Raw genomic sequence first — 138,228 nt, forward strand, 5'->3', positions numbered from 1 at the left:
AAAGGAGCGTTCCCTGGCTCCAGTGGAAGGCGGCTAGTGACATATGCTCAACTGGATTTCAGAATTCTGTGGTTCAGCGTATGTTATGCTTTTTCCATTCTAAATGCAAGTCATCTCCCTCCCCTCCCCTGACGAAACGGGCGTGTTTATGGCTGTCATCCTCTTCAGTTTCACTATTAAATGTTGGAGACTGGAGCAGACGGAGACGAGGAAGGCACATCATTTGTCTTTTTTCAGTTCATGGTTCTCTGAATAAACGGGTGCTGCACCCAAGGAGCTGAATCTGCAGAATCATATTCAAAGAACTTTGTCTAAACCTGGACTTGATTTAGATGACAAGATGCACAAAGATGCTTATACCATACTGTTAGTACAGACATATCTGCTTATACCATGCTATTATTCCAAAAGTGAAAGTAAATAGTGATGGCAAAACATCATAATCATAAAATGTCTTCGATTGATTAGTATTTTGGGCTTCTCCTCAGTATTGTGGGCAGCTCAGTTGGTAAAGAATCCGCCTTCAGTGCAGGAGACCTGGGTTAGATCCCTGGGTTGGGAAGATCCCCTAGAGAAGGAAATGGCAACCCCCTCCAGTATTCTGGCCTGGAGGATCCCATGGACTGTAGCCTGCCAGGCTCCTCTGTCCACCGGGTTGCAAGAGTCATACACGACTTAGCAACTAAACCACCACCACTGAACATTTACTGAGTAACCATAAACTATAATATTATCTTTAAACTAGAATGAAGTGATAGTCATCTAAAAAAAGTTTTTTTATTTTTGGTAAAATTTGACATTGTGGCAAATATAATCTCAACATACCCATTAACTGTATCATCCTCAAATGAATTCTGAAATGAATAGAGAAATCACATAAAGAAATAAAGAATGAAAAAAATTGATACTGATCATTATACCTGGGCAATAGCAGAACTCTAGTTGTAAAGATAAAACTGAACAATAACATAGTCAAAGGGCAAAACTCTCATCTTCTGATATCAAAATGTCATGAAATACTCTTTTAACTTTTTTCCTGTTAATGATTCATTTTAGTAAGATTCTGGGACTGTGAAGGATTTGTTCATACACTCACTTGTTATTTATTTGGCAAGCATTTACTGAGCGCTTATTAATGTGCTGTGCCTTGTGTTAGATACTGGAGATTAATAGTGAATGAGATAGAGTTGGTTTCTGATCTCACAAAGGCAGCTGGGGGTAAAAGGTGAGTGGGTCATGAAAATGTAAACATGGTATTACAATAAAGTGTGACAGGTGACAGGATAAGACACTACAGTGGCCCTTTGTCCTTCTCTGTCCCTGGGGGATTGGTTCCAGACCATCCCATCCCACCCCTAAAGGATACCAAAATCTTTGGATGCGCAAGTCCCTTACATAAAATGGCACAGTATTACACAGTATTGCATGTGACCTGTGCACATCTTCCCATGTACTTTAAATCATCTCTAGATTGCTTGCAATATACCTAATATTGATACAATGTAAATAATATGTAAATGTTTGTAAATGCAATGTAGATGATATGCAAACAGTTGCCTAAACCTGACAAATTTACATTTTGCTTTTTGCAATTTTCTGAAATCTTTTTTTCAAAAAATTTTGAACTGTGGTTGAATCTCTGGATGTGGAAACCCATGTATATGGAGGACCGACTTTACAGAAATAGGATTTTGTTGATTCGTCTTAAAGTTTTCTTTATCTCCACAGCTTCTAGGCTGCAAATGTAAAAACAGTGCTGTTTCTTTTGTTAAGTGTTCACTTTTGCAGGGAGTGCTATATCTTGAGCCCTCATATTCCAGGTTTCGGAGACCTATAAATGCCCTTTGATTATATCCTATAGGAATCCTTATATGTTATTGTATTCTGATACTACTGACCCACGAAAGATGTTGCATGATAGAAAACATTATACTTTGATTTTCCCTTAGAATTTCCAGCTGACCCCTAAATGGATTTTTCAGAATAAAGAACATCTTTAGAGGGCATGTAATATAAGAGGTAGTTTCAAATGTCTACAGTTCGCTTTCCCCCTTGCTCCTTTAAAGCCACAGCCCATTTAAAGACTACCAGCCTCATTTTTCATTTGTTTTTGACTCTGCTGCCTCATGGGCATCTTGAAGACCAAGGCCATGCCCTACTCATCTTTGCAGACCGGTGATCACATGATAAATATGTGATGAATGACTCAGAACTGTTGCAGAAAAATTATTGGTTTGAGACAATGACTATTTTCCCATTGCATTTTTTTTTTAACCTGGGCATGGTCAAAACTTTGATTTTAAAACCATTCTAGTAAGCCACCAAAAAAAGAAAAGAAAAAGACAAAAGTCAAAATGAGAACTGTGACCTAGCTTGTTTTTTATGTTCTCTTGTACATGTGAAAGATTATCTTAAACCATTAGCTAAAGAAAACAGTTTTGTCTTGCATTATTCATAAACTTATTATCATATGTGTGTCAGAGACTACACAGTACAAAAACAAAACTAACATGACAATCCATTTTGTAAAATGAAACTTGTAAAAGCCAACACACTATGCATCGTCTCCATAAGGTACTGTTACTAGAGCACCAAACATATTTAAAAATTAACAAAGAAAAGCAGGGAGTGGCACTGATGCTCCAAAAATCTACTTCCTCTTGGACAGCAGAGGTTGAAAAATGATTTCCCGACAAAAGCAGCAGCCCTCGAGAAGGAATTCATAACCCTAAGCTTTCTTAGGGTTAAATAAGCTCTCTTCATATAACTGCAGCAAGTTTGACAGCAAAGAACTCCTCTTTCCACGCTGGAGGAGTTAAACGTGGATTTGTGTTGGCTGTAGTTTTCCTGTCATCAAGCCACAGGCCTTTTTATCCTCTTTCACGCTTCCTCTTTCCCCTTCTTTCTCCTTAGCTAAGAAAATGTCAAGTACAAAAAGGAAAGAGTTGTAACCCTTGCATCCCACTTAGCTCCTCTGTGCTTTTGGTGACCCTTCCGTCTCACTTAGCGCCTCTGTGTTTTTGGTAACACTTCCATTCCACTTAGCTGCTCTGTGATTTTGGTGACCCTTCCATCCCACTTAGCTCCTCTGTGCTTTCGGTGACCCTTCCATCCACCTAGCTCCTCTGTGCTTTTGGCACCCCTTCCATCCCACTTAGCTCCTCTGTGATTTTGGTGACCCTTGCATCCCACTTAACTCCTCTGTGATTTTGGTGACCCTTGCATCCCACTTAGCTCCTCTGAGGTTTTGGTACCCCTTCCATCCCACTTAGCTCCTCTGTGTTTTGGTGACCCTTGCATCCCTTAGCTCCTCTGCGCTTGCGATACCCCTTGCATCCCTTAGCTCCTCTGTGCTGGCGGGGACTTGGCCGCTTTCCCGCGGTCTTCCCCAGTGGGCCCTCCCCTCTCCCCACCCCGCCCTCCTCCGCCCCCCGTTCCCCGCCCCGCCCCGCCGCCTCCTACCGTGTGACACAGCCCGGTCCTCCGAGCGGCCGCGCCGCCGACACCGCCTCCCGGGGCCGCGGACTCGGCCTGCGCGGCCGCCTCTGCCGCAGTCATGGCTGCTGACGGCGTGGACGAGCGCTCGCCGCTGCTGTCCGCGTCCCACTCGGGGAGTGTCACTCCCACGGCGCCCCCGTACCTCCAGGACAGCAGCCCCCGAGGTAAGGCCGGCGTGGCCCTTTGCACTTCACAGGGGGGAAGCCTCGGACGTTCAATAGACCGTGATTTCGGAGGCGGAGGCTGGGAAAGACGGAGGCTGCCTGCCCGGAGCCCCCCGCCCCGAGGGCTTTCTCGGGGTGTAGTTTGGGGTGTGTGTGTGTCTGTGTGTGTTTCGCCCCTGCTTCCCCACTGGTAAGGGATGTATGTGTCTGCAGCCTGTCTTATCCTTGCTCTGTGGGTCTGCATTTCGCCCCTTCTGACCCACGTACGGGATGTGACATGAATTTCCCAGGCTGGGCTTTGCTGTTTCGCAGCAGCTCCTCAGCTGCATCTGGATGGTTTGGTGCAGATCTTCCGTAGTCATTCACAGTTCCTTTCGGGTGGCCGAGAAGCCGGAGTACTGCTCAACCTTGGCGTCTGTCCTTGAAAGGGCTTAGTTCGAAAAATATGCATCTCCCACCATACTCCGTTCAATCAGGGAGTTGCCTTACCAGAAGAAATGGACGTTACTGATGCATCTGAAACCTCTGCCCTTATTACTCCTGCTGGTAAGGAGTATGTGTTAGTTTGAGTGGTAAATGCAAAGGAATAGAAGGCAAGATGGAATATTTTTGATGGATATCTGAGACTGAAATGGACTGGATAACATTGCATATTTCTCTTTATTTCTCTTCTCAAGGTGCAGTCAAGAAATTTGATGGCAGTGGGATCTGAAGAAAATGATGGGAAATCTATTTAGCAAACTATAGTTATTCCAGTAACTATCCTTGTTCTAAGCCTATAGCAGAAATAAGGCAGACTCAGGAGTTAAAGATAACTGGAGAGCAGAGTCAGGGGTTATAGGAAATGGAGGGCTAGACTGAAAAAACACTTAGACTAGAGAAAAGATGGGTCAAATATGGCTCTTGCAAATGTAGGTTGATGTATCTCTTTTTTGGATAAATGTGAGTGGTTTAAGGAGGCACACATTAATGCTTTTGAAAATGTGACTGGATCATGTTTCTTGTAACACAACTTTTTCTAAGTTCAAGTCTGAAATTGGAGCAGCTGTGGAGCAGGTTGAACTTGTCGAGCATTTAAAATTTCTGTTGAGCACTTTATGACTTTAAAAACAGCAACTAGATCTTAATCCACACCTAACAAGAGGCAGGACAAAGGAAAAAGATGTTTAGTCATCAATAATTCAGTGTGATTGATGAGTTGAGAAATAAGGTGCAAAATGGTACAGATACTCACATATTGAAAACCCACAAGTCATGTTTGTTGGCCAGCATTAAAGTTGTGTTAGAGGACCACTTGGGGGAATTTCCCTTAACAGGCAAATTTGATGTTAATATATTTACTATTATCTAAATTTTATAGCCTCCAATAGGTTTAAATACTCATTAATGACTGTTTCAACTTATCAAGTCACCTTTTTAAGACAAAATATTTGACAATTTATTGAGAGACAGAGTTTAGATTTAAGAAACTGTTTTATAACAGATTTTCATGCCCTCTATCTGGTATCTTTTTTTTTTCAATTTTTAGTCAAATAATAGCTAAATTATCCCACAAAAATGGTCATACTCATGGATCTGCTTGTAGACTTCTTTAGCATTTGCCATGCAGTTGTTTAATCTGATAAGACTTCTGAAATCACACAATAAGGTACAAATTCCAGCTCTGTCACTAAGAAAATGAAGTTTTATTCCAGAAAACTTTTAACAAACAAAGAAATTCAATGTGTTATAAAACAAAATTCAACTGAGTAAATTTTGAAAGTCTTATTGGCTTCGTTTGTTGATTCATGAATCAGGCAGCATCCCATCTAGCATATAGAAAGGAGCTATAAGTACAAAGCTTAAAGGCCAATATAGGCAGAAGGCAGTGGGACGAGGAAACTATACTAGCAAAAAGTGGATTGATTGTGACAAGGTCATTTTTCTTTAGAGGCTGGCAGGTCTCTATCAGGCGGGTTGTCTCACTGGCGCTGATCAGGAGATTCCTGATTGATTAGGTTAACATTCCATTTCTGGGGGAAGCATGAAAGGTGAAAGGTGAATGTGAAGTTGCTCAGTCGTGTCCGACTCTTTTTGGCCCCATAGACTGTAACCTACCAGGCTCCTCTGATCATGGGATTTTCCAGGCAAGAGTGGGTTGCCATTTCCTTCTCCAGGGGGTCTTCCTGGCCCAGAGATTGAACCCAGGTCTGCATAAGTGATTCCAATTTGGGCTTGTTGTCTTGTTCTTAACAATGGACTTAGCCAAAAGCTCTTTCCACCTATTGTAGAATTTTTTTCTTAACTGGTCATTGAGACTGGTTAGATAATTAGAGACACTAATTTCATATGGTGTAATACCCAGAAAGCATAAATGATAAGTAAAAGGCTTTTTTTTTTTTTTTTTGCATTTTTGGCAAAATATTTTTTCTTAATAAATAACAAATAAGAATATTGATAAATATTTTGAGTAATACATAGAATCTGATTCTAGAAGACCAGTGTGAGTCACTCATTCAGTAATTCATTGGTCAGGACAATGTGCCAGAGATTGCTCTAGGTAAACAGAACTAACCAAATTCATGCCTTCATGGAATCCACATTGTCATGTGGAGAAAGAATAAGTAAAGACATGATTGAATCATTTCAGATTGCAAGAAACAGTCTTTCCCTAGACCAGATATTTTCAGTAGTTGACAAGAATTAGAGTTGAGAGGCTTGGGATTCAAAAGCCCAGAAATAAAATGTACTTTTTGATAAAGAACTTTGGCTTATGATAATTACCATCTGTAATTACCCAGACTTAAAAAAAAATTTTTGTAGAAGTGGTTAATAGCCATAACTAGTGAATATTATGGCTATTAACCACTTGTACAAAAAAAAAATTTTAAGTCTGGGTAATTATAGGTGGGCTAATAGCCATAACTAGTGAATATTTGGGCTTCTCTGGTGGCTCAGATGATAAAGGATCTGCTTGCAATGCAGGAGACCTGAGTTCGATTCCTAGAGGAAGGCATGGCAACCCACTGCAGTATTCTTGCCTGGAGAATCCCATGGACAGAGGAGCCTGGTGGGCTGCAGCCCGTGGGGTCACGGAGAGTCGGACACGACTGAGTGACTAAGCACCGTGAATATTTCCTTCAGTTCAGCCTTTCACTATTCGTGTAACTTTCTAAGAACAGGAATGTGAGATCCCACCACAAGATGAAATATTTCATTTCAAATGGAAACTTGATAGTGTTTACTTATAGACAAGTTATAGCTCAGATGGTAAAGAATCTGCCTGCAATGCAGGAGACCCAGGTTCGATCCTTGGGTCAGGAAGATCCTCTGGAGAAGGGAGTGGCTACCCACTACAGTGTTATTGCCAGGAGAATTCCCTGGACAGAGGAGCTGGCAGGCTGCAGTCCGTGGGGTCACAAAAAGTCAGACATGACTGAGCGACTGACAGTTTCACTTCTTTATTGATAACATAGAGGGAGGCAGTTCACATTCGTGTCTCGTTTTATTTGTGTATCAAATCCCCCTGCGTTTCTAAGTGGAATGCTTCTAGTGGTCTTTGCTATCAGTATTGGCTTCCTGTGTAGAGGAGGAAATCACCTCTCCATTTGGTATACTTTTCTGCTTTTTTTAAATCATAGAAATTAAAATTGAAGCGTTTTAGCCTCATTTGAAAGGAGATTAGAAAAATACCACAAAACTTACTCTGTTTAGCTATATTTACTAGCTTTCATCTGCTAATTTTGTAGGTAGGATGTGGCAAATGAATATGACATCTAAATTCATGAGATGGCATCTGTGAAAAAATGGTTTATATTTGGGTTGTCTAATTATTTATGCATGGAATATGGGAATGTGATTATCTACTTCACTATAATTCTGTAGGGAAAAGGGTACTTTGTTATACAGAGATATTTCGTTTGTTTAGTTTATTTCTGTTTATTATTTATTCAGAAAGTAAATACTGGAATACTAGCCAGGCTCTGTGGTAAGAAAGGTAAAACAGACATGGCTCTTCTTCCAGGTTAGTGGGGGATACTGAGTCAAAAATTACGTAGTCATTCAGACAAATACAGAGTGCGGTGGGGAAGAGGACCGTGCTAAAAATATATCCCGTGCCCTGAGAGTATAGAAGATATCATGAAAAGATTTAGCCTGGTTAGGAAAGTCAGGAAAGGCTTTCCTCAGACTTAATTTAGGTATGAAAGCGGCACAGTAGTTAATTTGGCAAACTGGGGATCAAAAGAACACTCTAAGTGAAAAAAAAAAAAAAAAGGCATGTGCAAAAGCCTTTAGCAGGATAGAGGGTGGTGAGTAACAGGACCTGAGGGAAGGCCAGTGTGGTGAGAGTGGAAACTGCAAGAGGAGAGGTGCTGCAGGATGGGAGTGGACAGGCTGGTGTGGCTCATGTTCTCCAGAGACTTCCCTTCCTCTCCTAAGAACTATGCTTTTTGATATTCAACTCCTTGGGCAGTTCTTCTCCTTGAATCTGGACTGATACTATGATTGCTTTTAGCCAACAGAATATTGTAATAGAGACCTGGGTGACTTTGGAGACTAGGCCACGAGAGGTCTTCCGGCTTCTGCTTTGTTGTTGTTGTCTCCGACTATCTGCAACCCCATGGACTGCAGCTCGCCAGGCCTCCCTGTCCTTCATCATCTCCTGGAGTTTGCTCAGACTGATGTCCATTGAATCGGTGATGCCATCCAACCATCTCATCCTCTGTCATCCCCTTCTTCTCCCGCCTTCAATCTTTCGCAGCATCAGAGTCTTTTCAAGTGAGTCAGTTCTTTGCATCAGGTGAACAAAGTATTGGAGTTTCAGCTTCAACATCAGTCCTTCCGAGGAACACCCAGGACTGATCTCCTTTAGGATGGACTGGTTGGATCTCTTTGCTGTCCAAGGGACTCTCAAGAGTCTTCTCCAACACCACAGTTCAAAAGCATCAATTCTTTGCTGTTCAGCCTTCTTTAGGGTCCAATTCTCACATCCGTACGTGACTACAAGAAAAACCACGGTTTTGACTAGATGGACTTTGGTAGGCAAAGTGATGTCCCTGCTACACCGTCTAGGTTTCTTATAGCTTTTCTTCCAAGGAGCAAGTGCGTTTTAATTTCATGCCTGCATTCATTGTCCACAGTGATTATGAAGCCTAAGAAAGTAAAGTCTGTCACTGTTTCCATTTTTTCCCTATCCATTAGCCATGAACTTATGGGACTGGATGTCATGATCTCAGTTTTCTGAATGTTGAGTTTTAAGCCCAGCTTTTCACTCTACTCTTTCACTTTCATCAAGAGACTCGTTAGTTCCTCTTCACTTTGTGCCATAAGGGTGGTGTCATATGCATATCTGAGGTTATTGATATTTCTTCCAACAATCTTGATTCTAGCTTGAGTTCCTCAAGTCCAGCATTTCGCATGATGTTCTCTGCATATCAGTTAAGTAAGCAGGGTGACGTACTGCTTTCCCAGTTTTGAATCAGTCTGTTGTTCCATGTCCAGTTCTAACTATTGCTTCCTTGAGTTGCATACTCAAGGTTTCAAGGTTTCTCAGAAGGCAGGTGAGATGGTCTGGTATTCCCATCTCTTTAAGAATTTTCCAGTTTGTTGTGATCCACACAATAAAAGACTTTAGCGTAGTCAATGAAGCAGAAGTAGATGTGTTTCTGGAACTCTCTTACTTTTTCTGTGACCCATGGATGTTGGCAATTTGATCTCTGGTTCCTCTGCCTTTTCTAAATCCAGCTTGTACATCTGGAAGTTCTCAGTTCATATATAGTTGACGTCAGGCTTGAAGGATTTTGAGCATTACCTTGTTAGCATGTGAATTGACTGCAATTGCGTGGTAGTTTGAACATTTTCTGGCATTCCCCTTCTTTGGGATTAGAATGAAATCTGACCCTTTTCAGTCCTGTGGCCACTGCTGAGTTTTCCAAGTTTGCTGGCACATTGAGTGCAGCACTTTAACAGCATCGTCTTTTAGGATTTGAAATAGCTCCACTAACTTTGTTCAGAGTAATGCTTTTGAAGGCCCTCTTGACTTCACATTCCAGGATGTCTGTGGCTCTAGGTGAGAGACCACACCATCATGATTATCTGGGTCATTAAAACCTTTTTTGTATAGTTATTCTGAGTATTCTTGCCACCTCTTCTTAAACTTTTCTGCTTCTGTTAGGTCCATGCTATTTCTGTCCTTTATTGTGCCCATCTTTGCATGAAATATTCCTTTGATATCTCTAATTTTCTTTAAGAGATCTCTAGTCTTTCCCATTCTGTTGTTTTCCTCTGTGTCTTTGCACTGTCCACTTAGGAAGACTTTATCTCTCCTTGCTATTCTTTGGAACTCTGCATTCGGATGGGTATATATTTTCTTTTCTCCTTTGAGCTTTTGCTTCTCTACTTTCTCAGCTATATATAAGGGCTTCTCAGACAACCATTTTGCCTTTTTGCATTTCTTTTTCTTGGGGATGATTTTTATCACCACCTCCTATACAATGTTACAAACCTCTGTCCATAGTTCTTCTGACACACTCTCTATCAGATCTGATCCCTTGAACCTATTTGTCACATTCACTGTATAATTATAAGGAATTTGACTTAGTTCATGACTTAATTGCCTAGTGGTTTTCCCTACTTTCTTCAATTTAAGTCTGAATTTGGCAATAAGGAGTTCGTGATCTGAGCTACAGTCAGCTCCTGGTTTTGTTTTTGCTGACTCTATAGAGATTCTCATCTTCAGCTGCAATGAATATAATGTCAGATTTTGATATTGACCATCTGATGATGTCCATGTGTAGAGTCTTCTCTTGTGTCGTTGGAAGAGGGTGTTTGCTGTGATGAGTGTTTCTCGGCAAAACTCTGTTAGCTTTTGCCGTGCTTCATTTTGTACGCCAAGGCCAAACTTGCCTGTTACTCCAGGTATCTCTTGACTTCCTGCTTTTTCATTCTAGTCCCCAGTGTTTCAAAGGACATCTTTTTTTCCTGTTAGTTCTAAAATGTGTTGTAGGTCTTCACAGAACTGTTCAGCTTCAGCTTCATCTTCATTAGTGATTCAGGCATAGACTTGGATTGCTGTGATGTTGAGTTTTTTTACCTTGGATATGAACTGAAATCATTCTGTCATTTTTGAGTTTGGACCCAAGTACTGCATTTAGAGTCTTTTGTTGACTATGAGGGATACTCCATTTCTTTTAAGGGATTCTTGCCCATGGTCATCATCTGAATTAAATTCACCCATTCCGGTTCATTTTAGTTCACTGGTTTAAAAAATGTCAGTGTTCACTGTTGCCATCTCCTGTTTGACCACTTCCAATTTACCTTGATTCATGGATCTAACATTACAGTTCCTATGCAATGTTGTTCGTAGCATCGGAGTTTACTTTCAGTACCAGACACATCCACAGCTTGGCATTGTTTCTGCTTTGGCCCAGACTCTTCATTCCTTCTGGAGGTATTTCTTTGCTCTTCTCCTGTAGCATTTGTTGTTCTGTCACTCAGTTGTGTCCGACTCTTTGCAACTCCACGGACAGCAGCACGCCAGTCTTCCCTGTCCTTCACCCTCTCCTGGAGCTTGCTCAGACTCATTTCCATTGAGTCAGTGATGCCACCCAACCAACTCATCCTCTGTCATCCCCTGCTCTTCCTGCCTTCAATCTTCCCCAGCATCAAGGTCTTTTCAAATGAGTCTGTTCTTTGCATCAGGTAGCCGAAGTATTGGAGCTTCAACTTCAGCATCGATCCTTCCAGTATTAAGGGTTGATTTCCTTTAGAATTGACTCGTTTGGTATCCTTGCAGTCCAAGGGACTCTCAAGAGTCTCCTCCAACACCACAGTTCAAAAGCAACAATTCTGTGCTCAGCCTCCTTTATGGTCCAACTTTCATGTCCATACATGACTACTGGAAAAATCATAGCTTCGACTATATGGACATTTGCCCTTAAAGTAATGTCTTTGCTTTTTAATACACTGTCTAGGTTTGTCATAGCTTTTCTTCCAAGGAGCAAGTATCTTTTAATTTCATGGCTGCAGTCACCGACCACAGTGATTTTGGAGCCCAAGAAAAGAAAGTCTGTCACTGTTTCCATTTTGTCCCCATGTATTTGCCATGAAATGATGGGACTGGATGCCAGGATGGTAACTTGGACTCAGGCAGTGGTAGAGGTGGAGAGATAAGAAGGCATTAGGAATTACTGAAGAGGGGCTGATGATAGATTAAATGTGGGAATGAGAAGGAAGTGTCAGGATAGTTCCTAGAATTCTGGCTTGTGCAACTTGGTATGATTGCTTACACTGAGACATAGAGAACACCAGAAGAGGACCAAGTTTTGAAGAACACAAATCATGAGCTTAGTTTTAGACATGATATGTTTAAGGTACTTTCCAATATCCAAAAAGTGATGTCAGATAGGCAATTGGATCTAGGGGTTTAGGGCTAATCATGAGGCCTGGGCTGAAAATATAAAATTGTGTTACATGTTGGTGATAGCCAAATACATGGATCTTCATTTAGAGTTGCCTAGATCCCCGCCAGTGTGCCACGGATTGTGATGAGATAGAACATACATGTGTGAAGATGTTAACTATCCTCTATCCCTGGAGTAGCAGAAGCCTTTAGGCTCGTGGCCTCCAGCTCTGAGTATCTATACAAAGATTATCATTTTCTCTGTGTACAAAATGTTAAAAAGTTGGAAGCTTTATATGAGCCCACTTAGAGGGAAAGAACAGCATGGGATGAGGAGAGAGCCCCAGACAAAGCTTTGGGAAACTCCCACATTCAATGGCCAGTTACGTTAAGATGAACCTGCAAAAAGGCTGGTAAGTTTCTTCCAGTGATGTAGGGTGAAAACCAGGAGACGGTACTACTACAGAATCAAGGGGAAGAAAACATTTCAGGAAGGGAGTGATCAAACATGTAAAAAGCTACAAGAAAGAACAGACAGATATAATCTAAAAAATGTCATTTGAATTTAGTGTCATGGAAGTTATCAGTGACCTTGTGGAGAATTGTTTAGATATGTTTATAGGCAAATCCTTTTCAGTTCTTTTAAGAACTGAAGAACTGTTCATTTCCATCTAATGTAATGTGCTAATGTACATTTGTCTTAATCGTAAAATTACCTCAAATCAACTTCAATGAAGAGGTTAATACTCCTTTATTGTGAAAACAAACTTAGATTACCTATGAAATACTTTAGAAGGCATTGACATTTCCTTTTCACCTTGTTGTACTTTAAAAAGTGTGTAAATTCACAGTTGCTTGAGGAAATGCTTTCAGTGACTAGAAAATAAATTGACTCCTGTTTGGAGAGGTAAGTTATTTAATATGAGCCTTTGTACATCTTACTTAGAAATTGTACAATAAGCAAGGTATGTTTTCAGTGATTCTCTTATGTCCTCTCCCTAAAGAAATCTAAGTGAAAATGGTTCCTCACTTTAAAGTCTTTACAGTGGGGCAAAGCTTATTTCACTTAGAGCTACGTCCTACACTAGGCTAGAGTTTCACTAGATGCTATAGAGTGAGTATCTTGATTCAGGCTATTATAACAGAATACCATAGACTGGATGGCTTAAACAGCAAACATTTATTTCTCACAGTTCTAGAGTCTGGAAAGTCCAGGATGGAGGATCCAACAGATTCAGTGTCTAGTGAGAGCTCTCTTCTGGGTTGCAGACCCCCGACCTCTGCTTGTAGCCTCATGTGGCAGAAAGAAGGCAAGAGAGCTCCCTTGAGTTCTTTTCAGAACACCAGTCTCAGTCATGAGATCTCCACTCTCATGACCTAATTATCTCCCAAAGTTCCCACCTCCTAATACCATCATATTGGAGGGCGGTAATCCAACATATGAATGTTGAGGGGGTCATGACATTCAGTCCATTGCACTGAGCTAGCATTCTTTAATCTCTTGGGGCAGTCTTAAATTTTTGAACCTCCTTGCATCCTTGCAGAGTTTAAGGTTGGCTGTGGATCGGCAGGAACAGATAATGTCGACCCAGAAATCTACACTTATCTCCTGTAAGATTAAATTCAATTCTCATTTTATTTGCCAAGGTTTCTGAAAACCCACCAGAAACCAGTTGTCACAATGAGGGGAAATAGATGCAGCATATTTGAAAGCAGCTCCTGAAGCTCCCAGTAAGGGTGTGTACCTGCTGTGGTACTGGGAAGGTAGGAAAGCTTGATTTTGTGCTGTGCTGAAGCTCATCCTCCATTTAAGGAGATTTTTCCAAATAATTCTTTTTTTGTTTGTTTTTTACTGAAATATAGTTGATTTACAATGTTGTTTCAGGTGTATAGCCAAGTGATTCAGTTTCATATTTATATCATTTTAAGATTCTTTTCCATTATAATTTATTAACAAGATATCGAATATAGTTCCCTGTGCTCCGCTTGTACAAAACTGTTCCTGAATCAAAATCTGCTTCACTGAGACCATATCCTTATGAAGGGAAAATAGAGCCCAAACATTCCTGAAGTATATCTTCTTCCAGTTTTCCAATATTCTGGCAAGCCTATTTCCTATTATAATCCTTTTCTGTTATAATCCTATTCAGCAGGCTCCATGAATAAAGCTCCATGATTCTATTTTATAATGCCCGCGTACCCTCCTGGCTCTACCAAACATCTTGAAAACATTAATCAAGGAATATTTCATTCAACCATTTCAAATATTTGAGCACCTGTTACACTGATGCAGATGACAAGGAGTTTACATTTCAGTGAAAGATACCTTTGGCAAGCTTTACAATTCCAGAAACTGAAGAGAATGAAGCAGGTCACGAGGATAGTTAACTGGCCGTGTGGGGAGTATTTCAGGCAGTGTGTTCAGAAAAGATATCTAGGAGATAACAACTGCTCAGACACCTGAAAAAGAAGTTGAAATCAGTTGTTGGAAGATTAAGGGAGGAGTATGTCAGGCAGCTGGAACAACAGGCTGAAAACATGCTGTTTTAAAACAAAGAGGACAGTTGTTCAGAGTGTAGTGACTTGGGGGAAGTATGGTAGAAAGTGTTACAGGTCTAGACTAGGATAGACCAGAAGAGCTTTGTTGATGAAAAAATGCACAAAGTGAAAGTTATGAGTTAAGGGCTAAATGGGGAACATAGCCTGGGAGACAGCCCCTCAGATAGCCCTGGGAAACTGCTCCAGAGAGGTAAGGGAGCGGTCAGCATATATGTGATTTTAGTGAAAGGGGTATGCGTGCAATGAAGCACTCATTTTGGCAGAATGTTGCCACTAGTCATGAGGAGCAGAAGTCTCTCCACTAATGAATTTAGTGTTTTTCTAGATATGAGAAGATGCAAAGGGCCTTCCCCAGTGTCTCAGTGGTAGAGGATCTGCCTTGCAATGCAGGAGATACAAGTTCAGTCCCTGGGCCGGGAAGATCCCACACGCTGGGAAGATCCCACGTGTCTTGGAGCAGCTCCTGCTCTAGAGCCTGGGCCCCCCAGCTGCTGAAGCCTGCGCCCCCAGAGTCCATGTTCCGCAACCAGAGGCGCCGCCATGGCAAGAAGCCCCTGCACCGCGGCTAGAGGGCAGCGCCCATTTGCCGCAACTAGAGTGACAAAGACTCAGCACGGTCAGAAAAGAAAAATAAATAATCCATAAAGTTATCTGTTTAAAAAAAAGAAGATGCAAGAAATTGGGCTTGTAAAATCTTCTCCTGGAAATACCTACCTCTCTAAAGGCCTGTTCTGCCAGTTTTTACCCCCGGACAGAGAATGCCTCATCCCTGATCGCCTCCCTGAACTCCTTTCAGGGCGTGCTGAAGGTCAGCAGCTACAGGGGCTAGGACTTCATCCTTGTAGAGGCAGATGGCGGGTAACGGGTTTCATGGCAGCTTTGTCGGCCACCATCAGAGATGGGACTGTGTGCTCAGGGTAACGGGAGCCATGAAAATTTTGAAGCAAACGAGAGACGTGAAATGCGAAATGCTTTACCTTTAAGTAGATCATCCTGGTTGATGTTTAGAGAATGAATTATGGGCGGGGGGGGCAAATGAGAAGAGGCTAATAAGACATGAAACTAATCAGGAGGCTGTTGGAGTGGAATAGGCAAGAGGTAATGTGCTCTGAACCAAGGTAGAGGTGATGGAAGCAGTAGAATATGGTTCGATTCAAGACATATTTTAAGTAAAGAGCAGCAGGACTTGCTTAAGGATTGAATCAGTGGAAAGAAAGGAATCACAAATTTCCAAAACTGACCTAAATAGCTAGGTAAAATATGTACTTCTTTTCTAAAATGGGAAAACTGGAAGAGTTTGGTGTGTGGAGGGGGACGAGAAGAAAGAAGGTCAGTGGAAATAAATATTTTGTTTCAGACAAGTTGAATGTGAAATACCTTCAAGTCATCACTCAATTGGAAATGTCCAGTATGCAGTTGGATATACAAGTCTGGAATCTAGGGAGAGATCAGGCCTGAGGAATACATTTCATATAACAGTTACCTATTAGATGTATAGTAAGACTTTGCTGTAGTGGGAGATGATACTTTCAGCTTCTCATTTATTCCCAAGGATTCTTCAGACCCTTCAGAAATGTCAGACTTTTAGGTTACAGCATTCTGTCAAAATCTTGCAAGATTTGCCAGATGGATACAGATGTTAGATAGATATATACAGATGTTAGAGAGGAGACTCATAGCAGGATGTATGTTCACAACTATATTTCAGAGCAGTAAGCAACTGTCTGGGAAGTAATCAGTGGAAACCCTAAGCCTTCCACTTTGGAGGAAAGCAGACAACCCTGAATACAGCTTTATGCTCAGCTGTTACGAGTTTCCTTTTTATAAGGATGAAGAGGTATTGTACAACCTAAGAATGACAACTCTTTAATCAATTTTAAAAGGGAATGCATTCTGCCTGCTACTCTGTTCTTTTGAGAGAATTTCTACTTTATTTTTCTGAGGTTGGGTGGAGAGTGCATCAAAGTTTGTGTTGTTTTGGCACTTCCCTAGATTTTTTTCCTTTCCTGTTATAAAGTGATTTTCTTTTTCTCTGAAAGAATACAAATAAATATGTGAAAAAGAAATGAAAAATGTGTCTCCTCTCCCTGGTCTTCAGGTAAGTTCCTCAAGCATTGTGTAACTAAATCCCTGGATAGCCTGAGATGATCTGCCAACGGCTGTGGTTTGGCCTAAAGGGACTGTTCTGAATTCTTCCAGCCAGTTAATAGTTGTGACCTCAGAGTAGTTACTTTAGAACTCTAGGCCTCCGTTTCCCACTTGAGAAGGAATAAATATAGTGTGTTCCCTTTTGCTTTTATATCTCATGACATAATTGTTCTTGGTAAGGAATCTAGATATACCTAAAATAAAAATATCTGTAACTTTAAAATATTGTCATTGTTCAGTTGCTCGGTCATGTCCTACTCTTTGCGACCCCATGGACTGCAGCACGCCAGGCCTCCCTGTCCATCACCAACTCCCAGACCTTGCTCAAACTCACATCCATTGAGTCAGTGATGCCATCCAACCATCTCATCCTCTGTCCTCCCCTTCTCCTCCTGCCTTCAATCTTTCCCAGCATCAGGGTCTTTTCAAATGAGTCAGTTCTTCGCATCAGGTGGCCAAAGTACTGGAGTTTCAGCTTCAGCATCAGTCCTTCCAGTGAATATTCAGGATTGATTTCCTTTAGGATTGACTGGTTTGATCTCCTTGCAGTCCAAGGGACTGATTATTACCTTTGTTTTTACCTCACTCTTTTACTTCCAATGCCCTTTTTTAACTTAAATTACTATTTCTTCCAATATACTTTTGAAAATTGCAAAGACAGTATATTGAACATTAAGGAGTGTTACATAGCTCTTTTAAGCATCAAAAGCCCAACTAGTATGTGATATTTTTTCTGTGCCACATGACCAGTTAGAGTATTCGATTCAAAGCATGTATTTCTAAAGGTAGTGGAAAAATATCTTTCCTTCCCATGCTTTGTCAAGTTGATATATTTAAGCTTTGCACATCCATAATATGGATTTAAAACCAGTATACAGAAAGCTTCTAATAGTTCAGCATCTGAACAGGTGAAGTTTTAAAATGTCAGAGATTAAAGTGCTAAGATTCACTATCCAGAGGAAAAACAATAGTTAGAAATGATAGTGAACAGATTTAAAATAAGAGACTTTCACAGACACCTGAGTTGTTATTAATCCTAGAGCATAAGAATGTCCCAAATAAACACTGATTTCTACTGAGCTGTGTAGGTTCTACCAGCTAATAACAAAATTATTTTTAAAATTTATAAGAAAACTATTTTCCAGATTTTCAGAATTCGGGGCTCCTGTTCTGGTTCTCTATATAGATGGAATGCTTTGTGCAATGCCTTGCACAACAAAAGTAGTATTTATATTTACTGACAATCTCTAATGAGAACATAGGTGGTTATTAAATCTACCAGACACGCCTGAAAATAAGATAAGCTTCATGGAAGACATACATCTTTTAAGACCTAGTCTAAGAAGTCACTTCTGCCACGCTTAATCGGTCAAAACAGTTATAAGCCACCTGCATATAAGGTGTGGAGGAGGCAATGGCACCCCACTCCAGTACTCTTGCCTGGAAAATTCCATGGACGGAGGAGCCTGGTGGGCTGCAGTCCATGGGGTCGTGAAGAGTCGGACACAACTGAAGCGACTTAGCAGCAGCAGCAGCAGCATGTAAGGTGAAGAAATGTAGACTTCAATTCTAACGGGAAGACTGTCAAAGAATTTTGCAGCCATATTTAAAACCACCACAATAATCTGTGATATATACACAAACTGAAACGCTATGCAGCTGGAAAAGAAATGAGGAAGTTCTACATACCTTTATGGAAAGATTGCCAGGATATAAAATAAAATGAAAAACGTCAGATGAAGAACGACGAAGACTTTTTTTTGTACAAAAGATGGAGAAATGAGAATATGTGCATGTGTATATTACTGTTACTTCTACTAGGCTTAAAAATCACTGAAAGGACTTTAAAAAAACGATTTTCATGGAAATCTTTTAAATGGGCCATAATGAATTAGCACAGAAATTGGGGAAACAATTCTAAGCTACATTTTTTGCATGAATATTGATTTTTGAGTCATGAAAATATGTTCCTTATAAAAATTTAATGTATTAGAAAGCACTTTGGCCACATTATGTTATTGATTCCTGTAGATTTTATCCTTGACTGGGACCCTGAGTACTTTAACATATGCTATTTTTTAGACCCTATCCCTACATCTCTGTACAGGTCCCTGGAGCAGAACCTTGCATTTCTTTGTGTTTGATTTGGCCCATTACTCCAACTGTCAAGACTTTAATAGGAAGTATCCTGTTTTCATATGGGAAATGATGCAGACGCACATGTATCACTAAGTGTACGTTTTTCCTAAGACCATACTCACTACTTCATACCACTAGCATTTATTAGCCACTTCTAATCTACTCTAGACAAAGATTGACTTTTTGCTTCCTGTGGGTAGGTTAGTAGGAAAGGGATTTTGGAAACTGAAACATTCAAATTCTATCCATTCATCAAAAGTCCTTTCTTTCCATGTAATCCTTTCTAATCTCTGACTGGACAACATTTATTTCCAAACCAATATCTCTCAACATTTCTACTATATATTTTAAAACTTAATTTGTGTACATGACTTTATCAAGGAAGACAAGGAGGGAGACAGGATTCTTGTATCTTTCATCTCCAAGTTATACATAGTCCTTTGCACTGGATCATATAATTCTAGGCATTGAACAAGTTATCAGTTGTATGAATGAATGAATGAGAAAACAACAAAGGATACATGATGGTGATTTTGAAGTTACTTAGGGAGTGAAGGTTTTATAAGGAGCTGGAAGAACGTGAGAACAAAAGCTGGATAGGAGCTCCACTATTGTACTTCCAGCTGACTACAATGAGGAACTCCACCCCCCTGCCCCTTAATGGATTAACTTCTGGATTGTTTCTTAGTGGTTTCTCATTTTTTATATTTTAATAGAAAGGGAAAAGTGGAAGCAGTAACATTTTATTTTCTTGGGCTCCAGAATCACTTCGGACGGTAACTGCAGCCATGAAATTAAAAGTTACTTGCTCCTTGGAAGGAAATTTACGACAAACCTAGACAATATATTAGAAAGCAAAGACATCACTTTGCTGATAATGGTCTGTATAGTCAAAGCTGTGGTTTTTCCAGTAGTCATGTACGGATGTGAGAGTTGGAACACAAAAGAAGGCTGAGCACCAGAGAATTGATGCTTTCGAACTGTGGTGCTAGAGAAGATTCTTGAGAGTCCCTAGGACAGCAAAGAGATCAGACCAGGTAATGCTAAAGGAAATCAGCCCTGAATATTCATTGGAAGGACTGATACTGAAGCTGAAGCTTTAGTTCTTCGGCTGCCTGATGCAAAGAGCTGACACATTGGAAAAGATCTTGATTCTGGGAAAGATTGAGGGCAGGAGGATAAGAGCGTGACAGGATGAGATGGTTGGATGGCATCACCAACTTAATGGACATGGGTTTGAGCAAATTCCAGGAGATAGTGAAGGACAGGGAAGCCTGGTGTGCTGCGGTCCACAGGGTCACAAAAAGTTGGACAACACTTAGTGACTAAACGACAGCAACAGCTTTTGTCTATAATCTATTAATCCTTAGGTCATTTTTTTTTTAATGTGAAGTATTTCAAAATAGAAAACTATTGAGTGTAACATAATCCTTCATGCATCGTATCATCTAATTTTATCAGAGCTTAACATTATGCTATACTGTGTCATGTATTTAAGCAAATAACACATCACAAATCCAGTTGAGCTTGTTCCCTTCCACATACACTGAGTTGATCTTCCCATATTTTCTCATCTAAAATGCTTTAAAGCAAATTTGGGGTTCAGTTATATTTAAATGTATTTTAAAGCTGTGATTCATGAATACTTGTAACCTGCAAGTTATCATTTAGCGTGTATACCTAGTTATATGCAAAGGAGTGGCTTGCTTTCTCTCAGAAAATGAGCACAATCTGTGACAGTGAAAATGAGCTGTCTAGGAAGAGTGGCAGAGTAGGAATTTGTTTTCTCCTCATGCTATAGGAGAAACATCTGAATTTCTAGGCAAGTATTTTTTTGCCTTGGAAACTATTTTTCTGTACTAAAAAAGAGTATCTATTTTTCTTGAAACACATACTTTCTTGGAAGCAATATTGTAAACAACAAGTTAAGAACGGAGCCATGCATACAAACAATATGATTTCACATATATAGGGTCAGAAAAAATTCGCTTTTTCAATAAAAATAAGCATAGTAGTTGATGAAATGAGAGAAGAATATGTAATTTATTAACCGTAAATACTGGAAGGAAGTACTAGTGCCACTGATGAAATGCACTAGAATGAGGTAAAAATATTGCTTAATGAGAAATAGACGGAGCAGAAGCTTTTGTCATCCAGGAATTGGTCATTGGCAGATCATTGGGCATTTCTTGCCAGTATCTCCAGTTATGTAGCAGGATACAATCCAAAGGCCTAAGAACACTCAGGGAGGGAAGACAGCAGATCAACTGCCCATAGTGGGACTCAGCACTCATCATCACCGGCTGTGTAAGAATGCCTAGTTTGTTGTTGCCATGGGGTCTATGCCATGTGCGTGCATGTGTGTGTGTGTGTGTGTGTGTGTATTAAGTCACTTCAGTCGTGTCTGACTCTTTGCAACCCTATGGATTGTAGCCCACCAGGCTCCTCTGTCCATGGAATTCTCCAGACAAGAATACTGAAGTAGGTTGCCATGCCCTCCTCCAGGGGATCTTCCCGACCCAGGCATTGAACCTGTGTCCCCTGCGACTCCTGCATTGCAGGCAGATTCTTTACCGCTGAGCTACCAGGGAAGTCCGGGGTCTACCATGGACCCACATGAACACCTACCTACAAACAGTACTGAGGCACTAGGATGTAGATTGATGACATTAATGCCAAGCTGATGTCACAACCAAACTTAATAAGGTATAGCTGTTTTTCTAGGGCTTTTGTTTGAAGAAGGGAGTTAATGGTTACATACATAGAAAAGTTGCAATACTTGAATGCTAGATTGTGCTAGAGTGACTTTGTCACCACTCTTCCTTCCTCTGTTCCTCACTCCTGACATACTGTTCCTTCGTTGAATTTATATGCCCTCTTCTGTAGCATCCCCCCCACATCCCCTGTGTGTGCATCCTAATTAGAGCATTGACCACACCAAAATCTACTTGCCATTTTAACTGTTTTTCTACATGTTAAGAATGTGAGCTCTTTGAGCCCTGGAGTATGTCTTCTTCTGGTGATACCCCTGACATACATTCAGTACAGTACCAGATGCAGAACAGATGCTTAAGTACTTGTGACTGAGTGCTTACTGACTCCTGGAAATCCATCTTAGAGGGCCTTGCTGGCTGCTGCTGCTTTTTGGCTAATTATAGCTGAAGGCCTCTTGACTTTCTCTAGCATCAGAGCTCATCGAGGGGGCTTATATCATTTCTCCTCAGTTCCAAAACTAGAATTTCCTTGGAGCAACAGTCAAACTTAGTAAATAAATGAGTTGGACGAAGATGTGACAGTTATCACCACTCCTGTATCTTTCAGAGTGGCACTATCTCTGTAGTCCTCCTAGGAATGTGGAGTTGCTTTTGGTAGTTGCTTTTTGTGACCCTTCCTACCTTACTTTATGGACCAGAAAGTCAATTTAGGTATTTTGATGGTTGACAGCAAGGTCTGTCCCAATAATATATTCAGGAACCGGGAAAATAACTTCAAAGTGGGTCCCCAGATCCACTTGACCAGTAGGGGTGGATCTGGGGTAAGACTACGTTAATAACATCAGTCCTTTCCTTTCTGGCACCAGGGACCAGTTTCCTGGAAGACAGTCTTTCCACGGACTGGGGGCTGGGGGGAGGAGCGGGACGTTGGTTTTGGGATGTTTCAAACACATTGCATTTATTGTGTACTTTATTTCTATTATGTGTGCAGTGTTTCTGCTTTATGATATATAATGAAATAATTATACAACTGACCGAAATGCAGAGTCACCGGGAGCCCTGAGCTTGTTCTCCTGCATCTAGATCCTTCACATGCACAGTTCGCAGTAGGGTTCATGCTCCTATGAGAATCTAATGCTGCCTCTGATTTGATGGAGGTGGCAGCATTGGATTACCGCTCAGGCAGTCATGCAAGCAATGGGGAGTGACTATAATTATAGATGAAACTTCACTTGCTTGCCCTCTGCTCACCTCCTGCTGTGTGGCCCTGTTCCTAACAGGCTATGGGCCTGTTATGATACCAGTCTGTGGCCCAGGGACCCCTGATCTATAACCCGATGGCCATCAATAACCTGGTGGGCCACAGTGGAGTTTTGAGTCTTGAGGAATCAGCACCATTTACAAGCCAATTTCTGGTAATAACGGAAATATCTGGGTATTTTCTTTTTCCCTAGTGAACAGTCACTCTAGTAAATGGTCTCAGGTCTCTTTAGGGAAGACTCGGAGACTTCTAATACATACGTTTAGTAGTGTTGTTGGCTCATTTCTCAGAAACATCAACAAACCCTCATTAAAGATGCTCTGATCTGTGAACTTGCCTTTGTTGGAAACTGGTTGAAAGACTGACTCGCCACTGTGGCTACTCAAGTCAGGTTGCTGGTTTTAAGACCTCGATTTTTCTATTATATATAACGAAAAAGTAACATTTGTCTAGGTTACCCATTCATTTCATTCTTAAGCTTGTTTTAATGAGCCAAAGGTCCTTGTGGATCAAAATTTTATAATATCCACTCTTTCCCATTAGAATAAATGCACCCACCTTGTCTTTGACTCTTAGATGCTGCCCTTTGACCACTTTCACTCTGGAATTACGTCATCTCAGTTGGAGTCACCCTGCATTGGAATGAATGGCCTAGAGAATGCTGTGGTAGGAGACCCACCACAGCAGAATGCTTTTGTTCTCCTAAATAATGTATAAATCAGTACCATAGTTAAAGGTATAACTTTAACTTTGGGTTTCTTTCAGGGGATGCAGTGTGGTGTGGGGTACAGATATCCTATGATAAATTCAGTCTAACATTCCTGACTTCTTAAAACCTTTGACTGCTTTTTCTGCAACATGTTGGGGATGTTTCGACATTTCAGCCTCATTAGATGTAAGGCCAGGTCTCACCAGTCAACAAGTAAACTGATAGAGCCACTTCTAGCTTAAAAAAAGCATTGAATCCAGATATCTGGCAGGTACTCTGTATTATTAAATTTGGTTTGATTCAGTGTTATATTCCATCATCTTTGCTTTAACCCCTATAAGATTCACTCCCACATATATTCTCTAGGTTTCTGACAATATATATTATCAAAACATTCCAATTCTTTTGATGCACAAGTCGCTTCTTTCTGAGTCACACTTTGTACCTGTCCTCCTAAAGCTTTTTGAGATCTGATCCTAGTTTATAAATCTTGAGGCACCAAAGTATTTAGGTGGGTCTCAAGGCCAGTGGTTGTCTCCTTGTAAGATAACTGCTTCAGGTGAGATTACTCCAGTTTTCCTTTAAGAGAGGCTCATATTCTCAGACATAAAAGGAATGTTGTGTTTCACTCACAGAGGAGGCTCAGAGTGACTCGGGAGTTTTACATTGTCAGGTCTGTCTGGGTATAATTAGATGGCCCCATCCCAAATTTCTTTTTCTCTTCTTCTTCTAGGATTCCTATAATTCAAATATTGGTGCCTTTAATGTTGTTCTAGAGGTCTCTGACACTGTTCTCATTTCTTTTCATACTTTATTCTGCTCTGCCTCATTTATTTCCACCATTCTATCTTCCGGCTCACTTACCCGTTCTTCTGCCTCAGTTATTCTGCTTTTGGTTCACTCTAGTGTATTTTTTACTTCAATTATTTTGTTGTTCATTGTTGATTTTCTGTCTTCATTTCTATTAGGTCCTCATTAAACATTTCTTGTATCTTCTTGATCTGTGCCTCCATTTTATTTCCAATTTTGGATCCTCTTTACCATCATTACTCGTAATTCTTTTTCAGGTAGACTGCCTATTTCCTCTTCATTGTTTTGTGGATTCTTACCATGCTCCTTCATCTGCTGTGTATTTCTCTGTCTTTTCACTTTGTTTAATTTACTGTGTTTGAAGTCTCCTTTCTGCAGGCTTCAAGGCCATACTTCCTCTTGTTTGTGAGGTCCACCCCCAGTAGGTGGGATTGGACAGTGCCTTGTGAAGGCTTTCTGGTGGGGAGGACAGTGCCCGTGTTGTAGTGGGTGGGGCTGGATGTTGTCTCTCTGAAGGGTAGTACCATGCCCAGTTATGTGTTTTGAGAAATCAAAGCGGAAATAAAAACACCTAAAAACCAATGACAATAAAACGCAACAACTCAAAGCCTGTAGGATGCAGTAGAAGCAATGCTAACATGGAAGTTTATAGCAATACAAGCGTTCCTCAAGAAATGAGAAATACATCAAACAAATAACCTAATCTTTCCCCCTAATGCAATTAGAAAAAGAAGAACAAAAACCCCCCAAAGTTTGTAGAAGGAAAGAAATCATAAAGATGAAACAGGAATAAATGAACTGGAAATGAAGGAAATCATAGCAAAAGGAAATGAAGGAAACAATAGCAAAGATCAATAAAACTGAAAACTGGAATTTTGAGAAGATAAACAAATTTGGCAAACCATTACCCATGGTCATCAAGAAAAAAAGGGAGAAGACTCAAATCAATAAAATTAGAAATGAAAAAGGAGAAGTTACAGTAGACAATGCAGAAATAGAAAGGATCGTAAGAGACTACCGCGAGCAACTATCTGCCACTAAATGGACTTCTTGGAAGAAGCAGACAAATTTGCAGAAAATTACAGCCTTCCAAGACTGAACCAGGAAGAAATAGGAAATATGAACAGGCCAATCACAAGCACTGAAACCAAAACTGTGATAGAAATTTTTCCAACAAGCAAAAGTCCAGGGCCAGATGGCTTCACAGGTGAATTCTATCAAATGATTAGAGAAGAGCTAATACCTTTCCTGCTTAAACTCTTCCAAAAAATTACAGATGGAAGAAAACTCCAAACTCATTCTATGAGGCCCCCATCACCCTGATAGCAAAACCAGATAAAGATATCACAAAAAATAAACTTATAAGCTAGTATCACTGATGAACATAGATGTAAGAATCCTGAACAAAATTCTAACAAACAGAATTTAACAACATATGAAAAGGATCATACAGCATGATCAAGTGGGGTTATTCCCAGGGATGCAAGGATTCTTCAATATACCCAAGTCAATCTTTGTGATACTCAATATTAACAAACTGAAAGACAAAAACCATATGATCATCTCAGTAGATGCAGAGAAACTTTCAACAAAATTCAATACTCATTTGTGATTTAAGAAAAGCCCTCTAGAAAATCACAGAAGGAATCTACCTCAACATAATAAAGGCCATATACAACAAACCTACTGCAGACATTATTCTCAATGGTTAAAAACTGAAAGCATTTCCTCTAAGACCAGGAACAAGACAAAGGTTCCCACTTTCACTACTATTATTCCACATAGTTTTGAAAGTCCTAGCCACAGCAATCAGAGAAGAAAAAGAAAGGAATCCAGATTGGAAAAGAAAAATTTAATTGTCACTGTTTGCAGATGACATGATACTATACATAGAAAACCCTAAAGAGGCCACCAGAAAACTAGTAGAATGAATCAGTGAATAGAGCAAAGGCTCAGGATACAAAATTAATGCACAGAAATCCCTTGTAATCTTAAACACTAACAATGAAAAATCAGAAAGGGAAATTAAGGAAATAATCCCATTCACAATTGTAACAAAAAGAATAAAATACCTTGGAATAATTCTACATAAAGAGACAAAGAAAAGAAAAAAAACCTTCCCTGGTGGCTCAGATGGTAAAGCATCTGACTACAATGCGGGAGACCTGGGTTCAATCCCTGGGTTGGGAAGATCTCCTGGAGAAGGAAATGGCAACCCACTCCAGTAGTCTTACCTGGAGAATCCCATGGGAAGAGCCTGGTAAGCTACAGTCCATGGGGTCACAAACAGTTGGACACGACTGAGAGACTTCACTCACTCAAAGAGACAAAAGACCTGTATGCAGAAAACTATAAGACACTGATGAAATAAATACAAAATAAACAGATGGAGAGATATAACATGTTCTTAGGTTGGAAGAAGCAATATTGTGAAAATGACTATACTGCCCAAAGCACTCTGCATATTCAATGCAATCCCTATCAATTTATTAACGGTGTTTTTTCATAGAACTAGAAGAAAAAATTTTACAATTTATGTAGAATCACAAAAGGCCCCGAATAGCCAAAGCAATTTTTCTGAAAGAAAAACAGGTTGGAGGAATCAACTTTCCTGACTTCAGACTATACCACAAAGCTATGGTCATCAAGGCAGTATGGTACTGGCACAAAAACAAAAATATAGACAAATGGAACAATATATATAGTCTGGAAATAAATCCACACATATGTATGTACCTTATCTTTGAAAAAGGATGCAAGAATATGCAGTGGAGGAAAGACAGCCTCTTCAATAAGTGGTGCTGGGAAAATTGGAGAGCTACATGTAAAACAGTGAAATTAGAACACTTCCAAACACCATGTACAAATGATAAACTCAAATTGGATTAATGACTTAAATGTAATGCCATAAAGTATAAAACCTGGGTTTAATACCTGGGTCAGAAAGATCCCCTGGAGAAGGAAATGGTAACCCAGTCCAAAATTCTTGCTGGGAAATCCCATGAACAGAGGAGCCTGGCACACTACAGTCCATGGAGTTGCAAGAGTTGGACATGACTGGGCAACTAAATCACCACATGAAGCTCATAGGCAGTTTACTCTTTGACATAAATCACAGCAGAATCCTATCTGAGCCACCTCCTAGAATAATGTAAATAATAACAAATATAAACGGGACCTAATTATACTTAAAAGCTTTTGCACAGCAAAGGAGACTATAAATAAGGGGAAAACACAACCTTCAGATTGGGAGCAAATAATTGCAAACAAAGTCACTGACAATGGATTAATCCCCCAAATATATACAAAATATACATGCATGCAGCTCAATATCAGAAAAACAAATAATTCAATTTAAAAAATTGGCAGAAGAACTAACAGACATTTCTCCATGGAAGACATACAGAAGGCCAAAAAACACATGAAATTATGCTCAAGATCACTCATTATCAGAGAAATGCAAGTCAAAACTAAAATGAGTATCAGCTTACATCAATCAGAATGGCTGTCATTAAAAATTCTACAAATAATAAATGCTGGAGAGGATGTGGAGAAAAGGGAATGCAGGTGGAAATACAAACTTATACAAACTCCACTCATTGTGGAGAACAGTATGGCGATTCCATAAAAAACTTAAGAATAAATCCACCATTTAGCCAAGCAATCCTACTACTGCACATATACCCTGAGAAAACCACAATTCAAAAAGACATATGTGCCCCAATGTTCATTTCAGCACTATTTACAAGAGCCAAGACATTGAATCAACCTAGATTCATGTCCATCAACAGATGAATGGATGAAGAGGATTGGAATACTGCTCAGCCATAAAATGGAACAAATTTGAGTCTGTTGTAGAGAGGTGGATGAACCTAGGGTGAAATGAATAATAAAGAAAAAAACAAATAACGTATATTAAAACATGTATATGGAATCTAGAAATAGAGTATTGTTGAACCTATTTCCATGCAAGAAATGGAGACACAGATGTAGAGAATGATCTCGTGGCAAGGAAAGCAGAGGATGGGGCAAATTGGGAAAATAGCATTGACATATATACAAGATCATGCGTGAAACAGATAGCTAGTGAGAAACTGCTATATGATACAGGGAGCCCTGTCTGGAGCTGGGATGGATGGAGAGGATATATATACATATGTATATATGTATATGTATATAATTATGACTGATTTGCATTGTTGTATAACGGAAACCAACACAATGTTGTAAGGCAATTTTCCTCCAATTAAAAAATAAAAAAATAAAATTTAGTAATTTAGTGGAACATAATTGAAACATGACTTCCAAGAGGCACCAACCAGCTGGTGCTGAAGTCTCTGAGCTCTGGAGAAAGAGTCTATATACCTGGGGAAAGTACTGCAAGTCCCTTCTTTTTTCTTCAACCTTGCAGTTTCTGTTTTATCACCTCCTATTAACAGAATATAACCTGCAGACAACTGGCAAAGAAAAAATGCGGTTTGCAGAGTTTTAGTTCTGGTATGACAAAGCAAAGAATGTGAATTTGGAGCTGAGAGTTGGTAACCTAATAGCTAGCACATTTACCTTGCAGACTGGCTTGAGCCAGATGGATCCTTCTGAGGGTATGATGGTTCTAGAAGAACCCAGGAGCCTCCTGGAATAATCTTATTCCTTTGGTTTCAGAGAGGGTAGGAACAGAAGGTGGTCTTCTCTTTCTTTGTGTTGAGCTGGACTGGAGGCATTTTATATAGGAAGTACATATTCCATAGCATCTGGGTGCACCCTGTCCCTGGCTGTACTCTTTACAAAGATCCTATGGAGGAGAGAAAGCCAGAGTTTTCCTTGCAGGCTGGTTCTTTATGCTTTTCTTGCTCATCTTATAATCATAGTGTTATAAAATATCTCTTAGTTTAATCTGATGTCACTTTTCAATTCTGATACAGTATCTTTGTCAAGAGCCTGAACAAATGTATATGAAGAGTATATTAGTGAAATAAGTGAATTAAACTGGATAATATTGTCATTGCAGATTTATAAAGGGATAACTGAGGTAATAAAGACCAGAGTTATCCAGCAAAACATTTTCAACCTTTAAAATGCTGTATCTGGGTACATCTGGTAAAAAATGAAGTATGGATTATTATACCAGAATGAATTAGCTGGAAATAGGGACTTTTTGGGCATGAAATAGATAAATTTCAGGTCAGTGTTTATGATGGGAAAGTGTAATTTGATCACTTTGGGTTTACAGAATAATAATGGCTCTTTTTGAGTGCTTTAAGGAAGACCATTATGTGTGTCTTGTGGTCTATATTATTTTATCTTGTCTATTTTATGAGTCTGTTTTTTTATGAAATTTTTATCATGAACTAATCGTTTCTTCATATTATATTCTAGTCTTCATTTTCCCTGACTATTCTTTCTTATCCCCCAACCCCCTTTAACTAATCCTTAAATCTTTTCCATATATTAAATCATTACTCATTAAGAGAGGCAGCTTTCACCATGGAGAGACCCCTGGGGAAGATTCAGCTCTTGGTTTTGCAGAAGTGCTATATAAAAGTCTATCCACAAATTAGAATTTTAGGGCTTCAGTTTTCTCTTCCATAAAATGAATAAATTAGGCCATGTATTAGACTAAGTTTGCATAAATTTCTAACATTGTACAATTCTGGAACTTTGTGCGGAGTGGTTCAGGTTTGAAGACTACCGCTTTAGTAAATACTGTTCACACGGAGGAAAAAAATTTTCACTTAGGCAACCCGCATAGAAAAAATGATCATTGTTTAAATAACAGGTAAGACTCTTCCAAAATGGAGAACTTTTCTGTCTCTTAATATCCAATGATCCCACATTCTGAGATTGCAGTGGACTTTTTAGACACAGGGCAAACATTTAAAATAGATATAATAGTGGTGATCTGTTGGCTGTTTTAAAGTGAAAAGAAATAAAATGAACAATCTAAGTTGCTAATTACTGCAGGTTTACTGACTGTGAAACAAATTTCTAGAATTACAAGTCCTTTTCAAGAGGAGTTGTAGTTATAGGTGAAGGTTTCCTTGAGATAAAAGTACAAGATATATCTCAAAATCAGTTTAGGGCTGAAGTAATGGACAGAAAATTGAAACGGTAGGCCTGAAAGCGCTGTTTAGTGGAGCAATTAGGCTGTAACATCTGTCATTCTATTGATCTCTTGGGTTGATTGTACTTATCTGGCGGACCAGGCCAGTGTCTCCTAATCCCCTCCCTGTCTTGGTGGGTGTTTTGGAGAGGTTAGTCTACATATAGGAGAAAGCCTTTTTCACAGTCAAGCTGTGCTCCCCTGCTAGGATCCCAGCTCCTCTTTAAGGAGAGTGGTGGTAAAATACTTAGTGTCATTTTCCCAAGAGAAAGAGATGAGTCCATTAAATTTCAGTGATTCACTTATTCACCCACCATTCATTCCATAAATGTGTAGTGAGCATCTGCCATAGATCAGGCACTGTGACAAGCGCTGAATCTGACCTGAGCAAGTCAGATATGGCCCTGGCCTCATGGAGGCTTTAGTCTCTCCCATAAGTCCCATTAGACTTCTAATCCTCACTCTTTCTTTACCCCCTCCTTCAATTTCCCAAACCTCCAGAAGGTTTGAGCATATTTTTGTCATTGAAAGCTTTTCTCTTTTTACAGGTTAAAAATTATGTAGTGCAAATCTTAGAGGAAAAGTTCACAGGATTTTGTTGGTTCTGATAGACTTCAAATGCTTCAGAAGATCAACCATTGAAATCTTTACGAGATTCCATTGAGCAAAACTTTTGCCTGTTGAAATGGATGGATTTTACCATCCTTATTTGTGGCTTTAATATGTGGCCTTTCCCCCTCATCCTCAAGGCAAAAGAGGAAGCTTTTATTAATAATGCTATTGCTAATTGTTATTAAAGCAATATTTATTGTTGCATACCAGGCAGTGTGTCTTGAATTTCTAGTAAGGTGTGTATTCTATTTCCCAGGACAATACTGTCTTTATTGAGTTCTGATAAAGTGATCTGCAAATTGCAAGGGGCTCAAATGTACTGCTGACACATTGATCCTTTAACTCATTTTTTTATTCTTGATTAATACATTACAGGTCACTGTGCATCAGCCTTAAATTCTTCCAAGGATTTAAAACTATTTTTATAATTTAGACATCTACAGCTTCTTCTTAAGTTCAGTGTTGGCAGCATCCTGGGATAAGCCTCCCAGAGATGTGTGCATATTATCATTTCCAATGTGGCCTCTTTCAGAGCCTTAGCTGCTGCAGAAATTTGGCTTCTTGTGAATATTTGAATGAATATCACTTGTTACTAATCCTTTTTAAGTCTAAATGTATCTCCATGATGTACCCCAAGCCTGCCAGGCGGTAATATGTGGTATTTTGAACAAACCATCATGTGCTATTCTCTACCTCAGTTCTATCAGCTCACAGTATCACAGAGTTCAGAATCTAATCCAGTGGACAGAAAAATCTTTATTTCAAAAATATCTCTTTTCATGATTAGCTAGTGTGGTTGTATTTTATAGTGTCACAGAAGCCTCTGAACCTATCAGTTCTCTTTAGTGGGGATTCAATCGTGTATTGAGGTGTAGCCTTTTCTAGGTGGCCTGTGACAATACCTTGCCTTGAAAGGGCCTCCTGTGCCTGTAATTAAGATAGCCACACAAAGAGGTTAGGCAAGTCCCCTTTAGAAATTACATCCAGGTATAGTATATTTAGCTTTCTTTTCTCTGATCTTTGTAACAAATAATACTTCGGGTTGAGGAACACAGTTCTGAAGTTGGGCTTCTACCCTTTACCCAGTCACCCAATCAGTCACCTTAAGGACTCTCAAAAAAAATAGTGTGTCTGTGTGTGTGCATGTATGTTTGTGTGTGAGCGCTTGTGTATCTTTGTATTCTGGGAATTTTCAAACACACACAAAGTAGTAAGAACAAAATATCTTCTGTGTCTTTAATATCATCATTTTGCTGCTTCTGTTTCATCTATTAACCCATTTTTTTTCTTGCAGCACTTCTACTAAATCCCAGGTAACATATTTTTACCCATAAATACTTTGAAACATTTCCTAGAATTTTAATGTTAGGTGAAAGTTTGAGACAAAAATTGTTGAATTTACTTCATTCTTGTTTTTGTCTGAAACTAGCATAGTTCCATTAAATTAGAACATGTTCCTTGTTGATAAGTTTAGTTTTCCTAAGTTCATTTTTGTCTCTTCTTGACTGCCACCAAACCCCTATTTCGTTCTTATCATATTCAGCAGTTATTACACTGGTTCTAGTATAAACAGACCTCAGCGACTGTACAATTTATGCATATATATAAGTGATTTTAAAACTCTGTCCTCATTGACTATTTCTCTTTCATAGGAGTCAGATCATTAGTGTAAGATTTTTTACCTTAGGCATACATCATCACTTTCCTATTATAAACTCTAGGCATTTGCACATAGGAATGGAGTGGATTTTTTGAGTGTAGGCTAATAAAAGATGTGAACCTAGGTAAGCATGAATTGGATTTTAGGAGTTAGGAATTATCCTACTTTATGATATAGTTCTATGTGTGTTTCTGTTCTGAAACTATATCATGTTGGCCAACTTTAAAAACATAAAGCACAGGAGATATACTTATTAATAGTTTTCTGCTTTGCTTCTATTGCTCATATGCTCAAATCAGTCGTAACAGCTCTGAGACTCTGATTCAGTGGCTGCTGTCTTTTTAGCGGAACTCCCGCCTCCGTATACAGCCATCGTCAGCCCAGATGCCGGCGGCGCTCCAGTCATAAACTGCCGCGTGTGCCAGTCTCTCATCAGCTTGGACGGCAAGCTTCACCAGCATGTGGTCAAGTGCACAGTTTGCAGTGAAGCTACGGTAAGTGCAGATTTTCATAAAGCAAGCCCAAAGTATTATTTAAAATCTTCTCCCTAAAGAGTGTATCAGTAATGTTACTTAAAAGTAGATGTGGGCTGGATACAGAAATGGCCTTTTTTTTTTTTAACGTTTCTTTCTTCTCTCTGGCTGTTTCTCTTTTATCGTACAAGGATGCCTCCAGTGTTTAAAGCTAGCTCCATTATGAAAATTTCATGATGAATTTAAATGTAATGCCATTTGGCTCTTTATTTTCTAAAATGAGGCTGAATGTGAGCAATCATTTATAATCATCTTCAGTATTATCCACATCTCAACTGAATCTATTCTGGTTTTTACCAAAATGAAATATACTGAAGTTCCCCATGAATGTGGACCTTGTACTTCTTAATGTGGAAAATTATTTAAACTTGTTTACACCTGTAGGATGTAAGTATGGTTTTTCTGGGACTTTGTGACCGTGAGTTTGTTACTGACATTTGTGTTGAAGTGCTTATTAACAACTTGTATATTATTCCATTTTTTTATATTAATTTAGTGAAATATTAAAATTGAAGGGCATTTTTATTTTTACTGAACTTTGGGAAGAGCAGCTCAATTTTAAGTAAGATTTTTAAGATTTTAAGTAATAAACTGGTTAAGTGTGTACTGGTTAATTATATTTCTGCTTTCATGGTTAGGCTTTAGCTTTAAATTTTCAATCTCTCAAAATTTGAAATTAATTGATAATTTTATTTTGGGCATTTGCATTTTTTTCTCCTTAGAAAAAGTCTTTAAAAAGTCAACCAATGATTATTGTGTCTCTAAGAACCATAAAAGATGAATATGGGGGACTTTATATGTTTTGTGGAAAAGTTATAAAACCTTAAGTCATGAAGCAATGTATTTCATTTTCATAAGAGATATCATTTAGGGAACTTTATTGTATAAATAGATGATACCTACAAAACTAGCTATTTTGTTTTTCAGTGTTCAACTGAATGTATGTACATGTTAAGTGGTGTCTGACTCTTTCCAGAGGAGCCTATGGACTGTTTGTTGCCCGCCAGGCTCCTCTGTCCATGGGGTTCTCCAGGCAAGACTACTGGAGTGGGTTCCCATGCCCTCCACCAGGGGATCTTCCCCACCCAGGGCTTGAACCCGCATCTCTTACCTCTCCTGGATTGGCAGCCAGCTTCTTTACGACTAGTGCTACCTGGGAAGCCTGAGAACATTCCTTAAAGTGTTGGGTTTTTTTTCCCACCTTATTTTCCTCCCTTGTAATATTACTGATTCCATACAAGGCAATCTAATTAAATACTATTCATTTTCTCTAGAATATTCACAATTATTTACATTTCTTTGCCTATTAGGGGTAGTAATCATACAAAGTGTTAGTTGCTCAGTCGTGTCCAACTCTTTGCCACCTCAAGGACTGTAGCCCACCAGGCTCCTCTGTCCACAAAATACTCCAGGCAAGAATACTGGAGTGGGCTGCCATTCCCTTCTCCAGGGGATCTTCCCAACACAGCGATCAAACCTGGGTCTACCTGCATTGCAGGCAGATCCTTTACCATCTTAATGGGAGAAAGCGAAGAGGAATTAAAGAACCTCTTGATGAAGGTGAAAGAGGAGAGTGAGAAAGCTGGCTTAAAACTCACCGTTCAAAAAACTAAGATCGTAGCATCTGGTCCCATCACTTCATGGCAAATAGATGGGGGGAAAATGGAAACAGTGACAGACTTGATTTTCTTGGGCTCCAAAATTACTGTGGATGGTGACTGCAGCCATGTAATTAAGACACTTGCTTCTTGGAAGAAAAACTATGAGAAACCTAGACAGCATATTTAAAAAAGCAGACACATCGCTTTGCCAACAAAGGTCCCTCTAGTCAAAGCTGTGGTTTTTCCAGTAGTCATGTAAGGAGGTGAGAGTTGGATCATAAAGAAGTCTGAGCGCCAAAGAACTGGTGCTTTTGAACTGTGGTGTTGGAGAAAACTCTTGAGAGTCCCTTGGACAGCAAGGGGATCAAACCAGTCCATCCTAAAGAAAATCAGCTCTGAATTTTCATTGGAAGGACTGATGCTAAAGCCTGAACTCCAATATTTTGGCCACCTGATGCTGAGAGCTGACTCATTGGGAAAGACCCTGATGCTGGGAAAGATTGAAGGCAGGAGGAGAAGGGAACGACAGAGGATGAGATGGTTGGATGGCATCATTGACTCGATGGACATGAGTTTGAGCAAACTCGGAGATAGTAAAAGACAGAGAAGCCTGGTGTGCTGCAGTTCAAGGGGTCACAAACAGTCAGACACATCTGAGTGACTGAACAACAACAAATCATATAAAAATTCCAGCCCAATTTTCTTTATGTCCAGAAGTAGCTTATTATAGCCAAATTTTATTGATCCAGTATGAACTCATCACTTCAAAGAGCCAGATTTAGGCTGTTGGTTAAATCCACAGTGACACATCTATCAGAGGAATTGCTATCTCTGGCAGCTGTAGCCTCATGAAATCTATTTCTTATAAAATGAAACCTGAAAGTCGAAATTGCTTCTTGATCCATGGGCTGCAGAATGGATGTTGTGTTAGCAGGCGTGAAAAACAACTTAATTTTATTGTACATCTCTGTAAGGGCTCTTGGGTGACCAGGTGCATTATCAATAGGAGGTAACATCTTGAAAGGAATTTTTTTTCAGCATTAGGCATCAACAATGGACTTAAAATGTTCAATAAACCATACTGTAAATAGATGTGCTCTCATCCAGACTTTGTTCTAGTGGCAGTGCAGTTTTAGCATAATTCTTTAAGGGCGCTAGGATTTTCAGAACGGTAAATAAGCATTGGCTTTGACTTAAAGTCACCAGCTGCATTAGCCCCTGTCCTTTGAAATCAGGCACTGATTTCTCTTTTTTATCTGTGAAGATCCTTAGATGACATGTTTCTCCTATACAGGGAAGAAGAAAATACATTGAAACTATGTTGTTTAGTGTAGCCGCTTTCATTAATTAGCTTAACTAGATCTTCTGAATAGCTTGCTGAAGTTTCTACATCAGAACTCGTTACTTTACCTTGCAATTTTTTTTTTTTTTACTAAAGTATGATTTACAATGTTGTGTTAGTTTGAAAGTGAAAGTGAAAGTCACTCAGTTGTGTCCAACTCTTTGTGACCCTATGGACTGTAGAGTCCATGGAATTCTCCAGGCAAGAATACTGGAGTGGATTGCCATTCCCTTCTCCAGGGAATCTTCCCAACCCATGGAGAACCCCTGGTTCAATCCAGGATAGAACCCGAATTTCCCGCCTTGCAGGGAAATTGTCTACTGTCTGAGGCACCAGGGAAGTTCTGTCAACATGTTTACTTACTGGTAAATATGCATTTAGAGAAATTAACACAAATTCTGGTTCTTGATACTTTATATTGTATAGCTATATATTCTGGATATTTTAGATTGTCATATTCTATTATAGTTTAATAAATTACAGTTGACTTATTGCTAACATACATATTTCTACCAAGGTTATTTACTTAAAATTTTTAAATCTTAAAGAAAAAATACATGTTGCAGACTTACAGAAAGCTAGAAAAATAATAGTACATAGTATGGAGCATCCCCATAGGGTAGGCTCTTTACCCACATTCTGTGAATATTGATATTTTACAAAGTAGCTTTCTCTCTCCAAATAAATAAATAATTTTTTCAGAATCTTTTAAGGTAATTGTGGACATGGTGCGCTTCAACCCCTGAACATTTTAATGAGAATTTCCTTAAAAAAATAAAAAGAACTTTCACTTATATAATTATAGTAAGTTATAAAATCAGAGATAAACATTGATATAATACTGTTATCTAATCTTTTGACTTAATTCATGATTTTTTTAATATTTATTTTTATTTATTTATTTGGCTGTACTGGGTCTCAGTTGTAACACACAGGACCTTTATTTGTGCATGTGGGATCTAGGTCCCTGGCCAGTTATCAAATCCCAGCTCTGTGCATTGGGGGTGCAGAGTCTTAGCCACTGGACCACTGGGAATGTCCCAAGTTAGTTCATATTTGCCCAATTGTTTCAGTGAAAAAAGAAAATCGGATCCAGAAGTCAATTAAAAATTAATTTAAAAATTTAAATGTATTTAACATATTATATAATATATAGATAAAATAAATATAAATATATTTAATATTAAAATTATAAAAATATATAAAAATTATATATTGCATTTGGTTATCATGTTTCTTTAATCTTCCTTAATCAGAAATTTAGTCTTTGTCTTCTATTGCCTTGACAGTTTTGAAGAGTACAGGTAAGATAGTCTGTAGAATGTTCCTTGTTTGGGTTTGCCTGATGCTCTCATGATTAGAATCAGGTTATACATCTTTGGCAAGTATGCCGCAGGAGTGGTGGTCTATTCCTCTCACTGCAGCATAGCTTATTTACTTTAACAAGCTTACATCCTAGTAATGAAAGGAGTGTTTTCTTTAGTGTTACTTAGTCTAGCTTTTAAATTTACTGTGAAGAAATACTAGCATTAAGAGCTGTAATACGTTTCAAACTTGTGATATGCTTCTCTTTCCCTACTATTCTTGAATTTGCTTTCCTCAGACATGTGCAAAAACCCTTGGCCAGGCAGATAGATGACCCTATCTTGTGAATTTCAAATGGAAGACAATTCCAGGCCAATACAAACTAATTTTGAAACATGCCCTTCATAATTCAATCTCTGCAGTCCCCCAGATTTTATAGAGTGTTTCCAAATACTTGAGCTGTTTAAAATCACTTATGATTCATCACTAATTATTAGAGAAATACACATCAAAACTACAATGAGGTACCACTTCATACCAGTCAGAATGGCCATTATTAAAAAGACTACAAATAATAATTGCTGGAGAGGGTGTGGAGAAAAAGGGACCCTCATGCACTGTTGGGAGAAGGCAATGGTCACCCCACTCCAGTACTCTTGCCTGGAAGCTCCCATGGACGGAGGAGCCTGGTGGGCTGCAGTCCATGGGGTCGCTAGGAGTCGGACACGACTGAGTGACTTCACTTTCACTTTTCCCTTTCATGCATTGGAGAAGGAAATGGCAACCCACTCTGGTGTTCTTGCCTGGAGAATCCCAGGGACGGGGGAGGCTGGTGGGCTGCCGTCTGTGGGGTCACACAGAGTCGGACACGACTGAAGCGACTTAGCAGCAGCAGCAGCATGCACTGTTAGTAGGAATGGAAACTGGTGCAGCCACTGTGGAAAAGAGTGTGGGAGGTTCCTCAAAAAAACTAAAAGCAGAGTTGCCGTATGATCAAGCAATTCTACTCTTGGGCAAATACTAGACCCATATCTAACTTGGAAAGGTACAACAGCAGCACTACACACCATAGCCAAGACACGGACACAGCCTAAGTGTCCAGGGACGGATGGACACAGAAGGTGTGAGATATACAGATATAGACCTAGGGATTATCACACCAAGGGAAGTAAGTCAGAAAGACAAAGACAAATACCATATGATGCCATTTACCTGTGGAGAGTCTAAGATACAGACGAAGCTGCCTACAAAGCAGAAATGGACTCACAGACATCCAGGACAGACTTGTGGTTGTCAGAGGGCAGGGGGTCGGGGAGGGAAGGACTGGGAGGTTGGGACTAGCAGATGCGAACTCTTAGATCCAGCAGGGGTCCCGAGCAACCCCAGCCCCTGGGCCCCGGGCGGTGCTGGTCTGTGGCCTGTCGGGAACCAGGCCAGGCTGCAGGAGGTGAGTGGCGGCAGAGTGAGCACAACTCTGTCTGTATTTGCAGCTGCTCCCCGTCGCTCACATCACTGCCTGAATTCCACCCCTTGTCAGATCAGCAGCAGGATAGTAAATGTAATACACCTGAAACATCTGGCACTGCGCACCCCCCCCACCCCTGCCCTGCCCGGTCTGTGGGATAGTTGTCTTCCACGAAACGAGTCCCTGGTACCAAAAAGGATGGGCACCGCTGATACATACGATGGATACACAACAAGGCACTACTGCATAGCACAAAGGACTGTATTCAATAGTCTGTCAATGAACCATGATGAAATAGATATGAAACATTCCATCAACAAACCATGATGGAATAGAATACGAAAAAGAATATATATATGTATGACCAAGTCACTTTGCTGTACAGTGGAAGTTAGCGCCATGTTGCAAATCAACTATCTTTCAATAAAATAAATCATTTATGATATAATTTTCCTTAATCTGTACTTTGGTAGCACTATGCGGAGCCTTAGATTTTTAGGATTCATTTCCTTTTTATACACAAACAAGCTTTGGTAATCTGTGCTTCAGTTAATTTGCTTTGTATTTTCTTCTCTTATCTAGCCAATCAAAAATCCCCCAACAGGGAAGAAATATGTTAGATGCCCTTGTAACTGTCTCCTCATTTGTAAGGACACATCACGGCGAATAGGATGTCCAAGACCCAATTGGTAAGACATAAAGATCCATCTGTTCACTCTTTTGTTCATTTGACAAGTGCTTATTAAAGATTGATTATGTGGCAGATTTTGTTCTAAACAGAGTCTTTATCCTCAAAGTAATTATAAGACCTACAGTATTTTTTCTTTGTTAAAGGAATGATACTTAGTTTGAAATTAATGGTTACAGGTATTCATAAACTAATATTCTTGAATGAACAATGTTATATAACTATTTAATGCACTGTAATAAATCAGTGACATTATATTTAATTTAAAATAACCAATTAGTTTATCTTTGAATCTTTGACATATTTCATCTTAATTTGGAAGTTTTAGTAATCATTGTGTACTTTACTATGTGTTCATATACTAGTCTTTGCTAAGTGTGAGTGAGTGACTAAAGTCCCTCAGGCGTGTCCAACTCTATGCGACCCCATGGACTGTAGCCCACCAGGCTCCGCCATCCATGGGATTTTCGAGGCACGGATACTGGAGAGGGTTGCCATTTCCTTCTCCAGGAGATCTTCCTGACCCAGGGATTGAACCCAGGCCTCCTCCACTGTAGGCAGATGCTTTACCGTCTGAGCCACCAGGGAAGTCCTTGCTAAGTATAATCTACACAATAAATTCTATAGTTATTTGCCCCTGCCAAATGCATATGGAAGTGCCCAAACAGGAGTATATCAAAACCTTAACTGTATTTTTTCCCTGTGATTTCTGTCATTTTGAATGTTAGTCAGTTGAAACCCTATCTAATGGTAACTTGGGAAACAGAAAGGAAGGGAGCCTACCATTTTCTTTTCTGTCCAACTCTTATGAAATAGATTTTAAGGAGTACCAGCCTACCCAGAAAATTTTGGTTTGACTCAGTACTTCGGTATCTTCATGGCACACATATAAATGTTAATGTAGAATATTTTAACTTCTTTAGTCTTTTTATCAAACTCAAGTTGTCTTCCTAGTTAGGATAAGATAAGATAAGGTAAGATGAAGAATGATAAGATTTGAAAATATGGAGCAGTTAAATGGTTCCTAAGATGATATGATTAGGTCCAAATCCATCTTGTTTTGTTACTTTTAAAATACTGACTATTGCTATTTTCTATGATTTTGGCCCTAAATGCTGAAACTTAATTAACTTAATTTATAAAGCAAGTTTAAATTAACTTTCAATGCTATATCACATGTTTGGGCCCTACATTGTAGGTGTTGCCCTCTCTCCATTTGTGGGATAATGAGGTTTTCCCTTTCTCTTTCCACAGTAGACGCATAATTAACCTTGGCCCAGTAATGCTTATTTCTGAAGAGCAGCCCGCTCAACCTGCATTGCCCGTCCAGCCAGAAGGTACAAGAGTCGTGTGTGGGCACTGTGGAAACACATTCCTGGTATGTAACAAGACATTTGTCAGAAGCATCAATCTATTCAATGTAGGTGATGATCACACAGATTTGACCACTGCTTGAAGTCTTATAGTTTGGTCCAAGTGCGAATTGACCAAAGGATTAAAATAAAACCTTTTTTAAAGAAAGATAGTTAATCAGAACTGCAGTTAAAAATGTACTGCATTATTTGTAAATTACATATAAGGTAATTTATATGACGTAATTACATATAAGATAATTTATATTATCTGACTTATTCATTTGCAAAAAGGGCCTCTCTGGATAGGTCAATAATAAACAAGCACCTTGTCCTCTAGGCAGAGCAACTTGGGTATCTTGGCTTAGTGAACAATTGAATCTACCTCCTACCCTCACCTGCTTCAGTTCAGTTCAGTTCAGTCGCTCAGTCGTGCCCGACTCTTTGCGACCCCATGAATCACAGGACACCAGGCCTCCCTGTCCATCACCAACTCCTGGAGTTTACTCAAACTCATGTCCATTGAGTCGGTGATGCCATCAGCCATCTCATCCTCTGTCATCCCCTTCTCCTCCTGCCCCCAATCCCTCCCAGCATCAGGGTCTTTTCCAATGAGTCAACTCTTCCAATGAGGTGGCCAAAGTATTGGAGTTTCAGCTTCAGCATCAGTCCTTCCAATGAACACCTAGGACTGATCTCCTCTAGGTTGGGCGGGTTGGATCTCCTTGCAGTCCAAGGGACTCTCAAGAGTCTTCTCCAACACCATAGTTCAAAAGCATCAATTCTTCAGTACTCAGCTTTCTTCACAGTCCAACTCTCACATCCATACATGACCACTGGAAAAACCACAGCCTTGACTAGATGGACCTTTTTTGACAAAGTAATGTCTCTGCTTTTTAATATGCTATCTAGGTTGGTCATAACTTTCCTTACAAGGAGTAAGTGTCTTTTAGTTTCATGGCTGTAATCACCATCTGCAATGATTTGGGAGCCCCCCCAAAAAAGTCTGACACTTGTTTCCACTGTTTCCCTATCTATTTCCCATGAAGTGATGGGACCAGATGCCATGATCTTCTTTTTTGAATGTTGAGCTTTAAGCCAACTTTTTCACTGTCCTCTTTCACTTTCATCAAGAGGCTTTTTAGTTCGTCTTCACTTTCTGCCATAGGGTGGGGTCATCTGCATATCTGAGGTTATTGATATTTCTCCCGGCAATCTTGATTCCAGCTTGTGCTCCCTCCAGCCCAGCATTTCTCACCTCCTTAGTAGAGCACAAAACATACAGCCTCAGGCAGTGGCCTTGCTTGATTCTAGATTCAAGAAATATTCTTATTATAATTTATCAAAATTTTTCTGATTTTTAAATATGAAACTTGAAGTTAAGGGAATAAACTCAGTCCATTTCAGTTCAGTCTCTCAGTCCAGCTCTTTGCAACCCCATGGGCTGCAGCATGCCAGGCTTCCCTGTCCATCACCAATGCCTAGAACTTGCTCAGACTCATGTCCATTGAGTCAATGATGCCATCTAACCATCACATCCTCTGTCATCCCCTTCTCCTCCTGCCTTCAGTCTTTCCCAAAATCAGGGTCTTTTCCAGTGAGTCAGTTCTTCACATCGGGTGGTCAAAGTATTAGAGTTTCAGCTTCAGCATCAGTCCCTCCAATGAGTATTCAGTACTGATTTCCTTTAGGATTGACTGGTTTGATCTCCTTGCAGTCCAAGGGACTCTCAAGAGTCTTCTCTAATACCACAGTTCAAAAGCATCAATTCTTTGGAACTCAGCCTTCTTTATGATCCAATTCTCACCTCCATACATGACTACTGGAAAAACCGTAACTTTGACTATACAGACCTTTATTGGTAAAGTAATGTCTCTGCTTTTCAATATGCTATCTAGGTTTCTCAGAGCTTTTCTTCCAAGGAGCAAGTGTCTTTTAATTTCATGGCTGCACTTACCATGTTCAGTGATTTTGGAGCCCCCCCAAATAAAGTCTGTCCTGTTTCCATTGTTTCCAAATCTATTTCTTGCTTTCCAAATCTATTTCTTGGCAATAGTTTTGATCATCACCTCCTGTACAATGTCCCAAACCTACATCCATAATTCTTCCTTGGGTTATCCAAATCCTTGACATGGATAATCCTTATAAACCGCATTAGAAGTGAGCTGACTTATTGTTCAAAAATAAATATTGAGTGTGTACCAGACACTGGGTTACATGCTTGGGAAACAGGAAAGTGCAGTCCCTGCCCTCATGGGATTTTCCAATAGCAGGAGAAAGACAGTTAAAACAGGAATTATGTGAAATCTATTTAGGCTACAGCAGAGAAATACAGAATGTTCTCAGTGTATATACAGAAACATCTAGGCTAGATGAAGTGACATTATCCTAAGAGTAATGGAAAGCTAAAGTAGAGATTTATAATTAAAATGTATATGTGGATGTTATTTATATAATTGATTGCATATGGGCAAGTCTGAAGAAACATAAGATATTTAGGCTTTATTATTCAAAAAAATGATGACAGTGGTTATGAATAGCATAAAAAATTTGAGAGAGAATTTGCCAAACTGATATTAGGATAGATAAGGGAATGAGAAAAAAATAAAATTAAAGGCAACTGTTACAAAGCTTTATATTTAATTTTTGGAATCATCTAGAAATGAATTCTAGAAAATGATCTAAGTTAAGAGGTTAGATAGATGTATGTGACATGACTTTATACATTTATGCATAAAAAATTTGGGGTTTAAATATTTTCCCCTCAGAAGAAAATCACTAAATTTTATGTAAGCCAGAAATGAACTTGTAACTTACTTAACATTCAGTGCAAACACGTGAATTTTATTAGCATAGTAATTATGATTTTAAAATTTTATGTCTTTGGCAGGAAAGGGTGTTTTGGATTCACACCCATGGTATTTAAAGATGATTTCAAAATTCCCAGAAAACAAAGTTTTTGGCGATTAAGAGAACACAGTACATACCTTTAGGGTGGCTATTACCTTTGAGAGTTTCAGACAAATGAGAGATGATGAGGGTTACAAAGAATAAACTCTCCATTCTCACTTGAGAACTTCAGCTCATCCTTACTCTTATGCCAATCCAAGTAATCTTAGATTCTCTGTAGTAATCTTTGTCCTTCAAACTTTTATCTAATAGGATAATTCATCTACTTATTCCATACCTTGTTTCAGCCTTGGTTTACAAGGCCCAGTACAAGTTACAAAGTCCAGTAGCTTTGAAAATAAAACATGCAAAATCAAGGAGATGAAAAATAAGGCAGAAATATGATGAAGTCATATATAAGAATATAAGTATGCATAATAGTCCTGTGCAGTTGTTAAAATTAGACTGGATTTTAGCAGTGAGCCTTGTATGGTTGGAAAGATTGAGCGCAGGAGGAGAAGGGGATGACATAGGATGAGATGGTTGGATGGCATCATTGCCTCGGTGGACATGGGTTTGGGTGGACTCCGGGAGTTGGTGATGGACAGGGAGGCCTGGCGTGCTGCAGTCCATGGGGTCACAAAGAGTCGGACACGACTGAGTGACTAAACTGAACTGAACTTGTATGGTTAATGAAAAGAGGAAAACATGATCTATTACAAGATATTTGTGATGTTTTCTGAAAAGTTCCCAGCTTTTACTGGAGTACTGAGACCTAACAGAAAATCATTCCCATGGATTAAAAGTATAATGGACTGTGTCCTCAATGATATTTTTCATTTATAACAAATAATGTAATACAATACAATGTAGTATCACTGCCATAATGCTAAAATTATATTTACTAGAAATTCACACTATTCACAGTATTCGTTTAACAGCCTGTCTGGAACTGTGGATAGTGTTGAGAAAAGCTAAATTTGTGTTTTCCAAAGCATATTCATTAGAATGCTCATTTAATTATAAGGAATTGCTAGGATAAAAAAATTAAGCAGAATTTTTATAGGTATATTCTTCAGCACTTTTAATATATAATATGTTAAAATAATAATAATTAATGTTAAACCATTAAATAATTATTACAATTAAATTAATTAAACTTAATTTCTTATAAATAATTAAATAATATTAAGATCCAAGAGGAAGTTTTATGCAGTATGTGTAAACATTTTAAGATGTCCAAACAGTTTTGATGGGATTGTCTAACCAGACTAATGTTTTGGGGGACTTTGTTTAGAAAATAATTTTCCAGAAAAATAAAAGCATTACAGACTAGTTCTCCATGAACATAAAGAGGTTTCTTAAAACAATTAAACAGCAGAGAGTTTAATATTGCATCTGTGTTGGGTAGGTGTTTTCTGTTACTGATGGAAGGCAGTTCCACATGCTGGGTAGGGTTGGCGTTTCCCAGTGAAATCTAACACAACCTATCATACATGCCTGAACCACAAATGACAGTTCAAACTTTGCCCTGAAGTGGGCCAACATAGTACCTTCAGACAGGTTCCGATTTTCTTCACTTGTTCAGAGGGTCCTGTAGTTTGATTGCTTAGCAGAGAGTGACAACAGTGAACTTTAAAGTAATGACGTGTGTGTGCATGCTCCGTCGCTCAGCTGGCCTGACTCTTTGTGACTCCATGGACTGCAGCCTCCCAGGCACCTCTGTCCATGGAGTTATCCAGGCCAGAATACCGGAGTGGGTTGCCTTTTCCTACTCCTGGGGATCTTTCCGACCCAGGGATCGAATGACCCCAGTCATCTGTTGTACCCATTAGAAAATAAAATCTAGTCGAGTACTGTCAGCTGACTAGCTTTTAGTAGTATAACTTTCTTATGTGCCTCTTAAGATTGATTTAAAAATATACCTTGGGGAAACTCAGTTTATCTATTATGTGTTATAGAATGGTTAGAAATAAGCCAAATATTGGAAGACCTCTACTAAAAACAATTGGGTTTTAGAGAAGTTGCTTTTAACCTTTCTGAAAGAAAATAATTTTCATAATAGCCAAAATATGGCAACAATGCAAATGCCCACAATGGATGAATGGATACAAAGGATGTGGGGCTTTCCAAGTGGTGTTAGTGGTAAGGAACCTGCCTGCCGGTGCAGGAGATGGCAAGAGACGTGAGTTTGATCCCTGAGTCTGGAAGATCCCTGGAATAGGAAATGGCAACCCTCTCCAGTGCTCTTGCCTGGAAAATTCCATGGACAAAGGAGTCTGGTGGGCTACAGTCCCTGGGGCCACAAAGAGTTCGACCTGACTGGGCGACTGAACACAAACAGAAATATACAATGGAATATTACTTAGCCACAGGAAGTGATCTGGAGAAGGGAATGGCAGCCCACTCCAGTATCCTTGCCTAGAGAATCCCATGGACAGAGGAGCCTGGTGGGCTATAGTCCATGGGGTCACAAAGAGTTGGATACTACTGAGCGACTAACACTACTCCTACAAGAAATGGGGGATATTCTGCCACTTGTGACAACACAGAGGACCTTGAGCACATTTGCTAAACAAGGTAAGTCAGACAGAGAAAGAGAAGTACTGCATGATATCCCTTATATATAGAACGGAAAAAAATTAAACCTGTAAAAACAGGAAAATGGTGGGTACCAGAAGAAATCAGAATATGGGAGGTGGGGGATAAGACTCATGGTGCAAACTTGTAACAATTAGTAAATGAGTCGTGGAGATCTAAATAAAGCACAGTATAATGAACATTGTTGTAGTTGCAGTTCAGTCGCTCAGTTGTGTCTGACTCTGCGACCCCATGGAGTGCAGCACGCCAGGCTTCCCTGTCCTTCACGATTTCCTGGAATGTATAATGAATATAGACAGTAATATTGTATTATAATTATAAATGTGATAAATGTCACTACAGTGACAACTATGTTACAATATATCAATGTATGAAAGTAGTAGACGGTACACGTTAAATTTATACAATGTTACCTATCAAATTTATCCAGTTAAAAACAGGAAAAATTAGATTTTTTTTTCTATCGACACTTCAAGGTTTGGCAATAAAATTTTAAGAGTGCAGAGGCTGCATTTTAGATAAGAGAACAGAGGTAAATCCTTTCAAAAGGACGGGTATTTGCATTCATTCAGATAGAGTATGACAAAGTTATTTCTACTAATACATGTTTTTCTAGTCTTAGTTTGCTACATTTAAAAGAATTCTTGTAGATAACAACAAAACCAGATATGCTAAGTTGCTGCCTATATAAGTTACTAATTATACAACAGAGTCTTGGTTGGTTGTCAGTTATAATCAAATTCATCATGCATAATCTGTGCTAAAATGATAGAACCTGACTAAATAATCTCCTGTAGGTTGGTCTTCCAAAAATTCTAGAATTTCTTTGCTAATGTATTAGCCTTCAAACTTGGATTTTGAGTTACTCTCTTAGTTCAGTTCAGTCGCTCAGTCATGTCTGACTCTTTGTGACCCTAGCAAGCAAAGAGTCCAAGACTCTTTGGACTGCAGCAAGCGAGGCCTCCCTGTCCATCACCAACTCCCAGAGTTTACTCAAATTCATGTCCATCAAGTCGGTGATGCCATCCAACCATCTCATCCTCTGTCATCCCCTTCTCCTCCCACCTTCAATCTTTCCCAGCATCAGGGTCTTTTCAAATGAGTCAGTTCTTCGAATCACTGTTGCCATTAGTTCTACTTGTATCTAATTTGTTTCATTTATTTACCTTGTGCATTTTCTACATAAATAGGATAATTGTATTTTAGTATCGAGTCTAAATATTCATGTATTTTTAAAAGGTAGGCATTAATATTCAGAGAAAAAACAACTTGGAAGATACATGAAATATGTTTTTATTTTCTGGCAGTGGACTGAGACATAAAACTGAATAAAATGACCCCAATTACGACATGACATTCAGTTTTCATTGTAAAGCAAACCTAGACTGCATCAGAAAATTGGGAAAACTTTGGGAACTGTTTCAGAGGGGAAGTGTAACCTTTATTTTAAGGGAGGGGGAGATGAGTTGGAGAGGGAAAGCTCATATAAACATGAAAACGTTGATGGCTTCTGTTGTGATCCCTGAGAACATTTGAACTGAAAGAAACAGCTTACCAGATTGGATAGTTTTCAGTTGTTTTTCTTTTCAACCTCTCTTCTTATTTATTTTACAGTGGATGGAATTGAGGTTCAACACTCTGGCAAAATGCCCACACTGCAAAAAAATGTAAGTTCTGTACCACTGGAAATACTATTGGGAAATATTTGAGAACAATTTAAACAGTTCAGAATTTTCACTGATGTCAATTTCGATTTTAAGATATGGTTCAGAATGTATGCATGATTAACATGTTTATGCTTTTCAAAACTAAAAAAAAAGACATCTTTGAACTGATTAATGTATTACATTTTGCAATTAAAATGATTGGACTTAACCTATTCTCTAAAGGTAAATCAGTTTCTAAGAAGGTGGAAATTACAAAAACTAACTGTAACCTAGTAAGAATTTTCAAATGTTCTAATTGGTTATAATTTGTTTTAAATAATCTAAAATTTATATTTTTAAAGTGGGCTGTAATCTAGAAGAAAGCCAAATTTCGGGGAGTTAATAATTAGGTAGTTGGATGGCAACGTTTTCATGATTATTTATCTCTCTTAACTGTTCAGTTTCTCTGTGTTCCTAAACGGTGTACCTAGGAGAAATAACAAAAGGCAATATAAAAATGGGAAAAAGTAGAAGATATTTTGATTAAAGACATTTTATGCCATTTGTGTTGAGAGTCCCCCAGTCACCCTAAGAGTTTTTGACATTTTAGGAGAACTAGTAGGAATTAGTATGCAGCTGTACTCACAGCTTTATGGTGAACGTATGCAAAGTAAAATCAGCGAAAGAGAAAAGGCACATGCGGCAAAATCCGGAGGAAACCAGGAGCAAGCTTTCAGGAGTCCTCTCCCCGTGGAGTCACACAGGACCTATTGCTCCATCTGTAAACTGTTACAAAACACGTGAAATGTTTTGGGGGGCTTCCCCCTTGGCTCAGCAGTAAAGAATCTGCCTGCAATGCAGGAAATGTGGGCTGTATCCCTGGGTTGGGAAGATCCTCTGAGGAGGAAATGGTAACCCACTCCAGTATTCTTGCCTGGAAAATTCCATGGACAGAAGAGCCTGGTGGGCTGCATACAGTCCGTGAGGTCTTTTAGAGTTGGGCACGATTCAGCATACATACATGTGAAGTGTTTTTGACCAGAGAAGCTTATTAGAGACTCAGTGTCCAAGGTATAATTGGAGCTGGTCACATAGGCCCCTGTTGCATAGCACATACCACAACTCCGTACTCCCAGAAGGAAAGCAGGTATTCGACATGAGCCATAGTTTACTTTCTACAAGCAGTTTAGGCCTAGCAAACCACTCATCAGAAAGGGAATAGTTAGAACTTTTTTTAAAATCTAAGTTCCCAGGAGTCAGGCAGCTTGTCTAAGGATAGCAGTCTTAGGCCAGCTGTATTAACTGTTTTCTGCACAACAAAATTTTATTTTGATAATAAAATTTCAATTCAAAAATTACTGTTTTCCACTTACATGTGTGGAAAGTAAGCAAAGGAAATTAAACTGGAATGTTTTGGTAATTCAATATTTAAAATGAAAAATATGAACTCATAGTTAAATTTTTGTGATCCTTTGAATGAAGTAAATACTGTATCTATTTTGAGAGTAAAGTAATTCTAAGAATGGTTTATAGGAGGAAAGAATTTAAAAATGTCTGAGAAGTAGAACATATGTAACAAGATATCTCCTTTTATTTGTGCTTGCTATGATTCCAGCTAAATATAATCCTATGAGAATAACTTCTTTACAGCATATTTCTAGCTTCAAAGGAACAGATATTTCCTTGTTTATTTATTTGTGAAATTAATCATCTGAATGTGTAACTTAGCAGACTTAGGACAAATGTGCACATGGTGAAGCAAAGTGGATAACCCCAGATAAGTGCACAGAAAATGGATACTTCAGGGACATACCAAACACACATGTGTGTGAATATGTGTGTGAATAATCCATATTTCTTTATGTTACCTATATTTTCCCTAAAATGAAGACAATTAAATTGCATCCTCACCAGAAGGATTAAATTGGATTTAAAAAAATCTTTTAGAAGATAAAAAACGGAGACGTCTCGTGATTAGCAGATTGTGTGCTAACCACGGTGATCGTTCCTTTGTGTGCACATATATTAGCTGTCATCTTTACAAGTCCTGGGTAGCAGGAATTATTATCCTCATTTTATAAATGAGGAGCTGTTAGGAAGGATAATGATTTTGCTCAAGTGATTTGTTTGGTTGGTTTATTATTTAGAACAATGGCAATATTTTGCTAATAAGAAAGAAGTATTGAATGCTTAGATACTCTACCACAAGACTGTGTTTTAGTGTAAGAAGAATTTGTATCTCTTTCTTAAGGAACAATTTGCCTAGAAATTCACTTGAAATAAATCAGCTTAAATGTCATTCTTAGAGGAATGTGTATAGAATTGGAATCACATGCTGAACACGAGAGGACTTAGGACATTCATTACTTATTTGAGGAAAGATCATGTTATCACATGAACATTCACGGGTCATATCTAGATTTCTTTTCTCTTTGAATATTTTTCTTAACAAAATGATGAGTCATCTATTGAATCTATAAAAATCTGAGATTTTTATTTTTTAAACTCAAATAGCAAATATCCTAAAATTTTTTGTTATAGAAATTACTAAATCATTGCTATGGAACTAGCATTATTTTTATATCTCACAAAACAAGTGGGGGAAATACCTTCCCCCAGGGCTCCAGAGACCGTAAAACATTTTTGAGTCTCATTGTTTCTTATTCATGCAATCACTGAGGCTATTACAGCTAATGGTGAGGTTTCTCTCTCGATTGGGCAACTTGTGGCTAATGCTGGACAGGAGTTGTAGTCCTAGCATTCTGAAATGACAGCCTGGACCATTTTTCCATGAAAATGTTTTAATGGGTTTACGATTAGTGACATGATGACTTAATCCATGATAATTATCAATGAATATCTTTCCTTCTACATCACTGAGGTACTTTTGTGGGAATCTCTTTCTGCCATTTTAAACAAGAGCAATTTAAAGCTTCTTATTCTCATAAGCTGGGGCTTCCCTGGTGCCTCAGTAGTAAAGAATCTGCCTGCTAGTGCAGGAGACATGGGTTCGATCCCTGATCAGAGATGTCCCCTGGAGAAGGAAATGGCAACTCACTTCAGTGTTCTTGCCTGGGAAATCCCAGGGATGAAGGAGCCTGGCAGGCTACAATCTGCAGGGTTGCAAAGCACTTAAAGACCTCCTAGCAACTAAACAACAACAAATTCTCATAAATTAGCGCTTTCTTTATAATTATTCATGAATTCAACAGTCCTGTGCTGGGTACTGCTGCTGCTGCTGCTAAGTCGCTTCAGTCATGTCTGACTCTGTGCGACCCCGTAGACGGCAGCCCACCAGGCTCCCCCGTCCCTGGGATTCTCCAGGCAAGAACACTGGAGTGGGGTGCTATTGCCTTCTCCGGTGCTGGGTACTAGCTGCTCAAAATAAAGATATCACCTTGCCTTCAAGAGTCTATGTCTTGTGGGTGTGTGGAAGAGAACAGACAATTACAATAAAGTTGTATGATAAAGTGCTTTGGAAGGTTATACCTAGCATGTTCTGCTCTGAAGCAATCCTAATCCAGACTGGAGGGAAAGGGAATATGAAAGGAAGCTTCCAGGAAAGAGGAATATTAAAGATGACTGGTGATGCAGTATACTTAAAGTGAAGAAAGGGAAGAATCTACAACCCAGAATACTCTACCCAGCAAGATTCTAGTTCAGATTTGACAGAGAAGATAAAAGCTTTCCAGACAAGCAAAAGTTAAGAGAATTCAGCCCTTCAAACCAGCTTTACAACAAATGCTAAAGCAACTTTTCTAGGCAGGAAACACGAGAAGGAAAAGACCTACAAAAAATAAACCCAAAACAATTAAGAAAATTGCATCATATATATTGATAATTACCTTAATGTAAATGGATTAAATGCACGAACCAAGGGCTTCCGCAGTGGCTCGGTGAAAAAGAATCCACCTGCGATGCAGAAGCTGTGAGACACCGGTTCGATCCCTGGGTTGGGAAGATCCCCTGGAGGAGAGCATGAGCCCACTCCAGTATTCTTGCCTGGAGACTCTCCATGGACAGAGGATCCTGGCGGGCTATAGTCCATTGGGTCACAAAGATTTGGACATAACTGAAGCAACTTAGCATGCACACACTAACCAAAAGACATAGACTGGCATACATGTGCATGTATGCACTTCCACTTACCACATCACTCTACTTAACCCCTCAAATTGTATTTAAATATTTAAAATTTTTATTTAATTGGAGGAAAATTACTTTACAATATTGTGGTGTTTTTTGCCATACTTCATCATGAATCAGCCACAGGTATACACGTGTCCCCCCACCCTGAACCCTGCTCACAGCTCCCTCCCCACCCCATCCCTCTGGGTTGTCCCAGAGCACCGGTTTTGGGTGCCCTGCTTCATGCATCAAAATTGCACTGGCCATCTGTTTTACATATGGTAATGTACATGTTTCAATGCTATTGGGTTAATCATGTTTCCATTACAGCTTGCAATTGTAATTATCTTTTATTTTTTCTTTGGCTATTGATTGTGAAAATGGATGAATATCTTTTACTATAGTGATTATGTAACTATTATTCATTTTAATATGTTGAATTAAATAATATAATTATATATCACTATATATATGTATCTAACTATATATCAGAATTAGATATCACTAACTACCATTTTATATAAAAACCTATAATCACTCTTTAAAATCCAGATGTACATTAGAATTATTTGGAATTTTCTGAAAAATTCAAATGCCCAGGTACTGTTACTTTCTCAAAAATTCCAGATGTGATTATGATGAACAAATTAGCCGGTTTTTTGAGTGCAGCACTTTAACAGCATCATCTTTTAGGATTTGAAATAGTTTCACTGGTATTTCATCTCCTCCACTAGCTTTGCTCATAGTGATGCCTCTGAAGGCCCCCTTGACTTCACACTCCAGGATGTCTGGCTTTAGCTGAGTGATCACACCATCGTGGTTATCCGGGTCATTAAGACCTTTTTTGTACAGTTCTTCTATGTATTCTTCTTAATCTCTTCTGTTTCTGTTAGGTTCATACTGTTTCTGTCTTTTATTGAGCCCTTCTTTGCATGAAATGTTCCCTTGGCATCTCTAATTTTCTTGAAAAGGTCTGTGCTGCTGCTGCTGCTAAGTCACTTCAGTCGTGTCCGACTCTGTGCGACCCCATAGACTGCAGCCCACCAGGCTCCGCCGTCCCTGGGATTCTTCAGGCAAGAACACTGGAGTGGGTTGCCATTCCCTTCTCCAGTGCATGAAAGTGAAAAGTGAAAGTGAAGTTGCTCAGTCGTGTCCGACTCTTAGTGACCCCATGGACTGCAGCCCACCAGGCTCCTCCGTCCATGGGATTCTCCAGGCAAGAGTACTGGAGTGGAGTGCTATTGCCTTCTCCGAAGAGGTCCATAGTCTTTCCCATTCTATTGTTTTTTGTTTCTTTGCATTGCTCACTTAAGAAGCCTTTCTTATCTCTCCTTGCTCTTCTTTGGAATTCAGCATACAGATGGGTATATCTTTCCTTTTCTCCTTTGCGTTTCACTTCTCTTTTCTCAGTTATTTGTAAGGCCTCCTCAGACAATCCTTTTGCCTGTTGGATTTCTTTTCCTTGCGGACGGTCTTGATCACAGCCTCCCATACCATGTCACAAACCTCTGTCCATAGTTCTTCAAGCACTCTGTCTATCAGATCTAATCCCTTGAATCTGTTTGTCACTTCTGCTGTATAATCATAAGGGATTTGATTTAGGTTATACTTGAATGGCCTAGTGGTTTTCCCTACTTTCTTCACTTTGTCTGAATTTTGCAATCAGGAGTTCATGATTTGAGCCACAGTCAGCTCCTGGACTTGCTTTTGCTGACTCTATAGAGCTCCTCCATATTTGACTGCAAAGAATATAATATAATCAATCTGATTTCAGTATTGACACACAAATGAATATAAACAAAACAGGAAATATGAATATCAGTGGATTGTATTACTGTCAATACATTGGTTATAATATTGTATAAATGTTACCATTGGGGAAACTGGGTAGAGAACAAATGAGATCTCTCCGTATTGGTTCTTATAACTGCTTTTGAGTCGACATTTGTCTAAAACAAAAAACATTAATTAACTCAAACAATAAGCAGGCAGGCTTTTAAAAACACAATGAAACTTCTAGAAATTAAGAATTACAGAAGTGAAAATATAGTAGAACAAGCTAAACAGCAGATGAGATTAATTTGACAGTTGAAGCTGTGGATTGGAAGATGGAATTAAGTAAATTACCCAGAATCCATCAGAGAGAAATATAAAAATTAAAAGGACTATATGTAAGAACATCTGATATATTTCTAATCTAGGAGGAAAAACTAGAGAATGGAATAGAGGTATTTTGAAGAGATAATCCCTAAGGATTTTCAGAGATATGATAGATATGATCCTGTAGATTCAAAAAGCACAATGAAATCCAAGCAGAATAAACAAATGAGTTATAGTGAAATTGCAGACAACTAAGATAAATAGAAGACATTAAAAGCAGAGACAGAAAAGGCAGATTTTTTAGTATGAAAAAGATAGCAGTTCTGGCAGCAAGCCTCTCAATAGCAACAAGGGAAGCCAGAAAGTTTGAAAATACTTCAACTTTCTAAGAGAAATCAATTGTCAAACTATTGTTGTAGACCTATCTAAACCATCACAGGCTAATGAAGTTTAAAAAATGATGTTTGCTAATGCAGAACTATCTTGCCAACCCAGGGATCAAACCTGGGTCTCCCACATTTCAGGCGGAATTTCTTACCAGCTGAGCCACAAAGGAAGCCCCAACCCACCACCAGTAAAAACCAAAAGAGAGTGGTTACCATTCTGATACCCTCACTAAAGAAACTGATGGAAGATGAACTTAGGGAAAATATCCTTGAAGAAATTTCTGCACAAGCGTAAAGAAAGTATAAACCAAGAAATGCTGAACATTTCAGAAGGACTGAGTGTAACATATCAAACACAGTAACAGCGGGACTTCCCGGGAGGTCCAGTGGTTAAGAACCCCGCTGCCGGTGCAGGGGACATGGGTTTGACCCCTGATCTGGGAGCGAAGATCCCGCATGAGTGAGTGAGTGAGTGAAGTCGCTTTGTCGTGTCCGACTCTGCGACCCTATGGTCTGTAGCCTGCCAGGCTCCTCTGTCCATGGGATTTTCCAGGCAAGAATACTGGCGTGGGTTGCCGTTTCCTTCTCCACATGCCGGGAGGCAAATAAGCCCGAGCGCTAACGGTGCTGAGTCTGTGCTCTGGAGGCCGTGAGCCCCTGTTACTGAGCGCCCGCAGGGCACATGCTGAAGCCCACACGCCCGAGAGACTGTCCTCCAGCGCAGGGGAAGCCGGGCGGTGAGACGTCTGCACCGCGCAGCCAGAGCGTGGATCCGGCTCCCTGCGGCGAGAGCCCGCCTGTGCGCCGCAGCGAAGACCTGGCGCAGCCAAAGTAAATAAATGAAAAACACAATAACGGGCTTCCCTGGGGGCTCAGTGGTAGGCAATCCACCTGTCAGTTGCAGGAGACGTGGGTTCGATCCCTGGTCGGGGAGAATCCCACCTGCCGTGGAGCAACTAAGCCCGTGAGCTGTAAGGACTGAGGCCCACATGCCCTGGAGCCCTGCCCTGTAACAGGCCAGGCCCCCGCAGTGAGAAGCTGCGCCCTGCAGCTGGAGAGTGGCCCCCGCTTGCCACAACTGGAGAAAAACCCCACACAGCAGCAAAGACCCAGAGCAGCCAAAGTAAATAAATAATAAAATAAATAATAATAAATAACGAAAAATTTTATTTTTTACTTAATAAATTTAATTTACTATAAATTTTAATAAATTTAAGAAAACAATAACAGTAACACTGTGTCAATGCTAACAAATTTAGAGAAACAAAAATAGAACTGAACTGACATATCAAAGAACAAAAACACATAACATGGGAGTGGAGTATTTGGAGTTGAAGCTTTCTAAGATCCTTGCGTTTGTTGGGAAGATAGATTTTTCAAATGATTTTAGTTTTTAAAAGGTATGCATGTTAAAATTTAAGTTCCACTTCTAATTCAATAGAAATATACATCATTAAAATTCAAAAGAGAGGTAGCAAATGAAATAAAAGCATCAGAGTCAATCCAAAAGAAATCTAGAAAAGGGGATGGGAGGGCAAAGAAAACAGAGAGTAGGAAACCAAAATAAGAAATAATCAGTGTGTATTAGTTGTCAGAATATATATTAACTTAATAAAATGTGTGAGAGATTATCAGACTAGATTTAAGTACTTCTATATGCAATTTGAAGAAGAAACACATAAAATATGAGAACATAGAGTAAAAGTAAAAGGTGAAACTGTGAAACACTCACCAAAAGGAAAGGAATACGAGGCAAACGCTCCCCAACAGTAAAAGAGAAGTAGTGATACCAGGTGAAATAGCAGAGACTGCTGATCTTTTCTTCCTTGCAGTGGAACTGTCCGTCTTAATGGCCGCTCAGCTAGAGACTGCACTTCCTAACCTCTCTTGCGGATAGCTGTGAGCATGTGTTTATGTTGAGGACCATGGAATATGAACAAAAGTGGTGAACACATCTTCCTGGTCCTCTCTTTAAAGACAAAAACCGCTTGTCCTGCCTTTTTCTCCCTTCTTCCAGTTGCTTGGAGAAGGCAACCGCAGCAGGACATTTGTTACCATATTGAGTCAGTGGCAGTCGTGGAACAGAGCTGTTTACAAGCCCTTGGGTGTCCATTTACCTTTGAATTCTTATGTGTAAGAGAAATAAAGCTACTGTTTTATAGATTTCTCTGTTATAGCATTTTAGCATATACCTTAATTATCTCATATGCTTTAGGGTATTATTATCATTATGGTCACTTCATAGGAAATACAAACTTGTGTGCAAAAAGTAATCTAACTTTGATACATGTAAAATAAAAATGAATAATTATAAGAACTATGCTCTTGACAATCAACATAAATGCTGTCAACTAAAAAGAAAGGCACAATGTCAGAGTTGGGAGTTAAGTTTTATCAGGAATAGAAACTGCTCCAGAGAGGTAGGGAGGAAGGTCAGTATATGTGTGATTTTGGTAAAAGGGGAGTACGTGCAATCAAGGATCGATTTTTGCAGAAGGTTGCTGCTGGTCTTATGAAGTCATTAGGTGCTACTGGTGACTCTTACTACCCCTAGTAGACATAAAAGGAGTAGACATTAGTGCTTTTCTAGAAATGAGGAGCTGTGAAAATTGGGCTCATAAAATCTTCTCCTGAAAATATCTCATCTGAAGACCTGGTCTGCCAGATTTTCTCAGAGATCGAAGTGTCTCATTCCTGAACTCCACCCTGAACTCCTTTCAGGGAGTGTTAAAGGTCAGTGAGCTGCAGTGGCTTGTGATTTAACCCTTGTAGAGGTAGCTGGCAAGTGCCAATTTGTAGCTGGCGATGCCAAAAGCAAAACTGTAATACCTTTAGAAGAAAAGGTAGAAAAATATTTTTACGACAAAAGTAGAAAAGAATTTCCTAAAAAAGTACAAACCTTAAAGGAAAAGATTGGTAGTTTTGACTATACTGGAAGTACTTTGTATTACATTGGTATCACTAGTAAATACTCATATCAAAATGCATTATTAAAGATGAATTTGTAAAACAGACTATAAGAAGATATGTATAGGGACTTCTCTGGCTGTCCAGTGGCTAAGACTTCGCCTTCCAGTGCAGGGGCTGTGGGTTCAATCACAGGCAGGGAGCTAAGACCTCATGTGCCTCGTGGCCAAAAAACCAAAACGCAAAACGGAAGCACTATTGTAACAGATTCAATAAAAACTTTAAAAATAGTCCATATAAAAAGATGCTTTAAAAAAAGAGATATGTGTGGATATATAGCTGCATGGAATAGTATGCAGACTATATAAGTATCATCTATGAATTATCTAAATACAGCCCAAGACAAAGAGACGATAGGTATGAACAAGCAATTAATAGAAAAAATCAGTAGTCAACCTGCATATGAGAAGTTGTCCGCCCTCACTACAAATTAGTTATATATTAATACATAATAAATCCACAATGAAATACTTTCACACTCATGAAATTCTCAAACCTGAGAACATTACCAAGTGTTGAAGTGTTAATGAGGATATAGGTAGAACAATAGAAGTTCTCATATAGTGTTGGTGGAGATATAAATTTGGCATTTGTTAAAACTAAAGATATGTCTACAGCACAACCCAGCAATTCTATTCCTAGGTATATGTTTGATAAATTCCTGCATATTTACATAAAGAAACATTTAGAGTGTATTTGAAACAGTCTTGTTATAATAGCAAAAAAATTTTTTTCAAAAGTCCCTGACTGTCCATCAACAAGAAGATTGAGCAAGCTGTTTGTGTGTGTGTATGTGTATAATGGAAGATAGTTGTGAAAATGAATGAAGTAAATTTCTGCATGTGAATATGGAAAAGTCATGTAGAGTATCAAGGGGAAAAAAAACAAGTCACAGAACATACAGTTTAACACATGTTTGTGTAAAAAGTTTTAACACTTGCAAAACAATATTATGTGTTACATACAGATACCACATTTGTATTAAATGTATAGAGATTTTATTATCCATGCAATAGGTGTTTTTGGTCATTGCCTTTCCTTGTGATAAGATGGCACTTGGGTTGTAAAGTAGCAGTAAATTATTTCTTTCCTATGAAGATTTTCCAGAGGTAGAGACTTTACGCTGAGTGATGAAAAATGAGCACGGGTTTTCTAAATATTGGAAAACTAACGTGTGTTTTTAAACACACTTTAAACACAAAAGTGTGTTCCTTTGGCTCATAGAAAAGCTGCTACAGTATTCACTTAGAAACTTTTGACTTAATTTAGTTGCCTTCTAACCCATGGTAGATTGGGCTTCCCTTGTGGCTCAGCTGGTAAAGAATCCGCCCGCAATGCGGAAGATCTGGGTTCAATCCCTGGGTTGGGAAGATCCCCTGGAGAAGGGAAAGGCTACCCACTCCAGTATTCTGGCCGGGAGAATTCCATGGACAGTATAGCCCATGGGGTTACAAAGAGTCAGACATAACTGAGTGACTTTCACTTTCACTTCCATTGTACATTAGACCGCAGAGGCAGATACGTAGGTAAATGAGAAATGATGGCCAGCTGTGAGGTATAACACAGGAGAAATCACCAAATGCACACATGGTTATTAAAAGTAGTCAAAGTTTAAATATAACATACAGGCAGTGAATCACAGATTCCCTATTAACTCCAGATAATAGGCTGTATACTACCGCAATTAATGATAATCACCCCCCACCCCGAGATCATCCAGATGTTTCTGTTTTGGTTCAAGTATGCTGGACTTTTTATGATACATATTTGCAACAATATTCATCCATTTTTAAAAATATTTGGGACTTAAAGGAAGTTACTTTTCTGTTATGCAAAAGTAACCTTTATAGCACACTCCTAAATTATGCCTAGTAAGTGATCCATTTCTATATTTCATTTATTCAATAGACATTCTATGAGTAATTTACCACATGGTAGGTATAATGTTGACACTGGCTGTACACAGACAAATCAGATAATTTTATATATATATATAGGGCTGTCTGCTGTCACCCTGTTTAACCTGTTCACTGAGGACAAAATGAGAAATGCTGAGCTGGATGAGTTACAAGCTGGAATCAAGATAGGTGGGAGAAACACCAACAACCTCAGATATGAGGATGATACCACTCTAATGGCAGAAAGCGAAGAGGAACTAAAGAGCCTCTTGATGAGGGTGAAGGAGAGAGTGAAAGAGCCAGATTAAAACTAGATATTAAAAAAACTAAGATCATGGCATCCGTCATGGCAAATAGAAGGGGGAAAGGTGGAAATAATAACAGAGTTTCCCCTGTTGGGCTTTAAAATCATTGCAGATGGTGACTGCAGTCATGAAATCAGAAGACAATTGCTTCTTGGCAGGAAAGCTATGACAAACCTAGACAGTGTGCTGAAAAGCAGAGACATTACTCTGCCGACAAAGGTCCGTATAATCAAGGCTATAGTCTTCCCAGTGGCCTTGTGTGGTTGTGAGAGCTGGACCATAAAGAAGGCAGAGAGTCAAAGAATTGATGCCTTCCAACTGTGGTGCTGGAGAAGACTCTTGAGAGTCCCTTGGACAGCAAGGAGATCAAACAAGTCAATTTCAAAAGAAATCAACCCTGAATACTCATTGGAAGGACTGATGCTGAAGCTGAAACTCCAGTATTTTGGTCACCTGATGCAAACAGTCAACTCATTGGAAAAGTTCCTGATGTTGGGAAAGATTGAGGGCAGAAGGAGAAGAGGGAGTCAGAAGATGAGATGGCTGGATGGCATCACTGATGCAATGGACATGAACTTGGGCAAACTTCGGGAGATGGTGAGGGACAGGGAAGCCTGGTGTGTTGCAGTCCGTGGGGTCCCAAAGAGTCGGACACAACAGGGCAACCGAACAACAATATCATCCACTAACACAATATGTGATATACGATATGTGTTAATGTATGTTTGTTTAGGAAAGGAGAAAGTACTAGTTTGGCTTTTTGACCTTTGCTATACTTTTACTATTCTGAAATTTTTTTAAAAATCAGAAGTAGAGAGAACTGAAAACTATTGAATTTAGAATTTCAGTTGAAAGATATATTTTATGAGTTTTCCATAGGCTTCTTGCATATGTATTTAAGATTTTTAAAAGTTTAATATCTTTAATTTTCTAATCCTAATTCTAACAATGCAAAAAATTAGTATTGTTAAAATGGCCATACTACCCAAAGCAATATACAGATTTAAAGAGATCCCTATCAAATTACCCATGACCTTTTTCACAGAACAAATAATTTTACATTCATATGGAATCATAAAGGACCCAGAATTGCCAAAGCAATCCTAAAGAAAAAAGAGCAAAGCTGAAGGCATAATGCTCCCAGATTTCAGACTACACTACAAAATTACAGTAATCAAAACAGCATGACATTGACACAAAAACATATATGGATCAATGAAACAGAATAGAGAGCCCAGAATAAATCCACGCACCTATGGTCAATTCATCTTCGACAAAGGAGGCAAGAATATTCAATAGGAAAAAACAGTCTCTCCAGCAAGGGGTGTTGGGAAAGTTGAACAGCTACATCTCTAATGAAATTAGAAACACTGTCATACCATATGCAAAAATAACCTCAAAATGACTTAAAGACTTAAACATTAGACATGACACCATAAAACTCCTAGAAGAGAACATAGGCAAAACATCCTCCAGTATAAATTGTACCAATATTTTCTTAGGTCAGTCTCCCAAGACAGTAGAAATAAGAGCAAAAATAAACAAATAGGACTAATGAAACCTACAAGCTTTTGTACAGCAAAAAAAAAAAAAAAAACATGAAGAAAATGATAAGAAAACTAGTGGCTGGGAGAAAATACTTGCAAATGATGTGACTGACAAGAGCTAAATTTTCCAAAATATAGAAACAGCAGCAACAAAACAAACAACCCAATTGAAAAATGGGCAAAAGACCTAAATAGGCATTTTCCAAAAACATACAAATGGCCAAAAAGCACATTATAAGATGTTCAGCTTGGCTAATTATTAGAGAAATGCAAACACTACAATGAGGTACCACCTCACACTGGTCAGAATGGAAATCATTAAAAATTCTGCAAATAACAAATGCTGGAGAGGAGTGGAGGAAAGGGAACCCTCCTACACTGTTACTGGGAGTGTAAGTTGGTTGCCATAGTGGTGGGGTAGGGGAGAAATAGATTGGGAGTTTGGGGTCAGCATATGCAAACTAGTATATATAGAATGGATAAACAATAAGGCCCAACTATGTAGCACAGGGAACTATATTCAATATCCTGTGATAAATCATAATGGAAAAGAATGTAAAGAAGAATTTATATTGAAGAATTTATATGTGTATATATATACACATATATATATATGTAAAATTGAGTCACTTTGCTGGACAGCAGAAATTTTAAAAAAACATTGTAAATCACCTCTACTTTTCATTTTTTAAAAAGCGCAATGATTTTAGATGTTGCTTGTGAAAGTAACTCAGTCATGTCCGACTCTTTGCAACCCCATGAACTATAGAGTCCATGAAATTCTCCAGCCAGAATACTGTAGTGGGTAGCCTTTCCCTTCTCCAGTGAATATTTCCAACCCAGGGATCAAACCCAGGTCTCCCACATTGCAGGTGGATTCTTTACCAGCTGAGCCACCAAGGAAGCTTGTCTGGCATCATTTACAAGAAGGAAAATGCTAAGTGTCCAATAGTAGGGGATTCATTATGTTATATTCATCTTTCAGAATTCTAGTTTGAGAATACTTAACGATGTAGAAAAACGCTTATGCTAAATTACTAAGTTAGAAAAGCTGGCTGTAGAAAAATAGGCCAAAATGTTCAGTGGTATTCATGGAAGTGGAATTATAGGTAATTTTCCTTTTTATTCTTTATTCTTATTTTCAAATTTTCTATGCTAAACATATACCAACAGTTATAAATGTAGGAGAATCAAATGCTATTTTTAAGATAGCACCTATTTTCCATTCTGAAATAGAGTTTTTTGGAAATAAAACTTTATCTTGGAAAATCATCGTTGACTATTGTGGGTTTTTGTGGATATTGTCAATGACCAAGACTTGAATTTTGTTTAAAGCCACAATGATTCACAGACAAACTCACTAATTGTGATGTAGATAACCCATTAAAAATATCACTTTTTTATTATTTTTATTTTGGTTGCGCTGGGTCTTTGTTGTGGCCTGCAAGCTCTTTGTTGTGGTACATGGGCTTTCTGTAGTTCCAGTGAGCAGGCGTCTCTTGTTGCAGTTTGCAGGCTTCTCTAGTTCTGGCTCGAGGGCTTAATTGCCCTGCGGTATGTGGGTTCTTAGTTCCCTGACCAGGGATTGAACCCACGTCCCCTGCATTGAAAGGTGAATTCTAAACCAACAGACCACCAGGAATGTCCCCCAAAATATCATTCTTCTTATGCACGTTCTTGTCTCTCAAGTTGAAGAAATAAATGGAAGTATATGTGTTACCAAAGCCATGGATTAGTACTCACAAAGATGATATGGAGAACCTTCATGTAAATACTTAATATTCTTTTTTTTCTCGTGAATTTACAGTTCTTCAGTGGGTAGTGCACTTCCTCGAAGACGCTGCTGTGTATATATTACCATTGGAATGATATGTATTTTCATTGGAATTGGATTAACTGTGAGTATCACTCTATTCATTGTTAGAATTCTTTCCTCTTAACTTGATCAGTAGTAAATGGTGAGGTTTGGAACAACTTTCATTGATCCCTAAAGAACCTGCCTCCCTGACATACCAGGCCAGAAGCTTCTGAAAAACTTTGAGCAATCTGAAGGCAATCCGTGGGCTTGTTCTCAGTGGAATTTGCTCATCCAGGTGAAATCATGTCTTGGTGTCCCTCTGAAGGTTCTTGATACTGGGGACTTTATCATCCATTTAACAAAAAGCCCATTTGTTTTTATTTAGTGCCAGAACCAGCTTTGCCATGGCCAGAGCTGAAGCAATACTCATTTAGCTACGATGGTCTAAAAAAAAATTCTTCTTTTAAAAATAAATAAACAAATAAAATTTTAAAAATTCTTCTTTTAATTCAAGTCAAACAACGATTTATTATCAATATGGGAATGGCATCAGGGTTATAGATTAAATTCCTTTATAAATGTTTTAATGGAATTTTTATTTCATAAAATTTATAGTTAACATAACCTGCTATGTCATTTTATGAAACTTTGCTCTGTCAGTGTTAGTCAACAAATGCAGCAAGTCATATTTTGTCATCTTGGGAATATGTTTCATAAAAATCACCAAAAAAGCCAACACAAATTCTCAGTTTCTAACCTTTTATTTTTATATTGCTTTTTATTTTAGGTTGGCACCCAAGATTTTGCAAGACGATTTCATGCAACCTATGTTTCTTGGGCAATTGCTTATCTCTTAGGTTTGGTCTGCCTTATCCGAGCTTGTTACTGGGGAGCCATAAGAGTGAGTTATCCAGAACATAGTTTTGCATAAGCTTATTTACGACTTTGTGATGCGGTTGAGGGTATCTAGCAGTTCTTGATAAGCTACTCTGGACATCTTTAAATCATTTACCTAATGGATTTCATTTTCATTTATGTATGAAGTTTTAAGACTTTGGGAGCCTTATATGAACAAACGTTTACTGTACTACATTATAGGCAAATAGTTTGCTGCTAAGTTTTCAAGCTCCAAATAATAAAGCTTGGTCTTCATGTTCTTTTACATCTCTTAAAGATATTTTTGATTTGTTCCCAAACATTACACATAACACCACGCTTTCATTATTTTTAAATCAATTATTCTATTACTTGCTGGTCTGTGAGTATTCCCAAGAAGTGTTTATAAATATTGCTGTAATAGCTTCACATTTATACTCACTTTTTAATTAAACAGTGTCACAATTGCTTGCTTTAAAATCTAAGCAATATGCATTTTGCTTGAACTGCTTATAGTAACTTTAACCTAATATCATAGTGACATTGTTCAGGAAAAAATGTTTAGTGTACCTTCAAAGACTTGACATTCTTGTCAGATAAAGACCATTTCTAGATACTGTATGCTTGTTTTATGTTGTTTGTAGAAATAAATAATATTTTGGTAGTAATTTAAAATATAAGAATAAAAATATTTATTTGTCCACTGTTGGAGATATGTTGGATAAATGTTTGTTCTCAAAGATCACAGGACTTTTGTCTTTCATTTTTGTCATTGTTTGAAAATGTACTAATTATAAAAGTTCTGGCCTAGATTTATGAAATTTAATATTAACCAGCTCTATGTATTCCTTTATGGATTGAAGAAAGTGTTTCACATAACATGTTTCATAATATTTAACCGTTTACAAAAATGTGTCTATATTAGGTTGTCCTCCTCTTCATTAGATCATGGTTAATTTTTCTTATTGGGGCGCGTGTGTGTGTTTTAGTCGCTCAGTCGTGTCTGACTGAGCCTGCCAGGCTCCTCTGTCCATGGAGTTCTTCAGGCAGGAATACTGGAGTGGGTTGCCATGCCCTTAATTTATGGAATACTTGGGGCTTCCCAGGCGGCACAGTGATAAAATATCTGCTTGCCAATGCAGGAGATGCAAGAGACTTGGGTTCGATCCCTGGGTCGAGAAGATTCCCTGGAGGAGGAAATGGCAACCCACTCCAGTATTCTTGCTTGGAAAATTCCATGGACAGAGGAGCCTGGAGGGCTACAGTCCATGGGGTCGTAAAGAGTCGGACCCAACTGAGCACACACGCATGGAATACTAAAATGTGAAGGAAACCTGTGACATTTTACACTGGCTAAAATATTAAAATTAGATGTAGTTACTTTTGTCATCCTTCTCAAAGATAGCTGGTCAAATGATTGCCAAATTTATTCCAAATACAGATCAAAGACAAAAAGCAATGTAGTTTTCTAGGAATTCACTAGAATTTAGAGAATCACCTCTTGCACTGCCCATCTTTATAGTTTTAAAAAGAAATTACTTAGCTGAAAGGTAAAGCTTTTGAAGTAGTACTGAATAGAATTAGATAATGAGGTGATCTGAGTAAATCAATTGGCTGTTCCAGGGATAAGAATAATATTTTTAATTATGTTCCTGATTAGTATAACAATGTACTCATCAGAGAGTTTGGGGCAAAATGCTCATAAACTTCAAGGAGTAAATGATTAATGTATAAATGCACTAGCTCAGGATTATATGTATCTTTGAAAATACACTAATAAAGATTATTGTTCAAAAATTACCTTGTTCTATTCCGTTAAAAAAAAGAGGTCTTTGCAAAGTTGCCTTGAGATCTTACTCTAAAGTTGTCATGTTCAAGAATGCATATGATGTTCCTTTGTATGATATTCACTTACATTTTTTCCCGTATTTTTGTGCTTTATTTTAAATATTTAAACATAAAGATTTTTAATTCATTTGTAATATACTTGATCCTAGGTATGAAATAATCTATTTTTTCTCAATGGTTGACTAGTTAGTAGCAGCATTGTATACTGAATAATACATTCCTTCCCCATTAACTTTAAACCACATTAAATTATATCCTATATGATCATATTTCTTTTGGAATATAACTCCATGATAGCAAGAAACTTGATCTTATTTGTTGCTTTATTTCCAGCATTTAGAACAATGCCTAGTGTGTATGTGTTCATAGATGCTTGTTGCACAAGTGAATAAATGATTGAATGAATTGGTATGTTAAATTCTTATATACTATGTATAGGTAAATATTTGTATAGACTTGTGCTAAGGAAAGACTTTCCAAGTAGAACCTCAAAGCAGATATTAATAAGAAATTCAAGATCCTTTTGTGATTAAAAAAAAAAAAACTCTCAATAGTGTGGGTGTAGAGGAAACATACATCAACATAAGAAAAGCAATATGACAAGCCTACAGCAATATTATACTCAACAGTGAAAAGCTGAGAGCCTTTCCTCAAAGGTCAGGAAAAAGACAAGGTGTCCACTCTTGCCACTTTTATTCAACATGGTATTGGAGGTCCTAGCTATGGCAGTCGGGGCTTCCGCCACCAGGTGGTGCTAGTGGTAAAGAATCCGCTCGCCAATTCAGGAAATGCAGGCCAGGTGGATTTGCTCCCAGGGCAGGGAAGAGCACCTGGAGTAGGAAATGGCAACCCGCTCCAGTATTCTTGCCTGGAACACTCCATGGACAGAAGACCCTGGCAGGCTACAGTCCATGGAGTTGCAATGAATCGGATGCGACGGAGCGCGCGCGCGCACACACACACACACACACACACACACACACACACACACACACACACACACACACACACACACACACACACACACACACACACACACACACACACACACACAGCTACAGCAATCAGATAAGGAAGAGAAATAAAAGGAATCCAAACTGGAAAGGAAGAAGTAAAACTGTCACTGTTTACCAATTATATGATACTATATATATAAATACAGAAAATGCCAAAGACACCACCAAAAAACTACTAAAACTAATAAATGAATTCAGTACTTTGCAGGACAAAAGATTAATATATAGAAATCTGTTGAATTGTATACACTATCAGAAAGAAAACCCCATTTTTGTAATGGATCATTTGTAAACGATCCATTTGCAATTGTATCAAAAAGAATAAAATACCTAGGACTAAATCAAATCAATCTTTTACAAGAGGTGAAAGACTTATACTCATTAAACTATGACATTAATGACAGAAATTGAAGACCACACAAACAAATGAAAAGATATGCCATTCTCATATATTGGAAGAATTAATACTGCTAAAATAAGATTCAATGTAATCCCTATCAAAGCACCAATGGCATTTTTCACAGAACTAAGACAAATAATTCTAAAATTTTACAGAAACACAAAAGACCTTGAATAGCCAAAATAATTGTGAGAAAAATGAACAAAACTGGAGATATACTCCCCAATTTCACACTATACTACAAAGCTGCTGTAATCAAAACAGTATGATGCTGGCAAAAAAACAAACATATTATCAATGGAATCAAGAATCAAGAGCCAGAAATAAATCCACACATATATGGTCAGTTAATCTACAACAAGGAAGGCAAGAACATACAATGGGTAAAGGCAACCTCTTCAATAAATGGTGAACAGTTAGATGTAAAAGAATCAAACTGGACTACTTTCTCATACCACATACAGAAATAAACTCAAAATGGATTAAAGACTTAAATGTAAGGCCTGAAACCATAAAACTCCTAGAAGAAACATAGGCAGTATGTTCTTTGAGTCGAGTCTTACCAATATTTTTATGGATATGTCTCATCAGGCAAGGGAAACAAAGTCAAAAGTGAACAAATGGGACCACATCAAGCTAAAGCTTTTTCTCAGCAAAGGAAACTATCAACAGAACAAAAGGTAACCTACTGAATGGGAGAAGATCTTTGCAAACAATATATCTGATACTGGGTTAATATCCAAAATATACAAAAAACTCATACAACTCAACATCAAAAAAAATTAAAAAGTGGGCTGAGAACCTGAATAGACATTTTTCAAAGAAGACATATAAATTGTCAACAGACACATGAGGAGATGCTCAGTATTGCTAATATCAGGGAAATGCAAACCAGAACTACAAGATACCAACTCACAGAATATTTATTATAAAAAAGATAATAACAAGTATTGGTGAGGATGTGAATCATAAGGAATTACTGATCACTGTTGGTGTGAATGCAAATAGGTACAGATACATGGAACACAGTATTTAGGTTCCTCAAAAAACTAAAAATAGAGCTACCATCAGTTCAGTTCAGTTCAGTTGCTCAGTCGTGTCCGACTCCCTTCAACCCCATGAATCGCAGCACGCCAGGCCTCCCTGTCCATCACCAACTCCCGGAGTCCACCCAAACTCATGTCCATTGAGTCGGTGATGCCATCCAACCATCTCATCCTCTGTTGCCCCCTTCTCCTTCTGCCTTCAATCTTTCCCATCATCAGGGTCTTTTCAAATAAATTAGCTCTTTGCATCAGGTGGACAAAGTATTGGAGTTTCAGCTTCAACATCATTCTTTCCAATGAACACCCAGGACTGATCTCCTTTAGGATGGACTGGTTGGATCTCCTTGCAGTCCAAGGGACTCTCAAGGGTCTTCTCCAACACCACAGTTCAAAAGCATCAATTCTTCAGCACTCAGCTTTCTTTATAGTCCAACTCTCACATCCATATATGACTACTGGAAAGACCATAGCCTTGACTAAATGGATCTTTGTTTACAAAGTAATGTCTCTGCTTTTTAATATGCTAAATCCATTCAAAAAAGAAGAAATACATCATCTTTTAAAAATTTGCTTTCAAAGGCTATATATTAAAAACTATATGAAAAAAATTTAACCTACCATAACAAAAGTAAAATAAAGCAGAAATATTGGAATATTCCTGCAGTTTTGAAGATATGGGAAAAATACACACATCCTTGAACCTAGCAATTCTGTCTCTTAAGAATTTATCCTAAAGGTGTTATGGATAAAATATTAAATGTGTATGTACAACAATGTTTATCACATCTTTATTTATAATGGGGGTTAAAAAGAAGAAAATGTCTAAAAATTCAATCATGTGGACTAGGTGAAATAAATTAGGGTTTCCTAGGTGGCTCAGTGGTAAAGAATCTGCCTGCCAATGCAGGAGACCCCAGTTCAATCTCTGGGGCAGGAAGATTCCCTAGAGGAGGAAATGACAACCCACTGTAGTATTCTTGCCTGGGAAATCCCACGGACAGCAGTGGGCTACAGTCCACGGGGTTGCACAGAGATGAACATGACTTAGTAACTGAGCATGCATAGGTGGAATAATTTATGGTGTATCTATACTGTAAAATAACAGGCAGCAATTAAATTTTTCATCTGTCCAATTGGAATAGTTTACAAAATATTGTGAGACAAAATCAGCTCACAATATGTAGAGTATAATTCATTTCTTAAAAATAATTTTACATATTATGTGTTGAAGAAACTAAGGATCATTAAACACTAAATGTAAGAATTTGTTTTCTGTGCATGACAAAAGATAACTGATTTTTACTTTATTTCTGTACTAAATTAATAGTTGGAAAGTCGTAAGTTTCCTTTTGATAAACAGATAAGAATGCTAAGTGATGATCGCATCAATATTTGTTACATTGTCATTTAGATTCTTAGAGAGTTAAATTTATTAAAATCCAAGCCAATGAAGTTCATTCCTAAAACCTTAAGTTTAAAATTAACACATTATGTATTCAAGCTTAGTCTTGTATGAATTATCATGTATGTTTCATTAACTACATCCAAGTTTATGACACCTTATACTGGTGTTATTTCAAATAGGACATGTCTTCCAGTGACTCGTACAGAAGTGGGACACAAAGCGCTGGGAAAACATGATTGGAAAGAATATAGCCACGTCAGAAAAGGAAGGATTTACTTGTCCCCTGTGCACCAAAGTAGCAAAAAAAAAAAAAAAAGAGGCCTTATTTCTTATTAAAGAGGGAAAAGATGGAACCATGATCAGGTGTTTTTGAGCAAGTCATTTGTGAGTATACATGTGTCAATGTGGAAGAAAAGAAAGAATTCTAATGATATGTGGCAAGTACGGTGCTAGCTTCACAACACGTGCTGTTTAATATTCACAGGAATCCTAAGAAGCAAGGATTCTTGTTTCTCCTTTGCCAGAGGAAATTGAGGTGCCATTCCCAAAGATCTGAAAAAGATTTTGTGTAGAACATGCAACTGCAGACAACAAGCACTCCCCGTTAATTCTGATGTTGGTTTTTCCTGCATCATACTCTGAGAAACATACTCTGTACTAAACCATGCTGAAAGTGTACGCAGCACAAGTTCAGGTGCACTTTCTCTGGCATTCACATTTTCATATATAGAAAAAACCTTGATTGGCTGTGAGGAGCAACTCATACACAACCCATTTCTTTTGCTTAGCTTTTATTTTTGATCTCACTATACTTGTGTTTCTATTCTATCATGAAACTATAGCCATTTCCATGTTCATGGTTTGGAAAACTGACCATAAAATCTAAATGTGCATTTGTTCAGTGTGGCTTCAAGTGTACATGCACATATTTATACAGTAAGCACTGAAGAGAAAACCCTAGTATTTATTGAACTGCCTTACATATACTGATTTAATCTCCATGTTAGACTTATCATGATTCTAAGAAGTCAGAGAGGTTAAATAATTAAAGGTCACTCAGCTTATATGTGGGCATCCCCAATGGTTTGTGGTGAAGAGTCTGCTCTCAGTGCAGGAGACACAAGTCCCATCCCTGGGTCTGGAAGACCCCCTGGAGGAGGAAATGACAACTCACTCCAGTATTCTTGCCTGAAAAATCCTATGGACAGAGGTGCCTGGCAGGCTACAGTCCAAATGGTCACAAAAAGTCAGAAATGGCTAAGAGACTGAGCACAACACACACAGCTTACCTGTGATGGAGTAAGGTGAAATGAAACAGTCTGTCTGCCTCCAAAGTTCATCTGCTTTCCACTACAACTTGAGGTTTCATTGTGCATTGCTATGTAGAGAATAACTTCTGAATTTTGTGTCCCCTGCTTTTCACTGTGTGTAACTCAAGTCTGGAAAGAAAAGAAAATACTTGTCCTACATATTTATTTCATGAAGAATAGAATATTATAGCTTAAAAGTATTTTTTACTTTATTATATCAAACTTTATTAATTTTATTTCATTTTATCTTAACAATACATGTTGCTATTGTTCAGTTGCTAATTTGTATCTGACCTTTTGAGACCCAGGCTTCACTGTCCTTCACTATTGCCCAGAGTACTCAAAAATTCATGTCCATTGAGTAGGTGATAATATCTAACCATCTCATCCTCCATCACCTCCTTCTCCTTTTGCCATCAATCTTTTCCAGCGTTAGGGTCTTTTCCGATGAGTTGACTCTTCACATCAGGTGGCCCACATATTGGAGCTTGAACTTCAGCATCAGTCCTTCCAATGAAATAGTCAGGGTTGATTGCCTTTAGGATTGACTGGTTTGATTTCCTTGGAGTTCAAGGGACTCTCAAGAGTCTTCTCCAGCACCGTAATTCAAAAGCACTCAGACTTCTTTATGGTCCAACTCTCAGATCTGTTCATAACTACTGAAAAAACATAGCTTTGACTACATGGACCTATGTTGGTGAAGTGATATCTCTGCTTTTTAATATTCTGTCTAGGTTTGCTCTTTTCTTCCAAAGAGCAAGCATCTTTTAATTTCATGGCTGCAGTCACCATCTGCAGTGATTATGGAGCCCAAGAAAATAGTCTGTCACTGTTTCCATTGTTCCCAATCTATTTATCATGAAGTGATAGGACCATATGCTATGATCTTAGTTTTTTTAATGTTAAGTTTTAAGCCAGCTTTTCCACTCTCCTCTTTTACCCTCATCAAGAGATTCTTTAGCTCCTCTTCACTTTCTGCCATTAGGGTGTATTATCTGCATATCTGAGGCTGTTAATATTTCTCCTGGCAATATTAATTCCAGCTTGTGATTCATCCAGCCTGGCATTTCACATGATGTACTATGCATGTAAGTTAAATAAGCAAGATGACAACATACAGTGTTGTATTCTTTCTTAGTGTTGAACCAGTCAGTTGTTCCATGTCCAGTTCTAACTGTTCCTTCTTGACCTGCATACAGATTTCTCAGGAGACAGGTAAAGTGGTCTGATACTCCCATCTCTTTAAGAATTTTCCACAGTTGTTGTGGTCCACACAAAGGTGTTAGCATAGTCAATGAAGAAGTAAATGTTTTTCTGGAACTCCTTTGCTTTCTTTATGATCCAATAATGTTGACAATTTGATCTCTGGTTCCTCTGCCTCTTCAACACCCAGCTTGCACACCTGGAAGTTCTTGGTTCATGTACTGCTGAAGTATAACTTGAAGGATTTTAAGCATAACCTTGCTAGCATGTGAAATGAGTGCATTTATATGGTAGTTTGAACTTTCTTTGGCTTGTCCTTCTTTGGGATTGGAATGAAAACACCTTTTCCAGTCCTGTAGCCACTGCTGAGTTTTCCATATTTGCTGACAAATTGAGTGCAGCACTTAACAGCATCATCTTTTAAGATTTGAAATAACTCACCTGGAATTCCATCAACCTCCCCTAGCTTTGTTCACAGTAATGCTTCCTGAGGCCCACTTGACTTCACCCTTCAGGATGTCTGGCTCTAGGTGAGTTATCACACCATGATTATCCTGGTCATTAAGACCTTTTTTGTATAATACTTCTGTATGTTCTTGCCACCTTTTCTTAATCTCTTCTGCTTCTGTTAGGTCCTTACCATTTCTATCCCATAACATGCCCATCCTTGCATGAAATGTTCCCTTAAAATCTCCAATTTTCTTGAGCTCTCTAGTCTTTACTATTCTTTTGTTTTCCTCTATTTCTTTCTATTGTTCATTTAAGAAAATCTCTCTCCTTGCTGTTCTCTGGAGCTCTGCATTCAATTTCATACTTACTTCTCTTTCTCCATTGCCTTTCTTTCTCAGCTTTCCTCAGCTATTTGTAAAGCCTTCTCAGACAACCACTTCACCTTCTTGCATTTCTTTTTCTTAGGGATGGTTTTAGTCACTGCCTCCTGTAAAATGTTACAAGCCTCTGTCCACAGTTCTTCAGGCACTCTACCAGACCTAATTCTTTGAATGTATTCATCACCTCCACTATATAATCATAAGATATTTGATTTAGATCATACCTAAATGGCTTAGTGGTTTTTCCTACTTTCTTTAAGCCTGAATATTCCAATAAGCAGTTGATGATCTGAGCCACAGTCAGCTCCAAGTCTTGTTTTTGCTGACTGTATAGAGCTTCTCCATCTTTGGTTGCAAAGAGCATAATCAATGTTTTCAGTATTGACCATCTGGTGATGTCCATGTGTAGATTTCTCCTGGGTTGTTAGAAAAAGGTGTTTGCTATGATTAGTGTATTCTTTTAACAAAACTCTGTTAGCCTTTGCCCTGCTTCATTTCGTATTCCAAAGCCAAACTTGCGAGTTACTGCAGGTTTCTCATAACTTCCTACTTTTGCATTCCCATCTCCTATAACGAAAAAGACATCTTTTTTTAGTGTTAGTTCTAGAAGATGTTGTAGGTCTTCATAGAACTAGTCAACTTCACCTTCTTCAGCCTTAGAGGTTGGGGCATAGACTTGGAATACTATGATATTGAATAGTTTGCCTTGGAAACAAACTAAGGTTATTCTGTCATTTTTGAGGTTGCACCCAAGAATTGCATTTTGAACTCTTTTGTTGACTATGAGCCTACTCCATTTCTTCTAAGTGATTCTTGCCCACAGTAGTAGACGTAGTGGTCATCTGAATTAAATTCACCCATCCCCATCCAGTTTAGTTCACTGATTCCTAAGATGTTGATGTTCAGTCTTGCCATCTCCTTGACCATGTCCAATTTACCTTAGTTCATGAATCTAACATTCCAGGATGTTATGCAGTATTGTTCTTTACAGCATAATCCTGCTAATTTTTCTGTGATTTTGTCAATTATAAAAAATGAAATAAATACATAGAGTAACAACCAATATTACAGGAATATTACATATTAAATATATGGAAATTGACATACAATGAGTTTTTATAGTTGCTTTTTAAAAAAAATATTTGGCTCTGTTAAGTCTTAGTTGCAGCACTTGGGATCTTTAGTTGCAGCTGCTAACTTAGTTGTGGTATGCAAATACTTAGTTGTGGCATGTGGGAATCCAGTTCCCTAACCAGGAATCAAACCCAGGCCCCTTGCATTGGGAAAATGGAATGTTAGCTGCTGGACCACCAGGGAAGTCCCTGCAATGAGTTTTTATTAAAATAACTTCTTTTTCTTGTAATGGCAGTTTATTTAAATGATTGTTAAATAGCACCTAAAAAAAAAAAGTTAATTTTTATATTTATTTTACATACTCAGTTTCAAATTTAAATAAATACTAAGATTCTTTATATTTGATAAATGTATCTACATTTGACCTTAAGTTGGAATACCATGTGAAAAGTGTGGGGAAAAAAAAGCCTATTAAGTTTTCAGATAAGGCTAAAGATCTGAGTACAGTTTGCAATTAACAAGTAAGAGTCTTTGATCTATTGCAGAGACAGTCTTCAGTTTTTTAAGTGTAAATAAATCATTTAAGGTAGTTTACAAAATAGGAAGTGATCACAGATTTTGCTCTTTTTAAATGTCTTATGCATATGTGTAATGTCTGGATATAGAACTACTATAAGTTCCCAGTATTCAAATAATTTCTGAAAAACCTTGCCACAGTGTCTGATATTCTACACCAAATATATCATTGGCTTCAAGTATTTTGTATTTAAATAATCTTGAAGAAAATGCATTAAATTTTTATTAGTAATTCAGCCTTTATCAAGAGTAAGCTCAGGAGATTTGTAGAGAACTCCTCAGGTTACGCAATGCCTTATTGTTTTCTGGTCTCTTCCTACACATCCGCTATACGATTCCTTTCTTTGAAAGTTTCTCTCTGCCTACTGTCTGCCATCCACAGGTCTTCTTTTACTCCCACATAATGCAGACTTCAGTACCTGATTTTCATTCTTATCACATGCCATTGATTTAAATGTCATTGTGGATGGCCTCTCCAGTACTCTGGTCTGGACTCAGTTCTTTGATTCCCTCAAGTTCAATGACCTTTATCTCCATTACATGTCTGTTATTTACCACTGTAGCTGCACGGTTGGTGCCCGTACTTAGAACTACTCCATCTCCGAACTAATACTCAGATGGGCACTGTCTGATTGTATGTGTCCTCTGTCCTTACAAAATTCTCTCTTTGTACTGCCATTCCTAAATATCACCTTTAACACTTCCGATTTCCTGATTATTCCAGTCTGTCATCTATATTTACCAGTGAATCCCATAACCACAAAGATAAATGCCACTGCATATTTTTGATCTTTACCTTCAATTACTCTTCAACGTTGCTTACCCGTCTTCAGTTCTCTCTGCAAATTTCCCACACTTACCACTTGAAAACTTTAGTGCTAAGGCCTCTTACCACACTTTGCACAGCGGATCCCCTTCCTCTTACAGTGGTTGTTTCTTTAGTTCATCTATTCTTCCCTTTGTTCCTTCCCTCCACCTACCCTCTAGATTCATCCCATTCCTCCTCAGGGGACTCACAATATTTTTTCATTATTTCTGAGATCCATCTGGCTGCCTAAATCAACAACTGGCATCCCCATTTTCATTTTTCTTTCTCACACTCTCTACAGTCCATTAGCTCTCCCTGTTCTCTCAAGTGTGTGCACTTTTCTTCATGGCTCCCTCCCTATCTTAATTGTGGCTCTCATCAACAGTGCATGTAAAAGTCTATTTGAACTGGTCACTCTGCTTCTGTTTCTGCCTTGCCTGCCTGTACCTCTCCTCACTCCATTTTCCACGTTAGTCAATTAGGTGATCAGTTTTCATATACACATAGGATCTTATCATACCCTAAAGTCCTTCAGCTCTCTCCACATCCTTAGAAAGGAGATAAAAGGCTCTTCCCTTTCTCTGGCTAATATTGAAACACTACCCTAGCAGTATCTCGTATTTTGTGTTTCTGCAGTACTGAATTACTGATATTTTTTGGTATTTCAATTCTATATGCTTCTGGACAGGTCCTTCTGCCTGCAAGGAATAGCCCTGTCTAACTTGGTAACCTCCTTTTTATCCCTGAAAATCCTGCTAAGGCATTACCTCCCCTGTAAACCCTTCCATGTATTTTCCTCCCTTCCATCCACAGGCAGAATTATTTCTTTCCTCATACTACTTCTATTCCATGTAAATACTTCTGCTACATATACTACCTATATTTTACTTATTGATTTATACTCTTAAGACTATTGTTCTCTTCTTACTGCTAAACTTCATTTTTTTTCTCATCTCAGGACATTAATACCTACACTTCCTTTTCCCTAAATACCTTTTTCCTTTCCTACACCAGCATCCACCTCTAGCTTAGATGATTCCTTTTCAAAGAGGCATTCCATCTTCGGTTGTACCATTCTAGTCAAGTTTTCTTTGCTTGCCTTTACACAGCGTCCTTTGGAGATTACTGGCCTTCTGAGTCCCCTTTCTAAATTCTTCTTTCTGGAATGGATATGTTTCTTAATCAACATCCTTTCTTAATGTTCTAATTTATCTATAACATGTTGTATACATTATTTCTGTATGGGTATATATTTTCTGTATGTGTACATAAATAAAAAAGCTCAACTTAAATATCCTTTTATAATCTCATATTTTCAAGTTCCAATCTGAATTCATCATTTCCCTCCCCAAAACTATTCTACCTCTTGAGTTCCCTATCTTATGTCATCACCACCTATTCACTTGTTCACCCAACTCAGAAACCCCCATAGATTCTCTTCTTCTTCACTCAATCCTTCTGTCCAATCTGTCACAAAACTGTTGATTTCACTTCAGCAACATCTCTCAGATCTATCCCCTATACTTCATTACTTATCTCAGATATCATTATTTCTATTGGAGTTGAGAAATGGAGTATTTCCTGCCATAACAGTAAACAAGATTGAGCCATGAGGGAAGTCCAACCATGTCACAGTCATCAGCAATTCTGGCCTTCCAAATGTAAATTCCTGAGCCCTAAGGGTACACAAGAAGACTAATACCTGTGATCTGGCAGTCATCAGGCTGTAGCCACTCCCTACGGTGAGCTCAGAGGAAGTCAGGATGTGAAAAATACAGGATACTGGCCCCAGATAGCTGAGATGCATACGAAAGGAATGACTTCAGTGATCCCAGACTCTTGCATCTTACCATACATAGAAAAGCACTAAATTCCTTAACTTGGGATATCTGATTTTCTTTAATTCATAAAAAATACTTCTGATGTTCAGACTACCTGCTCTTGGTTGCAAAGTTCTATATAACTCTTCCCCAACCCCAACTTCTCAGAGCAGTTCTCTCAGAGCAACTTGAGATGCTGTCTCCTGGTCTTAAGTCCTAAAAAGTCCCACCAAATAAAACATAACTCTCAACTTCTGGATTGTGAATATTTTTTAAGCTGACAGTTATTGCAAACACTCTGGAGGAAGACTTCTGTGGCCTGTTTAATATGTCAACCACAAGTTGGCACTTGTCATGGGTGCTTGCCAACTACTTCTACAGGGATTAAATCATGTGCCGCTGCAGCTGCTGACCTTCAACACCCTCTGAAGAAGCTTGGGTGGAAAGCAGAAATGAGGCACTTTATGCTCCAGGAAACTGGCAGGACAGGTCTTTAGACAGATATTCTCAGGAGTTGACCTTACAAGCCAAATTCTTATATTTCCCCAAATCTAGAAAAGCACTAAAATCCTTCATGGTGACGACTGTTTCTCGTGACTAGCAGAAGCCTCACGAGACCAGCAGAAACTTTCTAATATATATATATATGCTTGATAGCATGCACTTCCCCTTTACCAGTCTTTACCAGTATCACATATATACTATCTTTCCTCTCTCCCTCTTTGGATTAGTTTCTCAGAGCTATCTGAGGTGCTGACTCTGGGACAGTAGTTCTCCTATTGCCCCAAATAAAACATCACTCACAACTCTCATGTTATGCGTTTTTCATTAATAAATATTGCTATACCTTACACTCCCTCCCCCCAAATCTACCCTTCATTGTGCTGTGAGAAGGACCTTTCCAAGATTCAAAAAGGTAAGCTATGAAAGATTCAAACAGAAAACTTGTTTTCTTTCCCCACTGCTGTTTGCCCCAACTCCAACTACTGCTTACTAGGCAAGTTTTCTTTTCCCTTTGAACCATCTCTTCTCGCCTTCCTCCCACAGCCAGCCGCAACAAACCAAGCATAAGCTGCTTAGAAAACAAATGACATTCCAAGCCTAAGAGTCAATTCAGGCATTCCTTGCACTGTGCTCCCAACTTTAATCTATTCCAACACTTGGCACACATGGCCCATGGCCCACCAGATTGTGAGCTGGGTAATGACAGGAATTTTCCTATTCACCTGTGTTCTGCCTCCACATCCCCTAGTAGAGTGAAAGGACCAAGAGGGGGCTCTCAAAAACAACAGTGAAAAAATATGAGTGAAAAGACTCAGATGAAGTCACTTCAACCAGTTTCGTTCAAGATGGCGGTCTGTGTGAGCTGTGTACGCCTGTCTGAAGTTAACCATGTCCCTTACTCCCTGACCGCCCTAAATCTCAGCACTGCTTAGACTCAGGCCGGGGGCAGCGCGGGCAGCGCCGACGGGGCCTACCGGCGGCTCTGACGCGGAAGGGGAGCAGTCGTCAGCGCGCCCGAGGCCTGGCTCACAGAGGCGGCCTGGCTCACAGAAGCGGCCTGGAGCCCCCGCCCGGCCCCCCGAGCCGGCGGCTTGCCTCGCCCCCTCCCGGTCTCAGGCAGGTCGGACCGCCGGCTGGGGTCCTGAAGGCTGTTCATGCGGGCACGCCCCGTCCAAGGAGAGCCCGTCAGCACCTCAGAGAGGCCTCCCGCGGCCTCCTCCTCGCCAGGCGCGACCTCCAGAGCGGGCAGCGTTGGCCCCTCGCGCCCCATACGTCCAGGAAAAGACGCGACGCCAGTTTAACGGTTCAGTTCTCGCCCGATTGCTGCAGCGCCGTAGGTCGGGCGCCCGAGGCTCCACCCCGCGCCCGCCCCGAGCCTCTGGGGGCCGCCGTCTGCCCCACCCCGCTGCTGCCAATCGGGGCCTCGAGCGAGACGCCGGAGCCGTTCCCGGACGGGCACCCCCGGCGCTCCGCGGTCGTGTCTGGACTGAGCGCCGCGACGCGGCTGCCGGCCCCGAAATCCTCCAGGATCTTCAGGCGGTAGGTTGCCGGGGAGGACGGGCCGCGAGGCGAACAGAAATCAGGACTCCGGGGAGTGAGGCGGCGAGTGGGCGCCGTCTCCGAGGACGGACGTGGGGGAAGTTGGGGTGTCGGGGAGAGAACTGGCTGGGGTCTGGGATGAGTCGGGCAAGGCCTCCACAGGGTCCCCAAGATGCGGCTCTTAGGGCGCAAAGTCGGCGAGCAGATCGGCTGGAAAGGCGCGGGGGCTGGGGCGGGGGAAACCGGGCGAGAGGCAAGTGGCCCGGGGAGTTACACTGCTGAAGGAATGTTGATAAAACAAAAATAAAACAAAATGCCCCCAGAAATTAAGTGTGTATGGACACCTGCTCCACGACCTGGTGGTAGGTAAGTGGGATGGTTTGAAGACTGCTTCCCGTATCCTGGCATCGTCCGTACTAATTGTGACCAACAGTTTGTTTTTGAGATTACTTTAGTTGTTTTTGTTAATAATAAAATAAAGAGCAAACGAATAATTAATTACACGAAATTATATTCTGTAAGAAAAGAAAACCCAGTAAGAATAGAGAAACCGAAGACATACGTGGTCATTTCACAGAAGTAAATCAAATGGCTCATGAACCGTATTTGAAGATGTTCTGTGCAACTTGTATGTTAGGATACGCATTTTTACGAAAGTTGACATACAACATTTTGTTAATTTCAGATGTACAGCATAATATTTTATCAAAACTTTATAGTTGCTGACATTTTCGCAAAACTGTAAAATAAAAACTCTGAAAAAGGACAGTTACATCAGTTATGACAATGACCAACACGCATTACCTGGACAATTTATCCCGCCTAAATGTTAAATTGTATTTGTGTTAAAAGATGCTTCACAGGGAAAAAATTTTTTTTGGTCAGAAAGCATGAAACAGAAAACAGAACACTCTTGGCTTATAACTTTTTGATATTTCAGTTTAAATATTTGATATTTAATTTTTGCTAAATATGACAACCTAGTTTGTGGAATATAAAATGTCTTTCACGTCACAATTAGTTTATCCTTTAGTCCTCTGTATTTCCTTTATTTTTCCTCTATCAGTTTATCAGTTTATGCTGCTTAATTACATCAGCATTTGGCTTTAAGGAATCATAACTTAGTAAAAGAGGTATTTTGAAGTTGAAAACTGAGATTAAATCTTACCTGATATAATCCTATATGGGAAATATACATGAGATAAATGAAAGCATGTCTTTTCACTTCTCCTTTCAGCTTATTTCTTAAATTTTATATACTCTTATTTCTTAATTTCAGCAGAACCATCAGCAATTTCTAAAGAAATCTAGCATTTAAGTTGTATATTTTAAGTATAATACTGTTTCTAAGTGTAGTACATAGCAAGTATAGTATCTAATGGATTAGAATGGCAGTGTACCATGTCTGCAGAATGAGGAAAGCATATTAATCCCACAATATATTTAATAGTCTAAGAAAAACTGAAAATTGAGGAAATGAAAATTATTAGCACACATCAACTCATTCAGAAGGTTTTATACGTACAAACGTTCCTTCTCATAATTTTTTTCCATACAAGTACTGTCCATCCACATGGAGTAGTGGAGAGTCAAGTGTGTTTTACTTGCCAAGCACACAAGTTTAGAGATGATGGCATGAACTTTACAGTCAAAACCTCATTTCTACCAATTACTAACTGTGAATTTGTGCAGTTCTCTTATTTTTCTTAGCTTCAGGTTTCTCATATGTAAAGGAACTTAATAATGAGTTTCTGCAACAGTTAATGTATGGCTCAAAATTAAATGAGATAGTATATGTAAAGCATTTAATATGTATGTAGTAAGATCTCAAAAAAATGAAGTTTTAATTAAAAAAAGAAAAGCATATATTGGGTAATGAAATTATGCCCCCATCTGATCAGTGTATATGCTTATTATATCATGGTACTATATTTTAGAAAATTTTAGGTTAATTTATAATTTCAGAGTTGGTGGGCCCTTAGGATTCATATTTAGCTCAACATTTTTTTAAAAAAAGAAATAACCTAAGATATAGTTAGTATTCTAGATGTAGAATAGCAGTGACACAGATTTCCTGACTTGCAAACCAGTGTTCTATTCATATCACTTGGCTTTAATCAATGTGATACACCATATTAACAAATTGAAAAATAAAAACCATATGATAGTCTCAATAGATCCAGAAAAAGCCTTTGACAAAACTCAGCTTCCATTTATGATTAAAATTCTTAAAAAAAAAATGCACATAGAAGGGACCAACCTCAACATATCACTTGGCCTTTTAAGATGATTTGTTAAATATGTGTGAACTTGAAAAAAACTTTAATAACCATTTCTCAGCATGTGTTAGTTAATACTATTAATTTTTGAGATATTGGATCAAAATGTCCTTTAAGAAACATTTATACCACAAAACTATATATTTACATTTCAAAGACAACTGTATGACAGACCCACTACTTGCTACCCAGTGGTGTAGGTAGGATTATATTTTTTTTACAACTGTTCTTTGTAACACTTGATATCATAAATGCCTACACTAGGTAGGACCAGTAGCTTCAAAGGAAACTTTTGGAGTTCTACATTAGAGTTTGCTAAAGACTGAAGTTATTTTACATAATGACTTTATAGTTCAGCTGTCTTTATTTTTTACACAGTTAAAATTAAGAGAATTAAGAATTAATTTTTAAGATAATTAATTAATTCTTAATTAAGAATTAAATTAAGAGAATTAAGTTTTGATTTGTGGAGCCCTGTCCTTCATAAATTATGATGCTTGATCAGTTTTACAATAATAATTGCTTATTATTATATAAAGTAAGTACTTGCCTTTCCATTAATAACACTGTTTAAGATATGATGCTGTTATGTAGTATGCATCCCAAACTTATTTCCTATAATATCACAGTCTCTATGCAGGCATAGTTTACTTTTAAAAAATCATATTGAATACAATATTGTATGAAATGTGAAGTTATATATCTGGAGCCTTTGCTGGAGTTTCCCTACTACAAATTGAAAGAGTGCGTGCTTGCTAAATTGCTTCAGTCTTGTCTGAGTCTTTGCAATGCTATGGACTGTAGCCCGCCAGGCCTCTCAATTTGTAGTAGTTTTCCTACTACAGATTGAAAAGGGAAAGGGTAGGAGGGTACAGAAATATCTTTGGTGGTTTTTCTTGTTTGTTTGTTTATTTACTTGTATTGCAAACTGATATAATAGTTCTGTAACTCCTAAACTCTTGAAAATCCCTGGTTTGAATACTGTGGATTTGCTTTGCTCAGCAACTGGAATACACTTTACAACGTACCAACTCAATTTCAGCTGAGCAATGGAAAAAAAGTGTGTGCCAAAGTAGTCTATTGTATTCTTTTCATGGGGAACAGGGTGGAAAGTTACTACTACTAGTATTGACATTCGGGTCCTAATTAAAGTGGTTAGAATACATATTAAATAATGAAATACTAGACTGCTTTTAGGTCCATGTTAAAATATCTCTTTCACATGAAAATATTCAGTCAATAAAGTGGTTTTTTTCTTCATATACTTTTTTTGTTTCCTATTATATCCTATTTTTGTGTAACGTCAACAAATACGTACAGCATTAGTTTTGTTTAGAACTCACCATGCTGAAATGCTAGTTAGCATACCCATTACAGATCTAGATGGGTGCTAACTTGGGATGTTGTTGTTCAGTTGCTCGGTTGTGGCTGACTCTTTGCGACCCCATGGACTGCAGCATGCCAGGCTTCCCTGTCCTCTGTCTCCCAGAGTTTGCTTGAACTCATGTCCATTGAGTTGGTGATGCCATCCAACCATCTCATCCTGTGTCGTCCGCTTCTCCTCCTGCCCTCAATCTTTCCCAGCATCAGGGTCTTTTCCAGTGAGTCATCTCTTCACGTCAGATTTGCTTATCTCCAAACTTCAAGAAAAAGGAACTATTTTGTGCTTAGTTATCATTGCTAACTTTGAGATGTTGTTTATAAATTTATGATTTTCACACTTGAATTATGTCCAAAAGAATTAGATGAAAGCATTTCTTTGGTGTGTAAAGAAAGTGATTAACCCCATTTTGTACTTAGGGAAACAGTCTCTTAGACCAACTTCTGCTCAAGATCATATGGTTAGAATCAGTTTCTGGAAGATTAAGTGAAAATCTGGTGGAGTTTTACTTTTGACTTCGTCTTGATAGGCATCAAAATTTGGAAAACTTGATTCATTCAAACATCAGAAAATTTTCATTAAATAGGAGACATTTAAATTTATAGATGTATTTAGTAAAACTGATTCTGTTGCAGCTACTAAGATACACAAAACCAGTTTTTTTTTTACTTCAACTGTCTAATCAGTTAGGCTTGTGATAGATTTTTTGTATGATATATTTTAGAAAAATTAATAGTCAAAATACAATATGGGCCACTGGAGGAAGAAAGAAAATCATTATTGTTGTTTCTATTCTTGTTATTTTACTATTAACCATTTGTTAGGAACTAGAGAACTTCTTGTGAGCTTCATCTGAGCTTCCCTGTTAGCCCAGCTGGTAAAGAATCTGCCTACAACATGTGAGGCCCCATTTGGATTCCTGAGTCAGGAAGTTCCCCTGGAGAAGGTATAGGCTACCCACTCCAGTATTTTGAGGCTTCCCTCGTGGTTCAGATGGTAAAGAATCCACCTGCAATGCAAGAGACCTGGGTTTGATCCCTGGCTTGGGGAGATCCCCTGGAGGAGGGCATGGCTACCCACTCCAGTATTCTTTCCTGGAGAATCCCATGGACTGAGGAGCCTGGCGAGCTACAGTCCGTGGGGTCACAAAGAGTCAAACACGACTGAGCAGCTCAGTACAGCACATATCTTTGGGCTTCCCTGGTGGCTCAGATGGTAAAGAACCTGCCTGCAATGCAGGAGACCTGGGTTCGGTCCATGGGTTAGGAAGATCCCCTGGAGGAGGGCTTGGCAACCCACTCAACTATTCTTGCCTGGAGAATCCCCTTGGAAAGAAGAGCTTGGCGGCTACAGTCCATGGGATTGCAAAGAGTCAGACAGGACTGAGCGAGTAAGCCCCACACAGAGAACTTCACGTGAATTATTTTATTTAATGTTAGTGTTGAAAGAAGAGCAGCAGAAAGAGTGAGGGAACTCCAGAAAACCTGAGTTTATAGATATATGTGAAGCATAATGACATTTATGAATTCAGCAATTTATTGAACATGTAGTGTGTATTAGACACTGTGGTGGTCCTTAGAGAGATGCTGTATATTAGATAGTGTTCTGGCTGTTAGAGAGAGTGATGGAGCTATGATTTTATAGTCAGCTAATGTAATAAATACCACACTGGAAGAGGGTGCAAGGGTGCTTTGTGAACATAAAAGAAGGGTGCTTAACGAAACCTGGAAAGTTCTGCCTATGTCAGGGGTGGAGAGAGAGGAAGGGGCTAGCTTGACTGTAGGGTGTTCACTCTAGAAGCATGGGGATGAGCATATATGCCACTTTCTAAACTCATGACCTGGGACAAGTTACCTAATTTCTCTAAGCATTATCTGGAAAATGAGGTTTAAAAAATTATAAAACTAACATTTATTGAACTCTTACAATATAACAGGCATTGTGCTAATGATTTATACAGATTTTCTTGTGTAGTCCTCAAACCTAGGAGGTAGGGGTTATTGTTTTCCATAATTATATAACTAGGTGGTAGAGCTGTGATAAGAACCCAGGTAGGTTGACCCAAGACCTGAGCTCTAACTGTTAATAGTGCCTAATTTATAAAGTTGTTCTGAATTTTAAATAATGTGGCATAGTTAATGGTTTACTGTGCATGAGACGTGGATGTCGGCTCATGTTTCTGTTATTAATAATTCAGCAGGTGATGGGGAACTAAAGTTTTTGAAGCAGATATGTGTGTAAAGGGATCATAATTTGGAGAGAAAAGAAGCTATATTCTCCTTTTTGTTCAGCAAATGCTTGTTTTGGACCTACTTTGGATCCAGTCCAAGTACTGAGTTAGTTGCAAGGGACACAGGAGGAATGAAAATATTGTTCCTTACTTTGAGAAGAATCTGTCCCTCGCTTTTGCTAGTATGGAAGACAAATCAGCCATCCCAGTTTAGTATATAGTATAGTACAGTGTTCTCTAAGTGCCATGATGTGGCCATATTCATTTTGTCCCAGGTACCTAGGTACATAGGGAAAGGCAGTATTTAATTAAATCAGACTAGGTGTTCAGGGCAGAGAAGGCAATGGCACCCCACTCCAGTACTCTTGCCTGGAAAATCCCATGGATGGAGGAGTCTGGTAGGCTGCAGTCCATGGGGTCGCTAAGAGTCGGACACGACTGAGCGACTTCACTTTCATTTTTCACTTTCATGCATTGGAGAGGGAAATGGCAACCCACTCCAGCATTCTTACCTGGAGAATCCGAGGGACGGGAGGGCCTGGTGGGCTGCCATCTTTGGGGTTGCACAGAGTCCGACACAACTGAAGTGACTTAGCAGCAGCAGCAGGTGTTAAGGGAGATACAGTAAGAACTACCGGGGCCTGAAAGAGTAGTGGTTGGAGTAAAGAAAACAGATCTGAGTGATATTTTGGTAGTAGAATGGAATTAGAGACTGATTATGGTGAGGGGCTCTAATTTAGATAAATTTAAGGAATACAACAGGAGGGACATCTTTGGAGTCAAAGTAATGAATTTAATTTTGGATATGTTGAATTTGAGGTACATACTATAAGATATAAATTGGAATATCTTTTGGCAATTAGAAAGATAGTTAATATAATAATATACTCAGGAGGTGATCATTCATCACCTCCTGAATTATTAATAATGGAAACAGAAGCCAACATCCATGTGTCATGCACAGTAAACCATTTATCATCGTCACGTTATTTAAAAAGAGAGGTAGACGCTGGATGTGTAAATAAGGGCATACTTATGTAGATAGGTAGTTACAGTCATGAAAATAGATGAAATTAGCTAGGAGAATCAAAGCCAAATTTGGACTAATCCCTAAATTTAACTGGAGAAAAATAGGAATCATCTAAGGAAGTTAAAAGAGGCAGTCAAAGAAATAGGAAATAAAGCCTATAGAAAAGAGGGAAGTTAAGGGAGGGAAATGTTTTAAAGAGGGAATATTCAGTTGTGACAGATGCTGAAATGGGTCTCTGGTTGTTGCAGGTTGTTTTAAATTCTTGTTTTGTGTTTTCCACTTTAATTTATGAAATAGTTATCTTCAAATGAATGCCATGGTTTTTTTAATTGTAAGTTCTATTTTTTTTTAGTCCTCTTTTATTTTTTTATTGAAGAATAATTGCTTTACAGAGTTTTGTTGTTTTCTGTCAAACCTCAACATGAATCAGCCATAGGTATACATACATCCCCTCCTTTTTGAACCTCCCTCCCACGTCCCTCCCCACCCCATCCCTCTAGATTGATACAGAGCCCCTGTTTGAGTTTCCTGAGCCAGACAGAAAATTCCCGTTGGCTATCTATTTTACATATGGTAATGTAAGTTTCCGTGTTACTCTTTCCATATATCTCACCCTCTCCTCTCCTCTCCCCATGTCCATGAATCTATTCTCTATGTCTTGTTTCTCCACTGCTGCCCTGTAAATAAATTCTTCAGTACCATTTTTCTAGATTCCATATATATGTGTTAGAATATGATATTTATCTTTCTCTTTCTGACTCCCTTCACTCTGTATAGTAGGTTCTAGGTTCATCCACCTCATCAGAACTGACTCAGATGTGTTCCTTTTTATGGCCGAGTAATATTCCATTGTGTCTGTTTACCACAACTTCTTTATCCATTCATCTGTTGATGGACATCTAGGTTGCTTCCCTGTTCTACCTATTGTAAATAGTGCTGCAGTGAGCAGTGGGATACATGTGTCTTTTTCAGTTTTGGTTTCCTCAGGGTATATGCCTCGGAGTGGGATTCCTGGGTCATTTGGTGGTAATGTCATTGTTTTGTTAGTATATGTGTTAAAGCAATTTGTATTTTTCCCTCCTAAAGTATGGAACCTCAAGATCTTTATGATAATGGAAACCAAAAAGTTGATTGGTAAACCACTTCAACCAGCAAGACCTGTTCGTCATCTGAGTTCTCCCCCTGGTGAGTAATCTGGTATCCACATTTAAAAAATTAATTGGCTAATAGCTAATTAGTATTTGAAAGGCCAAATAATACATAAATGTGTATAAAATACATAAATAGTTTATGGTGGATATTTAAAGATAATGAAAACCAATGATCTCTGAAGAATTTAGAAGTATTACCAATGAAAAGGGATTCTTTTTTTATCGAAGTATATAACTGATTTACAATACTGTGTTGGTTTTAGGTGTACAGCAATGATTCAGTTTTATATATATACATATGTATGGGCTTCCCTGATAGCTCAGCTGGTAAAGAATCTGCCTGCAATGTGGGAGACCTGGGTTCAGTTCCTGGGTTGGGAAGATCCCCTGGAAAAGGGAAAGGCTACCCACTCCAGTGTTCTGGCCTGGAGAATTCCGTGGACTGTATAGTCCATGGGGTCACAAAGAGTCAGACACGACTGAGTGATTGTCACTCACATATATGTGTATATACATATTTTTTTTATATTATTTTCCATTATAGGTTATTATAAGATATTGAATATAGTTAATTGTGCTATATAGCAAATCCTTATTGCTTATCTGTTTTATGTATAATAGTTTGTTAATCCCATACTCCTAATTTATCCCTCAGCTCCTCCCTTTCCCCTTTGGTAACCATAAGATAGATTGTTTTCTGTGTCTGTGAGTCTGTTTCTGTTTTGTCTATAGATTCATTTGTATTATTTTTTAGATTCCACATATAAATGGCGTCATATAATATTTGTCTTTATCTGACTGACTTCACTAAGTGTACTATTCTCTAGGTCCATTCATACTGCTGCAAATGGCAGTGTTTCATGCTTTTTATGGCTGAGTAATATTCCACTGTGTATATATACCACATCTTCTTAGGCCAGTCATGTGTTAATGGGCACTTGGGTCGTTTCCATGTCTTGGCTATTATAAATAGTGCTGCTGTGAACATTGGAATGCATGTATCTTTTCAAATTAAAGAGTTTTTCTCTTTTCTGGATACATACTCAGGAGGGGGATTGCTGGACCATAAGATAACTCTAGTTTTAAGGAACCTCCGCACTGTTTTGCATTGGAGAAGGAAATGGCAGCCCACTCCAGTGTTCTTGCCTTGAGAATCCTGTGGATGGAGGAGCCTGGTGGGCTGCTGTCCATAGGGCCGCACAGAGTTGGACACGACTGAAGCCACTTAGCAGGCATGCGTGCCTTGAAGAAGGAAATGGCAGCCCACTCCAGTGTTCTTGCCTGGAGAACCCCAGGGACAGGGGGGCCTGGCGGGCTGCCGTCTGTGGGGTCGCACACTTAGCAGCAGCAGCAGCATACTGTTTTGCATAGTGGCTGCACCCATTTACATTTCCACCAACAGTGATTGGAATTGCTCTCACCAGCAATTATTATTTGTAGATTTTTTCATTATGGCTATTCTGACCTGTGAAGTGGTACCTCATTGTGGTTTTGACTTGTGTTAAGAAATGGATTCTTAATGGTCTACTAGTCCATAGTCTACCAGACCAGCAAAGATGGGAAGAACAGTTTTTGCTTAAGAGCAACTCATGGATTTTTTTTATGTCTCATTTTCATGGTTAACAACTGGCTTATGCTCAGAATGATACTCTTAATGCAAATCATGTCCTGTGGTTTTGATCACTGCCGAGCAGTCATGCTGGAGAGAGCATTAGCCTTTAATAAAATACCTAATTGAAAAAAATTAGTGCAAAGCAACACTTACAGATTAGGGCTGTGCTTTAGCTGAACAGAAAGTCTTAATTTTTTAGGAAATCTAAAATTTTCTAAAATTAAAATATTTTCCCTTGGCCATAATACTAAACTTTTGGACAAATTCTTGAAATACTTTGTATTTAATTCCAAATTGGAATAATAATTTTTTATTCTTTTTCAGTACTAGCTACATATACTTATATTTTACATATATATGTATAAAAGTTACTTTAATTCTGCTTAGTCCATGTGTTCAACTGAGTAACTGGCTACCTAGAAAAGGGAAAACATAGCACTTTTATTGAACACAAAGATGAAGCGGAAAAGATAGAAATGATACAGTTCCTCAGTCCTCTACTTGTTCTTCCATCTTTGGTTCCTACAAAGAAGATTGTCTACACTTGGGTCATGTTTCCTCTGAAGATGGCCGTGACTTAGGACAGACAAAATGAAATGAAGAGATCTTCTGGACCATAGTTTAGCAATGCTGATGTGATTCAGCATTCTTCTGGTACACTGAAGAAGCAGTTGTGTAGAGCCAAGTCTCATTTTGTCCTAAAGCAAAGGAAATAAAACCATTGTCAGCTACTTGTTTCTGTGACTAGCCTTTTTACAGTATCCCTCCCTCCCTCGTTTGTACAGATTCCATTTTTCACGGATTCTTTCCCTCGAAGGCTGTTTTAGCAGTAGGTAAGAGTGGGCTGGTAGCCATGATCTCTCATTTCATTATGTCCTCTTAACTTGTGGACAGGAGTAGGGGTTTATTAAGCAGAAAAGTTAGGTAAATCAGAAATTAATTTTAGCATTAAAGCATACTTCTCTATTCTCTGGGCAACTCACATCCCCAAAGAAATCTACTTTTTCTTCAAGACCCAGACTGAATTATTTCCTTTTGTTAAACCTTAGTTGATATGCCCAAAGCCCAATCTTCTCTCTCCTGGTATCTCCTCTGTACCTGTCACATAACTTATTTTTATTATAATCATTATTTATGAGCTTGTTTTAAAAAATAGGCTATGAAGTCTTTTATCTCTGAACTTTTTTCATGTTTATAAACCCATCTAACACAGTAGCTGACATTTCATTGTGTTGAGTAAATGAACTCTCAGAAAACATTTCAAAACAGTGCCTAGCATATCCTAGATGCATAAGGTTTTTTAGGTGTTATTATACCATTTATTGAAGTAATAAGTATTTAAAACAGTTTTTTTTTTCTCTCCTAACAGGAGCAGGATTCCCTTTCAACTTTCAGAATGAATATCCATGCAACACCCAGTACTTACAAAGTGGAGTTAGCAGAGTAAGTCTTAGAAGTTCTAAAAAAATGAAGCATTACAGACTGGAAAGTAGCAGTTGTTAGATGGCTCTTGTATGTCAGGTACTATACTTAATGCGTCATATACTTTAAAAAGTTATGATATATTTCAGGCATACACTTAAGAGAGTAAACTACTCATTATGCCCATTGCTCACCATTTTCAAATCTCAGTATTTTGTATTATTTTAGAAAATTAAAAGATCCTACATATATAGTTAAAAACACCTGTATATCCTTGAACCTCCCCATTTTCTTCCTGTACTTCCCCAGGATAAGTATGCTCAATTTGTCATTGTTTCCATGAATGTATTAGTACTTTTGCTATAACAAACAGACTTGTTTGTGTGTGTGTGTGTGTGTGTGTGTGTAAAGCTACCACATTTCTTGTTCCATTTTTTTGTTGAGGGGTATGATACTTCTTTATATTTTATAATAGAAATATAAATATTTTATGATAAATGCTATTATATAATAAACATCCATCTATATGTTATATTTTATACATGTTTGAAAGGTCTTCTGCAATATAAACCTGGAGTAGATTTGCTATATACTGTCAGATTACTCTCCAGAATGATTTGTACAAACAATGCATTAAGTACTCTGATTTTTCTATAGCCTTGCCTTGTTATTGCGAACTTTCACTTTTTTCATGTTTAATGTGTGAGAAATGTATCTTTCTTGGTTTTAATTTTTAATTCTTTATTGCTTTGAAATGCAACATCTTTTTTTATGTTTAATTTGGCCATTTGGATGTTCTCTTTTGTGATTTATGACTGCATATTGTTTGCCAATTTTTCTTGATCTGTGAAAGAATTGTTTATTTTTGTGTGTTTCTTTTTTCAAATTTTAAAATCTTTATGTAGGCATATTATCAATTTTTTTTTATGATTTCACTTTTTGTGTCATTGTTTATGTAGTCTTCCCTTCCCTAAGCTCAAAAGACATTTTCCCTACATATTCTTCTAAAAAGTTTAAAGTTTTGCCTTAATATTTAGGTGTATAATCTACCTGAAATTAATTTTTATATGATATAAATAGAGTCAATTTTTTTCATACAGTCAGTAGTAAAGTACAATTCATTGAATATTCCTTCCATATAGATTTATGCCATCTTTACTGTATAAATCTTTATATAAATAGGGACTGTTTCTGGACTTTACTTTTCCATTGATCTATTTGTGTATCTCTGTGTCAGTACCTTGATATCTTAATTATTCTTGTTTTATATAAATTTTTAAGCCATTGTAATGTTTTGTTTAATCTGTCCCAGCAGTTAAAATTTACCTTCTTAATACAGTAAGAATATTGTATAGTATAACAACTTTCTTTGGAGCCCTTGACCTTCTTTTGAAAGTAAAAAGGAGTATGTTAATATTGCAAAACCTTATAAAAAATAAATTAATTAGATTTACTTCTAAGCTTAAAATTTTGGGGGTGGGCGGGCGGGGAAAAAAAAAAAAATAAAGGAAAAAATTTTGTCTGCTGCTTCAAGTGTAATGCAAAAGCTACCAGAACCTATGTCAGAGATATCACATGATTTGTGATGAAGGACACTTTTTACCAACTCTTTGTGTTTTTTAAACCAACTTTGTTAAGGCATAATTTACATACAGTAAAATGAATCCATTCATTAATGGGTTTTGACAAATATCAATATATACCTCACGTAACCAACCACACAATGAAGCCATAGAACATTTTCAGCTTCCCCAGAAGTGCTCTTTTATTCCTTTTCAGTCACTTAACTATTTCCACTTCCATTAGTCCGAGTGCTCCCTCCTGCTCCAGGCATCTGCTCATCTGCTTTCTTTAGCTATAAATTAGTTTTGGCTGCTCTAAAATTTCATATAAATGAAGTCACACAATATATTCTTTGGTGTTAGATTTTTTTTTTGCTCAACATAATGTTTTTGAGATTAAATATTGGTAATGATTTTCTTTTAAATTTGGAATAGTATTCTGCTGTATGAATATAGGATAGTTTATTTATTATGATAAATATTATGAATAATGCTCTGTAGATAGTTGTGTTCAGGTCTTTGTGTATACATACACACAATAACCAGGAGTGGAGTTGATGAATCATGTTAAATCAGTTTAGAAACTGCTAATATGTTTTCCAGAGGGGTTGTACCACCAGTAGTGTGTGAGTGTCCTGGTTACTTCACATCCTTGTTGACACTTGGTATAGTCAGCCTTAATTTTTAGCCATTTTAGTGTGTGAGTAGTTGTATCTCATTGTATTTTATATTTGCATTCTCCTAATGATTAATGAGATTGAGCATTTTATCATGAGTTTATTTGCCATCTGTCTTTTTCTTTTTTTCTTTCTGGTGAATTGTCTGTTCAAATCTTTTGCATGTTTTTACTGTTTGGGTTGTATACCTTTCTTTCACTGAATCGAGAGTTTGTTGACATCAGTATATCATACTGTGTGAATATTTCTAAACTTCATTATGTTCTACTGATTTATAATGTATTTTTTGAGCTTTATTGATATATAATTGACATATAACATTGTGTAAGTTTAGGGTATAGAATGTGATGATTTGATTGATACCTGTTTATAATGCAAAATGTTTACCACAATGAGTTTACTTAACATATTCTTCGTTTCACATAATCACTATTTTGTTGTTGTTTTTGTTGTAGTGAGAACATTAAGATTTGTTCTTTTAGCAGCTTTCAAGTATGCAATGCAGTACTGTCAACTATAGCCATCTTGCTGAACACTAGATTACCTAGATTACCTATCTTTAGGTCCACATCAAATTTTACAGACTGTTGTAGCTTTCTGATAAGCTTTCTGATAAGTCAGATAATGAAAATTCACTAACTTTATAGTTTTTCAGATTTATCTCTCTTATTGTGGGTCCTCTGCATTTCCACAGAAGTTTTAAATGAACCCGTAAATTTCTGCCAAAAAGGCTTATTGGAATTCTGATTATTTGAAAATTAGTTTGAAAAGAATTACCATCTTAATATTGTCTTCTGATCCATAAGCAAGGCATTTCTCTCTGTGCATTGTTGTCTTTAATAAGGGTCTTGAACTCTTGTCAAACTTATAAGCATTTTGTATTTTTTTATACTATTGTAAGTGGTATTTTTTTTTATAAATTTCAAATTCCACATTTTGGATGCTAGAATACGGAAATACTATTGATTTTTGTACATTGACCTTGTTAAATAGGGGTCTTGAACTCTTGTCAAACTTATAAGCATTTTGTATTTTTTTATACTATTGTAAGTGGTATTTTTTTTTATAAATTTCAAATTCCACATTTTAGATGCTAGAATACGGAAATACTATTGATTTTTGTACATTGACCTTGTTAAACTCACTTCTTAGATCTCATAACCTTTTTGTAGTGTATTCCCTCCCATTTTTCTCTATTGTCAGAATTTTACTTTAGTTTGTACTATAAATACACAGTACATTGTTACTAATTTTTGCTTTTGTATACTATCTTTTAAAATAATTTTTTAAAATATAAGGATGAATTTTATTTTACCTTCATTTATTCCTTTTTCAGCACTCTTAATTTTTTTATGTAAATCCATGTTTATGTCTGGCATTACCTTCCTTCTGTCTGAACAACTTCTTTTAGTCTGTTTTTTTTGTTATTACCTCACAAAAATTACTTGAAAACATTGACTTGCTGCTGCTGCTGCTGCTAAGTCACTTCAGTCGTGTCTGACTCTGTGTGACCCCATAGATGGCAGCCCACCAGGCCTTCTCCGGAAAACATTGACTTAACAACTCCTTATTACTATCTTTCATGGGTCTGTGGTCTTAGTGCGTTTCAGTGGCCATTTCTCAGTAATGTGGTTGCAGTCAGATATCGTCTAGGCCTGGAGTGCTTTAAAGTCTTGACGGGATTGGATGGCCCGATGGCTTACTCACACGGCTGGTAGTTGATGCTGGCTCTTGGTTTAGAGTTTATCTGCCCTGTAGACTGGAGGTAGCCCCTACAAATGGCCTCTCCAAAGGGCTTGGGCTCTTTACAGCACAATGTCTGGGCTTCAAGACTGAGGCCTGGAAACCAGCCTGTAATTTTTAGATTGTCATTTTTAGCCTGTCATTTTTAGATTGGTCTTGAGCAGTCACGGATCTTGCTCAGATTCAATGGAGAGATGAAAGAATGTCAAGAATTTGTGGCCATTTTTGATCTGTTTAAGAGTAATATGAATTTCCTTTCATCTGTATTTACCAATTCAAGGCCTTTGCCCTTTCCTTTTTTATAGGCTTCATTGTTTTCTGGGAGCTCTTTCATACTACAGAAATTAGCTCTTTAAGAGTATTTTTCCTGTTTAGATTTTCTCTTTTGATATTGTTTATAAATCTTCCTGTTTAAATTTTCACCCTGAAATGGATGTTGATATGAATTTGTCTCTTCCTGTCTTCCTTCCTTTATTTTGGTGGTGTGCATTTGTGTAAGATGAGTGAGAGGGGCTGGAAACATTTTTGCTAGAAAATTGAAGAGGCTCAATAGAATACCTGGGCATGCAGATGGGGTATTTTACTGTAAATTGCAACATGCCTTGCCTTGGGGGAAAAAGCCTGGTGTTTATTTTGCTTTACTCAAGCCTATTCAACTTTTTTCATTCCTTAAGCTAGCTATTTAGTACCATGCTTTCCAGCTCAAGTCTGCTTTTCTTCAATAAACATACATTTTTCAGTCATCCAGTTCTAACTCCTATTAACCCTATAAGTATTGTTTATGCATCATTTCCTATGTAAAGCCTTTCCTGAAATTTTTAAGTCAAATTTGATGCCCCTTCCTCCCATTGTACTTTCTGCATATCTTTATTTAGAGAACTTCTCAAGTTTTATTGTGATTTAGTATTTTATTGTTCTGCCTACCTTTTAGTTTATGGGTCCTCCAAAAATGAATCCTGGGCTGTTTTGTCCATCTTTGTATTCCCAATACAAAGCACACTGTCAGTCATGTAACAAGCACTTTGTTTTTGATAAATGAGTGGGTTTAAAAAGTCTACTGCTGCCCACTTGGTGCCTTTACAAGAATTAGAAGAGGAACAGAAAATTATACAAAAGTGTAGATTTTGTTAAAATAAGATAATTTGCTGCCATCTGGTAGGAAATCTGCTATATCCATGCTATGAGTGGTACCCCTTCAGATGCACATTCTTAATAACTATATGCAGTAGCCATCAGTTTCAAAAGCTAGCTCAACTACCTCTCACCTGTGTACTTTGGGATTTGTTACTAAATACTTTTTGTCTTGATTTCCCTTGCCTTTAGTATGGCAATTGTAATGCTTTCCTTATTTCCTTGTAAGACTATGACAATTAAATGAGATAAGACAATTAAATGAGGTAAGACACTCTAGAAAATTTTAGTAGGTGCATTTTCTTAAATACTATGAAAGATTTGAAATTATCTCCATTTTCAGTGGTTAATATGTGCAGGCATGATAGAATAAATTTACTGTTTTTCAGTGTTATTCAGATATGTTGACAAATACAAATTGAATACACTTAGGCTATACAACATGGTTTGTTTTAAAGGCATACAACCTGGTGATTTATTATACATGCACATTGTGATATGATGATTACCACAGTTAAGGTAACTTGTGTTATAGAAACAAATGGCTGAAGCAACCTTGAGAAGGAAATGTGGAGTTGGGGGAATCAAGCACCCTGACTTCAGGCTATACTACAAAGCTACAGTCATCAAAACAGTATTGTACTGTCACAAAAACAGACATACAAATCAATAGAACAGGGTACAAAGCCCAGAGATAGTCCCGGGCACCTGTAGTCACTGAATCTGTGACAAAGGAGGCAAGACGATGCAGTGGAGAAGAGACAGTCTTTTCAATAAATGGTACTGGGAAAACTGGACAGCTGCACGTAAAAGGATGAAATTAGAATGCTCCCTAACAACGTGTGCAAAAATAAAATGGATTAAAAACAAAGTGTTATATAAAATTTTAAAACCTTAGCTAAAAAGTGTATTTTTTTCTTCTATCAATAGTGTAAGACGAACGGAATGCAAGCCTTTTCTCAAGGTCTTAATGAACAACAACATCATTCTCCAGTTAAAAAAGGTAAATTTTTACCATAATTACCAACTTTCATAAGAGATTCTTAGCATTCATGTACAGTTAATATTTGCTTACCTGCAAACCTTATGTATGTTAGAAATTTTATTATATTCTTTTGGTTGATTTCTGTATATTACAAATTATAGGTTTGACTGCTTTAAAGAGGAGACTATCATTACAGTGACAAACAAGATAGAAGTTTATTTCTATATCTTCTGTAATATGTAAAATTTTAAGCTGGCGTGTTAATTCTGTTCTGTGAAGTTGCTACTAGCCCCAGTATTAAACTGTCCTATGGTTTTACCATCTTTAATACATGGCTTCTATCTTAATGCCCAAGATAAATGCCTCTGCTCCGGCCATCACATTCTCCTTTTAGCCATCAGGAAGGAAGTAGGGAGGAAGAAGATTCTTAAAACTATGACTCAGAAGTTGTGTATATAACTTCCACCAAATGTCTCATTGGCTGGAACTTAGTGATGCTGTACAAAGCAGGCTGGAAAATGTAATCTTTAGCTTTGCAACCAGCTCACTTTATCACAGAAGCAGAATGGAAGAACTGCTCTTGGGAAAAACCGATAGTCTCTCCCACACCAGCTACTTTTTATTAAAATAAAGGTTTTTTTTATTAATGTAGTTTCCAAATTTTGTCAACCAGTCTGTATATGTAATTTATATGTAATTAAACCCTGTTAACATTTTCCTCTAGTACTTAACTCCATATTCTAAATAAAATATTTAAATTGTTTCTATGTTTTTCATTTCTATATTATATTTTGACAACCTATTTTGGAAGATGAGGCCTTATATCTTCCACATCAGTCTCCTCATTTCTTCAGCTCTTCTATCTACCCCCTCTCCACCATATAGTTACTTAAGTTTCAGTTAGAGTATTATCACTCTTTATATTATATATAACTGTGTAATTGCAGTAGCCTAGCTGAAAAGTACATACCTGATTCATAAAATCCATCCTTTTTTCTGGAGCTCATGTTCACCTTGTTTTTCTATGTAACTATTGTTAATTTTGCCCATCAGTTGCTCCAGCAACTCTGCCACACTTATCTATATTTTCCTTATGGTAAAATGTATGAATTGGTATTTTTTCCCCTGGAGATGACTTTTCTTTTAGACTGCTCCATTATCTGGTTCCAGTACGGATTAATTCCTCCTCAGTACTGCTCTGAAACTGTTGTCCTGGAATGAATTTTACTGTTTTTATCTGGAGACATCCTCTTTACAATCCTTAGGTTTCTTTTTTCATCTTTTTTATTGAAGTAAAACTCATTATTTAAGCCATTATAAATGTACAGTATCATGTAACCATCAGTTCAGTTCAGTTGCTCAGTCATGTCCGACTCTTTGCGACTGTATGGACTGCAGCTCTCCAGGCTTCCCTGTCCATCAACTCCCGGAGCTTACTCAAACTCATGCCCATCAAGTTGGTGATGCCATCTAACCATCTCATCCTCTGTTGTCCCCTTCTCCTCCTGCCTTCAATCTTTCCCAGCATCAGGGTCTTTTCAAATGAATCAGTTCTTTGCATCAGGTGGCCAAAGTATTGGGGTTTCAGCTTCAGCATCAGTCCTTCCAATGAATATTCAGGACTGATTTCCTTTAGGATGGACAGGTTGGATCTCCTTGCAGTCCAAGGGAGTCTCGAGAGTCTTCTCCAACACCACAGTTCAAAAGCATCAATTCTTCAGTGCTCAGCTTTCTTTATAGTCCAACTCTTCACATCCATACATGACAACTGGAAAACCATAGCCTTGACTAGACGGACTTTTATTGGCAAAGTAATATGTCTGCTTTTTAATATGCTGTCTAGGCTGGTCATAACTTTCCTTCCAAGGAGCAAGCGTCTTTTAATTTCATGGCTGCAGTCACCATCTGCAGTTACTTTGGAGCCCCCCAAAAAGTCTCTCTGTTTTCGTTGTTTCCCCATCTATCTGCCATCATGGACTGGATGCCATGATCTTAGTCTTTTGAAAGTTGAGTTTTAAGTCAAGTTTTTTTAAGGACAGACTTTTTGGCATAGTGGGGGAAGGAGAGGGTGGGATGATATGAGAGAGTAACATTGAAACATGTACATTACCATATGTAAAATAGATAGCCAGTGGGAACGTGCTGTATGATGCAGGGAACCCAACGCCTGTGATCAGTGACAACCTACAGGTGTGGGATGGGGATGGAGGTGGGAAGGAGTTTTAAGAGGGAGGGAACATATGTATATTTATGGCTGATTCATGTTGATATATGGCAGAAATCATCACAATATTGTAACATAATTATCCTCCAGTTTTAAAACCACAAAATATTTAAAAAAGAAAAGAAAACAGCTGAATAGCCAAATAAACAGATACATGAAGCAAAGTCTTGAAGGGACCCGAAGTGCAAGAGTTTCTTCCCCACAGATTTGATAATATCACTCTTCTGGTATATGGATGTGTTCACCCATACAGAAACTTTCCAGACCCTGAACTTTTTTTCTTAAACAGGTTTGTTTTTAAATTTTCATTTATTTATTTTTCACTGTGCTGGGTCTTCACTGCTGCATGGGCTTTTCTCTCTGCGACAAGCACGGGCTGCTCTCGAGTTGCAGGGCATGGGCTTCTAGTTGCGGGGCTTCTGCCATTGCTGAGCACGGGCTCTGTGGTGCACGGGCTTCAGAAGTTGTGGCTCCCAGTCTCTAGAGCGCAGACTCAGTAGTTGTGCATGGGCTTAGTTGCTCCACGGGCTGTGGGATCTTCCTGGGTTAGAATTAAACCCACATCTGCTGCATTGATGGGTGGATTCTTTAACACTGAGCCACCAGGGAGTCCCCCAAACCTTGTAATTTGGGGATTTTCTTAGAGGCTTCATCACATAGGCACAAACTATCTTTAACTCAGTCTGCAACCCCTGTCCCCTTCAGAGGATATAGGGATGTGGCTGAAAGGTCCATGCTTCTCATCATTGCTTGGTCTTTTAGCTGACCAGCCACTACCCAGGATCCCACCAGGAATCATCTCACTAAAACAGAAGACCAAATCACCCCGAAATTTTTAAGGAATTTAGGAGCTCTGTGTTAGGAGCCCAGGGTCAAGAAAGAAATATTAGAACGAAAGATGCTCTTAGTGTTCTTATCACTTAGGAAATTAAAAGGAAAAGAATCTCTGTACCAGGAACCAGAGCAATATATAGTTTTTCTATCATTACACAATATGGAAATCTCGGTTGCCAGTCCTTTTCTGTTAGCATTTTAAAAATTACAGCTCCACTATTTCTGGCCCAGAAAATGTCCAGTATAGACCAAGATGGTGATAGTCTCTGATGAGAAATCTTCAGGTATCTGAATCATTGTTCCCTTTAAAGTTAGGGATCCTATCTTGGAGCTTTGTCACCATTACCTCAAATAGTCCTTGATTCACAATAGGTATACAATAGATATTTCTTGAATTCATGTTGATTGTATAAATTTTTCATAAGTTAATTCAAAAACATAAAGATAGGCTTATTAGAGTTCCACTTTGGCAGGATATGAATTGCCCAATAGGTATTATACCTGCTATATTTTATAAGATTTCTCTACTACTTGTGAATAACCATATTAAAGAAGCCATGCATTTCTAATGTTCTGAAATTTTTCCATGGCTAATTGGCTTTGTTTTCATGTAAAAGGAAAATGGGAGGCAGTAGATGTTTGTCAGAGTTTATGCCCCTCCCTTCTGCTTTATGTTAAAAACTACTTACATTTTATAAAATAACGGACTGATAATGGACATCCAGTGAGAAATGAGTCAAAGGTGCTCTGAGAGACTCTGTGCTTCATAACATTACGTTTGATGTTCCGTATCTACAGAGAGAATCAAATACAGCAGAGATTTCCTGTTGAAGCTCTCAAGTGTTTCCATCTGCAGAAAAAAACCAGACTTTCTGCCTGATCATCCTATTATCCTTCAGAAACCAGTAAGCATTTTCTAATTTTGTATCATTTTAAATATATACCAGAGATTTTCATATTATTTTAATTCTAAAATATTTGCCTTTTAAACATTTTAATCTTTCTCATTGTGAAATATAATTCAGAAAAGTACATAAATCTAAATATATGACCAATTATGTAAGTAATCACCACTCTTGTCAACAAATAGGATGGAATTACATTTTAGGGAGTACTTCTCTGTTGAAAGGTCATGGAAGGAGATCCTACATTATCTTCTAAAAGTCTTATTGTTTTGTTTTTCAACTAACTTTTATGATTGATTTTACTATAAGTTGTGAGATACACAGGTGATCTTACTATATATTATGAGATACAGATGAAGTTTTATTTTTTACTGCATGAATATCCAGTCATCCTAGCAATATCTCGCAGAAGGATAGGCCTGCCATCTAGTATTATGTTTATGTGTGGTCTGTTTATGGGCTGTCTGTCCTGTTCAGGTACTTTTTTATACAGTAGAACAACATGTTCTGCCACATGACTTTGCTGTTTCTTTGCCTTTATTTTTTTGAAACATTTTGTCGCGTATAGTCAATTAACAATGCTGTGGTAGTTTTAAGTGGATAGTAAAAGGACTCAGCCATACATATACATATATTCACTCTCCTACAAACTCCCCTCCCATCCAGGCTGCCACATAGCACTGAGAAGAGTTCTCTGTGCTAAACAGTAAGACCTTGTTGGTTATCCATCGTAAATATGGCAGTGTGTACATGTCGATCCCAACTTCCCTAACCACCCCTTACCCCATCCTCACCCCACTGGCAACCATAAATTTTTCTTTAAGTTTGTGAGTCTGTTTCTGTTTTGTAAAGTTCATTTGTATCGTTTCTTTTTGGATTCTCATATAAGGGATGTCATATGATATTTCTTCTTCTCCGTCAGTTACTTCACTCAATATGACAGTCTCCAGGTCCATCCATGTTACTGCACATGACATTAGTTCTTTATTTTAACGGCTGGGTAGTAGTCCATTGTATATATGTACCACATCATCTTTATCCACTCCTCTTTCACTAGACAGTTAGGTTGTGTCCATGTCTTGGCTGTGGTAAGCCGTGCTGCAGTGAACGTTGAGGTGCACGTATCCTTTCAGACCATGGCTCTCTCTGAATGATGCCCAGGAGTGAGACTGTAGGGTCACATGGTAGCTCTGTTGCTGTTGTCCGGTCGCTCAGTCCTGTCTGATGCTACAACCCTATGGACGGCAGCCATCCAACCGTCTCATCCTCTGTCATCCCCTTCTCCTCCTTCCTTCAGTCTTTCCCAGCATCAGGGTTTTTTCTAATGAATTGGCTCTTCGCATCAGGTGACCCAAGTATTGGAGCTTCAACTTCAGCATCAGTCCTTCCAGGGACTATTCAGGGTTGACTTCCTTTAGGATTGACTGGCTTAATCTCCTTGCAGTCCAAGGGACTGTCAAGAGTCTTCGCCAACACCACAGTTCAAAAGCATCAATTCTTTAGCACTCAGCCTTCTTTATGGTCCAACTCTCACATCCATACGTGACTACTGGAAAAACTATAGCTTTGACTATATGAACCTTTGCTGGCAAAGTAATGTCTCTGTTTTTTAATATGCTGTCTAGGTTTGTCATAGCTTTTTCTTCCAAGGAACAAGCATCTTTTAATTTCATGGCTGCAGTCCCCATCTGCAGTGATTTTGGAGCTGAAGAAAATAAAATGTGTCACTGTTTCCGTTGTTTCCCCATCTATTTGCCATGAAGTGATGAGACCAGATGCTACTTTTAGTCTTTTAAGGAACCTCCATACTGTTCTCCATTAGGGTTGTATCAATTTATATTCCTACCAACATTTCAGTGTGGATTATTGATAATACCCATTTTGACGGGTGTGAGGTAATACCTCGTTGTATTTTTGGTTTGCATTTCTCTAGTAACTAAGCGATGTTGAACATCTTTTCATGTGTTTGTTGGCCATCTGTATGTCTTCTTTGGAGAAACATCTATTTAGGTCTTCTGCCCATTTTTTGTTGGGTTGTTTGTTTTGATGACATTAAGCCTTGTGAGCTGTTTGTACATTTTAGAGACCCTTGCTGGTCACATTATTTGCAAATATTTTATCCCAATCTGGGGTTGTCTTTTAACTTTGTTTTCTGGTGTTCTTTGCTGTGCAAAAGCTCTTCAGTTTAATTAGATCCCATTTGTTTATATTTGTTTTCATTTCCATTATTATGGGAGATGGAATGAAAAAGATATTGCTGAGATTTATGTCAGTAAGTATTCTGCCAATATTTTCCTTTGGGAGTTTTATTCTGTCTGGTCTCAAATTTAGGTCTTTAATGCATTTTGAGATTTTTTTTGTGTATGTGTTAAAGAATGACCTAATTTCATTTTTTGACATGTAGCTGTCCAGTTTCTCCAACATCCTTTGTTGAAGAGACTGTCTTTTTCCCAGTGTGTGGTCATCCCCTTTTTCACAGACGAATTGACCGTAGGTGCGCGGGTTTATTTCCGCTTTCTGCCCTGTCGCGTTGACCTGTTTTCCTGTGTGCGGTGCCGCGCTGCTGTGACTGCTGCGTCTGTGATGCGGTCTGAAGTCAGCGCCTGACTCCTTCAGCTCTGCCTCTCTTTCACAAGGTCGCTTTGGCCATCTGGGGTCTTTTGTGTCTCTATACAAAATGTAAGATTTTTTGTTCTAATTCTGTGAAAAATGCCATTGGTGATTTAATAGGGATTGCATTGAGTTTGTAGATTGCCTTGGGTAGTATAGTCATTTTGACGATATTGATGTTCCCATTCCATGAACATGGTATGTTTTTCCTTCTGTTTGTGTCTTCAGTTTCTTTCACTGGCATCTTATAGTTTTCAGAATACAGGCCTCTGTCTCTTTAGGTAAGTTTATTCCTAAGTATTTCATTCATTTTTCTACAGTGATAAATCAGGTTGTTTCTTGAATTTCTAGTTCTCATCTTTCATTGTTAGGATATAGAAATGCAATGGATTTCTGTGTATTAATTTTGTGACCTGAAGGTTTATCACATTCATTTATGAGCTCTAGTAGTTTTTTGGTAGAATCTTTAAGATATTCTGTGTAGTTTCATGTCATCTGCAAACAGTGAGAAGTTTAACTTCTTCTTTTCCAATTTGAATTCCCTTTATTTTTCTTGTCTGACTGCTGTAACTCAGACTTTCAATACTGTGTTGAATGAACTTGGTGAGAGTGGACATCCTTGTCTTACTCGTGGTTTTAGAGGAAATGCTTTCAACTTTTCACCATTGAGTACAATGTTAGTTACACATTTGACATATATGGTGTTTATTATATTGAGGTATACTCAATCTGTGCCCACTATCTGGAGAGTTTTTATCATAAATGGGTACTGAATTTTGTCAAAAGATTTTTCTGCACCTATTAAGATGATTGTATGGTTTTTATTCTTATATGGTGTATCAAATGGATTGATTTGTGTATACTGAAGAATCCTTGCATTCCTGGAATAAATCCCACTATAGGTCATGATGTATGATCCTTTTAATGTGTTGTTGGATTCTGTTTGCTAGGATTTTGTTGAGGATTTTTGCATCTGTGTTCATCAGTGGTTTTCTTTTCTTACGGTGTCTGTCTGGTTTTGGTATTATGGTGATGCTGGCCTCATAAAATGAGTTTGTGAGCTTTCTTTCCTCTGCAATTTTCGGAACAGTTTCAGAAGGATAGGGATTAGCTCCTCTCTAAGTGTTTAATAGTATTCACCTCTGAAGCCATCCAGTCCTTGACTTTTGTTTGTTAGAAGTTTTTTTTTTAATGACAGTTTCAATTTCAGTTCTTTGATTGGTCTGTTCATATTTTCTGTTTTTTTCCTGGTTCAGTCTTGAGAAGCTCTACCTTTCTAAGAATTTTTCCACTTCTTCCAGGTTGTCCGTTTTATTGGCATGTAGTTGGTTGTAGTAACCTCTTAATGATCCTTAGTATTTCTGTGGTGACAGTTGTCACTTCTCATTTTCTTTTCCAACTGTATTGATTTGAGTTTTCTCCTTTTTTTTTTTTTCTTGATGAGTCTGGATAAAAGTTTATCAAATTTGTTTGTCTTTTCAGAGAATCAGCATTTAGTTTCATTGTTCTTTGCTATTATTTTCTTTGTCTCCATTTCATTTATTTCTGCTCTGATCACTATGATTTTTTCCTTCTATTAACTTTAGGTTTTGTTTGTTCTTTCTCTAGTTGTTTTAGTTGTAAGGTTAGGTTGTTTATTTGGCATTTTTCTTATTTCTTGAGGTAAAATTGTATTACTATAAACTTCTGTATTAGAACTGCTTTTGCAGGATCCCATAGGCTTTAGATCATTGTGCTTTCACTTTCATTTGTCTTTAGGCATATTTTATTTCTTTTTTGATTTATTCAGTGACCCATTGTTTAGTAACATATGGCTTAGCTTCCTCCTGTTTGTATTTTTATAATTTTTTTTCTTGTGGTTCACTTCTGATCTTTTGTGCTGTGATCTGTGATTGGATAAATACTTGATATGACTTTATTTTCTTAAGTTTATCAAGGCTCACCTTGCATGGCTCAGCATGTGGTCAGTCCTGGAGAATGTTCTGTGTGCACTTCAGCTTCTGCTTCTGTGTGTTCTGCTGCTTTAGGAGGGAGGTTTTATAAGTATCAGTTAAATGTATCTGGTCTAACGTGTCATTAGCCCTGTGTTTGTTTATTGATTTTCTGTCTGGATGATCTCTCCATTGATGAAAGTGGGGGAGATAAAGTCCTCCAGTATTACTGTGTTACTGTCAATTTTTTTCCTTTATGGATGTTAGTATTTCCATTATATATTGAGGTGCCCCTGTGTTAGATGCATATATTTAACAATTGTTACATCTTCTTAGATTGATCCCTTTATCGTTAGGAAGTATCTTTTTTTGTCTATTATAACAGTCTTTGTTTTAAAGTCAATTTTGTCTGATGTGAGTATTGATAATTCCATTTTCTTTTGATTTCCATTTGTGTGGTAAACCTTCTATCCCCTCACTTCCCCTATGTTTGTGTTTCTAGGTCTGAGGTTGGTCTCTTATAGACAGCATATATACTTGTCTTGTTTTTGTATCCACCCTACCAGTCTTTGTCTCTTCACTGGCACACTTAATCTATTTACATTTATGGATAATTATCAATATGTATATTTCTATTGCCATTTTCTTAATTATTTTGGGTTTGTTTTTGTAGGCCTTTTTTCTTCCCCCCTCTTTTGTTCTCTTGTGGTTTGATGACCATCTTTATTGTTATGTTTGGGTAGCTTTTTCTTTTCTGTCTTCAGATTTCCAGAAGGTCTTGGAATAGGAAATGACAATGCACTCCAGTATTCTTACCTGGAAAATCCCATGGACAGAGGAGCCTGGCAGGCTACAGTCCATGGGGTTGCAGAGATTCAAATACAGCTGAGCAACTGAGCACACATGAAGATTTTTTGGTTCATTTTGTTTTTAATTAATTGAAGGATAATTGCTGTACACAATTGTGTTGTTTTCTGTCAAACATCAACAAGAATCAGTCATAGGTATACCCAGTCCCCTCCCTCCCAAACCTCCCCGCCATCTCCCTCCCCATCTCACCCTCTAGATTGTTGCAGAGCCCCTGTTTGGGTTCCCTGAGTCATAGAGCAGATTCCCGTTGGCTTTCTATTTTACACATGGTCATGTAAGTTTCCGTGTTCGTGTCTCCATACATCCCACACTCTCCCTCCTCCCCTGCCCGCATGTCCTTAGGTCTGTTCTCTATGTCTGTTTCTCCATTGCTGCCCTGGAAATAAATTCTTCAGTATCATCTTTCTAGATTCTATATATATGCGTTAGTATATGATATTTATATTTCTCTTTCTGGCTTACTTGCACCACAACTTCTTTACCCATTCATCTGTTGATGGGTATCTTGGTTGCTTTCATGTTCTAGCTATTATGAATAGTGCTGCAATGAACTTTGGTGTACATGTGTCCTTTTGCAATTTTGGTTTCCTCAGGGTATATGTTTAGTAGTGGGATTGCTGGGTCATATGTTGGTTTTATTCCTAGTTTTTTAAGGAAGTTTTGATATAACAGTACCTATATCTATAAGTTTGGGTTTTTTTTTTTTTAAGTTGGTACTGTCTTTCCCGCTTAGAGGAATTCCTATAACGTTTGTTGCAAAGCTGGTTTGGTGCTTTTGTTTATCATTTTACTTGTCTTAGCTTTTGTTGGCCTGTAAAACTTTTGATTTCTCCACCAACTCTGAATGAGAGCTTTCCTGGGTAGATTATTCTTGGTTATTCCCTATTACCACTTAAAATATATCATGCCACTCCCTTCTGCTTGCAGAGTTTCTTCTGAGAATTGAGCCTATAACCTTATGGGAGTTCCTCTTGTGTATTTTTTGTCCTTTTTCCCTTGTTGTTTTAATATTTTATGTTTGTCTTTGATTTTTGTCAATTTCATTACTATGTGTCTCAATGTGTTCTTCCTCAGGTTTATTCTGTCTGGGACTCTGTGCTTCCTTGACTTGATTGACTGTCTCCTTTCCCATACTACACAATTTTTTTACTGTAATCTTTTCAAATATTTTTTCAGGCCTTTCCCTTTCTCTTCTTCTAGGACCCCTGTGATTTGAATGTTGGTATGTTGCATATTGTCACAGAGGTCTCTGAGACTGTCGTCATTTATTTCATCCTTTTTTATTCTGCTCATCAGCAGTTATTTTCACCATTCTATCTTTCAACTCACTTATCCATTCTTCTGCCTCAGTTATTCTTCTATTGTTTCCTTCTAATGTATTTTATATTTCAGTTATTGTATTTATCTCTGTTTGTTCTTTAGTGCTTTTGCTTAGTTGCTTCAGTTGTGTTTGACTCTTTGCAACCCCATGGACTGTAGCCCACCAGGCTCCTCTGTCCATGGAATTCTCCAGGCAAGAATATTGGAGTGGGTTGCCATGTCCTTCTGTGGGAGATCTTCCTGACCCAGGAATCAAACCGAGGTCTCCTGCATTGCAGGCAGATTCTTTACTGGCTCAGCTTTAGTGTAACATTTCTTGCATCTTCTCAATTTGCCTCCATTCTTTTCCCCAGATCCCAGGTCATTTTCACTGTCATTATTCTGAATCCTTTTTCTGGAAGGTTGCCTATCTCCACTGCATTTAGATTTTTTTGGAGCGGTTTTATCTTGTTCCTTCATCTGTTTATGATCCTCTCCCTTTTTTGTTTAACTTTCTGTGGTTATGGTTTTTGTTTTAGAGGCTGCAGGATTGTAGTTCTTTTTGCCTCTGCTCTCTGCCCTCTGGTGAATGAGGCTACCTAGGAGGCTGTGCAAGCCTCCTGATGAGAGGGACTGGTGGTGGGTAGAACTGGATCTTGGTATGGTTAGCAGGGGCCATGCTCACTAAAGCTTTAATCTGCTTTTCTGCTGATGGTTGGGGCTGTTGTCCCATGAGAGATGTTGTCCCTCCCTGTTAGCTGTTTGGCCTGAAGCAACCCAGCCTTGGAACCTACAGGGTTCACATTATTTTGGACAAATCATATACACTCAAATTGAGTTTACTTTTGTTTTTTGCATTAATAACATTGTTAAAAAATTAGGTACTACTGAAACAAAGCTGGTTTGGAATATAATCTGTTTTAAAATGAATTGCATATGTTCTTCTATGAAAAATTGTTTTATTTGACAAATTCCAGTTACTTTAATAGTTTCTATAGAAACATGCATTTAGATCTGCAAACAGTAAGCCACAGAATTTGTTCAATAAAATAATTATTAAAAGCTACATTCATTCAACCTAATTGGTAAATTAACATTTTCTTCTTTATTACAGGAAAACAACCAAAGCTTTAAGTAGCATTTTAAGAACATATGTATTTGAAGATAAAGAATTATTCATTTTCTATTTTGGACACCTGCAAATGAAGTGGATCTAGTAACAATAACTGTAATGGACTGTGCCAATTCAATTTATTTTTAATTTTGATGGTTGGGTATTTGGTTTCTCCTAAAATGAGAAAGAGATTTTAAACCTTAAAAATTTTCTAATCAGTTTCAGCTTTGTAGGCAGTTTTCTGCATAAATTGGGAATTAACACTGGAAAGTAAGAATTTGGTGAGTGAAATGGGAAGACTGTGTATTTATAATTTGAATGCTACTTGCAATTTTTTGTTTTTCACCACTTGTAATAATGGAATGGAAATGTAAGCTGTAAAGATTCACAAATATAAAGTATTTGCTATGATGTATATATGATACATAATTTCTTGTTGCTTTAAAGTTGCTTTTGTTCTGTTTCCCACTGATTTCATACTAGCACTTAAAAGGATCTTTACAATCTCCCTAGAGGATTAGAATAATTCAGGATGTTCAATGAACGGTTCTCAATGACAGGAGGTAGAATATTTTAAGAGGTATTTCGTTTCAAATATATGATTGATCTCTAGGTTTGTGATAATAACAACATTGTCTAAGATTCTTTTATTTCCAAAAGAGGAATAATTGAGGCATTTGCAAATAATTGAGGTGCATTAAATTTCAATTCTGTAATTTCTTATAGCAAGAACATGTATGGATAAAGAATCTGGGGGTTTAAACTTAAAGCTCCTAGAAATTTTATACAATAAATCTGCAATTTTTCATTCTGGATATTACTCTTCTTAAAAAAAAAAAAGTTCCAGCGCAATGTCACAGATACTGAAAATTGCTGATATAAAGGTAAGTGTAAACTCTCCCTGGTTTGAATCTATCAGATCCCTGGGTCCATTGGCAAGGAATCCAAGGACATCATTTGTCAGAAAGTTTATCTTAAACTGCATGCTGAACTCCTAAAACCATGACCTTTTTCTTTTCATGTCTTTGGGCTTGTTAGCCGGATTCAAACTTTAGTCCAAGGTTTCCCATCTTGGTCTTTATTATACTACTTTTCACTGTTTTGTTCCCCAGAAAAAGATTGCTCTTTAAATAGGAAAAAAAGCCTTTACTAGCCATAAATTTATTGGTTTACTTAAAAATGAGTTTAAACCCACGGTCCAATTTTTTTCACTTGTTTTTGCCCTATTATTTCTGTTTATATCATAGGTTCTAGTATTTATATGTGTATGATACACACACACTGTCACATACATACACAAAAATACATGTAATTTATAGAAGAGCTAGGGTCATCTCAATTAAAATGGTAATAAAAAAGATTTACCATATAATTAACTTGGTTTGTTTTATTATTTACCTATTCTTAGAGGCTATTGACTCTGCTTAAAAAACGTGATAGAAAAAAAAAAAAAACATGATAGAACCTATTCCAATTTGGAATCTAAAGTACCCTTTACTTAGCACTGTTACTGAGGACAGAACCCTTTTAAAGTCATACTACCATTCCACTTAGAAACTGCCTAGTATCCAAAGGATTTGATGGATTTTCTGAATCTACTGAAATGGACCGGCCAGAAGAATATATTGATTGACTATAATTTGTATTTTTGTAATCATTTATAACCAACATTTTCAAGAAGAGTTTGTATATCAAAAGTCCCCAAGGTTTCAAACTCTTTTGATCCTTTCTTACTGTATATAATCAGAGTGAGACTGCAGAGACTGTTTTATTATCTCTTTGCCTTTGTACATACGTATAGTGTATTTAAATAATCATTGTATATCTCTATTCATATTGTTCTTTGCTTTGTATATAAATTAAAAGAGTTGAGCCAGGTGTTGTTTCATAGTGTTTTCACATACATAACCACATATTTCACATAAATAACCACACACACACACACACACACACACACACACAATATGACTATGTATGTCAGTATTCACTGCCTACTTCTAGTAGAAGCTATGGAAAATTCTTTAATTTTATTTGGCTTGATTGAGGGTATATAAAGTTCTTTGTTAGACTTTATATTAGTTTATGTTATATAAATTTTTATATTTAAAAAGTAAAATTTTAGTTCAGCCTTTCTTTTTGTCTGAGTTATCCAACAGTTAAAAAAATAGGAAAAATTCACTTTATATTTGCTTCCCAGAGGACCTCTAGTTTCAAAGGAATTTGGACTAGAGAATAACATGGTAACAAATTTCTATATACATTGAATTTTCATTAGCAGTATTTATCAGAATAAAGAAATTATATTAAAAATATTTCATTTATGAGCTTGTACAGCAGAGTATATAAGGTACATAGTCTTAGTTGATCTAGTGATGCTGAGATATTAGTCATTCTAGGGTTGAAACTGTAAAATAGTTAGATGTTTTTTGTCCACTACATATTTTATTATTTCCCTGAAGTTTTATACATATTTTATAATTCTTTGTTCACTTAGGTTAAAATTTTGGTTTTAAAATATTTGAATTATTGTTGTTGTTTTTGTTTAGTCACTAAGTCATGTCTCCTCATGGACCTGCCTCTAGTTTCCTCTGTCCACTATCTTCAAGAGTTTGCTCAAAACCATATTCATTGAGTCGGTGTTGCTATCTGACCGTCTCATCCTCTCTCACCCCCTTCTCCTTTTGCCTTCAGTCTTTCCCAGCATCAGTCTTTCCAATGAGTCGGAGCTTTGCATCAGATGGCCAGAGTACTGGAGCTTCAGCAACAGTCCTTCCAATGAATATTCAGGGTTGGTTTCCTTTAGTATTGACTGGTTTGATCTCCTTGCTGTCCAAGGGACTCTCATGAGTCTTCTCTACCACAGTTTGAAGGCATCAATTCTTCAGTACTCAGCGTTCTTTATGGACCAACTCTCAGATCTGTGCATGACCCCTGGAAAAACCACAGCTTTGACTATACAGACCTTTGTTGGCGAAGTGATGTCTCTGCTTTTTAATACGCTGTCTAGGTTTGTCATAGCTTTCCTTCCAAGGAACAAGTGTCTTTTAATTTTATGGCTGCAGTCACCATCTGCAGTGATTTTCGAACCCAAGGAAAGAAAGTCTGTCACTGCTTCCACTTTTTCTCCTTCTATTTGCCATGAAGTGATGGGACCAGATGCCATGATCTTAGTTTTTTGAATGTTGAATTTTAAGCCAGCTTTTTCACTCTGCACTTTAACGCTCATCAAGCGGCTCACTTTCTGCCTTTGGAAGAGTATCATCTGCACATCTTAGGTTATTGATTGTTTCTCTGGGCAGTGTTGACTCGTCCAGCCCAGCGTTCCCCATGATGTGGTCTGCATGGGAGCTAAACAGCAGGTGACAGTGTACAGCGCCGTCCTCCTCCTCCCCAGGTTTGAACCAGTGTGTTGTTCCATGTCTGGTTTCAACTGTTGCTTCTTGTACTGCATACATGTTTCTCAGGAGACAGGTGATGTGGTCTGATCTCTTAAAGAGATGGGAATATCTTTAAGAATTTTCCATAGTTTGTTGTGATCCACAGTCAAAGGTTTTGTGCTGGTGGTGGTTTAGTCGCTAAGTCGTGTCCAACTCTTGTGACCCCATGGACTGTAGCCCGCCAGGCGGCTCTATCCCTGGGATTCTCCAGGCAAGAAGACTGGAGTGGGCTGCCGTTTCCTTCTCCAGGGGCAGTCAGGGCTTTACTGTCGTCAGTGAAGCAGAAATAGAGGTTTTTCTGGGGCTCCACTGCTTCCTCTCTGGTCCCGCAGATGCTGGCCGTTTGATCTCTGGTTCCTCTGCCTCTTCGAAACCCAGCTTGTTCATCTGGAAGTTCTAGGTTCACATACTGCTGAGGCCTAGCTAAGGGATTTAGAGCATAACCTTGCTAGCATGTGAAATAAGTACAGTTGTATGGTACTTTGAGCATTCTTTGGCATTGCCCTTCTTTGGGATTGGAATGAAAATTGACCTTTTCCAGTCCTGTGGCCACTGCTGAGTTTATTACTTAAATGCAAATGTCTATTTTTCATAAGAAAATTTAGACCTCTGGGTCATGTGCCAAAAGTTTTGAACCACATTTTCTTAAAGCTGCCCTCTTTTCTTGGTATGTTTAATTTACATGCATGGAATGGTGATACTAATGCATGGTATAATGGTGTTGCGTTAGTAAATGGTACCATTTCACAAAACTTTTCACTTGCGAAAAAAGTTTATAACTTGACAGATGGATAAAGAGTCTATCAATTATAGTGAAGGCTGGTATATGCTCATGTATTAATACTAACTTTTCTAAGCTTATACAACAGAAACGTATTTTCTCACAGTTTTAGAGTCTAAAAGTCCAAAATAGAGTGCTAGCAGAGTTGGCTTCTCTTGAGACCTTCCTCCTTGGCTTGCTATTATCTACCTTCTTGCTGTGTCCTTGTGGCCTTTTCTCTATGCACCCGTATCCCTGCTGTCTGTCTCTGTTTATAAGTATTTCAGCCATATTGGATCATACATTAGCTTTTTAAGTAACATAAAGTGAATAGTTACAGCCTCATGAGTTGGGAATGGAGTAGGTATTACTGAAGAATAAATTCCACTCACGGAAAATCAGATACTTAAAAATCACAAAACACTTATTTAACCTTTATAACTTATGACATTGACAAAAGCTGTCTTATGAAGTAATAGTCTAAAAGTTACCACTTTAAATATTTTTTCAATTTTGTTCCTTTATATATATTTTTTCATATATTTTCATATATATGCATACTTTTTCATATATTAGGATTTTGTGACTAAAGGGTTTTAGTTTACAATGTAGCAATGTAACAGCAAATACTGAGAGTAATAGTGAACTTTGAAAGTTGAGCTAAAAGACACATCAAAGATACAGTCATAGGAGACATTTAAGAAGAGTGAATATATTTAAACAAAAGTAGAGAGTAGACTGGGGCTTCACTGGTGGCTCAGCTGGTAAAGAATCCCCCTGCAAGGCAGGAGACCCTGGTTTGATTCCTAGATCAGGAGGATCCCCTGGAGAAGGGATAGGCTACCCATTCCACTATTCTCAGGCTTCCCTGGTGGCTCAGATGGTAAAAGTCCACTTGCAGTGCGGGAGAACTGGGTCAGTACCTGGGTTGGGAAGATTCCCTGGAGGAGGGCATTGCAATCCACTCCAGTATTCTTGCCTGGAAAACACCATAGACAGAGGAGCCTGCACTGGGATAGGGGATGTGAAAACAAGATGTGCCTCTTGTTTCTCTGCATGTCTATGCACAACAGCTGTAGCAGTCGTATTTAGAGGTTATTGAGTTCTTTTCATCTCATTTATAACAGACCGTTCAAGTCTGGTATAATGTTAAGCTAAAACTTTTTTGGGTAACTTTAAGGCAGTCACTGAGGTCTTCCACAGCCTTTGTTACGAACTCATAACTTTCCTAAAGCTATGGTGCATCCTAATTTAAACTGCATGAGTCAAATTGTTAATCATGAGAAATTTCAACCATATTCTTGGCTTCCTTATTAGAAGGTTAAATCTAAGATATACAGAAAGAGATTCTAAAAGTTTACCATCTCTAGGCCAGATAAACATGTCCTTTCAGTTCAGTTCAGCTCAGTTGCTCAGTCGTGTCCAACTCTTTGCGACCCCATGGACTGTAGCACGCCAGGCCTCCCTGTCCATCACCAACTCCCGGAGCTTACTCAAACACAACCATAGAGTTGGTGATGCCATCCAGTCATCTCATCCTCTGTCGTCCCCTTCTCCCACCTTCAATCTTTCTCAGCATCAGGGTGTGTTCCAGTGAGTCAATTCTTCGCATCAGGTGGCCAAAGTATTGGAGTTTCAGGTTTAGCATCAGTCCTTATAATGAATATTTAGGACTGATCTCCTTTAGGATGGACTGGTTGGATCGCCTTGCAGTCCCAGGGACTCTCAAAAGTCTTCTCCAACGCCACAGTTCAAAAGCATCAATCCTAAAAAAACCAAAAAAACAAACAAACAAAAAAAAAAGCATCAATTCTTCAGTGCTCAGCCTTCTTTATGGTCCAACTCTCACAACATGTCCTTTAGATCTAGAGTAAACGCATAACTAAAGCTCAGGCTGAGACTGTCAGGGTCAGATAACTTAAAGCATTCACACCTGATCTCCCCCACCACCTCACCTAGCCTCAGTTTAAGAATTGACTTTTTCACTTACGATAAAAAAATTAAAAAAAAAAAAAAAGATTTGACTTTTTCACTTACGATTTATTACCCAATCCATCAAAATCCACTCTAATTTTAAAATTGCTGCCGTTTTATTAAAACTTCTCTTGTCAAGTCCAGCTTGCAGTCCCATACTCTTCAGTCATGCTCTGCTATAGAGGCCCCCTGAGAAGCACTGTACCTTGCATGTTACTCCTCTTGTGGTTTCCTTGATACTCTGCTGGGCTTGCCTTGTGGCTCAGTTGTATGACTCTCCTATCTCTGACTATTCCTCCTCAGTCTCCTAAATGAAAGGAGGCTCCTCTCTTCCAGCCCTTTAAGAAAAGGCAGTTCCCCCGCCTTCTGTTAGGTATTTTCTTCTTACCTACACACTTTGTCACCAATCCCAGGCTTCAGTCATCATCAGGCTTCAGTCCCCTTTATCTGCAGGGGAACTCTATAGATATCTTCTTGATTCAGATGCCTTGACGATTGTCCTACTTACGTAATTTCTCTCCTCTCTATGACGTTCACCTTTTCCCCTCCTGTCACAGTCACTATTAGAGCATTCACTATCCCTCTCAAAAATCTTTAATGACTCCATTTTATTACTGCAAGAAGTTGTTCAAATCCACATTATGACATTTTCAATTCGCATTTCCTCCTCTCCTCTCCCTGCACGTGTACCATATATAAACCTTACGCTTTAGTCATATCTTTGCACCAGTAAATGTAGCACATTTAACATTTCTTGGAATTGTTGTCCATGTCTACGATTCACCTCTAAGGGCCCTTCTTCTCCATCTTTATTTGTCCAAATCTCATCTTTTGAAGTCCAGCTCATGGACCAGAAAACGTGGCACAAGAGAGCCTGGACACACCATCTTGGCTGGTTTACTCTCCCCCAACAATATTAAATGCTAAATTAACTGTTTCCCTGTTTTCTTGTGCATTTACTCTGAGATGTCAACTACGAAACAGGCTGGTCACACGTTAGTTCTGGGAAAAGAACCAAGTTTTACACTAACGTCAAGTAAAATCTGACTAAAGCAGTGTTGCTTTTCTTGTATGCGTGTGTGCTTGTTAAAGCTCCTTCAGTCCTGTCTGACTCTGTGTGACCCCATGGACTGTAGCCCGCCAGGTTCCGCTGTCCGTGGGATTCTCCAGGCAAGAATACTGGAGTGGGTTGCCATGCCCTCCTCCAGGGGATCTTCCTGACACAGAGACTGAACCCACATCTCTTGGGTCTCCTGCATTGGCAGGCAGGTTCTTTACCATTAGCACCACCTGGGAAGCCCTTTATTATATGGGAGAAGATATAAAAATAATTTTAAGTATCATTGCTATAGAATGCATATCTTATTATAAGCACAACTAACAGCAGTTTTTAAAAAATGGATCTGATTACTGTTTTAGGATCTGCATATGAAAACCTGAGGAAGAGTTTTTGCATCATTTCCCTAGCATGTTTTTGTGACGAAAACTAGCATTTCTGGTATTGTAGTATAAATTAAGCTATATTGAAGTGAAGTCGCTCAGTCGTGTCCGACTCTTTGCGACCCGTGGACTGTAGCCTACGGGGCTCCTCCGTCCATGGGATTCTCCAGGCAAGAATACTGGAGTGGGTTGCCGTTTCCTTCTCCAGGGGATCTTCCCAACCCAGGGATCGAACCCGGATCTCCCGCATTGCAGGCAGACACTTTAACCTCTGAGCCACCAGGAAAGCCCACCCTTTAATTACTTGTTTATCTGCTCTAATTGATTGCATTTTCCTTGAAAGCTAAGAGTCATCTTTATATGTCCAGATACAGAAGAGTCTGAACCCATTAATGAGTAATAAATGAAAGCCCATAGAACTTCCAGGGTCAAGGTTAAAAGTACTTTGTCATGCAATTAGTACTTCAAAATGCATAGGAAATTGTCACATCTTGAATATTACAGCTCAAGTGACTAACAAGTTATAACGAGTATTTTACTCAAATCACCCTCTGCTCCTTTGCTTCTGTGTGAAATTCACTATTTTTGGTTTATATTTTTCTTTTTTTCCTGCTTTTTACTTATCATTCCTCCTCCACACTGCTGTTCCTATTATGGAAATAAATTATTTTTAAATATTTGTTGAATAAAGTTGAGGTTTCCTGGACTAAATGTTAACAACATGCTTTCATTAACAACTTTTTCTCAGAAGAAAAATCTTTCTGGATTGCTTTGAGTTCTAAGGGCTTTTTAATTTGACAGTGTTAATTAAAACATACTTAACATGAAATATAGAAAGTAAAATTTTTAAAGAGAATGTAGTTTATAAATTTGATTTTACCACCATCTTTTCTGTCTCCATTTTCCAACTTAAAGAAATAGGAAAATTTGTGTGAGGAAGCAATTGGCTTTATAATTGACTTTCCAAGTTCTAACATCATTTTTGATTAAACATAAGGTATGATCTGCTGGAAATTCAATAGTTCAAGAGTCTAATAGTCATTTTTCATATCTATGTTTAGATTCAGTACTGAAAAATAGTGTTGATAAAGGTATAAGTGAGGATTATCTAAAATACAAATACCATTTTGAGCCAAGAGTTATTTGTGGCCACATATAAAAACGAATTTCATCTATCATTAAAGATTTAATTATATACATATAGACAGATTTTTATGCAGTAAAAATTATATTATACTGCCAGATTTATACAAATCTGTGCACCAATTTATAACGTTAAGAATTAGAGATGTGTTTTAGAGTTTCAGAAGTCTTCTAAAATTTATTTCAGCTATAGTAAATATCAATGTAACACTTTTTCCTTTTTCTTTCTAATGAAATGTAAGGATTGTTGAAGCATAAGCCCTAAAATTGTCTTGAACATGGATATCTGCAGTAAATCCAATAGGTAGCATACACGTTAGACTTCTAATGAACTAAAAACATGGAAGTGATCAAATGAGCAAAGTGACTTCACACTTAATGATCAGTATCTACAAAAGAGATTTCTAAATGTTTCATTCAACAAATGCAATTGAACACCTAATGTACGCTAGGCCAAGTGATAAACACTAGGAATCCAACAGTGCCCAAGCTAGACACAGTTTTCTATGCTCCCGTAGTTTACAAATGCAGATTTTATGAAGTGAGTGTATGAAAGGATGATGTCCATGGGAGTAAGGACACATACTACCTGGCTTGAGGGGTTAGCAATTTTTTTTTTTTTTTTTAAGTATAAGATTTAATTTTCTTGGAGGAGGAGCCAAGATGGCGGAGAAATAGGACAGGGAGACCACTTTCTCCCCTACAAATTCATCAAAAGAACAACTGAACGCTGAGCAAATTTCACAAAACAACTTCTGATCGCTAGCAGAGGACATCAGGCGCCCAGAAAAGCAACCCATTGTCTTCGAAAGGAGGTAGGACAAAATATAAAAGACAAAAAGAGAGACAAAAGAGCTAGGGACAGAGACCCATCCCGGGAAAGGAGTCTTAATAGAGGAAGTTTCCAATCACCAGGAAACCCTCGCACTGGCAAGTCTGAGGGAAGTTTTCAAATCTCGGAGGGCAACCTAACTGGGAGGAAAAATTAAATAAGGCCCACAGATTACGTGCCTAAAAGCAACTCCCAGCAGAAAAGTACCCCAGACGCCCACATCCGCCACCAGCAAGTGGGGGCGGAAAGGAGAGGAGCGGGCGGCATTGCTTAGGGTAAGGACCAGGCCCGAAGGCCCTGAGAGCAATCGGAGGGAGCTTTTTTAAACTGTGGGATAGCAAGAGAGAAAATTAACCGGCCAGAACACACCGCCGGCCGTACGCAAAACAAAGGGACTGAGAAACTCCAGAGAAGAGCTAGCCTGAGGCAGACCGGCCCATCCCCGCTGGAGGTAGGAGGCCGGGGGGAGGGGAAAGGGGCAAACTCGGCCCCAGAGACGGCATCCCCTCCCACACTGCAAACAGGCCTCCAGTTTCCATCCAAAGACTTCCTGAGATTCTGGATGGTCGACATCTGCCGCCGGGAGGGTCGCGGCTAGAGGCCAGCTCCTGAGAACAAACACAAGCCGCTGGCCACGCAGAAATTGAGACTGGGGCCGCGGAGGGGAAAGGGCGCGCCACACCCGGGGAGAGTGCGCCCGTCAAGCTCCTGGCTGCCTGAGCTGCTCAGGCCGGGGAAGGCACGAAACGCAGGCGCAACCGAGTCCGCGCTTTTATGGAGTACCCGAAAACTGGAACCGCACGCAACACAGGGCACGCTCCCTATAGAGCAGCCGGGAGCCTGAGCAGCGTAGAGGGGGAAAGCACAGACACCCGTGAGCCGGGACAAACCCAGTGTGGCCGGAACACGTGAGCGCTACCCACACACAGCGATATCTGTCTGCAGCGCCCCGCCCTCCCCGCAGCAGGACTGAACTAGCGAACCTAAATAAGAGACCACCTCCGCCCGCCTGTGTCAGGGCAGAAATTAGACACCGAAGAGACTGCAAACAGAAAGGACCAGTGCAACAGATTAAAATCCCTGTAGGTAACACCGACTATAACGGAAGGGGCCTATAGATATCGAGAAGGGTAAGCTGGAACGAGGAGCTATCTGAAATTGAACTGAACCCACACTGACCGTAACAGCTCCAGAGAAATTCCTAGATAGATAGATATATATATATACACCTTTTTTAAATTTAAAAAAAATTTTTTTTTCTTTTTTTTTTTACTCTTTTATTTTCTTTTAAAATTCCCTATTACTCCCCCATTACTCCTTAACTTTCATTCTCATATATTTTTACGATTTTTTTAATTAGGGAAAAAATGTTTTTTTCTTTTTCTTGTTTTTCTCTCTTATTTCCTTTTAAAGTCCTCTAATACTCCTCTATTATTCCTTAATTTTCATTTTCATTTCACTATAACCTTGCAAAAAAAAAAAAGAGAGAAGCCCTATTTTTAAACCAAACTTCATATATATTTCTAAATTTTTTGTGTGTTTTTGTTTTTAAATATTGTATTTCAAAGAGTCTAACCTCTATGCTAGATTTTTAATCTTTGTTTTTCAGTATGTGATATAAATTGTGGACATTTAAGAATCCAATATTCAGTTCCCAATTCTATTCAGGAGTGTGTTGGTTACTCTCTCCCACTTTTGACTCTCTGTTTTCTACCTCAGAACACCTCTATTTCCTCCTTTCCCCTTCTCTTCCCAATCCAATTCTGTGAATCTTTGTGGGTGTCTGGGCTACGGAGAACACTCTGGGAACAGACAACTGCGTAGATCTGTCTCTCTCCTCTTGAGTCCCCCTTTTTCTCCTCCTGCTCACCTCTATCTCCTTCCTCCCTCTCCTCTTCTTCATGTAACTCTGTGAACCTCTCTGGTTGTCCCTCACGGTGGAGAATCTTTTCACCATTAACCTAGAAGTTTTATTATCAGTGCTGTATAGTTGGAGAAGTCTTGAGACTACTGGAAGAATAAAACTGAAATCCAGAGGCAGGAGACTTAAGCCCAAAACCTGAGAACACCAGAAAACTCCTGACTACACAGAACATTAAGTAATAAGAGACCATCGAAAAGCCTCCATACCTACACCAAAACCAACCACCATCCAAGAGCCAATAAGCTCCAGAACAAGATATACCACGCAAATTCTTTAGCAACGCAGGAACATAGACCTGAGTGTCAACATACAGGCTGCCCAAAGTCATACCTAACACATAGACCCATCGCAAAACTCATTACTGGACACTCCATTGCACTCCAGAGAGAAGAAATCCAATTCCACGCACCAGAACACTGACACAAGCTTCCCTAACCAGGAAACCTTGACAAACCAATCGTCCAACCCCACCCACTGGGTGAAACCTCCACAATGAAAAGGAACAACAGACCACCAGAAAGCCCACTCCAGACACAGCAATCTAAACAAGATGAAAAGGCAGAGAAATACCCAACAGGTAAAGGAACATGAAAAATGCCCACCAAGTCAAACAAAAGAGGAGGAGATAGGGAATCTACCTGAAAAAGAATTTAGAATAATGATAATAAAAATGATCCAAAATCTTGAAAACAAAATGGAGTTACAGATAAATAGCCTGGAGACAAAGATTGAAAAGATGCAAGAAATGTTTAATAAAGACCTAGAAGAAATAAAAAAGTCAATTAAAAATGAATAATGCAATAAATGAGATCAAAAACACTTGGAGGGAACCAAGAGTAGAATAACGGAGACAGAAGATAGGATAAGTGAGGTAGAAGATAAAATGGTGGAAATAAATGAAGCAGAGAGGAAAAAAGAAAAAAGAATCAAAAGAAATGAGGACAACCTCAGGGACCTCTGGGACAATGTGAAACGCCCCAACATTCGAATCATAGGAGTCCCAGAAGAAGAAGACAAAAAGAAAGGCCATGAGAAAATACTCGAGGAGATAATAGCTGAAAACTTCCCTAAAATGGGAAGGAAATAGCCACCCAAGTCCAAGAAACCCAGAGAGTCCCAAACAGGATAAACCCAAGGCGAAACACCCCAAGACACATATTAATCAAATTAACAAAGATCAAACACAAAGAACAAATATTAAAAGCAGCAAGGGAGAAACAACAAATAACACACAAAGGGATTCCCATAAGGATAACAGCTGATCTATCAATAGAAACCCTTCAGGCCAGAAGGGAATGGCAGGACATACTTAGAGTAATGAAAGAGAATAACCTACAACCTAGATTACTGTACCCAGCAAGGATCTCATTCAGATATGAAGGAGAACTCAAAAGCTTTACAGACAAGCAAAAGCTGAGAGAATTCAGCACCACCAAACCAGCCCTTCAACAAATGCTAAAGGATCTTCTCTAGACAGGAAACACAGAAAGTTGTATAAACGGAACCCAAAACAACAAAGTAAATGGGCACGGACCTCATACTATCAATAATTACCTTAAATGTAAATGGGTTGAATGCGCCCCAACAAAAGACAAAGACTGGCTGAATGGATACAAAAATAAGACCCCTATATATGCTGTCTACAAGAGACCCACCTCAAAACAAGGACACATACAGACTGAAAATGAAGGGCTGGAAAAAAATATTTCATGCAAACGGAGACCAAAAGAAAGCAGGAGTCACAATACTCATATCAGATAAAATAGACTTTCAAATAAAGGCTGTGAAAAGAGACAAAGAAGGACACTACATAATGATCAAAGGATCAATCCAAGAAGAAGATATAACAGTTATAAATATATATGCACCCAACATAGGAGCACCGCAATATGTAAGGCAAACGCTAATGAATATGAAAGAGGAAATTAATAGTAACACAATAATAGTGGGAGACTTTAATACCCCATTCACAACTATGGATAGATCAACTAAACAGAAAATTAACAAGGAAACACAAACTTTAAATGACACAATGGACCAGCTAGACCTAATTGACATCTATAGGACGTTTCACCCCAAAACTGTTGGTGGGAATGCAAACTAGTACAGCCGCTATGGAAAACAGTGTGGAGATTTCTTAAAAAACTGGAAATAGAACTGCCATATGACCCAGCAATCCCACTTCTGGGCATACACACTGAGGAAACCAGATCTGAAAGAGACACGTGCACCCCAATGTACATCACAACACTGTTTATAATAGCCAGGACATGGAAGCAACCTAATGCCCATCAGCAGATGAATGGATAAGGAAGCTGTGGTACATATACACCATGGAATATTACTCAGCCGTTAAAAAGAATTCATTTGAACCAGTTCTAATGAGATGGGTGAAACTGGAGCCCATTATACAGAGTGAAGTAAGCCAGAAAGATAAAGAACATTACAGCATACTAACACATATATATGGAATTTAGAAAGATGGTAATGATAACCCTATATGCAAAACAGAAAAAGAGACACAGATGTACAGAACAGAATTTTGGACTCTGTGGGAGAAGGTGAGGGTGGGATGTTTCAAGAGAACAGCATCGAAACATGTATATTATCTAGGGTGAAACAGATCACTAGCCCAGGTTGGATGCATGAGACAAGTGCTCGGACCTGGTGCACTGGGAAGACCCAGAGGGACCGGGTGGAGAAGGGAGGTGGGAGGGGGGATGGGGATGGGGAATACATGTGAATCCATGGCTGATTCATGTCAATGTATGGCAAAAACCACTACAATATTGTAATTAGCCTCCAACTAATAAGAATAAATGAAAAAATAAATTAAACATGAAAAAAAATGATTTAATTTTCTTAAAATCATTAGTTAATCAACTAATAACACTTCTAGAGCTAATGTTGGGTAAGCAGTCTGTGCTTTGGGGGAGGTGAAGAGAATCTTCCGCAAAATACCTTCCCCAATGGTGTTCTAAAAAGAGGTTTTAGTCAAGAGCACAAATGTCATTCAACAGTAAAAAACCAATTGAAGGCCTGCTAAGTGCAAGAGAATACAAGACAGAGTCATGTCTTGGCTCTTGAGGAGCTTCCAGTCTAGGAAAAAGATGGCTGTTAAAGAATAACAAAATGTGATAAATGTCTCAAGAGTTGGAGCTAAGGGAAATATAATCAAGAAGTAAAGCCAGTCAGCCATTGGCTGAAGGTTTCCAAGAGATTTTTAGGTACATCAGTAGCTATGACTTTGGTATCTTTGGGGTTCTACGAGGATCTCAGTTTTGCTCCTCTTTGCCTGTTATACAATGTGTTCCTTCATGTGACTTTGGTATTGAAATGCTCCCCAACACACACACCTTCAAATATTGAGTGGCCTAAAAGACTTAGTAACAGATAAGATCAGTTCTAAAGTTCTAAACATAAAGACTCTTTTACCTTTGTTGCTATCTTTCTCAAAATTGTCTTTTCTCCCTTCTTATTGAAGTAGAAAATCCAAAAGCAAAAATTTAGGTACAGGCCTAGGGAAGAGGAGTCAAAGAGGCCTCTTTTGCTTTCTTTCCATTTAGGCTTTTAGGCCAACAGCACAAAAGGAGTCCTTTTAAAACTCCATGACTCAGTCTTGCCCACTAGAGCTCTGGGATAAAAACAGATTTATTGTAAAGAATGCATGTGTGTGCTTAGACTTTCCTACTAGTCCCCGAGGAATAAGAAGATGGATGATTTTTCAGGGACTTGAGGGTCCCTCCAAAGCCTCTTTTTATCAAAGATCTAACAGAAAACAACAGCATGCTGGTTTCTTCAAGAAATATACCCAAATAACTTGAAATAATTTTGTTCCACATTCATCCTCTTTTTCCCCCCTTTAGGGAGGAGAATAATATCACAGAACATTGATTAAGCCGCTTTGTTCAAGAGTCAAAGTTTTCCAAGGAACTACAATTCACACAGGGTTCTCTCCTCTTTTGTAGGACAGGGCAAGGGGTGTGGAGGCACTTTGGGGCTGTCCTCTCCCCCTCCTCACTCTCCCTAAGTTTGGAGCACAAGAAGTTAACTTCGGCAATGCATAGGAGAGCTAACAGGGGTCTCTTGTTTGGCACTCTTTCCATTTACACTAGTGCCCACTGGCGTATTAGGATTCCCTTTGCGGCATTAAAAGTGAGAGAGCAATCCTTGGAGCCTGTTTTAGCTTGAGGTTATTTAGGCCTAATAAGCTAAAGAAATAGAGACCTTTCATGTGTTCAGCCCAATTTATTTTACTAGAGCTTTGTACTCTGGTTCTAAGCCAAATTCCCAGCTATTATATAATTTTTTTTTTACTATTGTTTGGTTATTTTTGCCCTTGAAATCTGCTTTATAAGAAGATACCTCTCAGAAGTATGAGGGAAGGAGTTAATTGGTTGAGCTAAGTTCAGCGGTACCCCTGAACTTCATGATCGGTATCTAGCACCCCAATCTCATTCAAATTTCTAAACAAAGTAAGCATGAATAATTGATTTAAAAGTGAAAATGTGGGAATTCCCTGGTGGTCCAGTGGCTAAGACTCTGTGCTCCCAATGCAGGGGGCCTGGGCTTGATCCCTTTCTGAGAAACTAGATCCCACACGCTGCAATACAGAGTTCTCACGCCGCAACTGAAGTTCCTGTGTGCCACAACCAAGATGTGGTGCAGCTAAATTAATTAATTAAAATGCTCTTTTTGTTTGCAGGATTTTACTGATACTGGTCCCTGTAAAGGCCTCAACCGCAGAGTATACAGAGCAGTAAAATTTTTACAAACCAGTCCACAAAGTTCAACAAAATCTTGATAATGAACTTAAGACTCCCTAGACTGAACAGATGATACCTATGCTACTACCCACAACTGTTCATGAGCCACTCCGTCTGCTTCGCTAGGCTTAGAATTAGAGAACTATTACCCATTAAGTTGGATGCAAATGATTTGAATACTGGTAATAAAATGTATCTTGAGTCATGTCACAGCCATATGATTGATACTGTATAATGAATACAACCACCAATTGCTATAACATGCCAGGGTTTCCCAAAACAAATGCTAAAGATTATCCATTGCACATATATTTAGAAATAGTTGTTTCCAGCAAGAGCATCCTGTAAATTCTGACTTTTGTACACTGAATCTCAGAGCTCTCAACCTGTATGTTTTTATTTGCTGCTCCTAGCAATCCTATGAGGTGAGTAGGAAGCCATGGCTATTCCTTTAGTAAAGCTGCCATGCTCAGCCGGCTGTTCTTCTCATTTATCATTTCTAGTCTGGAAATGCATTTAAATTTTACAGTAATTTGAAAATGAAGCAAAAATATTAGTTTTATAAAATAGACCACACAAACTAAAGCTGGAACCATATGGATACTGAGGCTATGATAAAGATCAGGTAATGAGGTGAGGTGGTTTTGTATTTATTCAAAAAGGGCATGGATTTAGCTGATAACAATTGTTCTACTTTTTCCTAGATGATCTTATCCACTGGCATGGCCTTCTAAAGTATACATCCCCTTGCTGAATTTCTCTATTATCTTCTAACTGGTATTTTCGTTTGCTTGCCGAACAACTCTCTGGGTGGGGGGAATGCCAGCTTGATTCATATTATCTTAAGGTATGAATGGGGCTGGTGTGACAGGTTGAGGTTCTTTGGCAACATCTGGAGATAAGTAAGCTAAAGAAGGCAATTTATACAGGCAACAAAGCATAGGGCCTACATCAAATATGATACACTAAAACTAGTTTATTCTTTATAATACATTTCCTCTATTTGTGACAAGTATTATGAATTGGTTTTAATTCCATTATTTTTTTTATTTAACAGTCCCCAAGTCAGGTAAATAAATCATGAGGCTAAAAACAGAAAACTTCAAATAAGCACAGTTTACCAGCTGATTGATCCACAATGGCCAGTAGCCCTCCCATAGATGAAGTACCTATATAGACATTACCAAAACATGACATGAGGTTATCTGGTATTATACTAAAATGTGTAAATCAAAGCAGGTGCAAAAGCAAACAGGGTAACTGATAGTTTACAACCAAAATAATGATTATCCCCTAATTTTTAGGTAACTAGTGTTTCAAAAATTAATTAGCAAAAAAACAGAAAGTGGAAACAAGAACTCCTGTTTAAAGTAAGACAAAAAATCATATAGACCTTTCTATGAGGTTTTAACAACCCTTCAAAATCTTATGATCATAACTCCTGCTGGCTTCAATAGACAACACTTTTGTGTAAACTCACCTGGGAGGTACATCTTCCAAGGTTATTTTCAAGAAAATATGTATTTGCACAAAGAAGTTTTTCTTTAGTATTTGTCTATGCTTGCCCGTATTTTCATTTAACAATGTATCATAATAGCAATCATTGTTTCACCTAGTAAAGCATTTTTTTCAATTTTTCTCAGAATATGAGTGTTTTTAAAGTGGATGTTTTAAGTCTTAAAAACAAAACTCTGTTCTTTGTCCCATTTGAATTTTTCTTTTTTGTATTTTGAGTTTGAAACTTGACACTTGTAAAGCAATATTACTAGTTTCATATTTCTCTATATTTTATTTGAAATCATCTATATGAAAAGTTGGCTGAAAAACTGTGAAAAAAAGATTCATTCCAAGAAGCAAAATGGTTTTTATTACAACAAAAATCTTAGAGTGAAAAAACAGAAACACCAACACAAAACTGAGTTTGTGGTTTCTCATTACCTGTGTAGTGTTTAAAAAGTACTCCTAGCTGTGTTAATTTCAGAGAAATATGGATTTCATGTTACCTTTCCAAAGAGGTTAACAATTTATCAAACACTATATTATGAAATACCAGTATTACGGAGATGCAAGTGCAAGTGTTAGTCGTTCATCATGTCCAACTCTTTGCGACCCCGTGTAGCCCGCCAGGCTCCTCCATCCATGGGATTCTCTAGGCAAGAATACTGGAGTGGGTTGCCATTCCCTTCTCCAGGGGATCCTCCCGACCCAGGGATCGAACCCCGGGTCTCCTGCATGGCAGGCAGACTTTTTCCTGTCTGAGCCACCAGGGAAGCCCTATTATTGAGATGAGCTCTATACAAAATTTAGCGGCAAAAAGACAATAAGAGTGACACTCATCTACAAATGTATACAAATACACGCCAAGTCTCTACCTAATAAATTACCAACCACTCTATGGCTTTCTAAGATCATTAAGTAAGTACCTAGGCATGTATATAAAAATATAATTTCAGCACTATTTTTAAAATTCATCTTAAAGTTGAGTATGTCAGTGATGCCATTTGACTTTTTTCCATTGAGATTACAGTTTCTGAACATCCTTGTGAATATTTATTACTTAAAATGAATTTGAATTGAATAAAAAATGTTTAGAATGTTGGTTTCTTTTTGCCTGCTTGCCTTAGGATTGGTAAGAAGAAAAGGAGCTCTTCAGTGCTACTTTTGTCCTATGAACACATCTAAGTATAAATTTCTTAGAATGGATTCCCTAGAAAAGGTCCTCCCATCTCTCCATCCGGTCATGGTGAAGACAACCATGGTCTCAGCGTCTTCACTTGAGGAGGAACTTCAGCAACCCCACTGCAACCTCCTTAAGCTTACTCACATTTGTAGAATAAGGTCAATACCTTAAATTGCAAATAAACACAAACAAACATCAAAACCAATTAAATTTTTATAATCAAGAGGATAGAAAGCATTAGGGAGAAGGCAATGGCAACCTGCTCCAGTACTCTTGCCTGGAAAATCCCATGGACGGCGTAGCCTGGTGGGTTGCAGTCCATGGGGTCGCTAAGAGTCAGACACGACTGAGCGACTTCACTTTCCTGCATTGGAGCAGGAAATGGCAACCCACTCCAGTGTTCTTGCCTGGAGAATCCCAGGGACGGGGGAGCGTGGTAGGCTGTCGTCTATGGGGTCACACAAAGTCGGACACGACTGAAGTGACTTAGCAGCAGCAGCAGCAGAAAGCATTAAGATTTTTAAAATTCACTCACAACCAAAACCCAAAGGAGAGCATTTTGGTGTATTTTGTTCTAGTATTTTTATGACAGTTATTTTCAGTATTCATTTCTTACATAGTATGTCTTCATTTTGGTGTCATGGCAAACAGAGACATCATTTTGCCAACAAAAGTCGAGTCAAGGCTATGATTTTTCCAGTAGTCATGTATTGATGTGTGGAGAAGGCAATGGCAACCCACTCCAGTACTCTTGCCTAGAGAATCCCAGGGACGACAGAGACTGGTAGGCTGCCGTCTATGGGGTCGCACAGAGTTGGACATGACTGACGCCTCTTAGCAGCAGCAGCAGCATGTATGGATGTGAGAGTTGGACTATAAAGAAAGCTGAACGCTAAAGAATTGATGCTTTCAAACTGTGGTGCTGGAGAAGACTCTTGAGAGTCCCTTGGACAGCAAGAAGATCCAACCAGTCCATCCTAAAGGAGATCAGTCCTGAGTATTCATTGGAAGGACTGATGCTGAAGCTGAATCTCCAATACTTTGGCCACTTGATGCGAAGAATTGACTCATTAGAAAAGACCCTGATGCTGGGAAAGATTGAAGGTGGGAGAAGGGGACGACAGAGGATGAGATGGTTGGATGGCATCACTGACTTCATGGACATGAGTTTGAATAAATTCTGGAAGTTGGTGATGGACAGGGAGGTCTGGCATGCTGCAGTCCAAGGGGTCGCAAAGAGTTGGACATGCCTGAGTGACTGAACTGAACTAAAGACTGCCTAGCATAAGAAAAGAATATTATACAAGTTCAGCATTAAAGGAAAACTTAAAGGTGGGTCAAAATTTTAAATAGACTAAAATACTAGGGGAGTTGTGAGGGGGTAGAATTAGATCTTCACATTACCTATGCCACATTGAAGACAGTGAGGGTATTTAAGGAAAATGCCTTTCCCGATAAAAGAACCTAGTAGTGATCTTAGGTTCCAAAATAAAATTTAGAGGTGACTTTGACATAGATTCCATATTGTTTAGTGGTTTATCTGTAATACCAGGAAGGAAATCATTCTTTAGGGTACTGTGTAGCCTGTTGCCCTGACATGAAACTAATATGGGGGACAATCTTGGATTGCTCATACAAAAGTCTAAATGCAGCCCAAGGTATAATGCTCAAAGAGTTCTTCCAGTTGTGACCACAAGACAAATTGTTGCATTGTTTTAACCTGAAGAATGGCTCCAGTAAATATGTTAGTGTTAATCACTTAGTCGTGTCCAACTCTGCCTCCCCATGGACTGTAGTCCACCAGGCTCCTCCGTACATGGGATTTTCCAGGCAAGAATACTGGAGTGGGTTGCCACTTCCTTCTCCAGGGTATCTTCCCAACCCAGGGATCAAACCCAGGTCTCCTTCATTTCAGGCAGATTCTTTACCATCTGAGCCATGAGGGAAGGCCCAAATATTAAAAGGTGGATTTTATAAACTCGGATGTGAGGAGGAATTATGAGCAATAATTTCTTCACTTAAGAAAAATTCTCTTTGTTAAACAGTTCTAAACCTTAAATTGGAGATTTTCACTGGTTAGAAGGGAATGGTATTTCATCAACTTGTAAGAACAAATATACAAAAACAGGAGTCCAGATCCACAATAATCCTAACTTCTATTCTTTTGTATTCAATTTTAAAGGAGATAGGTCAGATTATTTTGTGTAAACCAACAAAAATTTAACCATAGTATTTTATTTTAAACATTGGTTTTCTTATACATGGCAGTATTAATTCCTGTACTTATTGATAGTTATTAACTAAATTCAAGACCTATTCACCTTTATTTGACCAATTATTGAAGAACTGTTTTCCAAAGAACAGAAGAATTAACAAATATATTAAAAGGGTTCATATGATTTCTTGGTACTTAATGTAATAATTATTGCTAAAACGTATATAAAATGTTTGCCCTTCAAGTTCTTTTCTTCTTGTTATAATTTTTAAAATTGAAGTATAGTGGATTTACAATGTTGCACCAATTTCTGTTGTACAGCAAAATGACTGTTATACACATATAGTTATACGGATTCCTTATATATATATTTTTTTTTCCATTATGATCTACCACAGGATATTGAATACAGGTTCCTGTGCTATACAGTAGGACCTTGCTGTTTATCTATCCTATATATAATAGTTTAATCTGCTAATCCCACACTCCCAAGCCCTTTCCTCCCCTACCCTTCTCCCCTTTGGCAACCAAAAGTTTGTTCCCTATGAGTCTGTTTGTTTTGTAGATATGTTCATTTGTGCCAAATTTTAGATTCCATATATAAGTAATATCATATGGTATTTGTCTTTCTCTTTGACTTACTTCACTAGTATGATAATCTCTAGTCATCTCTATGTTGCTGCAACTGGCATTATTTCATTCTTCTTTGTGGCTGAGTAGTATTCCCTTATGTATATTCATCAAAGATATTGACATGTAATTTTCTTTTTTGGTGGTGTCTTTTTCTGGTTTTGGTGTCAGAGTGATGATGGCTTCACAGAATGTCATTGGGAGTGTTCCCTCCTCTTCAGTTTTTTGGAAGAGTTTGAAAAGTATTGGGATGACTTCTTCTATGTTTGGTAGAATTTGCCTTTGAAGCCATCTGGAACTGGAGTTTAGTTTGTAGGGATTTTTTTTTTTTTTTTTTTTTACTGCTACAGATTCTATTTCACTTATAGTGATCAGTCTGCTCAAATCATCTATGTATTCTTGATTCAATTTTTATGGGCTTTATCTTTCTAAAAAGTTGTCCATTTCTTCTAGATTGTCAGTTTTGTTGGCATATAATTGATCATAGTAATCTCTGAGGGTTTTTTGTATTTCTTGGTATCAGTTGAGAGTTCTTTTTAAATTCTTATTTGATTTGGGTTCTCTCTTTTCTTGTTGGTGAGCCTGGTCTGAGGTTTGCCAAATTTATTTACCATTTCAAAGAACCAGGTCTTGGTTTTATTGATTTTTTTTCTATATTTTAAAATCTATTTCATTTCTTTCCTCTCTGATCTTTATTATTACCTTCATTCTACTGTCTTTTTTTGTTTGTTCTTTTTCTAAATCATTTAGATGGTAGGTTTGGTTGTTAACTTGAGACCTTTCTATTTTTTTCATGAAGGCCTGTATTGTTATGAACTTCCCTCTAAGAATTTCTTTTGCTACATGCCATAGATTTTTTATGGTTGTGTTTTCATTGTAATTTCTCTGAAGGTATTTTTTAATTTCCTTTTTGATTTCCTTTTTGACTCATTGGAATTTTAGTAGCATGTTGTTAATAGTCTCCAAAAAAACGTGTTTTTTTTCTCATTTCCTGTGGTTAATTTCTAATTTAATATCATTATGGTCAGGGGGGAGAAGGAAATGGCAACCCACTCCAGTATTCTTGCCTGGAGAATCCTGTGGACAGAGGAGCCTGGTGAGCTGCTGTCCATGGGGGTCACACAGAGTCAAACACTACTGAAGGGACTTAGCATGTATGCATGCATTGAAGAAGGAAATGGCAACCCACTCCGGTATTCTTGCCTGCAGAATCCCAGGGACAGAGGAGCCTGGTGGGCTGCTGTCCATGGGGTCACGCAGAGTCGGACACGACTGAAGCGACTTAGCATGCATGCATGGTCAGAAGAGAGGCTTGAAATAATTTCTTAAATTTGTTGAGGTTAGTTCTGTGCCCAAGTATGTGGTCAATCCTAGAGAATGTTCCATATATCTTTGAAAAGTATTTCTATTCTGTTTTTTTAAAATGCAATATCCTGAAAATATCAATTAAATCTGTTCTCTTGTATCACTTCGGATCTCTGTTTCCATATTATTTCTCTGTCTGGAAGATCTGTCCATTGATATATTCAGTTCAGTTCAGTCACTTAGTCATGTCCGACTCTCTGCGACCCCATGAACTGCAGCACGTGAGGCCTCCCTGTCCATCACCAACTCCCGGAGTCTACCCAAACCCATGTCCATTGAGTTGGTGATGCCATCCAACCATCTCATCCTCTGTCCTTCCCTTCTCCTCCTGCCTGCAATCTTTCCCAGCATCAGGGTTTTTTCCAATGAGTCAGCTCTTCACATCAGGTGGCCAAAATATTGGAGTTTCAGCTTCAGCATCAGTCCTTCCAATGAATACCCAGGACTGATCTCTTTTAGGATGGACTGGTTGGATCTCCTTGCTGTCCATGGGACTCTCAAGAGTCTTCTCCAACACCACAGTTCAAAAGTATCAATTTTTCTGTGCTCAGCTTTCTTTATAGTCCAATTCTCACATCCATACAGGATGACTGGAAAAACCATAGCCTTGACTAGACAGACCCTTTGTTGACAAAGTAATGTCTCTGCTTTTTAATATGTTGTCTAGGTTGGTCATAACTTTCCTTCCGAGGAATAAGCATCTTTTAATTTCATGGCTGCAGTCACCATCTGCAGTGATTTTGGAGCCCCCAAAAATAAAGTCAGCCACTGTTTCCCCATCTATTTCCCATGAAGTGATGGGACCAGATGCCATGATCTTAGTTTTCTGAATGTTGAGCTTCAAGCCAACTTTTTCACTCTCCTCTTTCACTTTCATCAAGAGGCTCTTTAGTTCTTCACTTTCTGCTATAAGGGTGGTGTCATCTGCATATTTGAGGTTATTGGTATTTCTCCTGGCAATCTTGATTCCAGCTTGTGCTTCTTCCAGCCCAGCGTTTCTCATGATGTACTCTGCATATAAGTTAAATAAGCAGGGTGAAATATAAAGCCTTGACATACTCCTTTTCTTATTTGGAACCAGTCTGTTGTTCCATGTCCAGTTCTAACTGTTGCTTCGTGACCTGCATACAGGTTTCTCAAGAGGCACGTCAGGTGGTCTGCTATTCCCATCTCTTTCAGAATTTTCCAGTTTATTGTGATCCACACAGTCAAAGGCTTTGGCATAGCCAATAAAGCAGAAATAGATGTTTTTCTGGAACTCTCTTGCTTTTTCGATGATCCAGTGGATGTTGGCAATTTGATCTCTGGTTCCTTTGCGTTTTCTAAAACCAGCTTGAACATCTGGAATTCATGGTTCATGTATTTCTGAAGCCTGGCTTGGAGAATTTTGAGCATTACTTTACTAGTGTGGGAGATGAGTGCAACTGTAGGGGAGTTTGAACATTCTTCAACACTGCCCTTCTTTGGGATTGGAATGAAAACTGACCTTTCGAGTCCTGTAGCCACTGCTGAGTTTTCCAAATTTGCTGACATATTGAGTGCAGCACTTTCACAGCATCATCTTTTAGGATTTAAAATAGCTCAACTGGAATTCCATCACCTCCACTAGCTTAGTTTGTAGTGATGCTTCCTAAGGCTCACTTGACCTCACATTCCAGGATGTCTAGGTGAGTGTGAGTGATCACACCATTGTGATTATCTGGGTTGTGAAGATATTTTTTGTACGGTTCTTCTGTGTATTCTTGCCTCCTCTTCTTAATATCTTCTGCTTCTGTTAGGTCCATACCATTTCTGTCCTTTATTGAGCCCATCTTTGCATGAAATGTTCCCTAGGTATCTCTAATTTTCTTGAAGAGATCTCTAGCTTTTCTCATTCTATTGTTTTCCTCTATATCTTTGCATTGATTGCTGAGGAAGGCTTTCTTATCTCTCCTTGCTATTCTTTGGAACTCTGCATTCAAATGGGTATATCTTTCCTTTTCTCCTTTGCTTTTGGCTTCTCTTGTTTTCACAGCTATTTGTAATGCCTCCTCAGATAGCCATTTTGCTTTTTTGCATTTCTTTTTCTTGGGGATGGTCTTGATTCCTGTCTCCTGTACAATGTCATGAACCTCCATCCATAGTTCATCAGGCACTCTGTTTATCAGATCTAATCCCTTAAATCTATTCCTCACTTCCACTGTATAGTCATAAGGGATTTGATAAATTGAATGGTCTAGTAGTTTTCCCCACTTTCTTCAATTTAAGTCTGAATTTGGCAATAGGAGTTCATGATCTGAGCCACAGTCAGCTCCCAGTTTTGTTTTTTGCTGAGTGTATACAGCTTCTCCATCTTTGGCTGCAAGGAATATAATCAATCTTATTTTGGTGTTGACCATCTGGTGTTGTCCATGTGCAGTCTTCTCTTGTGTTGTTGGAAGAGGGTGTTTGGTATTACCAGTGCGTTCTCTTGGCAGAACTGTATTAGCCTTTGCCCTGCTTCATTCTGTACTCCAAGGCCAAATTTTCTTGTTAGTCCAGGTGTTCCTTGACTTCCTATATTTGCATTCCAGTCCCCTCTAATGAAAAGGACATATTTTTTTAGTGTTAGTTCTAGAAGGCCTTGTAGGTCTTCATAGTACCATTCAACTTCAGCCTCTTCAGCATTACTGGTCAGGGCATAGACTTGAATTACTGTGATGTTAAATGGTTTGCCTTGGAAATGAACAGAGATCATTCTGTCGTTTTTGAGATTGCATCCACATACTGCATTTTGGATTCTTTTGTTGACTATGATGGCTACTCCGTTTCTTCTAAGGCATTCTTGCCCACTAGTAGATATAATGGTCATCTGAGTTAAATTCACCCATTCCAGTCCATTTTAGTTCGCTGATTCCTAAAATGTCAATGTTCATCTTGCCATCTCATTTGACCACTTGCAATTTGCCTTCATTCATGGACCTATGAATCAGTATTGCAGATTCCTATGCAATATTGCTCTTTACAGCATCGGGCCTTACTTCCATCACCAGTCACATCCACAACTGGGTGTTGTTTTTGCTTTAGCTCTGTCTCTTCATTCTTTCTGGAGTTAGTTCTCCACTGATCTAACAGTGGAGAACAGCGGAGAACACTGATCTCCGCCATAATAAAGTGTCTAATCAAAGGAGTATTACAAGGGATGATGAAACATCAGCAAACCATTACCAGAGTTGGTAAAGATCTAGAAACTTAAAGGCCACTCAACAAGAACTTTGGGCATGGAAGAATTCAGTTACTAACAAAACATAGTGAAGCTGGGTTGGGCAGAGATAAATACCTTGACCACCTCTCACTCTACTATCTTCCAGTCTTCTGGTGCCTCTCATTGGTCAAACCTAACTGGAAACCCAGAGCACAATGAAGATTGAGTGATGGCAAACTCCAGAAGTCAACCTCCTGAGATGCACCTCAAGGCAGGAAAGAGTAGAGAATGAATCCAGATGGAGGATCAGTGAAAAATAACCAGCAGACAAGCACAGTACCTACTATCTCCTTCATTCACTTAAACAGTATTTTGCATGCCAGGAACTATTCTCCAGATACAGGGGATCATAAGACAGGAAAAGATGCTCATTTTCATGGTGTTTTCATTCTCTTTGGGAAGGCAGATGGTAACACAATATCCACACAAGACTATTTCAAATGGTAGATGCAATGAAGGAAAGGAGTATTATGACTCTAACATATATGAGGCAATGGCAGAAGAGCTTAACGTGAATAAGAAGAAAGGAATAACAAGAAAGCTTTATAAGAGGAAGGGGAAGAGTACTGAAACAAGAGATCAGCCAAGAAAGACTGTAAGCTTCTGAAGTTGAAACCAGTTTGGTTTATTCAAGAGATAGGAGGCCATTGTGACTGAAGGAAGGTTCATAGGAGAGGAAGTAGGAATGTAGGCAAAGGCTAGATCATAATGGTCTTTGTAGGCCAGGCAAGGAGTTGGGTGTTTTTGCTAAAGCAACAGAAAGGTTTTAGGCAGAGGGTGAGAAGTTAGAGTGTTTGCAGGTTAAGACATATCTAATTTCCATTTGTAAAATATAACTTTCATAGTTTCACAATTTTCACAATTTATTGAAAAATAAATTTTAGTGGGACAAGAACGGAAATGTCCCATTATAGTTTACACTGCCCTGACCAGAGTTCCCATCTTCAGAAGTGGTATTTCCAAAGTGGTGGCACTGTCTGGATCACGATGGGCACTTGATACAAGAGTGGCTCAACCACAGGCTTGTTGGCAGCCTATGACATGGCTTAGAGCTATGAGCTCTTGCAACTGAATTGTGCTCCTCTGAAATGCAGATTATAGGATATGAAGAGGGTTAATTAGCACTCCATAGTGTGAGAACTGATCAAAGAGGCAGAGAAAAACAGGTATAATGGGAAGAAAACAACAACTTTTCTTTAGAGGTGCCTCAGTTCCTAATAGCTGCTCATATATGTATATAAATACTCCTGCTTCCAACCCTTTTAATTAAAGTGGCTTTTTGGTCTCTCTTTCTTGCATGCAAAATAATTTAACGAGTACAGTAGTGTCCCCAAGGTGTTACTCTTCTTCTCATTCACTAAGAAGTGACAAAGATTTACTCTGAAACAAACAACAACAAAACCCCTCAAATTACTTAAAACAACCAAAGTTGCCTTCTCACTCACTTTAAATAGTCCATCACAAGGTGGATGCAACACTATTCTGCATTATCCTTCTAAGACCAAGATTAGTAGAGCAAATACTCTGGAACATTGTTGATTGCCATGGCAAAGAGGAAAAGAGTTCTGGAAGGTCTTGCATCAACAATTAAATGCTGTGTTCATAATTCAAGGGCAGAATGAGTCATGTATCTCATCCCAACCGCAAGGAGGCTGGGAAATGCTATTTTACCATGAACCTGAAAGACAACAAGCTATTTGGCACATCCACCACCATTCACTCATCCAACCATGGCTTAACTGCTGCCTCTATACCAATGTCAAAATTTCTAGGAGAGATGCCCCATTTTCTCTTTATCCACAATGTCAACCAACTACCAATATGCCACAACTTGATAATATCATAGACATTTCCAGTTTCACCTTTCTCACAAACTTTCTGTACTTTTTCTCTTGGTCATTGGCTCCATTATCTATCCACTACCTCAAATAGAAAACCCAGGTATTAGCTTTGACTCTCTCTCTCCTAACACCCAATCGGTGGCCAAGCCTATAGCTTCTAATTTATCCCCATCCTATTAACTCCATGACCATTACTTTACTTTAGTCCTTAATGGATTCTTGCCCAAACAATTCTGTTAGCCTCCTGTCTGGCTTTCTTATCCTCCCCTGTAAACTGTAACTTATTCATTCAGAAAAACTTATAAAGAGTGCTTGCTGTTTCTTTACTTATTAAGATTAAATAAGTTGTGGGCCCATGTTAAAGAAATTCAGTCTAGAGGGAAACAGTGATGCAAACAAAAAATCTCAACATAATGGACAAATATGATAACTAAGTAGAAAGAAGAGTGAGCATGGGAACGAAACGACAAACTGGGTGTGACTGGGTGATGGGAAGGTAGTGTTGGAAGTTTCTAGAGAGGAAGTAAAACTATAGCTAAACAACGGAGCTGCTCCTCCACGTGAACTACAGGAATTAAAAAAGGTGAAGCAGCTTGTGCCTGATATCTTTGAAAAACTTAGATCTGACCCTAGCCAAACCCACATGGCTTGAGAGGAATGACATGAAAGAGAAAGCAGGTATCTAATCAGTAGGGTCTCAAAGTGTCCTGGTGGCTATTTGGCTGGTAATTGGGTGGAAGATCGTCCACTGAGACAAGAAACTCAAAAGAAAGAGCAAATCTATGGGGAACAACACTTCTAAACTATGAGATACCTTCTCATGACTGAATACTGATTCCAAGCATAGTGCCAAGTATCTTCATTATTTTATTTAACCCTCACAACAGTTTTATGAGGTAAAATTGTACTATCATCTTCATTTTGCAGTTTAAAAACAAATACTGAGATTCAGGGGTTAATGACGTGACTAGTTACTAGGTCCTTTTTGCACCAGAGCTATGCTGAGTTTGAGGTACCTACAGAAATTCCATCTGGGTGTGTCCATAGGCTGGAGTGCAAGGGAGGGACAGGAAGAGATAGACCTGGAGGTTATCAGCGTATAACCCCCAAGTGGGATCAAATCTATGAGCTCAGATGACAGGGCTCGGCGAGCTCTAAATAGGGAGAAGGAAAGAGCACCTGAGGAACACTAACCTTAGAGTCTAGGCAAAAAGAAGAAAGGAAAGCAGCATGAGGAGGAGTCATCTGGTACGGTTAATCCTTAAGAATGTTCTTCGCCCTATATGCAAAACAGAAAAAGAGACACAGAAATACAGAACAGACTTTTGAACTTTGTGGGAGAATGTGAGGGTGGGATATTTCAAAAGAACAGCATGTATACTATCTATGGTGAAACAGATCACCAGCCCAGGTGGGATGCATGAGACAAGTGCTCCGGCCTGGTGCAC

The 138,228-nt window shown here is 38.4% G+C and overlaps 2 protein-coding genes across 3 annotated transcripts; both read left to right on the forward strand.

Moving 5' to 3' along the window:
* Nucleotides 1-3,455: 3,455 nt before the first annotated feature.
* Nucleotides 3,456-66,434, forward strand: PIP4P2 (phosphatidylinositol-4,5-bisphosphate 4-phosphatase 2). The gene is made up of 7 exons (XM_043484032.1): nt 3,456-3,662; nt 33,100-33,248; nt 39,583-39,689; nt 40,943-41,066; nt 48,145-48,197; nt 63,315-63,405; nt 64,093-66,434. The coding sequence occupies exons 1-7, from the start codon at nt 3,557-3,559 to the stop codon at nt 64,234-64,236; spliced, it is 774 nt and encodes a 257-aa protein (XP_043339967.1). The 5' UTR covers nt 3,456-3,556; the 3' UTR covers nt 64,237-66,434.
* A 12,952-nt stretch (nt 66,435-79,386) lies between these two features.
* Nucleotides 79,387-108,965, forward strand: C12H8orf88 (chromosome 12 C8orf88 homolog). Of its 2 annotated transcripts, XM_043484462.1 has the most exons (6): nt 79,387-79,560; nt 87,567-87,665; nt 90,613-90,686; nt 96,709-96,781; nt 100,620-100,726; nt 108,551-108,965. In XM_043484462.1, exons 2-6 carry the CDS (start codon nt 87,587-87,589, stop codon nt 108,572-108,574), a joined length of 357 nt encoding a protein of 118 aa, XP_043340397.1. In that variant the 5' UTR covers nt 79,387-79,560; nt 87,567-87,586; the 3' UTR covers nt 108,575-108,965. The 2 variants fall into 2 exon arrangements, with proteins under 2 accessions (XP_043340397.1, XP_043340398.1); XM_043484463.1 differs by lacking the exon at nt 79,387-79,560 and having other exon boundaries at nt 87,565-87,665.
* The last annotated feature ends 29,263 nt before the right edge of the window (nt 108,966-138,228 follow it).

The sequence above is a fragment of the Cervus canadensis genome, chromosome 12 (genome assembly GCF_019320065.1).
Source record: "Cervus canadensis isolate Bull #8, Minnesota chromosome 12, ASM1932006v1, whole genome shotgun sequence".
Classification (NCBI taxonomy): domain Eukaryota; kingdom Metazoa; phylum Chordata; class Mammalia; order Artiodactyla; family Cervidae; genus Cervus; species Cervus canadensis.

Bases quoted from the DNA above. Each gene is read 5' to 3' on its own strand.
- PIP4P2 (XM_043484032.1), top strand. From the start codon at position 3,557: ATGGCTGCTGACGGCGTGGACGAGCGCTCGCCGCTGCTGTCCGCGTCC. The intron at 41,067-48,144 runs GTATGTAACAAG...TTTATTTTACAG, and splicing joins ACTGTGGAAACACATTCCTG to TGGATGGAATTGAGGTTCAA. The intron at 63,406-64,092 runs GTGAGTATCACT...TTTTTATTTTAG, and splicing joins TCATTGGAATTGGATTAACT to GTTGGCACCCAAGATTTTGC.
- C12H8orf88 (XM_043484462.1), top strand. From the start codon at position 87,587: ATGATAATGGAAACCAAAAAGTTGATTGGTAAACCACTTCAACCAGCA. The intron at 90,687-96,708 runs GTAAGTCTTAGA...TTCTATCAATAG, and splicing joins TACAAAGTGGAGTTAGCAGA to TGTAAGACGAACGGAATGCA. The intron at 100,727-108,550 runs GTAAGCATTTTC...TCTTTATTACAG, and splicing joins CTATTATCCTTCAGAAACCA to GAAAACAACCAAAGCTTTAA.